At 40.0% G+C, this 144,179-nt stretch overlaps 1 protein-coding gene across 5 annotated transcripts; it reads right to left on the bottom strand.

Moving 5' to 3' along the window:
- Nucleotides 1-62,274: 62,274 nt before the first annotated feature.
- Nucleotides 62,275-127,654, bottom strand: zeb2b (zinc finger E-box binding homeobox 2b). Of its 5 annotated transcripts, none has more exons than XM_048200902.1 (12): nt 127,305-127,654; nt 126,191-126,339; nt 108,563-108,568; nt 103,418-103,459; nt 79,607-79,870; nt 76,933-77,001; nt 74,376-74,570; nt 73,302-73,516; nt 71,144-71,252; nt 68,982-70,972; nt 67,230-67,410; nt 62,275-63,972 (listed from the first exon to the last, which is right to left on the bottom strand). In XM_048200902.1, the coding sequence occupies exons 2-12, from the start codon at nt 126,261-126,263 to the stop codon at nt 63,410-63,412; spliced, it is 3,708 nt and encodes a 1,235-aa protein (XP_048056859.1). In that variant the 5' UTR covers nt 126,264-126,339; nt 127,305-127,654; the 3' UTR covers nt 62,275-63,409. The 5 variants fall into 5 exon arrangements, with proteins under 5 accessions (XP_048056859.1, XP_048056863.1, XP_048056860.1 ...); XM_048200906.1 differs by having other exon boundaries at nt 67,308-67,410; XM_048200903.1 differs by lacking the exon at nt 103,418-103,459.
- Between the last annotated feature and the right edge of the window lie 16,525 nt (nt 127,655-144,179).

The following is a 144,179-nucleotide window of genomic DNA, read 5'->3' as shown; positions in this document are numbered from 1 at the left end:
GTTGAGTCTGAATATGTTTGATTTGAGTGTGTGTGGTTTGAGAACTATATATGCGGGTGAAGTTTGAGTGGGTGTGGCTTTGTTCTTGGTTGTTTTGATTGGATGGGGCTTAAGGTGGGTTTGTCTGGGTGTGGCTTAAGGAGTGTTGATGTGGGTGTGATCTGTGTAGTGTTTTGATTTAGTGTGGTTTCAGAGTTTTTTGTGTGTGTTGAGGTGTGTTTGAATGTGTATGATTTGAGTTGGTGTGACTTGAGTGTTTCTGAATGAACCTGGCAAACTTGGCAAATGTTCCTCAGGATTATAGCAGGAACCTAAAACACAACTTCCTGGTGGACTGTTCTATAGGTAACATTTTATTTTGATGATCCGCTTTAGACATTTTACTAACTATAAATAACTACATGTCAACTTATTCTACTAACCTGAACCCTAACACCTAACCCTAGATTAACAGTCTACCACAGTCTACTAATACTCTAATGAGAGTTAGTTGACATGTAGTTACTTATAGTTAGTAGAATATCTAAAGAGGACCATCGAAATAAAGTGTAACCCATGTGCACATCAAACAGTCTGTGAACAGTGTGTGTTTATGTCTGAGACTCAAGGTGAAGAGAATTCAATCTGAGTTTGGCCCTGTGACTCCGAACAGTCTCAGAAGGAATATAACGGAGACAGAGATCATATAGGAGTGAGAGGAGGGTGTCGAGACCTCCCTAAACCCACCCCGCAGACAAACACAGTCACAAGCCCCATGGAGGAACAACCCAAAATCCCAGTAATTAACCAGAGAGAGAGAGAGAGACGGAGATTGTTGAGGAGTGATTCACTGGGGACAGTAATCCAATAGCTTGACTCTGCTGCCGTCTCCCCAATGGCCTTCTCCATTTCCCTCTCTCATTTGCCCCACATGCGTGTGAATGTGTGTTTATGTGTGTGTTCGATCACCTGCTTGCTCTGATCACTGCTGTTTTTGGGGACATTTTAATTCACTGCCTGCTAATTCCTTTCCCTTCCATTTTTCTCTCTCTCTCTCCAGCTGCTAATACCGCCGGACACGTGAGATGGAGAATGGTTAAAATATGATAACGAAAGATAGATAATAAAATAAATACGGACAGAACGCTCCCTGAGGATCTGAACGGTGAAACATATCTCCAATGTCTGCTGATACGAAGTAATTAAGCAAATTACATGAACAAAAGGCTTGAGGGTTTCGCTAATGGAGTATCTCTCGACCTCTGGGTAAACACAGGAGCGTTTTAGATAAACTTCATTGGCGAGTCAAGGCCACATCAAATGCACGCTCTCGTTCGGTGAGTCGAGATGGACGCCGAGGCCCGGGAGAAATGTCAAACATGCGGCATGTAAATGTCGATACCTCTCAACAGAAGGGTACAAAACAACCTTTATGAGGCCGAGACGCTTGAACACACCATTACACCGCAGCGGCCCATCAGCTCAGCAGAGATAAACACGGCGGGGGAAAAGTGCCGCTAGCATGCCCAGCTAAGCTAATCAGCGCTGCCCACACTGCGAGCGTTCACGGCTGCGTCGCTGGCTTCAGTAAAGACATCAAGACAAAGAGTTTGCAAACGCGTGTGCATGTGCGTGTGTGTGTGTGTGTGTGTGTGTGTGTGTGTAGGGGGGGGGGGAGTGCAAATCTTTAACAATTCAATATGGTCCAAACTGATCTTGGATGACAGTGGCGGTTTGTCTGAAGTTCAGGTTAATTAGCTGCTGCTTATTTTTAATGAACTTCATGCAGTTGTTTGCTTGTATAATCAAGGCACAGAAGCAGAACCGCAAGCTAAGGTGCCAAAAATAAGCTGACAGAAGCACCGGGCGCCTTCGCTGCCGCCCCACAAATGGGAAAAGCCAACTGCCTGCTTCATAAAACTCGCTTAGCACACACTCAAACAAAATGAACTGTAAAGTTCGTTAGATGAAAATATTAAAAAAGAATTAAGCTAATGGAGGTAAAATTAAAAGAAATGAGGCAACAAACACATCACACCAAAAATGGTATCACTCTGACAGCTAAGATCTCTAATGACGGAATACATTCGGAAAAATTAAATGGCATTCCGTGCTTAAATTTCTTTGAAAAGTAATGACCCGTGAACGATGCACACTCCAGGCAGTTTGTCGAGAAAGGAGGGGCGGAGAGCGCGGCAGAGACGGTAACAAAGAGAAATGTGTTGCGGTCGGGGCTAGGTGACGGTTCACAGGAAGTGCTGAGCGCAGAGGAAAACAGAGAGATAGACGAGCTGAGGAGAAAGAAGGGATCTGCGGAACGGTGAGCGTAAGGAACCTGCCAGGAAAGGTGCGGATACTTTACACATTTATATCTCAAAAAAACTGATTATGTAAACAGGCCAACATCGGTCTCATCACTCAGTCCTAACGGATTTTCTGATGTTTTAAATCAGCACTTCTCAACTAGTGGGATTCAAGTAAGGAAAAGATGATGCTAAATGCCTCACAAGGATATAAATATACTCATCAACTTTTAAAAGGGGGGGGGAAACATTTTAGTATCTTTAATTGTTGATGTCAAAGGTCATCCAGGTAGAATCTAGTCAGATTAGACAGATGCCAACATGGGCAGGTTGTGCCATCATCCTCAAAACTACACACACTTACAGAAAATATGACCCAGATGACATTAAAGGGATAGTTCACCAAAAAATGAAAATAATGTCATTTATTACTCACGACCATGCCGTTCCACACCCGTAAGATGTAGTAAAAACATATTTAAATCAGGTCATGTGAGTACAGTGGTTCAATATTAATATTATAAAGCCACGAGAATATTTTTGGTTCGCCAAAAAAACAAAATAACGACTTATTTAGTGATGGCCGATTTCAAAACACTGCTTCAGGAAGCTTTGGAGCGTTATGAATCTTTTGTGTCGAATCAGTGGTTCGGAGCACCAAAGTCACGTGATTTCAGCAGTTTGGCGGTTTGACACGTGATCCGAATCATGATTCGACACACTGATTCATAACGCTCCGAAATCGGCTATCACTATATAAGTCGTTATTTTGTTTTTTTGGTGCACCAAAAATATTCTCATGGCTTATAATATTAATATTGAACCACTGTACTCACATGAACTGATTTAAATATGTTTTTAGTACATTAATGGATCTTGAGAGAGGAAATGTCATTGCTGGCTATGCAGGCCTCACTGAGCCATTGGATTTCATCAAAAATATCTTAATTTGTGTTCCGAAGATGAACAAAGGTCTTACGGGTGTGGAACGACATGAGGGTGAGTAATTAATGACATTATTTTTATTTTTGGGTGAACTAACCCTTTAAACACACTCTTAAAAATAAAGGTTCTTTATAGTGGAAAACTGTTTTTTAGATCATAAAATGCTCTTCACACTAAGGGGAAAAAAAATAATTTTTTTTAGGAGCAAAATAATTCAGTAAGCAGTCGTGCCTGTGATTCAATCATTAAACTAGCTGTGTTTCCATGCAAAGTTGTGAATTTAACTAATGCACAAAATTGGAATATTGCATAAAACATCAGCAAATAAAGCAGCGTTTCCATCCCATGTGTTCAAGAGAACAAAATCATCAGGTAATTAAACCAAATCATTCTGATGACAGACTTTGACAAACTTTAGAACCACCAAACAAACATTGATGCTGGTTAGTCCAGTTATCCAATCACAGCCTCTGCTGAGGCAAAGTCACATGGGTTTGTTGTTGCGCATTGAGGGATTTATTTGGTAACCGTGTTTCCGTCTTGTTATCGGATAAAAGAATTATCCACCTCAATTGAGCGCGTAGTTTTTTTTAATGCACGTTTTTAGAATTTATGTGCATCTTGGCATTTCCAACCATTTTTTATGCGACGTTCCAAAATGGATGGAAGCACAGCTACTATGTCTGTTATACAACAGATTTCAGTCGGCAAACTCTAATGAGACCACTGCACTGGGTCGGTTTGCTCCTCTTTTCTCTGGAAAGTGCTTCATTTTAGCCAGATCAGAGAAAAGAACCAAATCCTGGATACTGTGAGTTTTTGTGCTGACGGCTAATCTGCTCAAGGAGAAATACCAGATGACAATGGAAAAGCACCTTCAGTAATTGGGTCCAACAGGCTTACCGTATTAACCTAAAATGAGCTCTTCCCTTTAAGAGCTGAGAGCCATTATTTCAATCTCCTCTAAGATTCTGCTTTTGAGAGCACTCGCTCCCTCTCGTTCCACATTTGAAACAGACTCGGCGCGTGAGACTCGGCGTACCTGCTCACATGGAAAAGTCCCGCCGAAGACATTGTCATGAAAGCGCGCTTTCCCCGATCCGTCCACTTCAATGAGACCTTCATCACGATCCCTTGAAACGAAACAAATAGAATTCAAGTCTTTTGATTGGACGCGCCATCGCTGCCGTACTATGAGCGGGTTTGACTTCACAGTCCTGAAAATTCTTGAACTCACCATTGATGTTTTCTGACTTCACACAGACACTTGGTCTTAAGAGGATGCACGGCACTCCAACTTTCTTCTAGTAGACATTCAAAAAACATCCAAAGGCGTGGGAGTCTTCATCGCTCGTGACAGGAGCTGCGAGGGAAGACATGGAGAAAAGGTGGATGGCAGAAGTCATTTAGACCTGCTATCAGGCTGATAATGAATGAATTCATATACAGCAGACTCACAACCGTTTATTATTTCCACATAATCCACCATTACCTGGGATTTTAATGAAAGGATTAAATGGGTCATTCCAACTACGTAGAAGACCTTCATGTCCATCTTTAGTTAATATATTGGAGAAAAGGTTAAAATCACCTTTTTCTGTAGAGATGCAGAGTCGGTCTTATTTAAGTTATTTTAAATCATTTCTCTTCTGTTTGTGTTTCATGTCTCCAGTAACGTCTACAATGAAAAACTGACAATTTAACCATGTTATATTATGTTTGTTCCAGCTCTCTCTTCTGGAGTTTTCCTTTATTTTGTATTTTGTGCTCCATTGAGAGGTTTCCTACTCATTTTTCTGGATTTCTGCCATTTAATAAGTTTAAATTCGATGGTTTACAAACTTTACTGCATGTCTCTTTTTCTTCCGGCTGTGCACAAGAATAATCATTTAGCCGCGTTATACATCATTTTCTGCAATAGTAATTAATCATTTTAAATATATTTGTCACATTATCACTCTCTTTTTTGTGGTGTATGGGAGACTGGGGCTAGTTGTCACACACTGAAGCTGTACTTTAAGTACACAAAAATAACTAAGAATGTTAATTATTATTTCTTTTATGATAAAGCCACACTGACATACATTTCAAACATGATGCATCACAATATAATGAAGTTAGATTTGAACTGAAATTGAACTTGCATTGGGGCAGGTTGTCACGTGGGTTTTAAATGTTTTAAATTTATACAATGTATGTTACCTTTTACTGTTGTGTGCGTGTTTCCTAATTGTTCTACCATGCAAATTTTGCTAAAAGCTCTAAAATCGGCTGTTTAATGACAGATTCTTCTTTATTTCACACGTTTTTCACAGTGTTTCTGAAGCTCAACAGTAATGGATGGCTCTTTCAACACCAGGGTCATGGGTTCGATTCCCAGGAACACATTAACTGATCACATCTGTTGTATGTGAGATGCTTTGCCAAATGAATAAATGTAAACGTGAGGATCAAGGTTCGAAATAAACCAGGCCTCAGGGGTGAAATGCCACCGAAAGTGACAAAAATGCCCTAAATGGGCTATTTAATATACAAGAGCAGATCCAAAATACCCCACTGGAATTTATCATCATGGGCCGTCCTAAAGGTAAATCATTTCCAGTGGGATGAATATCGTTTCTTCATTAAAGAGGTGATTTCCCTGTCTGTTTCAGGCTGTCTCTCCCTCCTGATGTCCTGACAAACCCTGATCTGTGTTTTTCTGCCCACATTAGAACAGTCACACAGTCTGTAAACACGCGTGTGTTATTTCCCAGACACTGATGAGTTAATGAGGTGTTTTTGAGCGTGTGTCAGTGAGCAGCACAGGTAGGGGAAGAGACGCACTCGTGAAGGTAATCAGCCGTGATTTCTACACACACACAGAGAGAGAGAAACAGCTTCCTGTACACACAGGTGTCTCTCAGCTCACTCGCTATTGCTTAATTGAGCAAATCCCTTATTTTAGTCTCTCCTGTAGCTCGTTAAACTCACACACACACTCAGAGCGCTGGTTATTACAGACGAGTTACAGCAGCCTGTGATTATTCCACAGATAGTTGCAGAGTTTTTATTCATTATAGAGAGAGTAAACAAAATTCACCAACAGACTTCTCTGCGAAAAGTTCCTGTGAGGTAAAAGTGGACTACAGTAGAGTATTACTTCAATTTTGGAGAGAATTTCATCATATTTGTACTCATAAAAACAATATGACAGAAATAAAGCATGATCAGGGGATACGTCGATCTTAATCAAGCATTAACTAAACAGATGAAAGAAGAAAAACCCTCAGATACTTTTTACAGTCCTTAGAAAGCAGAGACTCGCGTGTCTCGATTTGGCTCTTACCTCAGGAAACTGATAACACATTAAATATGCATGACAAAATGAGCCTATCTGACGTATTATATCATTTAAGTTTGGATCGTTCCATCTCACAACTGTGCTACAGGAGAATTACACATGGATGAAAAATCAGCGCTTAAATCTATAAAGCTCCTGGAAGAGAACTGAGGAGGCAAATATTATATGGTTTGTGTGTTTGAAGAAGGTTTACCATTATTGGGTCTGTGATCTTACAAATCCAGTCACTCCCTCCATCGAATAATTATTGGTAAACATTATAACTGATCCATCAATAGTCATCCAGAGGTGTGTCCTCAGATAATGACATGGACATGGAAACTCATCTGGGAGAACAGATAATAAATAAGGGGGAAAAAATATTTCTTTGGAGTGATTTGCTGAATTTTAAATCGGAAGAAGCCAATTATCTCTCCCTGAGCAAGGTCAGGCGACAGAGTGAGTGAGACGAGAGCAGTTGGACAGACGGCCGAGCTTTGATCTGAATCAGAAGGTCAAAGAGTCAAATTACAAACAGGAGTTGAAGAGACAAAAACACGCCGATCCGCTCTCTGCACAGAAACACTGGACTGTACAAGGAAACCCTGTACTGGAGTTTACAGAAACACTAGGATTTTACAGAATGCACCGGGCTTGACAGAAACACACTGCAATGTGCTGAACAACAACACTGCAAAAACTGTACGAAAACAAACTCATGTATTTAATGAAACCTACTGCACTGATCTTTGCAGAAACACTCTGGAATAAACAGTAACATGAACTACATTAACATTGTTTCTATAAAGTCCAGGAAAGTTATTTTTGTACAGTGCGTGTTGCTGTTCATTGCGGTTCAGAGTGTTTCTGCAAATTTCAGTGCAGTGAATTTCTTTACCACCTAGTTTTCTTTAACACCCACTTCAGAGTTTCTGTAAAGTCCGGTGCATTCAGCATTAAGTTAAAAAGTATTCACTTTTGTCAAAGTGAATGAGGTGTCAAACAAAAAGACAATGCAGAAGTAAATTTTTGCACAGTGCAAGCAAAAATTGTCTGTATTTCAATTGCATGTATTTAAAATACGTATTTAAAGCTGCAGTCCGCGATTTTTGGCCCTCTAGCGGTTAATAAACCGAACTGCACGCGTCTTGCTGAGGAACATTGTAGCCGGAACTACTTTTCTCTGTGTTTGTCTATGACGAGTCACGCAGTTACTGTGATACTCTGCAGCGAGTCCTACTAGTCCGGTCTGAAATAGTCCGAATATAAACACTTATTATAAGTGTACCATAATGACAAAAACACGGTTTGGAAGATGGATTCATATTGTACATTCTCATTACATCATTTTTGTAAATTTTGAACACAAAAAAAGTTGCAGACTGCAGCTTTAATTACTTTTGAGTATTTTGTCATTTGTATTTTGCTGGACAAAAGCATAATCAGATGTAATTTGTAAATAAATACTTTGAGAGACTGTATTTTGTATTTGAAATATTTAAAATACTTATATGTTATTTTATTCTCAAATAATACAAGAACTTTCTTCACCAGTGTTAATAGAGTAATAAATCACAGTTTTTGGCTAGATGCACAAAAATCACATTCTGGTGGATCCATGGGCAGATTAACCATATGAGTCTTAAAGGGATAGTTCACCCAAAAACCTGTATGAGTTTCTTTCTTGACAGAATTTTCATTTTTGGGTGAACTATCCCATAATCCAACTATGGATGGATCCAATTGGAAAAAACAAGGAAAGAAGATGCTTTGGTGCTCAGTGCAAACTGCCTTAAAGGGGACCCAGGTGAGAAAAAGTACATTTCTATAATGTACTTAAAGTGCTCTATTTTCAGGCACTAATTCTGTACTTAATAAACTAAATATTCTTCTTTAGTACTTCTTAAGATAATCTTTTTGCTTTTAATATACTATCCCTGTATTTAAAAAATTATTTAGGTACTACTTGTAATACATTTGAACCCATAGTATACTACAAGTGGTAACTAAATACAATTTTTAAATACAGGGATAGTATATTAACAGCACATTTTAGTTTATATTTCATGGTGTCTCAAAATAGCACAAGTTTATCTTAAGAAGTTTATCTTTAAGTACATTATAGAAGTGTACTTTTTTTTTTTACCTGGGGACCTATAACGCTCCTTTCACAAGATGTAATATCAGTCTCTGGTGTCTCCAGAATGTGTCTGTGAAGTTTCAGCTCAAAATCCCCCACAGATCATTTATTATAGCTTGTCAAATTTGCCCCTATTTGGGTGTGAGCAAAAACACGGCGTTTTTGTGTGTGTCCCTTTAAATGCAAATGAGCTGCTGCTCCCGCCCCCTTTCCAGAAGAGGGCGGAGCTTTAACAGCTCAACAACAACAAAGCTGGAGAATCTCACGCAGCCAAAATGAGGATTGTCAGTAACGGTGTTCAGCCTTACATTGTTCAAACCGGAGTCGACACTGATGGAGAGACTCAGGAAGAAGTTACAACTTTTAGAATGAAACTGAATGTCATTATAAGACAGAAGAATAGAGCATTTAGCAAATAGCTGTACTGTTCTAGAACACGTGAATTTACTTGCTAGCTGACGAGATACAAAATAATTTTTTTAGCTGCTAAATATCAGCGTTTTTAGCAGTTAATCTTCATTGTTGTCAGTGAAATAGCTTGAGCCATCCTCGTGTAGGGCAGGGCTGTATGACAATATACATGTGATGCAGAACTGCTTAAAGTGTTTGACATGTTATGCTTGATGTTAAAGAGTTATTAAGAGCAATAAGCAGTGAAAAATAACTTGACGCGGTACTCGCACTGCCTGACAAATTATGTCTAAAAGCCCGTCTTGAGTATTCACATGAACTCAGGAGACTTCATCCTGGATAATGCTTACATGTGATTATTTTTTAGTGTCTAGGGTTAGAGAATATGTTGTTTTATAAGTTGTTTTATGTGTAACTAACTCCACAGTTACTAAATGTGTTGTATCTTTACTGTAATGGTCTCTTGCACTTATTTAAATGATTGCTTTTTAAATGTTGTATGTATTTTTGTATTTTCAGATTACTGATTGTATTTTAATGCATTTCTGTGTTTTTGATACATTTGATGAGCAAGTATTTGTAATTTGTAACAAATTACTTTTTGATGTATTTGTGGCCATCTCTGAGTGCATGTTTCTGTTCATTCCAGTGCAGAGTGTTTCTGTAAAGGTCAATGCAGTGCTTTTCTTCAGCATCTAGTTTAGATTTTACTGGACTTTACAGAAACACTCTGGGATGAAGAGCAAACACTGAACTGAGCTTTACAGGAACATCTCACTGGATGTCTACTGAAACATGTCACATTGGACTTTACAAATACACTGGATTATATGTTTAGTTCTGTGTGTGTGTGTGTGTGTGTGTGTGTGTGTGTGTGTGTGTGTGTGTGTGTGTGTGTGTGTGTGTGTGTGTGTGTGTGTGTGTGTGTGTGTGTGTGTGGTCTCTGCTCAGCTCACTGACATCCAGTGATGAGCGAGTCGTCTATCTGTGTGTGATGCTCTGATGTTGTTTCTCAGTGAGGAACATGGCCTCTGGTCTCCTGAGGGCCGTGTGTGTGTGTGTGTGTGTGTGTGTGTGTGTGTGTGTGTGTGTGCAGATCACGGCCGTCTTCTCTAAGCCTCTGCGCTGAAGGTCAGAGTGTGTGTGTGCGTAACGTCGGTGAAGGTGTTTCCAAAGCGCTCTGATTGGCTGCGGCCCCGCCTGCTCTCCTAAGGTGAGGTATTAGCCAAGATTATTTATTTTCATTTCCGAGGCTTTTATTCCCGCGTTCCCCCCCTGACTCGGCCCCGATCCTCATTTTACTCATCATACACATTAGACTTTTTTCTTTGGCTCCCTTTTTTTTCCACGTCTCCTCTCCTTCCCTGGAATAATGGATCTCCTGCGCAGGCAGACAGGGCGACCGCTGGGATGACGGTAAACTGCCTTCTTTTTTCTTTGCAATTAATTGGTGTACAGCCATGTGAATATATGATAACAGATTTTTTTCCTCAACCAGGAAAAGGGAGGTTAATTAATGTAAGAGTCGTGTTCATGGAGATGCAGATTTGACTCTGTGCACACACACACACACACACACACACACACACACACACACACACACACACACAACCCCCCCCCATCCTTGTGCTGCCTTAAGAGCCCTGATTCCCTGCTAATGACCTAGTTCTTTTAATGAGCAGTATTAACCCCCGGCTACAGTCACCCAGGTCTTAATTGTCAACCGAGGCTGAAACAGGAGACCCCCCATCACCCCCCCCGTCAGCAGGTATGGAACATTACCACACGTCATCTCAGGCAACCATAAATAAATGTGTCGTCAAGGTAACCGAAGCTGTCTCCCCCATCACCATCAGCTCAAACTTCACCTCCTCTCCTTTATGTCACAGTCCTGCGGTTCGTCGCCGGACCCCCTCTCCGTGAGAACGACGTGTCAGTCGCCGCGTGAAGCCGCAGCCAAATAATGCAGTAATTATGGACTGCACGAGCGCACAAACCTTCAAACTCATTAAAACACATTTAAAATGTGTCCTTTCATTTGCAGGAGTACGATTAAATATTCTGCTTTATGTCGTACCCAAGAGGTGTGTTTCCAAATTCAACCATTATTTACAATGGAATATCATATAAAATGAGTTTAATAAGCAGATTTGGACAGCTCATTAAAGGGCCGCCGTACAGTAGAACGGACCTCGTGTGGCCGAGGGACTGAGACGGCCCCAAACACTCTGTGCCGACTTCAGTATAACTACAACTCTATCGACGGCACTTGTGGCATAATGTTGATTACTACAATAATCACTTAACACGTACCTCAGTTTGTAAAAACAAATAAAAATAGCATTTACAGCTCCAGAGGTGTCTGCCGGTCAGCGTTCCAGAGGTTTAAATGTCAGGCTTGTATTTTTGCAAAAACTGTTCATTATTTGAGCTGCAAAGTGTCTAAACTCTTCCAGGATGAACTTCTTCTGCTTGTGTGTTTCTGATGCCATGTCACAGACTAGGTTAGTAAGTATTTTTCTAAATGTATGCATTTTGCTGATGCTTTTACTCTTTTTTTTACATTTTGACAACAAATTTTGGTTAGTCATATTTTAGTCATCTGAATTGTTTTAGTTTTAATCAACTAAATATCATATTTATTTTTAGTTGACTAAATCTACAGTAAATCTCATTGACTAAAATCTAATGGGTTTAGTTAAATTGTAATGCATTGATTATGAATTTCTCTAAAATTTCCAAACCCATTATATTGTTCTGGAGAAAACAATATGAATGACATTAAAATTTGAACATGCAACACAGACTCAGATTTAACTGCTTGTGAAAAAACATTATCGTAAAATTAAATAAAACCACTTCTTATGGTCTTCTTTTCACTGAATGATATATGCATTCTTTACAACAACTTGCATACAACATTATTCTTTCAAGCAGATATATTTTGTGTAATTAATCCTTATTAAAGAGCAGTAAGTGATTTTCTCTGTCTTTTGTTGTTTGATTAATATTAAGGGCACAGAAGGTTTATTAGGCTGCTGTCACTTTAAGAGCGAATGCACTGATCCAATGCACTGATACACATCCGATATTCTCACAACTGTTTACATTTTCTTAAGACAACCAACCATTTACATCAATACTTTTTAATGTATTTCCCATTCAGGAGCGAAAGAGAGTTAATTTCAGGACTCGTAGTTGTCTTCGGGTGTGAAAACCGGAGTGACTGGAGCTCTCTTTTGTGTTGTCGTGCTTTTTAAGATTTACCCATATATCTGCTCTTCTCTTTCTCCCAGACATTTACATTTACATGTTTTATGAGACATAAGTGTATGCCAACTTAAGTCCTGCCGGTAGGTCAGCACACCACAATTCAAACGAGCGCATCTACAGCGCAGGCGTCCTGACATCATTCTGACTGGATCTCTTCCCAAATCATCCCTAACATTTTCGTCTAGTTTTTTTATTCGTTGACAAAAAAGTCAGTAGATTTTTGTCTTAGTTTTTGTCTTGTTATTTAGTTATCTTCTTGTTTTTGTCTGTGAAAAAAATGTCGTTGACGGAAATAATGACGAAAATGATTCATCAATGAAATTAACACTGATCCAAAGTGACTCAAGCTACACACTTCATGCATTCCCTGGGAATCGAACCCATGACATTAGCATGGCTTCCATGTTAAAAATACATGTTTGGAGCAACATGAGGGGAGTAAACAATGACAGAAGTTATATTTTGAGTGAAATGCTCTGCTGCTTAAGGGAACGACTTTTGTAACAGTGTATTTTAATGTTTACCGCCTGGTCCATTTACTTCCATTGGAAGTGCATAACTCTAACTTTTTTGTAACCCTTACATTGTTTTCCGATCATTTTGACCCAGATTGAATCTTATTTTCCCCAAAAAAGATAGTTAATGAAATTGCATTGGACTAAAACTTAGTGACTGTGCTCACGCAGGGTGTAACAACTTCAAAATATAGCATAAATATGGTGATAATGTCATAATGAGAGATTCTTCAGCAATTCAAAAGGTTGGTCTTTTCTTGACACAAGAACAGGATTTTCAGCACAGCTCTCAATTTTGTAATGAATGCAACAGAAGATGAAACACAACGATGGAGAGACTTTAGTTCTCACGCACTGTAGATCAGGATCATGGATGTATGTAGTGACGGACAGATCAGAGGAGAGCAGGAGCAGAGAGGGCAAGAGTTTGACTGATGGTTATTTAGTTCAAACATGACCTGAGAGAGCAGCGACACAGGAAGTGCTTTCAGCCTGACAGGAGTCAAGCAGCAAACAGGGCACACGCTGTCCCTCACATACTGACATCACTGCTCATGAATATACTCTCAAACACACACACACACACGAGGAGCTGCCATAGGCTGCATATAGGCAGCAGTCTTCAGCATCCCTACTTAAATGAACCTCAGAAGTGCATCATACAAACAGCATTCTGCACACAAAGCGCATTAGACTTTGACATTTGCACGCAGCTGAGCTAATGATACAGTGCTCGAACATACTCTACGCAAGTAGAAAAATGAAAATGCAACACGAGCTAGATTTTATGCATTCCAACCACTACTCATAATGCAATGAAAATGCAACCGATGTCTACCTGAATAATGACGAAACGGATGAAATGGCCCAGGCATGTTGTTTTCTTGAGTATCTGACACAATGTGTGCAATAATTATACCTTCTTATACTTTACTATGTTTTTCATATCATTTTGCTTCTCGATTTTAGATATACTCATGCTAGAAAAGACAAAAACAAAACACAAGATAAGAAAATCATTTGCAAAGGTTTCGTCTCTCAGGTGGAGGTTTGACAGAATCTGAGCTGAACGCTAAACACCGAACATCCAGGTTTATAACTGCTCTAGTGATTTCATTAATCTCATTAAAGTGTTTAAACGACCTCTAGAAGCAGCGCGTGGAATCAGGTTAATTAGAGAAGAATATTTGAGAGGAGTTTTCTGAGAGATTGTCGTGTTGTTCTCTCCGCGGCAGCTGCAGTTTGTTGGTTTGCATCCTCTCCGAATGAGGGTTTAAAGGGAAAATCTCCCACTTGAATAGCACTTCCAGAGACTTCACGGTAAATTTACACAGATTCTCCACCTCAGGAACTGCTCGCACACGCTCGCCACGGCCTCGGGATCTGCTGAATGCTGGCGTCTCGAAGGGAAAAGTTTCTACTGATGAAAATACCCTTTCGTCATCATCATCATCGTGGTCATCGTGGTGTCTGCGTGTTAGATTGGCGGTGTTACGAACACCGATGGTCCTTGAATCACAATGGCTTTGATGTCCCTTCATGAAGCGTTTCCCTCCCTCTTCGATTCTTCGTCTTGTCTTTTCGCCCCAGGGTCTCACCGACGCTCCGGCATTCCTGTTTATTCTGGGTAATCTCGCTCTCATCTCCGTGTGGCTTTGACAGATGGTTACGGGCACACAATAGCATTAAGACTTTGATTTTTCTGCTGCGCGCTACACAACAAACAGCCATCAGAGCAGCCATGTGTGTCGCGGGGCAGAGCGTGTCTGTTTAAAATCGCATCTAGGCGTTTTGGCTGCTAGATTACGGCCCTTTATACACCCCCTGTGTAAGGTAAACTACATTAACCTTGCTTGCTGTTATTAAAATGATAGATTTGCCAGGTTTACCTTTTTCTCCTCGATGCCGCCGCTACACACACACACACACACACACACACACAGGCGGCGTGTCGTCGTTAATATCCGGGCGTGTGGTGGCAGTGGTGTCATTTTTAAAGCGGGCGTCGGGGTGTCAGCGCAGCGCTCAGAAATGATGCATAGAGGTAAATAAGGAGGGTGAAATTAGCCCTCCTGTCACCGCGCTACCTTTCACCCTCGGGCCGGAGGAAATTGACTGCACGCTAGATTTTCAAAATTAGCCCTTAATGTTGGCCTGACAAACGGGGGCTTCATAATGCTTTTCCGTGTCATCCACAAAGAATCCATCATCACCTTTCCCCCTCACCCCTCTCTCGCAGCTCTCCGTAATTCGGTAATAAGGTGAGAGAGAGCGAGAGAGGTACAATGCCACATCATTTATATGCAGGCATCGCGCAGGTATTTTCCCATAAGGGATTTGCATTATAATATCGGCTGCCATTTTTATGGGCGGAAATCGGCCAGGATGTTTTGGGTGCTAAATGTGTCTGCTACTACATAAAAATCTCAACCCCTGAAAAATTGTTTGCTGATCCAGATGATAACCCCTAATGGCACTCGCATAAATAAATCAAGATTTAATATTCTAATGTTCCCTCATTTGAATATTCCCTTTTTATGGATACCTGGAATGCCCATATATCTGACGCCTCTGTTCCGAGGATTGTACAGCTTATGTACTTATTCTGAGGTTAAATATTTTATGATGCAATTTGGCCTGAATTTGGAAATGAAAGAACAACTTTATATCAGCTTGTGAAATAAAAAAGAAAAAAAAGAAAAAATGGATTTGATTTTTTGTTGTGTTCAGAAGGAGCTTCTAACCCACTTTCATTAACAAAACAACTGACCTATTGATCTCTGACCGTTGCTCTCATAAACTCATCTCAATATTATCCTAATGTCTTTCATCTCAAATATAAAAACAATAAAAATCCCAGAGCAGAGTTTAGAGCTGTGCACTCTTAAAAATAAAGGTTTAAGAAAGAACAAAACTAAGTTTTAGAGTCCAATGCCACAGTAGAAGCTATTAAAAATTATTTATAGAGAGAGAGAGAGAGAGAGAGTTACTTGTCTTCCAGAATAGTTTGGACTTCCAATGGATACACACTGTACTGACAGCAAAACACAAGACATAAACAACATGTTAACAATGTTGTAAAATCACTTAATAGTAGTAAATTGCACATGGACACCAGAAAAAGATGTGATGCAACTATCAATCGAAAACATTTTACATGCATCACACACAGAATTATCTATAAAACCATTAACAGCTAAAAGGACAAATCGAGACAACTCAAAATAGCATACTTCATTAAAAAAAATATTGCATATTTCTGATTTTGAACATATATCTTCCTCCTTAGACTATGTGCATTACTTATTTTTTACAAACTGGATAAACTGAAATTAATAATCATCCGCACATCACCGATGTTGCACTTAAACCATCCCTTATTATATTTTAAAGGCTCCTAATGTTGTTTTAGAGTCTCCTAAAACAGGTTCACATTCATCAAAGGTCAAAATACACTTTCATTTTCTCATAATATCCACTGCAGCATCAGCTCTTTTCTCTCAGTGTCTGAAAAATGTTTCATTCGAAGATTCAGTGTCTCTAAACCCCGCCTTTCTGAGAGCTGCTCTGCTCTGATTGGTCAGAAACCAAACACTCATTATCATATCTGAATTTCAGCTCTTGTGATTCGAACAGTAACGACGGCGTCGGTTTTACCGGATCAATCTCATCAAAGTGGATTTGCTTTGGCAGCAGAAAACAGCGTCTTCTCGACACGAACAACACGAACCAAACTCTTCCAGTCTCAGACACAGCCACAGTGATTGAGGGCGGGGCAAAGAGACGCTGATCAGCCAATGAGGACCAGAGGCGGGCATTATGCAAATTAGTTACAAACTGCACAGACTGAATTACAAACGACTCGTTTCAGTTCAGAATCGATTCTTTTATCTGCACTTTCACCTTTAAAACTTTACATTCACAAACAGCTTTATTACAAACTACATGAAAGAAAATATTTGAACAAGCATAACGGGGCAAATCTTTTTTGAACATGGATATTAAGTTTTGCAAATATCTTTTTATTCTGTAGTTTCGTAGAAAACCGTCTATGATGTGGTGACACTGATACTGAGCAGGACTTTCTGTGAAAGAAGGTTCTTGATAAGAACAGCTTCTTTGCTGAATCATTTTTTTTATTTTTAAGAGTGAACGAAAGCCCTGCACTCAATAACACACACATACACACTTATCCCATAAGACGATGGTCTCGGAGCCGTTTATGTGTCATTAGTGTCAGAGTTTGAGGAGAAACTCGCTCTGATCCAAAGCTCCTCAGTGCTGAGCGCAAACACAGACCTGAGAGTTCAATCGCACCCATCCACATCTGAAATATATTTATTATATATGAAAAGAGTGCTGTAAATGTCTTGAGTGTGATTCACAGATGTTCAGTCTTTCACTCTCATCACATTCACTGCGCTGCAAACTCACACAAAACCGCGTTTCTTTGCCATGATTCAGCCAACATGCTAAATGCAATCGTTTCCATAGGTTATACGCTCCTCAAAAGTCATCTAAAAACAGAACAGGCCTATGCAATTACAGCCAGAAAAGCCTTTCACATGACTCAAAGATTATCCGTCACTGAACTCAACTTAAATTTAGCTCTGTTTCTCGCACAAAGCTCCGACTGCTGCCGTAGATCCACAGAAGACATTCAGGTTCGGAATGTGAGTAAATAATGACAGAGTCTGAACTTTTGGACGGATAAAAGCCGGAAGACGGATGTTTCATTACGGGCCCCGAAAGCATCTGGAGTTCATGTGGATGTCGAGATCTGAGCTGAAATATGATTTGTGCTGGCTGGTCCCTGTGAGGCTGTTATCACGGCACATAGGTGGTCTTCAGAGCCGTCTGTCAGATTTATTGATACCCCTCGCTGCGGGACTTTGTCTTCTTGCTGAATGTCAGCCGTGTAATAACACAATAACCAGAAAAAAACAAAGTGCTTCTGCTGACAAAGCATTTATTCTGTCAACACGAGCTGTCGTGGTGTGATCGGGCAGGTGCTGATAAAGACGGCGGGGAAACCTCGCCTCGGGCTCCGCGGCTGCTCTTCCACCTTCCTCTCTGTTCAGCTTAAATAAACTAATTACAATAAGTCATGGTCAATAATTATAAAAGAGCGGCCACGGCAGCCGGAGTAATAACATGCGTGAGAGCAGCAGAAAGAAATGTAAAGGTAAAGCTAATTGTGTCTGATAAGGTTGTGGTTAAACAGCCGTTTTGGGACGAAGAGGCTCCAGGGCTGAGATTCCCATTAAAACAATTACCTCCATTAAAACACGTGAAATTCACCGGAGAAACTGATAAAAGTGTGTTATACAGATCGCGCTTCAGGCCTGGAGTTCACCGTTTTGAGAGAATCACAGGGATGTTTCTTTATATTTTGAGAAACAAAACGTGATGAACTGTGAAACATACTGTAACTTTCAGATCTCGACATTTAGTGAAGCTAAACCGCTCAAGCGACTCGTTCACACACTGAATAAAATTATACTGATCCGACGGCAAACCTGCAGCAAAGCCCGGTTACAAGTGAAGACAAGACTTAAACATACAACATAAAAACTATTATATTAAATGTATTATTTTAATATAAACATTAATATTTTAAAAGAAATGCCTGCATATATATATATATATATATATATATATATATATATATATATATATATATATATATATATTACATGTATTTATTGTAAAAATTTTATATTATATTGATTTTATATAAAATATAAAAATATATAAAAATATATGAATTTTGTAATATACATATATAAAATATATTTATTTATTATATATTCATATTAATTATAGATTAAATGTAATATATTAAAATATAGAAATTTATATTAATTATATTCAAATTAATTTTATATTAATTGTAATAATTTAATATAAATATGTACATTACATATATTAAATCTATTTCTTAAAATTAATTTGATATTAAATTAATATTTTAACATATATTTGTACACTAAATATTATATTAAATATATTGATTCATATTTTTTATTCAAATAAATTTATGTTAATGTATTTTTAAATATAAATATGTATATGAATTATTATATATTAAGTGCATATATATATATATATATATATATATATATATATATATATATATATATATTATTTTATATCAAATTTGCTGTTTAATATAAATATTTACATTAAATATTGTAATTATTATTATTAATTATATTCAAATTAATTTTATAATAATTGTAATAATTTAATATAAATATTAAATTAAAATATTATATGTTAAATGTATTTACTTAAATATTTTTATATTAAAATTAATTTTAATGCATTAAATAATATATTATATATTCACATTAATTTATATTAAATGTAATATTTTAATATAAATTTGTACATGAAATATTATATTAAATATATTTAATAAATTTTTTAAATACAAATATGTATATTAATATGTATATTATATATATATATATATATATATATATATATATATATATATATATATATATATATTAATTATATATTAATATATATATATATATATATATATATATATATATATATATATATATATATATATATATATATATATATATATATATATATATATATATATTTAATATAAATATGCTATTAAATTGTATATTAATTATATCTATTTAAATATTTTTATATTCAAATTAATTTTACTTTAATGCTATGTTTCAATATAAATATGCATTAAATATTATATATTTATTATGAAATATTAATCAATTCTGAGGGTCAAAGAGAAGGTGAAAAGGATGATACTTTCCATGTTTTGGATCTGATGCTTCAAGTTCCTCTCTGTAATAACACAGTTTAGCTTCAAGTGGAGTCATTTCTACAAACCCTGTCCTGCAGAGTTCAGCTCCAGCTTTCCTCAACACTCCTAGTCTGTCTGTAAGAGCTTGATTAGATGTTCAGGTGTGTTTCACTGGGGCTGAACTCTGAGGAGCAGGATTGGACACCCCTGCATTTATATCACCGATAAAAAGCAAATTATCCATAAAAATGATTGCTGGGATGTGCTCATGTGCTCCTCTTGCAGATGCGCAGACGAACCTGCCGTTTAATTAGCAGAATCGGGTTCTAATGCGCGTCTCCTTGAGTCTCTGACCTTATTTGTTTGCGCCGAGGTAATTTCATTATGGCATGCGATTCCCTGAGCTCCTGGTGTTAACGCGAAACGCTGGCAGGAGACGGGCGAAGGATTTGGCACTGGACCGCTGAACGGAGAAGCCGCGGGAACAATACGACTCTTTCATGTTGACAAATTCCATTAGCGAGCAAAAGGTTGTGCTTATGGAGCGTTTTATTTATGATAATAGCTCAGCATAAAGTGGAGAAATATCCATCACCTGCCACCTATACAGACAGACACAATGGCCTTCCTGTCTGTCTCTCGGCTGTCAGATCCGCAGGCGGGTTTCAGGTTAATCGCTACAGGAAGGTTGAGTCTGTAGAAGATGTTTTACACTCTCGTCTCTGACATCCAGGAGGAGAATCAGTCATGCAGGAACACAGGGAAAAATCTACAGCGAAAACATTTTCTTCCTCACCATGTTATTAAACTGCTCCGTACAGTCAGGACTGGGAAATACTTCACTTCGTTACCAACTCGAACTCTCACCTAACAGTCTACTAATACTCTCATGAAAGTTATTTGACATGTAGTTGCAAAGTTACTTAGACCATCAAAATAAAGTTTAACCATGCTTAGTTCGTGTAGTTAACTGATGTTAACAAAGAGAAATAAGCTTCATAGTTCCTCTCAGAGTGATTATAGACAGAATCAATGAAGGAATTTCAGCTCCTTGCATTGCATCTCATCAGCTTCAGCGAAGGGTTTTTAATGAGACAGAAGTGCTCATGGCGGAGAAACAGTGATCCTGACATCCTCAGCTTTGGTCAATTAGGGAGTAGAAACTCAAGCGAGAGAGATTGAGAAAGAGAAGCCCGCTGAAGTCAGTAGCAGGAGAACCGAAACCGCATCTGAAGAGCTGCCGGTTCGGCTGAGATGAACGTGAGGCAGAGATCTTGGAATTGCATGTAACTTCACATCATGGTGGGTCTTTCCACACGAACGCACCGGGAAAGAGACGCTGGGCTCCGCGCAGCACAGGCTGGACCTATTAGGACAGCTTAGTAATTCAAGAAGATGCAATTTGAGGGAAATATAAAACACACAAGTTTCTTCATGCACTTCCCAGCAGACAGTCTGAAGAATCCATCATCACAACAACTGTGAGATAGATAAATAGATATAACGATAGATACAGTATATGAAAGTGAAGGTGAAATAACTGCTCATGGAAAGCGAGGTGAAGTCTGTGTTCGGAAACTCGATCCTATCGCTTAAATAGCTAAGTGTTTTATGAGAAAAATGTTTCCAAATGTCTTTCCAAAAACTTCCCTGACCACACCAAAGACATGCTACAGTAATATTGTATTTCATCTAAATTCTCCTGCGTGATTGTCTGGCTTTAGTGTAATTGCATCAGAAAATTGAGCCTCTGACATGCGAGAACAGTTCAGAAGGAGAAACTCTTCCAGTCTTTGAAGGTGGAAAGCTCTGGCGTTGGAGCTCATTGGCTGTAGGTTACAGTGTCTCGATGACCTCAGAGCCCGTAAGGAGCAGATTTAGGTTTTCCGTACGTTTTCCGAGCTTCTGGAAAAAGACCAATCATGACATAAATGTGTCTTGATTATTCAATGCACGTTGCACTTCATACAAAGATACTTGTACTTCATATTCTTCCACCAAAGTATTTTCCCCTTATTTTTTTACAATAAAATAAAATCCCATCCAATAAAATCAAGTCCTGTCCTATATTTGCTCTTGTTGTATTGTTTCAGTCAAATCCATGGCTGTGAATGGCATTTATTTAATGCTGATGTTCTAACCAAAAGCATTGATATTTTTATCAACACATCTAGAAAGACAGACGTCTGTGAAGTCCATGATGTGAAAGTCTATATTGTTGTTCATGAAAAGGCAATCTTCTACTCTAATAAACACTGCCGTTGGTGTCCTACTTAAGTAGTCCTACTTACTCGTTACTGTGGAGTTGTTTGCCTATATTATATTGTCAGCTAAGCATATATTTACTCATTTAGCAGATGTTTTGGTAACACTTTATAATAACTCATGCTATGAAGCATTAGTAAATAGTCAATTCATCATTTATAAAACATTAAAAGACATTAATAAGCCATTTATAAATACAGCTATAAATGCTTTGTTCTTGATTTATAAGCATATCTGTAATGAGTTTAATAATTGTATTTTCATACTTTATTAATAATCAATTTATAATTTCTATATTATGTATTACATTATTCACAAACCAGTTAATTTAGGAGCTGTCAGTGGTTCATAAGATCATTTAGGAAGTTTAAGTAAATGATTAATTAAATATTTAAATGTACATTTATGCATCTTATTCTTTAGACATATAGTATTAGTTACTTAGTGTGTTAATAAATGCTTTATTAACACATATTCCTCGTGTCAAAACTACCTCGGTACTAACTTTGAAACACTCCTAAATGACAGGTTTGTAAATAATGTAATACTTAATTTATAAATGATAAATTGATTATTAATAAAGTATGAAAATACAATTATTAAACACATTATAGATATGCTTATAAATCCCAGAATAAAGCATTTATAGCTGTATTTATAAACTACTTACTAATGTCTATTATTGCTTTATAACTGATGAATTGACTATTTACTAATGCTTAACTAATGCTTCATAGCGTTAGCCTTCACACTTTATATTAGTTAGCCTTAACTACTATGTACTTACATTTAAATTAATATTTTGATACAATGCACTTATTGTGTACATACATGTTTTTACATTGTCCTTATATTTTAAAAAATACCTGCATGTAATTACATCTGTAATTACATTAATAATTACACTGTTGACCCATTTCTTACACCTTAACGCACCCTTAAACCTACCCATACCACCAAACCTGTCCCTAACCTTATCCGTATTCGTATCCACCTCAATGCATTGTACTTATTTTTGATTGTAAGTGCATAGTAGTTAAGTGGGACCTAACGTTATTTCTGTCTCTCGACATTCAAAATGTCCTGTGTTTAAAATGTTTTAAAAACGTATTTTATTGGTTATGTGCACGTTAAGTGAACATTCCATTGTCTCATTCTTCAAACATTATGGGAACGTTACTTTTGTATGTTCTCTGAACGTTCTAAAGCAACATTTAAAAAAACGTTAGACGGACGTCCAACTAAAACATTTCAGAAAAATGCTCCATGATTGATGTATGAATAATGTTTTTGTGCTAACGTTTTGAGGACATTATTAAAGATTAGATAACTCTGAACGGACGTTCTATTAACGTTCGTTCATAACCTTGAGAGAACCTTGCCAGAACGTTTGCTGAGGCACTTTTGGCCCATTTTCCCAGAAGATAAAGATGGTACAGTTTACACATGCGTATCTCTGCTAAAAGCTGAACTTTTACGAGTGCACTAACCGTACAGATGAGCTCAGATCTAGCAGCCCAAAAGCCACATTTTGATTTCAAGGGTTCTTTAAGAGAAGAAGGTTTCTCAAGGTAAACCGGCAAGGACACCGCGGCTGTTTATTCCTCAGTGCTTTACTGCACTTATAAACACATTTGCATAATTTGGTTACTTATGCACTAAATCAAAATTCGGTTCTTTATACTTAGAGCCTGGCCTCTTAATTTGCAATCAGGAAATGCTACAAAGGACTTTTGTCGAGTATGGCAAATCAACAGAACGGCAAATGAGTGCTGAAAAATGAGAATGATTTTGATAGCCCGTCCGCTCCTCCCTCTCGCCCCCACCCAGCCACTTTAGCTGCATAATCTAGTAAAGATTAAAAATAACTATCATAAAACAGGCATTCCCTGAAAGTAATCCACCTCCACGGAAGAGGACGGGCCCCGGCGCCTCTCCTGCTCGCTCTGTCAGCCTGTATTTTAAACAGTTCTAATCATATACCTTTGTGGACACTTAATTAAAATTACAAAACCAATTTTAATCTGTAGTCCAATTAATATGCAAATATATGCAAATGTAGCGAAACAAGGTGGTGATTAAGTTAAGAACACTCTCCTTTAAGTGTGAAAACAAACCCTCTTTTTTTTCTGGTTCTCTCTGATGGATTGTAATGTTTACTGGGCTCACGCTGAGCGGCAGAAAATAGCCTTTCCAGAATCATCTTTGAGAACGCGTCTGTTACCGGTCCGTGCGCCGCCGCGTCATTTACACTCGACGCTGTAATTCAGCTAAAGGTCGTGACAAAGTGAGGCGGTCGCAGCTTTTTAACATGCACGAGCTGATTTCCGCAGCTCTAGGTGAGCCTTGACAAAAGGATGGCCGTATTTCTAATTAGGCCTTGGAGATAGTCGTTCAAAGTCATCTCCGGAGGGGGCCGTCCAGACCAGGTAATGACTAGAGCTCATCATCAAACGGGTTTCGTCGAGGACGTGTTTTAGCGACAGATGAGTGGGTGGCTGGGAAAGGCCACAAAAGCAAACTTTTCTGTTCCTCCTCCCAATTATTTTATTCCAGAAGGTTAAAATGACACTTTTTCCACAAACAGAGTTTCCACTTGAGGAATCAGACCCTTCGCTCATCACGCCACCTTACGCGCTTAAAAAAGATGTCTATAAGTTGCGCTTAATTAGAGAGGTTTCTGATGAAACGGCAAAAACAGTGGGAACGACAGCAGACGTGTCCACAATTTACATCCCGGCCGAGTCACGCGGGGCTGAGGCGTCTGTTGGACTCTAATTAGTTGTGTTTGAGGAGAAAATTTCAGTTCTTTAACAAACCACGGAGAAACGAAGACATGCAAATGAAGATCTCCGACCCAAACACCGAACACAAATACATCACGCAATTAACGAGAAGCCCGAACGGCCAAACAGAAATGCTGCACTTAATGGATGTGCAGGTGACAAAAGGCAAGATCACTATGAGAATGATGATTTCTGTGAAGTTCTGCAGAGTCCACGTGTCGTTTGGAGACATTTGGTCCCCAGGATGTAGGGAATACCACACACACTTTTATAAAGCGGATCAAAAGATGGATGTCTCTCTGCGGAAGCATCGGACGTGTGCAGAAAGGTATTACTGATGGTGCTGTCGACTCGCTCCACCGAGACTTTCACTCAATAGTCATTTGAAAATGAAATCAGTAGGTTTGACTGAGTAATAAAACAGATCGTTCGCAGCCGAGCGAGGCACTTAGGACGAATGCCACCAAATATCTCATTTATTAATCAACAGCAATTTCACTGATGACTTTATCTGTGATTGGATTAAAGATAAATTTCAAAGTCAAAAATCATTTGATCTAATTCTCTTTATTGGTAATAATCTGACATCGTCCCTGAGCTGCAACCAATCAAAACGCTCATTGATTTTAGCCGGCTGAGCTTTATACACAGACACACAGATTCCGCTCCATTACTTACGAACTTTAACAGATCTTTACTCTGTGAGCCGGATGTCGGAGGTCTTTCAGGCTGGCTGGAACCATGAAGTCAAGGTTTAACACATACGGCAGTAATCTGAGAGCAAACAGCACTGATGTCCATTGATACATGTGAAAAATACTGTTTCAAATGTACAGCCACAAGAGCTAACCCTGTGTTAACATGCCACTATAGTGTTATAAAACACTGACCTTGTGTCCAATCTTCACATTAGTCTGGTAAATATCCGGTAACTTTTTGTATGATATGTGCAAAAGAACTGTTTGCATGGAACAAACTTCACTCACTGTAACGCGTGTCTAATTCTTAATCTTTAAAGTGGCCCTGTGTGAATGTAAAAGCTCTGTAAAGTGTTGAAGATCAAAGTGCACGACAAATAAAGTTATTGATGAAGAAAGAATCGATTCTGAACTGCCAAAATGAGTCGTCAGCAATTTGCATAAAGCCAGTCTATGGTTTTCATTGGCTGAACAGCGTCTCTTTGCCCCGCCCTCAATCACTGTAGTCGTATCTGAGACTGGAAGAGTTTGGTTCGTGTTGTTCGTGTCGAGAAGACGCTGTTTTCTGCATTTCAAAAGGCTGAGACTCGTGCTGGAATAAAATTGGCGCCATTGTTACTGTTCCTATCACAGTTTATCAAATCCTGAGGAAGAGCTGAAATTCAGATATGCTAATGGACATTTAATTTCTGACATGCACTGTAAGCGGTCGACCAATCACAATAGACTGGGCCGTCTGACCAATCAGAGCAGAGCCAGCTCTCGGAAAGGCGGGGTTTATGGAGACTGAATCCTTGATCAAACCGTTTTCAGACTCTTTGAGATATGAGGCGATGTGCTAATTATGAGAAAATTTAAGTTTTTTTTTTTTTTTTGGCATTGGATGTATGTAAACTTATTTTTGGATACTCTAAAACCACATTAGGAGCCTTTAAAATAAGTGCAAATAGCATCCCTTATTTACACTAGCTCCGTCCACCAATGTCTGGTTGTTTTAAAATCATCTATCACTTTAGTGCAAATAGTTGCTGCCTTAAAATAATAATTGGGGCACTTTAACAAAACACAACAAGACAAGTTTTACATTTCTGCCTCCAGAAAAGAGTGTTACTGTAAAAGACGTCTGCGGAGCTGATTTAAAATGATCTCCTGTGGTCGACAGCATGTCACAAATGCTGTTGATAGGCTGGTATTGAACCCAGAACATTCCTTCTCTTTCTAAGTAAAGAGAGAGCGAGAGACCTTGGACAGACAAAATCCCATCATAATCTCTGATCGTGTTCATGTGGGTCTCGAGAGGAAAAGCACAGTATGATAAAATATGCATAACATGTTAAATTTTTCACTGTGTACATAGTTTCAGTAAGTGAGGGTGTGTGTTTACAGCAGTAATATCACTGCCGTCTATAAACACTCACAATAACCTTCAACATCATCACTCACACATCAAACCCTCGCTCTTATTTCTCCCTTTCTTTTGTGTCTTTAATTTAGACTTCATTTGCTCCTCTTTTTTTCTAATAAAACAGCCATTTCCTTCAAATATTACAACATGTTTATTTTATTTTTTGTTGTTGCTGTTGTTCTCGTCATAAAAGAGTTTTCTTTCAAATTTAAGTCTAGCATGTCAAGGGACCGAGAGCATCATATCACGCGAATGCTCTTCCCTCGTGTTCATGAAAATATCATCGCCTCCAGAACTCACACATCTACAGCGGCTCAGAGAGAGGAAAGTTCTGCCATTAAGTGAAATGATCTGGCAAGTTACTTTTTTTCTTCTTTTTCATGTTTTTTGTTATAATTGAGAGTTGGGTGTGTTATTAGTCTCTATGGTTGTGATTTGTACAGATGCTGATTTCTGTTCATTTGATTCAGACCTCTATCCTAGACCAAGAGTGTTTGTGTAACACAAAACTAAATCAAGCCGAGAAAAGGTTTGTTATTAAAAAAAAAAAAAGATAAAGAAAATTATTATTCAAAATAGAAAGAGAGGAATATTTAAGAATGTTTGTTTACACTTTAATTTGATTGTTCACTTCAGATATTCTACTAACTATAAGTAACTTTCCAAGTTCATGTAAACTGTTAGGTTAGGATTAGTAGAATATGTTGTTGCAAAGTTACTTAATCTGCATTTCCACCTTCGGGCTGAACTGTTCTCATTGCCGGAATAGATATGGTTTCATTCTCCAATGTGGGACTGATAACGGAGATCTTTTGAAAATGTAAGACAAATGCATCAGTCGTTGCCTCAACAAACAAGTGACCAATCCTGAGTGGCGACGTCACTACATGCTTTCTACAGCCAACCGCGATGGGAATTCTCGGCCGAGAACGGTTTGTAATCATGCCGTGCCAAAACATATGCTGCGTCCCAATTCGCCTATTTATACTACGCCCTAAAAGTATGTACTCTTTTTGTGAACAAAAAGTACTTACTTTTGAGTGTGTAGCAAAAGAGTAAACAATCTTTGGGACATACTATCACGTCATACGATCGCGTCTTTTGACATCCTGTCAACGTAAACTGGCCTGCCAATCATCTTACATCCTCCACATTTCATTTAACTAATTTCCTGCTGTATCGGAGATAAATGCAGCACGTTGATCAGCAGTGGCGGGTCTTTCATGTGGAGAACTCTCCTCATATTTATGCATAATGATGCATTTAAACGTTAATGGCTATTCGGATATTTATAAAAGTCCACATTGGTATTTGCAGATGAAAAATAACACAGATAACATTAAATAAATATTTTCTATCAGGCTGAACTTACTATTAGTCACTCAAATATCAGCGTCGATCGCACATATCCACCATGTTTTGTAGTTTTTTAACACTTTTTACTCGTGTTTGTAGTTCTGAACTGAATCCTCGTCCAACGCGCAATGGGTTGTGGGCAATATTAGCCTTTATAGTGTGCACGGATCCACACTTCGAAAATCTACCGGAAATAGAAGACCATCTTGGCACACTCTTTTCAACATACTATGCTTTGGGACACACTTATTTTAATCTCACATACTATTTAGGATGGATAGTACGGACATTGGGACGCAGGCAAGCTCAAAAATACAACTGGATCCGTTCCTCACCGTTCGGCCCGAGGGTGGTAAAACGGCTTATGTCTGTTGGGAGCATAAAAATACAGTGTTAGCAGATATTAAGCAGTCGACTAATACTCTAATGACTGAAAAAAGTCACTTATGGCGCTTTTCCAATTCATGGTACGGATCGCTTAAATAGTACCGCCTCGGTGGAGGTCCAAAGCGTGCCGTACCGATACTAAATGTGTCGTAAAAACTCCAAATCACTGATTGGTCAGAGAGAATCGTCATTACCAGCATCACTGGATTTGAAACACGAGACACCAAACCTGCTAGATTTAAATAGTCAGTAAAAGCCACCGCAATATCATTTGTTCGGCGACTTTTTTAAATGACTTGCTTTAAACAAAAAAAAGAAAAAAAAAAAGAAATGGTAGTATCGTGGTCAGTAGGCGAGGTGCAGACGGTCTGGCACAACTGTACGATCAGTCTATATTCCCACTCACTTTGAAGCGGTACTAAACTGCAGTGGAAAAGCAAACTGAAAGGCGAGTCGAGCCGATCTGTGCCGAACCACGCAGTGGAAAAGCGCCATTATAGACAGTAGAATATCTCAAATGGACTATCAAAATAAAGAGTTCTCACTGGTCTTTTGGTAGTAATTTTCACTGCTGAAAAAGCACCATAAAAGTGGTCCATAACTTTTACACTATATCCCATGACTTCTGAAATCATACGTTGTTTTGTTTGAGGAACAGAATGAAATTGAAGCAGCTGTTAGCTGAAAATGTTCCCCTCCATCACAGCTGTCAAATCTCATTACATTCATCTCATTCACAAACAAAATGACTTTCTGTGCAACCACAATCGTCCAAATAGAGCTTAAAATCAAGTTTAACTTATTTATTTTCTTAAAATTGTGCACAATTCATTATTACATAATACTCTGAATAAAAAAGCAATCATCCATCCGTCTTATTTTTCAGCCGATATGAAGTGAAATCTCTGCTTCGTATTGACAAAGTTATATATTCCTTCAGCAACAATAAGAACTGGATTTGAAAGCTCTCCGTTTAAGAATAGGTATTGTGTTGCTTTTCTCTGCCTCCGTTTCTTTCTTTCTCGTTGCCTTAAATTATTCCTCCCTTTAATAGCATCAAATGCGTGACAGCACCTTTGTGTACCTTCGTGCCGCCCATACTGTGGGAATTGACGGGGCCGCCGCATCCTGCGCTCTCTGATTGGTTCAAAGCCGCGGCGGCGCTTGATGTGGCGCACGAGCGCAGATCGCACACTCTCCTTTCAGCTCCTGTCTGTCTGTTTCCATCCTCTCCCTCCGTCTCTCCCGTGGAGAGCTGATTTGCGGGCGGCTCGGGGAATCAGCCCTCTGTTCTCCGGGCCTTCAGTGAAAGCGTCTCTTCTTTTCACTCGTGAGGGTTTCCGTATGCCTCTCTCTCTCTCGCTGTACCAAATCGCCTCTGGCAAAAGGAAGAATCCTTTGACTTCTTCAGCCTGTAGTTGTCCATGATCAAAGCTTCCGTAAGTCTGTCCTGACAATCCGATGTGTGCTGGTCATAACCCTTTGCTTACGTCCCTTTGAATCTATCACACTTTGGAGACGTATGTGAGGACACACAGACACTGCTGCTGTTTCCCTCTCCAGTGGAGGATTCTGGGATTTTTAAATCAGATGTATTACTGCATTACACTGTATACAATACAATACAGCTGTATTTATACTGTGCATTCACGAGCCGTAGTTATATATGTTCACTCACTCACACACACTCAGAAAACTTTCTTTTTACTCTGTTATAATCTTCAGTTCGGTGATCCAGTGGTCCAGTGGATCACACTCAACTTTCCTGCGGACGTGGACGAGCAGCTTCCTGAACCTGCGAGAGAAAGACACACAGAGCGCCGCAGTCGAGCCGTGGCTGATGAATGGCTTTGTATTGTGCGTCCGTGGGGTTTCCTGTCAGCCAGGTCAGTCTCTATTAAATTAGCACTTGTCAATGTGGCCGCCGCTGATTGATAAATGGCCATGTCAGACAGACGGGAGAGAGAGTGGTGTATTGTTCGGCCCAACCGGAAAAACTCTTTGTGTGGAGCAGCAGAGCTAAAGCCAAAGCTGCTTTAATTCACTTTAAACCCGCATTGATCACATTGTTCGTCGTTACTGATTCTGTTAAGAATGATAGCTTCGAAACACACACACACACACACACAATTGTGAATGACTTTTTTGTTAGTCTGAAAATGTTTCCAAATTCTTTCTCAAAGATGATCTGAAATGCTGCCATGATTATATTTGTCCGCACACATTCACATATATTATTAATACATGTTTCTGTGTGAGCACAATTGTGAAAATGTTCATTTGTTTATTTATTATTTATTTATTTGTTTTGATATTTCTCACAAAAATAACTATTAATGTAACACAGGATGCTGCACTTTTAGCCCTGAACCGTTTTGAATGCAGCACAGTTGGCACAGAACATGTTTTTAAGAGAAATGTCATGAGGTTATTATTCATTTATTTATTGATCTGTCAAAAAAAAAAAAAAAACTATATAAATCCCCCCCCCCAAAAAAAAAAAAAAAAAATTACCCCCAAAACTGAGCAATAGCACTAGAATTCATCCATAAATTATACATGTAATGTGTTATACATTATACTTACAATTATATATTAAATGATAGACTTAGTGTGACACTTTCTTGAGACTTTCAGACTCAAACGGCACCGTCTCCCGAGACAGGCCTGCATGTTGCACACATTCCCACAAAAAGATGCAAGAAGTTGAATTTTTCTTCTTCGGCGTGATGATTTGATCAGCATTTGTTCAACGCTTCTCTTGCAGTGTATCATGGAGTGATGCAAATAAGGGTTAAAGATTGCCTGTGCAGAGGCTTTTTCTGTGTTTTATGCATGTGTCTAAATACAAACAGACTTCAAAGAGAGCAGCATTGAAAATCACCTCACATTTTCACCTCCGGTTGCTCAAAGCGTTTCTGTTTTTCTCCGAGACCGGACAGAGAGTTGTCAGGGAGCCACGGGCCGCTGCATGAGTGTCAGCCATGCAAATAATCACTTACTTACACTCTTTGAGTTTGCTTTGGTTAAGGCAAATTACCATCTGAAAATGAGCTGCAAAGGACTCTGGGCGAGAAGCTTGCATCACTCTCTCTCTCTCTCTCTCTCTCTCTCTCTCTCTCTCTCTCATCTGTTCTTCTTGTTGAGAAGAGAGGGAGAGAGAAAGGAAATGGAAAATGTTGAAAATCCCGTTCCTGAATATTGCCACTGAATAACTGCAAAATATATTTTGTGCTTGATAGAACATCATATCTGCACTGCTTTTATAATTTGATGACTTTCAAATCCATCTGGAGGTTTCCATTCAAATGTACCTGTTTGAATCAACAACAGGCAGCGTGTGTGTGTGTGTGTGTGTGTGTGTGTGTGTGTTGAGATCAGAGTGTGTATGAGTGTGTTTCCCAGAGAACATAATCTTCTGTCAGTCTGAAGTTCACAAATGTTTACAAAATCTTTTTCTTCCTCTCTTCCATATGGGCATACGTGCGAAGTGATCTTGAAAACACATTTATAGCGAAACCTGTGGTTTTCAACTTCAGAACATTTCAGAAAGCAACATTTGGTAATATTTGAGCATGTCTGAGGGGCCGTTGACACGACACCGCTTTCAACTAAAAACCTAAAACTTTTAATGAGTTTTGGCCGTTCATTTACACGACGATAGCCTGAAAATTTTGGTGGCCTGAAAACACAAACTTTTAAAAACGGGTTTCAGAGTGCAAGTTTTTGAAAACGGTCTCCGTCTAAACAACAAAAACGTGAAAGATGACGTCATGCACATGCTCAGTCTACAGTGTTTCATCGCCATCTAATGGCCTGGCAGCAGAATACAGCGTTTTTAGTCGTGTGAATGGGGATCGTTTTAACAATGGTGTCGTATGTATGCTGAAAACTCAAAGGAGAAACTCAGTTTTAAGCATTTCATTGTCGTGTAAACGTACCCTAAATAGGGCAAGAGTTCAAGACTAAATTAGGGGACATAAAGAATCATTCTTGCATTGAAATAGGTATACATATTAATTTTTAAATAATTAAAGAGGATCTATTCTGCTTTTTTCCATCTTCATCTTTCTTTAGTGTTGCTGTTTGAGCATGAAAAATCTCCAGAAAGTTCCAGTTCTTCTCTATATCAGTGTCAGTGTTTCTGAACAGAGTTTTCTTCTCAATATTCCTCATTTAAATAATTAATACGCAGAATAAGGGGCGGGGCCTGGTTGAGTTAGTTAGTAGTGTGTTGAAACTGGAGGTTATGGTAAGGGGCGGGACATTTCCCAAACACCAATCACAACACACTGCTCCAGCCGACCAATCAGAGCACATTGTGCTTTTCAGAAGGCGGGGCTTCATAGAGACAGGAACTAAACAGAGCGTTACTGACAGACTGGGAAGAGAGGAGCTGAACAATGGAGAATATGAGGAAAATAATCAACAGGAAAATCTAGACTCAAGACTTTGATAAACTGCATTATATGGTCTATTATGTGCAACTCAAATTGTGTGATGCTAAAAAAGCATTAAGATGTAATGCAAGAGGCAAAGACATCCATCTGACAAGTAAATGAACAAAGCATAGCTCGCTTCATCTTGAGTTCCTGGTTGATCTTTCAGCCAAGAAGTGAAAATGAACAAACGCACGTCTTTAGTTCGAGGGTCAGGCCTGTGGAGTTTTCTATTGTCGTGTTTTTTGGGCTGGAGATTCAGACCTGAAAAGACCCTTTGCTCGTTCTCCATCCTGAGCCTTTTATTCTCGCAGTAAGAGACGCTGTTTTTGATTTTACCGACCTTAGCGAGGAAGAAAACAACACGTCCGCAGGTCGCGTCCACACGTTCACTGCTGCGCTCTGGTTTGATCCGGAGTTTCTCTGCGTACCTAGATTTCAGCAGCTTGCCTGGACGGATTAAAGCAGAAGTGATGTTTTTTAATCAAAGTGTGGTGATCCCTGCAAGGCAAATTACTGCTGCAGGGCGGAGAGCGCCAAACCTTCTGACAGCAGCCAATCAGAGAGCGGAGCGAGGCCTTGGCACGCCGCTTTGATGAGACATGCCGAATCCTGGATCTGCAGGCCTGTGGTCTGGCCTGCACACAGACTCCAGCCAAGCGAGACTTCATCCTAACCTTAAATAGAGAGAACATCTGCCTCCAAGATGCAGGAGAGAAAACCCAACAGCTCGAGTCTACATCAAATCCTTCATACACCTCCAGATAAATACAACTGATTCAGTCCTGTGCAGATGAACCTTCAGCGGTGTGACACACACATAATACAGTTCAGATTTAAGGAACTATTCCCCCTTTTTTAATGTATTTTTATTATTTAATGTGTTATTTATTATATATATCAGTCAAAAGTTTGGACACATTACTATTTTTAATGTTTTTGAACAAAGTCTCTTATGCTCATTAAGGCTACATTTATTTCATAATAAATACAGAAAAAACAATAATATTGTGAAATATTATTCCAGTGTAAATCAGCTGTTTTCTATGTGAATATACAGTAAAGTGTAATTTATTCCTGTGATGCAAAGCTGAATTTTCGGCATCATTACTCCAGTCTTCAGTGTCACATGATCCTTCAGAAATCATTCTGATATGATGATTTATTATCAGTGTTGGAAACAGTTGTGCTGCTTAATATTATTTTATAACCTGTGATGCTTTTTCAGGATTCACTGATGAATAAAAAGTTAAAAAATATCAGCATTTATTTAAAATAAAATATTTTGTAACAATATACACTACCGTTCAAAAGTTTGGGGTCAGTTTTTTTTTTTTTTTTTTTTTGAAAGAAATTAATACTTTTATTCAGCACGGATGTGTTAAATTGATAAAAAGTGACAGTAAAGATTTATATTGTTAGAAAAGATTTATATTTTGAATAAATGCTGTTCTTTTTTACTTTAATTAAAAATACTTACTACTTTTTTACTTTAATTAATAATTATAAATGTTTCTTGAGCATCAAATCATAATATTAGAATGATTTCTGAAGGATCATGTGACACTGAAGACTGGAGTAATGATGCTGAAAATTCAGCTTTGATCACAGGAATAAATTATATTTTAAAGTATATTAAAATAGAAAACCATAATTTTAAATTGTAATAATATTTCACAAGATTATTGTTTTTTCTGTATTTATTATGAAATAAATGCAGCCTTAATGAGCATAAGAGACTTCGTTCAAAAAACAGTAATGTTTCCAAACATTTGACTGGTTGTGTGTGTGTGTGTGTGTGTGTGTGTGTGTGTGTGTGTGTGTGTGTGTGTGTGTGTGTGTGTGTGTGTGTGTGTGTCAGAATATTAATGAAAAATATATACAAATGAGTCAATGCTGCACTGAAAAAAATGATCAATAAGTTATGACAACATATGTTTTTACATTGCTTTAACTCAACAAAATAAGATAAGCAATTTTCAACGTTTAGTTATACAAGATTCAACTCATTTTTAAAACCAGTTTAATGTAATTTAAGTTGAAATCACTTAAACATCCAAGTTCATTGTACTTAAAAATTTAAGACAGCAACTTTTTTTTTCTCTCTCTCTAACTTCTTATTAAATCAATATTCAATATGTTTCTAATTAAATTTATAGAAGAATTTCACTTCATCATTGCTTCATTAATCCACACAACCAGAAATGATTAACATATTTAACATTTAACATGCACTGTTATATGAGAAACTAACTAAAAGGATCTGTGAGTTTGATATTTTATCCAACATGTTTAGACAAATATGAAGATGTTCAACCCAGCATGAATGAATTCACACGAAGGCCTTGCTCCAGCTCCTTCCTTTCCAGTGTTCCTCACAACTGTTTTGTGTTGATGTATTTTTAGTTTCCGCTCTTGCTGTGTTTCTGCTGTGGTCAGGACTGAGGATTCTGGGAACTCAATAGGATCAGCGTTTAAGGAGTGAACGGGAAGGTGGAGGGAAATCTTCTAAAGCCGTCTTCATCTGCGCCGGTCAGCTCAGGCTTTCACAATCAGAGTTAAAGACTCGGGGAATGAAGATTCAGAGGGAGGTGAGCTTTAAACCTGCGGCCGCCTGATTAAGCGCTGTGTATTCACGCAGCAGGGGATTCTGGGAGAAACCGCCATGATCCCGGACTCAGATTTACCATCTCAATAAATCGTCCAATCAGAATTATTATTCAACTATTAATGAGCTTGTGTCACTGTAGAATCGTTGTTTAAAGAAATCCGGCAACCAAATGTTTTCAGACAAACAATTTTCCGACAATGGCTGCGGCTCAGATAAGGTTGCGTTCTTGATTTGTCTGGTTTATTGTCATGCATTAATAATCAATTCTGTCCTTGTCTTTTCGCCGCAGAGCAGTGAAAGGGCCGCCGCTTCCTAAAATGGTCAAATAATTAACAGCGCGCTGATGAAGATCATTTGGAAAATTAAAAATCATCAACAACATTTTTTGTGGAGCACACGTCTTTTGTGCATATTAATTAAGCATTATTGTGAATAATTAGGTGGCCTCCAGTAAGGAATCTTCAGCAAACAGGAGAACAGAGCTGACGTGTTCAGACTGCCGTCGTTAATTTACTTCTGTGCGTCTAACGCTCGTGACGGACGCGCTTCCTTCATTACTGTAAATATTCTGCCTTGTTCCTGAGACAGATCTGACCCCACCGGTGAATGTCAAGAATATCACGTCACATTTCACCCTCAGTAAATTATGATTATTATTATTATTAACAGCAACAATAAATATTATAATAATTTTTGAAAAAAATTCTCATTCCTGGAATGTGAAAAGTACTGTTTAATTTATGCTAATTTAAGCAAAAATAAATATTTGTATGATTTGTATTACTGCACTGGGATAAAAACAACCCAAGTTGGGTTGAATATTGTCAAAACCCAGCGATTGGGTTGTTTTGACCAACTATTGTTTAAAATGACTATATGTCTGGCTTAAAATGAACCCAAAACAGGTTTAAAATCAGACACATAATTACTAGAGGCAACAATAATAATCAAAAGGTGAACATTTATTAATAAGCAAATTAATAAATGTTTATTGTTTAATTATTATTTCTTAAAATTATTAATAAATATTCATGTACTAAACAGATTAATGAATGTTAATTTCCAACCTATTTTGGGTTCATTTTAAGCAAGCAATATAGTAATAATTTGTATACAATAGTTGAGTTGTCAAACATTTAACCCAACCGTTGGGTCAAAACAGTGTCTGCTTGAATCGTATTACATAAAGATAATCTAATTAACAAAAAAGTAAATCATATGTAATGATAATGAGGTAATCATTTCCCCTAGGTAATTAATGTAACTATAAATTAATTGTGTGTTTGTATATATATATATATATATATATATCATATAAAATATAAACTCGTGTAAAGATCTGCAGATAATACAGAGACAGGTTTGACTATTTCTGTGTTTGTTATTTTCATCCTGCTTTGCTTCTCTCTCACAGCAAACACTCTCATTCTGAAAGAAACGCCACGTACGACTGTAATGAGAAGACACAGCTTTTCATTAAATATGTATCAATATATGACATGTAGAAGAATATGCCGGACAAATGTTTGGTGATTAAGAGCGAGAGATACGGCTAAATAGTGCTGCTCAGCGCTCATAAATCTGAGGTAATTACAGCCGCGACAGCTCTCCACACGCACAGAATACCTGGAGGAGCCTCGCTCAGGTCAAGAGTCAAAGGGCAAAGGTCAACCTGTCCGGTTAGAATGAAGAGGGAGGAGAGCAGGGCTGAGGTGACCTACATCAAACCATGAGGAATTATGGGAGAGAGAGACTTCCTCAGGGAGCTCGACATCCACCGGCAGGCTTCAGATGGAGGCGTTTTGATCTGCTGAAGGAGTCGCTCTAAAGCGTGCGGCCCTTTGAACACAGACGCAGCCGAAAGAGAGCAGAAATAGAGCAATGAAGGGGAAAAGACCCTCTTGTTTAGAGACAGCAGTGAAGGACACGCTATTTTTGGCTTGTGTGTTTGTTAACACTTCATTAAAAACACTTTTCTTGAAGCCTTTGTTTAATAAATTATAAAGGTATGGTAATGCACTGTATATTTTCATGATTCTAACCAAAGTTAAAGTGCATTATAATCTTTGCAGATTCCCTGAAAATGTTTGTTGTGGAAATTGTGTTTTAATGTATTACACTTTCTAAAGGTGTAAGAATGAATGGATCAGCAGGACACTTTACAATACTCATTAGTTAACTAACATGATCAAACAATGAGCAATATATTTGTACAGCATTTATTACTCTTTGTTAATGTTAATGTTAGTTCACAGTGCACTAATTCACAGATACAACCTTTTTTTGATCAAAAAAGCATTTTTGACAAATTGTATTAGTAAATAAGTAACATTAACTAAGATTAATTAAGTATTGTTCATTGTTAGTTCATGTTAACTAATGCAGTTCACTAATGTTAACAAATGAAACCGTATTGTAAAGTGTTACTGATAAAGATAATAATGTATTATAACTGTGGACACGATTATTCAAAGCATTTTAAGTTAAAGCATAATTAATGCATTAAAAATACTTTATAATGCATCATATATAAAGGCTTCAAGTAAAGCGTTAACACAATTATTAATTCACCCTCATGTTGTCATAAACCCATATACTCAGGGTTGCCAAGTCTGCGGTTTTCCTGTGGAAATGGGTTCTTATAAACTGTTTCTGATGGGTTGATTTCCCCCCCGCGGGTTAAACGTTTGACATATTGCATACATTATATTTGATTGAAACACTTTATTGAATTTTTTATATTCTAGCAATGATAAAACTGTAAGTATTGTGAAGGAGGGCTGTTTATGACCACTACCATATAATGATTTTCAATTTTCATAACAGTAACTGTAAAATCTGTATTTTAGGTATGGGAATGGCATATTTTGAGTTTTGGTATCTGGGATATGGTCATTGGGTTATTTTTGATTGGTCATTGTGATCTGGCAACCCTGTGATGCTCACTGTGATTCTTCAAAACTTCTGCTTACAATTTGTGCATTTCATTGCATTCATTATTGCATTGCATTGGACCTTTACATGTTATCATCAGTTCATGCATTCCCTGGGAATTGAACCTATGACCTTGGTGTTGCAAACGGCATGAGCTGCAGCAATGTGTTCCATGTAACAAACAGCAGCGTATAGGTTTGTGTGTGTGTGTGTGTGTGTGTGTAGATAAGAACCCGGCCGTCATCCGTTCACTGGCGCTGGGGACCCGCGTTTGTCTTTGGAAGTAGAGAGTTTGTTGTTTCAGCGCCTTTGACTGAGGTCATATCAAATTAACAGTCGATCTTCAGCGTAAAAATAGCATACCATTAATTTCTTCTGCGCATAAATCTTAAAGGTTGACCTGATTTTTAATGTTAAACTCTGTGAAGAAATTAAAGAGTGTGGCGGAACACGTCACAATACGCAGACTGAACTAATTTTAGCTCATCTCTGTCTGTACGGGACGAACACACGCCGTCTGCTGAAGAGTTACAGTCGCCCGCTGACAGAGATTCACTGGACTGCACACAGCAAACATCATACAGAACAAAACATGTCAAAATAAAGCAACAGTCACTCTTGTCTCTGGTAAAATCCATGTAATGCACAGCCTCTGGTAGATTATTGCTTTTATAAGTCTTTATGTATGATACATTCTAAAGTTATGACTCATTGTATTATCTTTTCGTAAAAAATGCATTATAATCTATTATATGCATTATAATGGTTGTGGAAATGATGTTTTAATGCATTACACTTTCTAAAGGTGTAAGAATGAACATACAAAACAAAAGATTTCATGCAATTTCAAAATAAATCAATAAATCATCTCCGTAAATCCCTGATAAACCCTTCTTGCCTTTATGAAACTGATATGATAAAATACACCAATGTCCAATAAATTACATGAACAATTCTTCCACCAATTAATATAGTTCATTAGTGTAAGTGTAGCCGTTTACCACATCAATATAGCGTGTTTGTGTTTATCAGCATTTCACAGCGGCTTCCAATCAGAATTTAGAGTCATAACGATCTGTTTCGTAATTAGATTCTTTAAAATGTGTGCCATTATGCAAAGAACTTGCGTAACACTTCATAACTTTCATTAATAAGCCATTAACAAATATTACGCCGCCTAATGCTTAGCAGATCACTAGTCCATGTAGATATGAATACGTATGAAAATATATGAATCAAAGTTTCTTGACATTTCTATCTATTTGAATGTACATTGACTAACGATCTGTTAAACATCATATAATGCGACGGCATCTGTTAATGTCACCGATGGAAACTTTGCAGCTTTGCGAGCAACAAACTGGCGCAACGATAATCAGTTTTCAGGTAATAAAACTCTTGGTTAAGTTTAGCAGGCTTAAAGCCTTTAATTGTATCCGCAGCGGTTAACAAGCTTAGCCGCGTTTTAAGAATATGGTCAGCGTCGCATAGTTTAAATAGATCCTAATTATTTCTTGTTAAAGGTTTTAGATTTGTTGGCTCTTGTGCAACACAATGATAAAGCTTCCAGCTTTCAAACACGACCATTACAAGTGCATTAGCGCTCGCTACTTTATTAGCACGTTCACCCGCTAGTACAGAGGCTGCCACCAGCAAAAGCAGATTATGCCTCCAAATCAAGCCCCAACTAATGATAAAGTCCCACAACACAGTCAATTATAGCATTTTCATTAGAGTGTCTTTGTGCCGTGCGTTTGCTGTTTGTTATTCCAATATTACGGAAGGCTGAATATGAAGTGACAGTGGCTTTACTGGGCTCAAGATGAGTCAATCGACGGCTGGAAGTCAGACAAAACCATGGTTTGAAAGAAAATCATTACAGTTAAATCAGGAGGATTTCCAAAGCAGAGAGCAGAGGAGGGCGGAGAGGGTTTGTGTTAAACACACAGGCTCGCTTCCAAAACCTAGAGAGCGTTGAGGAGAAAGAGATTCCTTCTTTTGGACAATTTTCACCAAATCAATTTTGCATCTATACTTAGAGAACACCAGAATGTTTATTGTTTAAAGGCACCGTGAAATCTGAATTGACAATTCTTGTTTTTTTTATGGAATATTGCAGTGTTTATTCTAAATGATTTATCGTCATTGTGTTTTAAATTCATGTTCTGGTAATCTTGAATCAGAATATCTTCCTCTTGCAGCATCTCTTCTCTTCTCTGATGATGAGGGCGGGGCAACCTGTCACTCACATGAGATCCACCAATAGCAAACCACAACCATCCAATCAATTCCCCACAGACTAAATCATTTGTTCTTGTTCCAGAAGCGTTTCACTCGGATATACGGCACTGTAGAGAAGAGAAGACGAGCGCAACTTCTGTTTCATGCTCACTTTTATGTCTGTAAAAATACACTGTAAAAAAAATCTGGGTGAAATTTATACTGAAAAAATAAAAATGGCAGCTGTGGTTGTCAGAAATTCACTGATATGGGAATAATGTATTACACAATGACATATTGGTGCCTATATATTTTACAACTTATGATCATATACTTCATTAAGTGAAATAATGTTAATATACCAATCCTCTTGAACTACCAAAATCTATTTTTTTTTTTTTTTTAAATGTACAGATAACCACCATAATAATACAGCTGGCACATCAGAAAACCTGGCTGTAAAACATGTCCAATACTTAAAGGGTTAGTTCACCCAAAAATGAAAATTCTGTCATTAATTACTCTCCCTCATGTCGTTCCACACCCGTAAGACCTTCGTTCATCTTCAGAACACAAATTAAGATATTTTTGATGGAATCCGATGGCTCAGTGAGGCCTGCATAGCCAGCAATGACATTTCCTCTCTCAAGATCCATTAATGTACTAAAACATATTTAAATCAGTTCATGTGAGTACAGTGGTTCAATATTAATATTATAAAGCCACGTGAATATTTTTGGTGTAAAAAAAACAAAAAACAAAAAAAAACGTCTTTTCAACAATATCTCATGATGGGCTGATTTCAAAACACTGCTTCGGAGCTTTGCGAATCAAATCAGTGATTCGGATCTCCTATGAAATGGCTAAACTGCTGAAGTCACGTGACTTTGGCGCTCCGAATCACTGATTTGATTCGTAAAGCTCCAGAAGCAGTGTTTTGAAATCAGCCCATCATGAGATATTGTTGAAAAGACGTTTTTTTTTTTGTTTGTTTTTTTGTTTTTTAGCGCACCAAAAATATTCTCGTGGCTTTATAATATTAATATTGAACCACTGTACTCACATGAACTGATTTAAATATGTTTTAGTACATTAATGGATCTTGAGAGAGGAAATGTCATTGCTGGCTATGCAGGCCTCACTGAGCCATCGGATTTCATCAAAAATATCTTAATTTGTGTTCTGAAGATGAACGAAGGTCTTATGGATGTGGAACGACATGAGGGAGAGTAATTAATGACAGAAATGTCATTTTTGGGTGAACTAACCCTTTAAAGACAAAACACCATCAGGCTAACACGTACGACACTAAAATAATGCAATAAATATTAACAGAAATATTAACAGAAAATGTCGTGCAACGTGAAATGTGCAATAAGTGATGACGAAAATGATAAGAAACAACCATTTATATAAAGTATAATCATATGTGATGTGTCACACAGGGACTTCTGGGAATGACCTTTTACTGTTTTCCACCATAAAATATGTTTTTTTTTTTTTTTTTCTTGTAAAAAACAGAATTTTTTGACAAAATTTTTAAGTAAAATTACACATAATGCCATGTTAAACCATTTCATTGTATATGAGAAGGTAACTTTCAGTTAACCAAATAATAAGATTTTACTATAGCATTTTTATATTTGCACACATTTGCACTGTAAGGTAATTACATCAGCAACATCCTAAAACCAAACTATTGAAATCAGTCTCCCGTGTCACTTACTACAGTAAATTATACAGCAGTTCACTTGGTTTTGTACCAGATTCATGACGGATCTCACAGAAACACTAGAACCACTATAACGTTATTTCAGAGCTGTTTTCATGCACGTTTCATTAAGTAAATTAGTCAAAGGTCAGGTTAACTTTAATAATGACTAATATCTTCAACACTTCAACCATGAGAGGTTTCAAACGGAGCTGTGATTAGCAGACATTTAAGACAAACGTCTGCATCCGAGACAGTTCCTCGCCGCTGATGAATAACCTCAGAGAACAGATCTGATGGCGCTTTAACCTGATTTAAGTCTATACAAGGTTAAAGTCCACAAATATGCAGCTCGTGGTGATAACTTCACAAACAGTGAGCAAAGCAACCGAACTTCTCTGTGCTGGTAAAGTAATAAGAGTCTGTATTTAGCATTTAAATGGTTTCTCAATGAAAAAAAGGGTTATAATGTTTAGGGGGTTTACACTTTTTCTCATCAAAAACTGATGTAGCTGAAGACAGACAATTGAAGAACAGACGCAAGAGAATAAAACCAGGCCCGAATGTGATTATGAGAGCCATTAATAAAAGGCATCTTGCGGCCGGCGACACGGAGGCTGAACCTATGAGTTTTAGAAGCGGGCGTGTCTCTTGAACGGCTCCAGAACAGCCCTTCATCTGCGGGCCTTTCATGTGGTCGAGCCCACGAGTCTGCACCGGCGATCCAATCACGTCAGCGCACATCGTTCCATCCAGGAGTCTTTGCATTTCCTGCGCTTTCTAAGTTTCAATCAAAACTCCAGAACAAAAGAGCCTCCCAAACCAGTGCAGATGCCTGAGTTAAACCAGATGAAACCCCCCTATTTTTACCCAGCGCTGCCAAGAAGAGTCTCCGGGACATCCTGTGCGCAGAGACGTTTGGAGAAGCCCACATTTCACTCAGAAACAAAGACATTTCTCTGTTCTGGAGCCTTTGAAAATGATCCTGATTAGGGCTTTTGAAACTCCTGTGCTTAAGATGGAAAGTTTATCACGGCCGCTCAAACCCACACTGACTTCAGAGGAGAGAGTGTTCGATGAGACGAGGATATTACACTGTGCAAATCAACAGACTGTGACTGTACAAACTTTACTGGGTTGAAATCAGGACCAGAATTTAAAAATCAGTCAGTCCATCCGTCCATGATCCATCCATCTATAATTCATCTATAATCCATCCATCCATCCATCCATCCATCCATCCATAATCCATCCATAATCCATCTATAATTCATCCATCCATCCATCTATAATTCATTTATAATCCATCCATCCATCATCATCCATCCATATCCATCCATCCATAATCCATCCATCCATCTATAATTCATCCATCCATCCATCCATCCATCCATCCATCTATAATTCATCCATCCATCCATCCATCTAGAATTCACCCATCCATCCATAATCCATCTATAATCCATCCATCCATAATCCATCCATCCATCTATAATTCATCCATCCATCCATCCATCCATCCATCCATCCATCCATCCATCCATCTATAATTCATCCATCCATCCATCCATCCATCCATCTATAATTCACCCATCCATCCATAATCCATCTATAATACATCCATCCATAATCCATCCATCCATCTATAATTCATCCATCCATCCATCCATCCATCCATCCATCCATCTATAATTCATCCATCCATCCATCCATCCATCTATAATTCACCCATCCATCCATAATCCATCTATAATCCATCCATCCATAATCCATCCATCCATCCATAATCCATCCATCCATAATTCATCTATAATCCATCCATCCATAATCCATCCATCCATCCATCCATCCATCCATCTATAATTCATCCATCCATCCATCCATCTATAATTCATCTATAATCCATCCATCCATAATCCATCTATAATCCATCCATCCATAATCCATCCATCCATCCATCTATAATCCATCCATCCATCTATAATCCATCCATCCATCCATCTATAATTCATCTATAATCCATCCATCCATAATCCATCCATCCATCCATCCATCTATAATTCATCCATCCATCCATCCATCCATCCATCCATCCATCCATCTATAATTCATCTATAATCCATCCATCCATAATCCATCTATAATCCATCCATCCATAATCCATCCATCCATCCATCTATAATCCATCCATCCATCTATAATCATGTATAATCAATCCATCCATCCATAATCCATCTATAATCCATCCATCCATAATCCATCCATCCATCCATCTATAATCCATCCATCCATCCATCTATAATCATGTATAATCAATCCATCCATCCATCTAATGATCCATCTATAATCCATCTATTATCAATCCATCCATAATCCATCCATAATTCATCCATCCATCCATCCATCCATCCATCTATAATAATCTATAATCCATCCATCCATCCATCCATCTATAATCCATTTATTATCAATCCATCCATAATTCATCCATCCATCCATCCATCCATCCATCCATCCATCCATAATTCATTTATAATCCATCCATCCATAATCCATCCATCCATCTATAATTCATCTATAATCCATCCATCCATAATCCATCTATAATCCATCCATCCATAATCCATCCATCCATCTATAATCCATCCATCCATCCATAATCCATCCATCCATCTATAATCCATCCATCCATCCATCCATAATCCATCCATCCATCCATCCATCCATCCATAATCCATCCATCATCCATCCATAATCCATCCATCCATCCATCCATCCATCTATAATCATGTATAATCAATCCATCCATCCATCTAATGATCCATCTATAATCCATCTATTATCAATCCATCCATAATCCATCCATAATTCATCCATCCATCCATCTATAATCATATATAATCAATCATCCATAGATACTGCAGATTTTTTTTTTTAAGTATTATGAGTTCATAAGACAAATGTAAAACTTCAAGGTTTTTTTTTTTTTTTTTTACTTTCAGGCAATCTTTGTCAGAGCAACATGAAAGTTTGTCTTGATGAACGTTTCTCTGCCTGTTTTTGATTCTGAGGTTTGTGGTTAGGCTGTCAGTAGGTGAAGTGGGTTTCCCTGCATTAAAGCCCCAGCACACACACACACACACACACACACACACACACACACACACCTGGCACCGCTCAGCTCCAGCACAAAATTCAGTAAACATCTCAGTGTCGCCTAAATCACACACAGACGTTCTCACCGCACCACACTGAGATAACGATCACGTTTAACCTGATGCACGACACACAAGAGTGAAGAAAAAATCCCAGAGAGCTTCTGTAACACCAAACCTGGTTATTAATCTCTAAAACATACATGCTTCCTTTTCCAATGTGACAAATGAACTACATCATATATGCTCCATACACTGAAAAGAAAATGCTATTCAAAATTAGATTAAAAAAGCTGAAATGTAAAAATGCTAAATTAAACATGCATCATGAAACCACTGAAGCAGCTCCTGTTTGAATACTACTGAAACATTTATTATTATACATACTAAATATGCTTGGCATATCTGGTGAGGTCTGTACAGTAGAGCGCTAATATTCATTGTAAACGTGAACAGAATGAGACGATCATTCTAGCATCAAGACACCGCAGACCTGAAGATCGCATATGATCCACATGCAGAACCCGTGGAGAGTTTTACTGGGATTTGATGATTCTGACGCTGCTATAATCAGGATTTTAACTGCCGATGGATGTGTGTGTTTAATTCTAACCTTCGTGAAGTTAGTACTGCAGTGGGTCATTTCTAATTTAAAAGCCGAGCTTTACTAGTAGCTCTTTCATCCTTATTAAAGACATTTCAGGGCATACGGTAGCCAGAAGGTATGCTTTAAATATATGTCATTTACCGCTTTCAGAAGGAAAAAAATCTGGGTTTTACTGAGGAAAGTTACAGTTATCGTGAGCAATACAAGAACAGACGTACTGAGACGACTGGGGCTACTCGAATGGGAAATCAATTTGCATTCTGACACATTTGAGAATGTAGCAATACACAAAATCAAGCTAGATGCATTAGATTAGGTCTGACGATTCTTCATGCGAACTGCAGCTTGGATTGTCCGCTGATGTTCCTAAGTGTCTAACTCACAGTAGCATTGTCAGTTTATCCGGTCAGCTGTAGGTTTGAGAACATGAAAACCAGCTGGAGAAAAGCTTTTCCCGGTGCTCATGTTCCCCTCTTGAGAGCAGAGAACACACGCTTACTCAACTCAACATCAGCACACAGACACAGCAAATCAAACTTAACCAAAGATAAACAAAACAACTCATTTGCACACAAAAGCAGAGAGGATTAACTGCGTCCGTCTGCTGTAGAGCGGCTCCTGTAAACAGGCGTCGTGTTGAGATGACACAGCTGTAGTCGCACTTAAACACAACCACATCGTCACCGCTCACACAGCAAACACAAAAACAAGACCTGACAAAAGCAATGTTTCGGATGGTGGAGCACAGATTCCATCTGAGAAGTTCTGAGAAGGCCAGAGTAAATCCTGCTTACATGCTCTGAGATCGCAAAAGCCTCGATATTTCCGAATTATTCCATAAAAATGCATAAACATCTAAACGAGGAGTACAGGGAGGTGTTCTGCACTTTGAATAACAGAGAAACAGCAAGCCACATGGACTGCAAGAAGAAATCTGGTCTGAAAACGCTCTTAATTTCCCATGAACTACACATAAAGAAACCTTCTCACGGGGAAAGAGTGGCTGTCTCGCTCTCCAAGCTTTCCCGAGAACCTATGAACCCTGTTAAACTTTGACAGGTCTATTTAGGTTTAACTTAATTGTTTACAAACCTGTTCAGCTGAGGTCTGCAGGAGACTTTTCATTTAGATTAATGATATGGAGCTGCTTTCTAATGAGGGTGTTTGACAGTAGACACTTCCATTCGCTGGGCCTCTGGGAAGAGCCTTTGTACTTCAGGTAATTACACACAAACCCTTCACATACTCTAACCTTTCGAGCTAAACACACACACACACTGGTGTTAGTTAATGCTAAATGCACTCAAGCATTGGACAAAATGGTTCTAGACAGACACATGCAATTAGCTTTTGCTCTTTTGTGTGTTGTAAGCAGCAAGGACGTTGGTTCGTTTGTAGATCTGAACCCACAGGAAAGCAAAATCACAAATGAGATCTTATTAATATCTCAGTCGTTTCTCCTAGAATGCAATGAAATAAAAGAGAGGTTGTTATCCTGAGAAACAGACCCAAGGAATCTCACATGTGTCTCTTCTAAAGTTTCAGAAATGATCTCAACAATGTCTGAGATCAAGTCTAGCAAATGAACTCAAATATTTGTCATCAAAATCATGCATGAGCAAATTATCTTCCCAAAAAAACTTTCCTCACAACATTTTTTACAGTTGCATTCATGCATTTGGTAGATGCTTTTTATATTGCTTTCAAGGTACACATTTTATCAGTTCATTCATTCCCGGGGAATCGAACCCATGACCTTGGTGTTGCGAGTGCAGTGTTCTACCGCTTGAAGGCTCAGTTTCTTCTCTGAAATCTTAACGCACAGTAAAATAAGATACACACACGCAGGACAAGCGATCCGAACGTATCCCGGCGCTATGTACACAAGATATCGCAGTCTCGGTCCCGCAGGACCGCTCACTTTCTTCATTTGACTTGAATTCAGCTTGGCACGTATTCTACAGAGGAAGAGCTCGAGGGAAATCTACGTTTAGTCCCAGTTGTTTGGTGAGGTTTTGTGCTGGAAAAGGCACGAGACAATAGAACGGGCCAGAGACGGGCCGCCGCAGCGCCTGCTATTGAGAGCGGAGAAAGTGCAGAACAAAGTGATTCGTGTGAAAGGCGAGTGGGAAGAAAGAGACAGATTATCTTAATTATCATTCAGAGGCTGCTCGCAGCAGCACCTGTGCATGAATAATAACATTTATCAGCGCTCGGAGATGTGCGAACATTCTTTAAATCACCCTCATTACCGCAGCGCCGAGAGATCAGCCCTGAATTATCCATGTCTACACACAGACGAACACACGGCACCTCCTTTTCTCCGAGGATGGGGCGTGCATCTGTAAAAGCCCGTACGGGACCCATACGGTGCCACGGTGGGCACAGGACACAAAGAGCTCAGGGGGGAGATGGCATGGCTTCACCCTGCATTAGCTCACAGACCTCGCCGTGCTCGCAGCGCTCAGCTCCAATATTGTCTTGATGTGAAAAGCATTTGATGGGATAAGGGCCGGGTGAATGACTGAGGCTCCTTCCTGTCACACGCGATCACTTCTGTTTAGCTGAGAACCTCGTCACCAGACACACGTTCATATTTACGAATTACCGCACGTTAATGGAATGCTATGCAGCCAGACACGGGAAAATTAAAACGGAGCCACAAAAACATTTTATAAATGACTCGGATAAACGGAAAAGAAAAGCCGTAATGAACGATTGCAAAACTTGCAACACGGCCAAAAGCATTGAACCGAGGAGTTTTGCAATACATGACACCAACACAACTTCTTGCTCTCTTTGAAACAGAGCTGTTTTTTGTTTTTTGTTTTTCTGTGGAACAAAAACAAGGAGAATTTGCAAAGAATCTTCATCCAGCTCTTTTCCATACAAAAACATGCTGTCAAGTTCCAGAAAAGCACCTTAAAATTAGCCCATACATCGTAGGTGTTATGCAAGTCATTTCATTGTTGACGAACAGACCCAAATTTAATTGCTTTTCACTCATTATACTGCAGTCACACTTTTAAAAGTGTTGCATTGAGATACTGTAATGATGCCTTTTTTTGTTCTTTTTAGAGCAGGATCGTTGCGGTCAGTGTAAACTGTAGCTGCATAAAGTAACAAGAAATAACTTGAGGGAGAGTTAATGCCGACAGAACTTCATTTTTGAGTAAATTATTGCCGTTTGCAATAAAAGAGAGTAGATCGGCTCAAAAGCACCACTTCTGTCTTTCCTAAAATATCTTACACTTGGATAATTTGAAAGTCACTCAGAATTAAAATGTCTTTTCTGAGAAAAAAAAAAAAGAAAGAAAGAAGAATTAATTATGCGAGTGTTAATGTTCTCCATTCTCTAATTGTGTTCCAGTCCAGAGACTGCAGACGTTTAAATAAGAATCCATTTCCAAGTCCAGTGAGATTCTCCACGTCTCCACGGGCTGGAGTTGGTCAGTTTCTGGTGGCCTGAGACTTCTCGAATCACGTCATGGTGAATTGCAAGGATTCCCCAAACGCCCACGTCAACAAACACGCTCTACGTTTGCAAACGATCCCCGATTTCGTGCGGGACTCCATTAGAGTTCAACACGGTGGTCGCCTACGGAACGACACATTCCCTGAGCATCTTCCACAGAGATGTGATGCATAATGACACCATCCATCCCTGCTTTCCAAACCACACCGTGGGTGAAGAGGAGACCCTCATCCATCAAAAGCGCAAAGACCCGTCATTCACGAGGGGGATGGAGGTGAATAGTTTTAGAAGCATTGCAGGGCGAGGGTCTGGGGTTGAGGAGGGCACTCCATGGGAGGGCCTGAACAAAGACACACTTACAGAGGAACGTCAGTGCAGCAAACACACAGAAATGCGAGGAATTCACCCACTGCAATGCCGCCACCAAAGCATCTGGAGAAGCGGAGCAGAGCTGTCAAAAGTTCAGCACCATAAGAGTCGCCTTTGTCCAAGCCATCGCTCCTGGAGAAGAATAGACTCCTTCATCTGAGATGGACACTTCTGATGGTCAATTTAGACGTGTCATTTCCTCCTGACATCAGCCTAATGCTCTGAAGTCTGGATGTGTGCATGGTGACTCAATCCACATTTAAAGTCGCAGAAGTGATTCTCATGAGAACAACTGCAAACTCTAAAAAAATTCTAACTCTATATGCTGTTAATAATGCGATAGCAAACTTCAGCTCAGCTTCAACAATGGAAATAGGTAAAGTGATTGGCTGATCACTTAAAGGATCTAAGATCAAATCCCAGAAAAGATTCCCATGAGCACTAAACCACAGGTTACAGGAGCTGAACCTGTTGTCAATTGTTTAAGAATAAAACGTGAACAGAAAACACAAGTAACGAAAATCCAACAATGCCATCAGTGATACAGAAGCTTGGCTTCAACAGTGGAAATGGGTTGCTGACTAATAACCAAAAGGTTATAGGTTCAAATCCCAGAAGTGATGCACTAAATCTGCCTGATGACAAGATCTATAGTGACTAACAGCTAGAATGATGATCCTGGGACAACATTCACATCAACCGATCAGATTATTCATGGTTAAAGTTGGATTAAAATATGTTGATCCAGAAACACGCCCTACCTGGCACATTTTCTTTATGAACAAAATTCAAGAATAACCAAATAACGACAATGCATTTGGGAGATGCTTTTATCCACAGTCAAGCTATGTATTTAATCTAGGAATCAAAGCCATGACCTTGTCATTGCCAGTGCCACGATCTACTGATTGAGCTCCAGAAAAACTCCACATGCCATTAATTATGAAACAGCAAAATTCACTTCAGATCTCGGATATAAAGTGGCTCTGACAACAACAGGCTGAGACCTGAATAAAGATTATTTTATCATTCCTCACATCTTGTCAAATCACATTTGATAAAACTAATCATTTTCTCAGCTACTCACTGATGTGATTTTATCTCTCTGGTCTTTAAAGACGTAGACGACTAAATCAGTCAATCCTCACCTCCATCAGTGTGTGTGTGTGTGTGTGTGTGTGTAGGTATAATAGAAGCACTCAAAGACCTTTATGAAGGTAAATGAGACGATTTTATTCAGCGGTGTGTTACGGCTCTGTGCTTGAATCATTTATGGATCTCTAATAGCTCTTGAAAGTTCGCCGTGTGTCAACCGGTGAATGTAGTTCATTGACCTTCAGACAGCAGATTAAAGCGCGGCAGCAATACACCCAGATCATTTCTTATGAATATTCCTAGGTCCTGCTAATATGTGAAATATTTGCTTTCACTCTCTCTCCTATTTCATTTATATAAAATATCGCATCACGATAAATTATTCATGTCAATTAGCTTTTCATCTTCCCAGATACAAACTCATGTGATCCTTTTTAACAACTGTTTATTTCAGCGTGTAACTGCGTTTCGCAGCAGTGGGGCGGCCGTGAGCCTCGGGGCAGATTTCTTTAATAAAAGCATCAGATCTTTGCATACCTTTCATTTACATATTAAAGGCGTGAGTGGCTCTTTAAGTGGATTCGGGCACCGCGGTTTCAGCGCTCTGTACTCTGACTCCAATTCCGAAGCCCTCGGTGTCTTCCCATCGGAGACAAGAGAGAAAATACAAATTAACAGCATCTTTTTAAAGTCTGCTATTCTCAGGACTATTAGACTGACTTTCTCTCATCTGATACTTCACCAGATATCTCCATCTCCCAACACTAATGAACCGAACAGTCAAAGTTCCGTGTTTCCGAGAGATTTCGCTGGTGTTACTACTGAACGGATTGTAAGAAGTTAATTCCGGAGTGATTCTCATGAAAACATGTAAGGAATTTTTCATGCATTGTGGCATTATTTATGACAATTAAGCACATTTCTCTCAAAATGTTCATTACTGAAATGCATTTGCTTAAGAAATGTCAGATCAAATGTAAGATTAAAATCTCCTATTGATTTACATTGATCAGATTCCAGCATGATGTAACGGACAGCGTGATATTATTCATACTCAATTCTGATTGGACTTCTTCTTTGCATATATTTGAAAGCCTAATTGTGTTTGGCCTTTTCTTTCTTGCATCTATTCACTAATCTAAAATGATCAGTTTCATAGTGATTCTCGAACACATTTGACAGAAATCAAGGCAAAACTCAGAATAAAGCGCCTCAAACCTGAACTCATCTCAAACTTTAACACTGATATACTGCTGCACAAACACTGTGATTCATTGCTATTACTGTATTATAGTCAAAACACAATACAAATGATTTATTTTAATCCTCATTTCATCTAGACAAACATTATCTTATTTCTGCTGCTGTTTTTCACTGAAATGATTAAGTGATCCGTTTTTAATGAAGGTACAACAGATCAGGAGTGATTCGTTTTTTTAAAGGATTCATCTTATGAAATAACACAATAATCTGCGAGACCTCACTGACCTCTGATCGAGAAGATGCTTGAGATGCCGTCAAAAGACAGTTTCATAAGTTTTGATCTTATTAGATTTCACAGTAGATTAAAATGCATATCGTCACAGATGGGACACAACCTAAGAACCTTGAGAAGTAATATTCCAACCAGATTAAGATGGATCAAAGAAAATAAAAATGAAAGGAAATTTTAATCTGCTCTAAACACTTTCTGAATCCATATTCACGTCGCAGGACATTAAATTCTCTCATCATCCTAGGTTGGCACGCGTCATGGGTCGGGCTGTACTTCAACAAGACAGGATGATCTTACGCTGGCAGTTTGTGGGTTTACGAGGGTCTTACGGATGTCAGACGGGTCATGGGCTGTAATCATGAGACATGTAACACGGATCAGACATGCCCATTGGTCAGGTGCAGCGAGACGTCATGTCAGGTCATGTCAGGTTTGCTCTAACAGCACATGACCAGATAAACCTCATAAAGGCACATATGGATGCAAGACTAGAGCTTCCCTTCGGCCACACTGGAAGTGACCTGCCACCCGTACGAATACTGTGACTTTGACTGGTTGTCCCTCTGGGCACGAACATTTGAGTCACCCATGACCATCTCAAGGAGAAAGACTGACCAATGTTGAGGTCAACAAGTAAATCATCGTCGTCGTCATCATCATCAAATGTCCAGTCAAATCACATTTGACCTGACCCATTTAATCAGGTACAAAAGTTTAGACACTAGATAGTGTTTGTGAGGTTTAAACACTGATCAATGTTACTGCAAAAACAGAGAACTAGAAGGAGATGCAGTTTTGTCTCATGAAATATTTCCTCTACTTCACTAGATTTCAGCTAGGTAGTTGTGACCTAAAAAATGGGTTTCAGGGTTGCTCCGATAAACTGCTAAATCACTTTTGCCCGTAATTTTACTATTCGGACTATGCAGTTAACATGGATGGATGGATGGATGGATGGATGGGTGGATGGGTTCGTGGGTACATGGATGGATGGAAGGATGGATGCTAATAACAACATTCAATCACTCTTATTTTCAGTCATTGGCCAGAGACACTCATCAAATCCATGTACAAGAATCACTATTTGTCAAATGTGGGGCAACCCTTTCCTTCTCCTTGCGGTTTATATACAATACTGGAAAACACCATTTAGTTTGAAAGTATGTGTTTAAGCACCAAACTCTGACACAAACACAAGCAGCTGCATGAGCTTCAGTGAAATACCTGCATGTGTTGAGTTCGTGTCCTCATTCAGTGGATTCTGTCGCAGAATAAAATCTTCATCTTTTCTGTTCATCTGTTTCCTTTTTGTTCTTTGCTGCTGATCCATAATCCATCGTGTGTCTAGCGTCAGCCTGCTAACTAGCTATTTTTCCTGACTGAGACTATATTAATAATGGAATACTTCTTCAAGAAACAGTAAGTGACAGCAGGAGGCCAGACTGTTTTAGAGAGCAGCATGCTACAATCATTGTCACATGACCTCGCTACATTTGTCACATGATCTCAAGTTGCATGTTTAAATCAGTGAGTGCAGTGTTGACAACTATTACCTCATCAAATAATGAGTCGAGCAAGAGATCACCATAATTAAATAATTAATTGTGCTGGTCAATTGAAAATGCTCAATATATATATATATATATATATATATATATATTTTTTTTTTTTTTTTTTTTTCAATGCATATTTAAATTAATGAGGATTAAATGTGTGAAAATTTCCCACGATTCTCTTTGTTAGTAATGAGATGACTATAAAGGTGAGACACAAAGCTCTGAACCACCAATCAAAGTCTGTCCTCCAAGCACAAATAACCAATCGGCAGCCTCCCTCGGCAGCCATTCCTCCCAGGATTCCGAATTCGTCAGCTTCTAAAAGAATTCCAGGACGTGGTTGTATTTTTCCCGGTTGTTTTTCTCGTGGTGAGGGTTGGTTTCTGCAGCGTGAGAGATCTCGTGGGCTCTAGACTCTGCTTTTAATGAAGTAAAAACAACTCCCACACAAGTTCGCAAGTGTTTCTGAGCAAATTCTGAGATGATTACAAGTGAGCGAGCCGAGGGTGGTCTCTGACTCCTGAGGAAAAGCTGCTGGTTTTTTCCTCTCTCTTTTCTCCTGTTTATTTATTTATTTATTTTTTCATTTTCACACACCAATTCGGCTGTTTTAATCACCCTGCCTTCTTTCATAATCGATACGCGGCTTCTCGCCAAATCGCCGTTTGCACTGAAATGAAATAATTAATCGAGCGCAAACAAACATTTCCACAAGAAACCGTCTGAAATGTCAAGGCAGAGACATGACAGTCCTGGACTTGGTCCAGATCTGAAAGATCACATTTCACAGGTCTTCAAAGATGGAGGCCGTACAGGAGACGGTGAGTTAGGTCTTAAAGCGAGGCATTTGAAGTTGCGCTCCCCAGGAGGTGAACGCTGAATCTGTCCCGAGTCTTTTTAACATATCACAAATCTTTCGACTGATTGCAGCAATTCCAAAAGAAAAAGAAAAAAAAAAAACAACATCAAAAAGATCATGGTGTTCTGACCGCTGGCCGCCATGACACGAGCGGCCGCACGTAGATGGATGCGTGGCTCTCGGGGTCGTTAATGTATTTGCAGGGTAATTACCAGGCGAAATTTCTGCCTCGCCCTCAAAAATGACATGCAAATGAAGCGCGCATAAAATTAGGCCGGTGAATAAGTGAGTAATTGAGCCTCCAAACCTTTTCTTTTGTGTGAGGACGTTTCACACTTTCTCAAAGCCCTTCTGCTGTTTCCTCCATAATGGACGGGTTTGAATCGGTTCACTCTCTGCTCTTTGATCTGGTATTAAAGGATAAAGGAAAGTTGAATTTTTCTAGATTAAGGTTTCAAAGCAACAAAATGGCCAGGACCTTTTTCTCCCTCTTTTATTTCAATTGAGCGAGTCAAGAGTCTCTTTGCCTCTCAAGAGCTGAACTTCATAACCGATCAGTAAAAAAAAAGGAAATCTCTCCAAAGAGCCTGGAGGATAATTATGAGAAGGCTAATGAACTCCTAGACTTGTAGTGTCAGTTTCTGTTTCACACGAATGACAGAGACGTGGACTTTTGCTACCATACGAGTCAAATAACGAGGCTGACCGGATATCGTTTGTGAATGTTTCGGGTTGAGCGGACGAGACATGCGCTTTACAAAGAGAAGTGTGGCGTCTGTGTCGGCACGTTTCTTAGATCAAACGCTGACTCTGATGTCATGCAATCATTGGATTTTGTGTTTGTAAAACCCAACATGAACATTCACATTTTAAAGGGAAGTAGTTTCTGCCAATCTCATGTTAATCTCGAGTACATCTAGAGTAACAATGCATCCTTCATATCTCCGAAAAGACTTTAGTTTTGTCATATTTTTAAAAGATAGATACGCTAATCCAAGTCTTTTTCGAAAAAAGCCGAGCTCCTGGAGGCGTGTCTGCCGTCAGTGCCGTGGGCGGACCTAAAGAGTCACGAGCGCTAGCAGCTTCTGCGTAGAGATCGTCTGCTAGCTGTGACATCATTATAAATAAAAAGGGAACAGAAACATTCGTGTTGTTCACATTATATGCACTTGTGCGCTGATTGCCAACAAAACACAGACATCTGATGCAGCTTTACTCACCACCCCTGATCTGCAAATCCAGAGCCGAACTGGGTTCATCGCCGAAATCCCAGAAACAGACAAACATATGTGCACAACTCCGTTGCTGCCCCGGAAAAACAAACTTCATCCTCTGTTCCCTTAACGCTGGGTTCTTTGGGAAGCTGAAAAAGGTAATCTTTCCCTCACAACCAAAAACACACTCCCTTGTTGACAGGAGCTGCGTCTCATTTCAGAGGCTGTGTCCTCCGGAGGTCACATTTGAAGGCTGAATACTTCATCAAGGATGTCTTATTTAAGAAAAGTAACCGTAATAAAATTGACTGATATTCATTGTGAGGTGTAAAATACAATTTCTTTCTGACGTTGCAATCTAACGCTTATTTTTCTTAAATGAGACTGCCTCGATGATGTATGCAGCCTTCAAAGGGTGCAGCCCCTGAATTGGGACACAGCCATTGTTGAAAAATCTCTCAGCTTCCCTATCCCGAACGAAGCGCGTTGATGGGCGTGATCTCGCTCAGGGTGATGTGTGTGTGTGTGTGTGTGTGTGTGTGTGCACGCTTATCAGGAGAAGTGCCTATACAAGGAATTCCGATCTCTTTTGACGTCACACAGGACACACTCAAAAAAAAAAAAAAAAAAAACTCTCCGAATCCTGTACCGAAACCGGAAGTAGTGGATTTGGCACAGAAATACTACATCATACGTCCGTGTTTTGGCCATGTTTAGCATGAGAACGCAACTCTTCAACAGAGTTAAAGAATGAGAGGGATTGATGACGTCATTTCCGATGTTGAACAATTTACACTCAAACGGTTTTGTTTTAAAATAACATGCTGAAAAATCATTTACAATACCAGAAACATACATTACGATCCCTCTCCTCTCTCCTGTTGTTTCTCCAGAAACTGTTCTATCAAAAGGCAAAGGTCTGACACTTTGGATATCTTCTAAATCAAATTAAGAAAATTCACATCAGATTGAGGTTATGAGATTATAAAAAATGAAAACGAGGCAAATAATCATGAACTGGCTATGCACCTATATTGTGCAGCAAGTGTAAAATTACTGTGATTGCATTTTCATATGATTTCATGCACTCTTCAGGTATGAAAACTGTGTAATTTTAGTCTCACAATAAAGTCTCTGACTAAAACACTCCATTTGACCATTTTAAACAGAGTGATGAATGAAACTAATGTACTCACAAATTGTTTTTCTCTCCGCCTCTTTTTTTCCTTGGATCCTTTATTTTTTATGCAATATTAAGACATGTAATTAACACGAGGAGCATTAAAGGGGCTCTTAACTATAATTTGCAGTTCATGAACTGTTTTTAAAAATTACACTTAATATAATTAACTTCTGTCATTAGGCCTAATCCCCAACGGCTGTGTGTGAATGCTTGCCTTAAAAAATTACATATAGAAGGAAAGATGAAAAAAAAAAGGCATAGGTTTCCACGTTCCCGAAACAGGGTCTGATCGCGTTCGGCTTTGCATTTTGAGTCCAGAACGTGCAATTATTATACTGCGAGGGGCAACGGTGACGAGTCTATTATAAACAGCCTGCTCGTATAACACACACACACACACACACACACACACTCGTTTATGCAAGAGAATTGGCAGCAGTGCTTTAGAGTCAGCCTATAAACACTGAACAAGTTAAAGAGCAAGAGTGAGGACGTTAAATCTAAATTACTGACTGTTAAACTGTTGCATATTTATCCTGACAGACAGCTGTGGAGTCACATGAGCGTATCAGCTGCATTAGCGTGTGCAGAGGTACGGTGTGCATCAGGGCTCCGTCCTGGGCCAAAGTGAGTTTCGCTGCTTTGACTGTTTGTCAGGGTATATGAACACGCTATGAATGGGAGGAGGATCTCTGTCAGGATAACTGACCGCTAATCTAAACAGATATGATTATAACCCCTGCGACAGGCCGCCACGCGAGCACAATTCCACTCCCCTGGAAACGCGTAATGAAGGATGTTCCTGGACCCCAGCTGAGACCCTGCAGTCAGAGCCCTGATCAGGCATCTAATCAGCACTCAGCTGCACACACACACACACACACACACACACACACACACACACACACAACCTGCTGCCTGCCGCTCAAATCTGTGTTTCTGCATATCAAAGACTCCATAAAACGTGCTGGCAAAACCTATAATTACCTTTCTCCTCTTTTTAAACGAATAGCCAAAATAGGCTGTTACTGTAGGTGTGTGTGTGTGTGTGTGTGTGTGTGTGTGTGTGTGTGTGTGTGTGTGTGTGTGAGGGTGAGGGTGTGTGTTAAAGCAGATGTAAATGTATGCATGTTCATGCTAGTGTGTCAATAAATAAAGGTTAAAAGGTAACTACTGGTGGGGTCAAAGTTCATGAAAATGTTCCTTCTAAGATATAAACATAAGAACTAACCTATTCATTTAATACGTAAATAATAATTCACCTAAAATTAACTTCTCAAACTGATTGATTGATTGATTGATTGATTAAATATACTGATCAGTTTAAGCACAGTCAGCACTACACCTCTGGGAGTGCGGCTCAACAGTGGAAACACAAATACACAACGTGTTGCACACACTTCTGGACCTTTCACTAACAAAAATCACACCTGCAAACCCACTTCAGTCTCTGCCTGTAATCAGACCCAACCACAAAGCATGCTGGGTAACTGGCAGCACCATACTACACTAATATACTTTATTGTTTGTTTGTGTAGAGTCTGTGTTTTAGATTTTTTATTTTTATTTTTTTTGCTTTGTTTATATATTTGCATTTTGTGTCATTATTAATTAGCCGCTGGTAATTTGTAGTTTATATGATTTGTGTACTAAGTGTGTGTGTGTGCGTGTGTGTGTGTGTGTGTGTGTGTGTGTGTGTGTGTGTGTGTGTGTGTGTGTGTGTGTGAGTGTGTGTGTGTGTGTGTGTGTTTCTCTCTGGGCGGAGCAGCTGTTGGCTTCTCGCTGCTCATCTGTCTGTCTGTCTGACTGTACGACATTGAATCATATCTCTTTGTGAGTGCCAGGCCCTACACACACACACACACACACACACACACACACACACACACACACACACACACACACACACACACACTCACACACACACACACACACACCAGAGAGAATCGTACAGGCAGCATATGGGAGACATGAATAATTGAGTTAGGTCAAAAGTATGAGTCCAGCAAAACTTGAGGTTAAATCAGAAATGTTGACTCTGTTAAATAACATATCAGAATTATTTTTAAAACATTCTGTATGAACCTTGTTCAATATAGTGTAAAATATTTTTATTTTTATATAAATGTATATAATTGTATACTTTATTATTATTATTTTCCACATAATAGTAAAGTCATGAAACTATGAAACAATGATGTCATCAGTAAAGCATGTGACACACATCAGAGACAAATGATCAAACGTTTGATTAACAGTGTGTGTATGTTCATTTTGAATCAGTTTAAATGAATGATTCAAATATATATTCAATATTAACATAAAAGTGACCTGAAAGTGTGTTTAATTTGTTTAATTTTATATATTTCCATTAACTTTAATATGTTGTTAATAAATGGTCTTTTATGCACATGGTTATGAATACAGTAACTCTACAGCATGTTCGAATCTCGGTTAATGATGATTTCCACGTATACTAGTATTCAGTGTTTAACAGTGAGTCTTAAAAATATGTTTTAGAACAAATATGAATTAACAACGACCAATAGTATTTTTAAATTAACATTAACCTAGATAATTAAATGCTGGAAAAGTCTTTTATTGTTCGTTCATGAAGCCTAATGATCTGAATAATACATTTTGTTAACAAATTGAACCTTATTGCACAGTGCTACCATATATGTAATATATTATTTTAATGAAAATAACCTTTCTTTTGAAACCTTTTTTATGTACAGTATAATTATTATAAAAAACTAAAAAAAAAAAAAAAAAAAAAACTTATATTATCATTTAAAATTATGAATATTGACTGAGACTGATAGGATGACAATATGTTGTCAGTGTAAATGTGTGTACAGTAATACTGTGTGTGTGTGTGTGTGTGTGTGAGCTGTTATATTATCTGTGAGAGTGGCATTTGTTTTCGCAATGGAAGATTTAAGCCGTGCAGGAGAAAGATGTTTGAGGGAACGAGGAGCCAACAGCAATATGAGCTCATGAGAGAGACAGACAGAGAGAGAGACAGGGAGAAATAGTGCTGTCTGCCTCTCCGTACAGTCGCTGAAAGAGCAGCAGTGAATCATCAGACAGCAGAAACTCCAAACATACCAACACACCCGCCAACACACACACACACACACACACACACACACACACACACACACACACACACACACTGTGTGACTGTTCAGGGTCGTTATATTTGAGTGATTCACAGAATTATGAAGGCCTTTCATTTGTAATAGCTCTATTTATTAACAGTGTGATGCATGAATGATGTTGTTTCATCTCTCTCATCAGACGCTTTCAATCCATGCTGTCATTAATAAAGAACACAATGACAGACAGTCATATAAAACTATAGGTAAGTGTTGTCAGAGTCAGCAGCTCTGATATGAAGGACCTGAGTTTACATTTTTAATAAAAAATAAATCTTAAAAAATTAAATGGGTAAGGGTCAAAGGTCGTCACTCACGGTGGTTTGGATGTAACATCACACACTGAATGTGTGTGTGTGTGTGTGTGTGTGTGTGTGTGTGTGTGCTGCTTCATCACGTGAATGTGAAGTGAATATTATACAGACGTCAAACGTGAAAATAACAAAAACTGAAAAAAGAGTCATCGTTGAAAAGCTGTTCAACACAAATATAGGAACTGGTGGATGTTACTGACCTTTTGACCTTTTTCTTGTGAATCATTGAATTATAATGAACAAATGAGAATTATTCTAGAACGCCAAATGTGTCATACTGAACTATAACCTGAGGCACAAAAGCTTCCTTTTTATCCTAATTATATAGTTTAATGCAAATATACTGTATGTGGGAGACCAGAGCGATCTGTCAAGTCTTATTTCATTTTATCTTTTTTCTTTTTATCACTTTTTTTTTAATTTTTTTTATGAGTAATAATTCTGGAAATGTCCAGCAGTTTTATTTTTTTAAATTTTTTTGTAGTCAAGACTTATGTTTAAATTGATTTATGTTTATATTGATTTTCCCCCATTATATATATATATATATATATATATATATATATATATATATATATATATATATATATATATATATATATATATATAAACAATACTGAGAAATATTCACTGAAAACTGACAATTATCCCCATTATGATCTATCCATGTAATTTTTAACGTATAAACATCCTAAGTACTAAGTATTACTATTATTATTATTATTATGTGAATTAACCACAGTTTTCTCTTTGTTTAAACCTCAAGTGATTGGCAACATTGTAAAAACAGTCAATAAAGAGCAGAAAGTGAAAACTGAAGAGATGAAAGCCGTTGTGATGTGGCATCTTCATCTCCAGCAGACTTTTTAGTCCTTTTTTGTCATTTGCAAACTCAATTGATCAGGTGCGGTCGGGAGAGAGATATGGATCGTCTTCAGTGTGTGTGTGTGTGTGTGTGTGTGTGTGTGTGAGAGAGAGAGAGTGTTTGATCTGTTCTTTCATATGCATATGCTGTAGGAACGCTCAAGACACTTTAAGCTGTCTCTCTCTCTCTCTCTCTCTCTCTCTCTTTGTTCGACAGGTTCTCTGCTCTTTATTTGAAGAGTTCATTGAAAACCTGCCCGGCCTTCAGCGGCTGTGAAGTTGTAGGAATATCTAATGACGGAGCCTGCGAATCACCTTTGGAAGGTGAAATTTCCGCCGCGCTCACAGAGTCAAAGCAGCGAGATTATAACGGTGTCCTCTAAAACAAAAACACATGAATACGCTTCAATCCATCTGCTCACACTCACACACACTCGTTCTTGAAAAGTTCTTTAATTTGGCTACTTTTATTTGAGCATGGTCATTTCCAAGAGAAATTACAAATTAAAAAGTCCATAATACTCTTACAAAGACATTTCAGGAAAGATTGGTGTGTTTTCAGTCATGATATCATACATTAATTTCAACTGTCCCTATTCCACTTCAAAAACACATGAAAGTGGATCTCTTTTCCGTTTTTCGCAGTTGAAAATACAGTGTTCTCACAAGATTGTATCAAAAGTTCCCAAATTTTGGAATTTCCAGTAACTGGAAAATAAAAGAAAAAAACAAAAAAAACAAAACAAAACAAAAAAATGAAATTTGCATTTCACAATTAATGTTTTAAACACAATAAATGCTCTCATCAACTCCAGGTTCCATTTTACTAAAATAGATCTATTTATTGAAGAACTATAATACTGTACTGTACAGTATGAAATAAATAAAATCAGGAGATACAAAATGGGCCACATAAATAAGATGTTATTTAAACCTACAAATAAAAGGATGCAATTCTGTCATTGCAAACCGGTTTGGTGTAATACTGAGAACGAAATTGCACAAAGGTCGTTGTAAACGAAAGAGCTGCTGTGCGAACGGAGCGAACGTGCTGAGCGTCGGATTCGTCCGGAGAGAGAGAGAGAGCCGCTCTCCTCTAACACTGAACAGGGTTGGCACTTTTGAAACGCGCTGATTAACAGGTTTGCATATAAGGCAACAACCTTCCGAAGGCTTCGTCCCTCCGTTCTCTCTCCAAACAGTCTCTTTAAGACTCCAACAAACGGAATACTGTCACGGTCCTTCACGTGAATCGGGTGACCAGGCCTAAAAGAGTGTGTGGCGAGGGCAGAAACCGCTTTTTTAACACTGTATAAATATACATGGCAAATAATTTCATCCTTCTCGTAGTGATTATAGAAGCAGAGTGCAATTTTTGTACAAGTTACTAGTTTTTTGTGCTATAAATACTATGGAACACATGATTTTAGGATGGTAGCACCACACATATTTTAGGCCTTAATACTGTACAATTTTTAAAACTTCATTTATTTTATTTTCCTTTTTTTTTCTTCTTCTTCTTCTTCATTTTTGCATAATGCAGCTTGGTACACACACCCGTCCCCCGAGCGACTACACGCCGTCCTCGTGATCCGACTTGGACTCGGTTTTCCCGTCCACGGAGCTCTCGTCCATGGAGTGCTCGCCGTTCTCCTCCTCGTCCCTCATGGTGTCGGCGTCCGTGTCCATGCTTTTGTTTTCGCTCTCCTCTTCCTCCTCCTCGAACTCGTCGTCCCGCCGGCCCATCTTCACGAACGCTCCCTCCACCTCCTTCAGACGCTCCCGTATGCTCCCGTTCAGGCCGTCCCGGAGGATGGGCTCTCTCTCCGGGTGCTCCGGGTACCCGGGCGGAGCGATGCCCTGCAGGTAGGCCCGGTTCAGCAGCAGCTCCGTGGGCTCCAGGTGACCCTTTTCCCGGGCTTCCCGCTCGGCCGCCTCCCGCTCCTCGGCCTCCCTCTTGCAGTACGAGTATCTGTGGTTCATGTGCTGCGAGTACGAGCCCGAGTGCGAGAAGCGCTTGCCGCATTTGTCGCACTGGTAGGGCTTCTCTCCGGAGTGCAGGCGGCTGTGTTCGATCAGGTGGTGCTTGTGTTTGAAGGCTTTCTTGCAGATCTGACACTGGTGCGGCCGTTTACCTGCGGAGACACACAACGACAGAACACGCGGCGTGAGTCGGCGCGCACACACACGTCCTCGCACCAACCCAAACAAACATCAAATAAACGGCTCAGATGAAAAACAAGCCAAAATAATCCGATGCAGTTCAGTGTTATGAATGTTTGCCTTCTCTGGTTGCAGTTCTGCTCGACGCGCCGCCGTCTCTGTGTATTTACTCTGTAACATTCCCTCACAGAAGTGAAGCGTGAAGCGGCGCAGGGCCGCGGCGCTACAACGCTGCAACATAAATAAACCATCGCAAACCAAACAAACACAGAGCCGCGGCGCAGGAACAAACAAACAGACGTGCTTTCCTGCTGCGTAACTCTTATATCTCGGAGAGACGGCGCGAGGTGACGTGTCGCGACCTGACGTCATGAGGAAGGAGCTGAGAAGAGAGAGAGAGATACGGCGTGAAGGAAAGAAGGGAAAGAGCGAGGGGAGACACCGCGGTCAGAAATTACAGTGACAAAAAGATATGTAATTGCTGGGGTTTTATGTAATATTCCATGTGTTTCATCATATCGTCTTCTGGGCCAGTGGAGTGTCTCTGTGTCTGTGTTCACGCTCTCAGATCATACGAAGAGACTTCCGTGATGGAAAACATAATGACTGGACTGAATAAAATGTATTTTAGCTGAATAATTGCTGGAATATTGCTGTGCATCATTTACAGCTACTTTTGCTTTTTTTTTCTTAACATCTATAACTATTCATACTAATAGATTTTTTACTTTTAATTGATTCACATTCAACATGCACTACGCTCTGTGTTTTTGTACGGGTAGAAACTGGGAAAAATGCCACTGAAAATCAACTGTAGTGGTAAATGTTGTTGCCCTGCAATAAAACATTAATTTCTGAAGATGTGCATGTCGAGGCTGTGTGTCTGAACTAGTCATGGGCGATATATTCAGTATTTGTGCACTGCGAAAAAATTTCGGACTTTGGATATTAAGTCTTGTTTTCTGAGGGGGAAAAAACACTTTGTGCTGAAAAGAAGAGAAAATATCTGTCAGTGGGGTCAGAAAAATAAACTTCATTTAAAGGGAAGTATTCTTCTGACCTCATTGGCAGATATTTGTGTAAAGTCATTTAATTTTGATAATTCTTTTCAGAAATCAAGACTTAACATCCCGAGTCATTTTTCTTTTCAAATAAATGTGTTGATTTAAGAATATTAAGAATCGATTTGATCATGTTTTGAGGAATTTCTGAAATAAAGTCGTATGGGTTAATTATTATGAGTGAATTTTAATTTTTGGATGATTTATTTCTTTTAATTGATTTTTTTTTTTTTTTTTTTTTGGAAGCATTAAACCAAATACAGGGAAAATATTTTAAAAAATGGAGCAGATCTTCTGAAACAATGTGACAGTTCACTGCAAAAAAATGATGTTCTTCCTCAGTGTTTTCAGCACAAATATTCTTAAATCAAGATACATTTACTGGAGAAGCAAAATGACTGAAGATATTAAGATTTTTTTTTTTCTGAAGGAAAAAAAAAAAAAAGATTTGTTTGTGCTTAAAACAAGAACTAATGTGGTCAGACAAAATATCTCAAATCAAAGGAAAATTTCATTTTTTTTTTTTGCAGTTTAATGACTTTTCAGGCGATATAAACATTGTGTATATTTTAATGCACTTCCTATTTGAACATTACATTTCTTTAAATATATGAAATATACATTATTTCTTTGAATTTTTCATATATTAAAATGGTTAATTATTTTTATGAATTGTTATATTAATGTATATAAATCAAAAACACTTGCCTGTGTTTAGTGAAAACAGTGTGAAAACATGCCTTGATTATTTTAACTAGATTTTCAGCAATTTACTGCTTGCATTAAACATTTCAAATGTATCCTTTTATGATGGTTCCTCTGATTGAAATCAAAAGAAAGAGCAAATACTTAAATATCAAATTGCATATTGAATATCATCAAAGGCAGAAAAATACTGCAGTATAATTGTTTTAGCTATATCGCCCAGTCTGAACCTCACATTTGCACTGCGACACATGCAGCTGGACAAGAGCTGACCGCAAACAGCACAGGAACGCACCGCCGTAAAACATGATCACCCACTCGCAGAGAGAGAGAGAGAGAGAGAGAGAGAGAGAGAGGAAACAGATGTATTCACGTCAATGGATTCATTCCCATGTCCTTCCAGACTGACTGTAAACGGTGATGCAAGAGAAAGAAACTGTGTGTGTGTGTGTGTGTGTGTGCAGTTACTCTCCTCCTCTAATGCACTTATATTTCACTCTTTTATTCACACTGGCCGCTCTCTGGAAGAGATTGTGTCTGTAACACCAGATCTACAGCATTTTTTTTTTTTTTTTTTAAGATAACCCATGCGAAAATCAGTTTTTATACAAATGGATTTCTGTTGAAAATAATTTAAATTTGGAAAATATGCATTTTGAATGAAAAAAGATTGCTGTATCAGTCACTTTTGATGTAGACGTGGTGTCAGGCTACATTCACACCGCAAACCAAAGCGCCCAATCCTGATCTACTGCACAAATCTGTGTATTCTGCTGCCACTGTATAGACCTAATGTAAAATATATATTTAAACAAATATATTGTTGCACTTTTCTGTGTAATAGTTAACATAGTGCATACATTTGTAAATTATTGTATTGTTGTGTAAATCAAGCACACAAGTATATGTGTCAAGTTAGACTGACATAATTTTTTTTTTTTTTTTTTTTAAATGTTCACATTGAAGTCATTTTGCAAAAACACTACCAATTTATTCCACATATGGAATGCAATTTTTCCTGTTCATACAGCCATCCAAACATCGTTTCATGGGAAAGAAAAGTGTGTTGTGAATGTAGCCTCTACAGACAGTGAAAATGTCAAAGGTTTTGCTCTCGTTGACTCCCAGACATTCAACCAGTTTCAATTCCAGAGATTATTCAGTCCAGCTTTTTGTTTCTTTGTTTGTTTTTTCTAACTGTATAATTTTTGTATTATTAAATTATGTTAATTTAGTGTAAAGTCAGTGTCATGTTTTGCCACATTAATTACATTTACAAATACTCTCACTGACTGTCAACAGGAGAGAAACATGTTAGTTTTTACTTAAAAAGGGAAAAAATAAAACATGATTAAGGTAGTGGAAAAAAGACAGAGCGAAAGAAAGAAAGCAAGAAGCAGCGTGAATATTCTGGAGTTAGACAGACAGTTATTAAATGATGGTGTCTAGAACAGTATATATACCTGTGTGTTCATATTTGTGTCTGAGGAGGGAACTGCTCTTCTGGAATGTTTTGTCGCAAAGGTCACACGCGTACATACCACTTTCTGTTTTCTTAATCTTCTTCCTGGACAGACAGGCCTCAGGGTCGGCCATATCATCTAGACTGCTCAGATAATCTGCCGGCCCGTCAAGAAGCTCGCTCTGGAAAGAGACAGCGATCGTCAGCGCCTTGAGTTCATTATTACTGTTATTGTCATCACACAATACGGTATATATATATATATATATATATATATATATATATAATATATAAATAAATACATAATGAATAAAATATACATATAATATAATATAATATAATATAATATAATATAATATAATATAATATAATATAATATAATATAATGATCGAATTATATAATTTATTTGTATTTTTAATGATTATTTCTAATGAAAACTGTTAAACTGTAATATTTTTCTGGAAATCTATTATATGCCAAAATAAAATAAACAATTTTTAAAGAACAGAACAGATCAACAGAGAACTTACTTGTTTCATCTATTTATGTATTTCATTATATTTTATACATATATTTTTACATAAAATGATTAATATTTAACAAATAAATGATATGCATTTCTCAGCTAAAACTAGGGTAGTAGTCTTAAAAATTAAACATTAAAATGTTTGTGACCTGAAAAAAGCAAAGAAAAGAAAAAAACATGTAAAGGCAGGATATTGCAAATGAGGCCTTTCTCTCTTCTTAATCACACCTTATTCCATATATTTGCATTCAAATTTGGTTTAATTTCATACATGAAAGGGTGTTAGCGCAGTATTTATCTGAGCAGAGATTACCCCGATAGGCTTAAACTTAAATTAATGGGGAAAAAATATTATTACATTAGAAGCTAATAATAAGAAGAGAGTCTTAGTAGGGAATATTGCCACAGTCCTCTAATTTCAAACGGTAATGATTAAATCAAGAGGGGCACAAAATGGCCAAAACTGCAGCGACGATGCCCTCATTAAGGACAGCCGGCTCCGGACTGACAATACTTCCGCGCACTCTCTTTTAAAAAGCTCTGCGCTATCGTTCCGCAATCAATTTGAGCTAAATGCCCTTAGCTGTATTTTTAAAATCTAATTTAATAACTTAGAATAGGAAACATTATTAATACTTTTTTATCAGAATGGTTTCCCCGATGTTAAACAGCCCTCAGCGCTGAGCTGTAATGAACATGGGGAGTGTGCATTATTAATCTTTATGCTCAAACTCATTTGAGCTTTTCTTGCAGTAGAAATATAGAGGAGGAAAAGGAGCAAAATGAAAAAAGGGGGTAGGAATAAAGAGATATGTCTTAGGTTGACTGACTCTCAATGTCTCTAATTTGTCTCACACCTGAAATGGGAAAAAAAGAGCAGCAGTGCCACAGGCGCATCTACACTAGTCCTCCGAACACCTGCCTCTTTGACGTTTCCTGCTCTCTGTATCTTGAACGAGCCACTCGAGGGCTGGCAACATAACCATCACCACTAAAAGATCCGGCGTACGGCACTAGAGGCATTGACGTCTACCACAGAAACCACGGTTCTCTCTCACCGCCTCATCTGCCGCTGGGCGTGAGGTGAGCTCCCCTCTCTCTCTCTTTCTCTCTCTCTGAGTGGCTTTTAATTAGTGTCTGAATGAAGCCGAGCGCCACTCACCAGAGGGCTAGAAAAAAGAAACACAAGGCCTGAGGGTTTATGAAAGAGAGAGTCCGTTATTTACCTGGAACCCTGGCTTCCGCTGGTATTTTCTCCTCTGCTGCATCTCGGCAAAGCTGGCCGCCCCTGCCGCGTACGTGTAGGCCATGTGCGGCAAGAAGCTTATCTGGTCGAGGCTGGGGTAGGGTCTCAGCCCCGGGAGACTGGCTTGCACCGGCGGCATGAACGTAGGGGGTGGAAATGCGCTTTGGGGCGGCAAGGAGGTGTACAGGGGTTTGGCAGCGAAGGGGTTCAGACCAAACAAGGGGCTCGAGCTTTTGTCCAGATTGCTGTTTGCATTGGGGCTGCCAAACTCCTTCTTAGAGAGATAAGCCAAGTTGAGCGGCTCGTCTGCATGCTCGCGGGGCGTCGCCACGTGGTTATGGTCAGTAGGGGTGCTGCTGAGCTTGGGTCGGCTTTTCACAGTCAAGATGTGCTTTGGCTCCTTCATGAGCTTTGGCAACGAGAGGTCAAGAGGTTCGGCCTGCAGGTCCTCGGAGGTGAAGCTGTTGGGCGTGTAAGAGCTAGTGTGGGAGTTTTTGGAGGAGGCGGACGACAAGTTAAGAGGAGATGGGGTGTTGCTTCTGGAGTGGTCCAGCTTATCCCCCAGCTGCTTGTGGTTGGAGAACTGGGAGTTTTTGGAGAGCCTGAGTGGGGTGTCGCAGTTGTTAATGTTGTTATGAAGCTCAGGGATGGAGGGGGATGTGATACGGTCAGTACCTTTGACCAGGGACATTGGAGAGCGCATTCCTAAAGAGTCTTTAGTGGGTGTGTGAGGATGACCGGACTCCACGTGGTTCCTGTCTAAAGGAGGAGTCCTGGAATTAGCGTACTGAAAGACTTTCCTCTGCTCAAACCACTCTTTCACGAACTCCTGCGGAAGGCCGACCGCTATGGAGATTTTCAGTAGTTCTTCCGAGTTGGGGTCCATGTTCATGGCGAAATAAGCTTTCAGCACTGACATGTGGTCCTTGTAGGGGCTGATCGGGCCGTTGACGCCCTTATCAGGGATGACGGAGGGGTGCAAAAGGCCATGTTTCTCAGCAAAAAAGCCGGCTTTGTTGGTCGTGGCGTTCTGAGCGGGCTGAAGCACTGCCTTTATCTCCTCGTTCATCTTGCAAAGGTAACGCTCGTGCTGGTGCAGGGGAATGGGACCGGGAAAGGTCTCTTTGCAATACTGGCAGGAAAACGGTGTAAACATTAGATTATTATTCTCATGCGTTTTGTCCTCTATACCTATATCTAACATATGATTTGCCTTCTCTTTCTTGATATTGCTAATTTGCCTCTTAGAGTCCGTAGTCAAGCTCTGAAGGCAGGCTTTGGCTTCGTTGACCTTCTCAAGCGTGTAGTCTATGATGCTCTTGGTGGCGCCGTTGTGGCTGATGAGTGGAAGAGAGTTCTGGGGTCCCCCGGGAGAGGTGAGTCCTTGCTTCTGTTCCTCTATGTGGGAGCCCAACTCCTTCATGTACGCCTTCAACTTGGAGATCTCCTCTGGCTTGCAGTCCATCTTTTGTCGACAAACTGTGTTGTCCACGATCTGCAGGACCTTCTGTACCTCGCTCAGGTTGTTTCCCAGTGATGGGTATCCCAGCATTTGCGCCTCCATACCCATTCCCAGGTGCTGAAGGGGACTCTGGGAGTTATGAAAACCCAGTGGGCTGCCTCCCCTAACACCACCATTCAGGAAAGGGCTGCCCGTACCGTAGCCATGGGAGGCCATCATCAGCTTATAGTCGTTGAAGTCCAGTGGTTCAGATTTGATGTTGAGGTGGTTGGACTGGTCTTGCAGGCCGAGTGGTTTGCCATTCTCCAGTTTGTGTCGTAGCTGTGAAATGGCAGTGTTCGTAGGGGAGGAGGACGCAGAGGTTGGAGACGAACCCGTCTTCAGGTTGTTCCTCACTCTGCCGTTGATGGCGATCAGTCCGATGCATTTCTTGCTGCTTATGTGTGAACTGTAGGACCCGGAGTGTGAGAATCTCTTCTTACAGTTTGGACATTCGTATGGCTTCTCACCTACAGTGAAGAAAGACAAAGAATTTGATCACATCCAGAAGTGAGAGTTTGCGTTTCTTACCCTCTTGTCATCCAATAAAACTTGGCTGGGAGAACCAATTCATTCTGAAGCAGAATCAGAAACATTCTGAACTAAGGCTAACGGGTAATGAAAGAAAGAAAAGGACGTACCACTGTGTATCCGCAGGTGCTCCTTTAGATGGTGTTTGTATTTGAAGGCCTTGCCACATTCAGTGCATTTGAACTTGCGGTTGCCAGAGCCCTGGTTGAGAATCTGGTGCTGTGGATGAGAAAATGTTCACATGAGCTTCTCTTGCACAAACACACAGTCACACACAACAGGCAAGATTTCAGTGAATAATTTCATGACGGGCCAAATGGCTCCCGTTGTAAAGCATCATCTTGCTTTGGTTGGGTGCATTTGAGCAGCGATAACAGAGGAATTCATACCTTTTCATTTCCTGACTCTAGAGCCAGAAACGCTGCATTGGCAGCGAAAAAAAAAAGAACAAAAAGAATCCTATTTTCAAGACTTTTTTCCTCATTAGGGAAGCAGAAATGATCCACTTCATCTAATTTAGCATAATCGTTCCAAATAAATCTTGCATATTTAACCAACACATCCTTCAGATACCTGAGCAAAGAGTTCATTACGCAAAAAGGTGGGCTCACATAAATGTTGCAATTTCATAATTGGACTCAAATTTGTAGACTGTTTAAAGGCTTCAAACGTCTCTTTAATAATGCGTGAATGCGGCTTGTAGGCAGGCACTTCATTTGCTGTTCAAAGGTAGAACATGAGCGCTGCACCCCTCGCATTTGCAATTCAAAGCAGAGCCTCGAAAATCAAAATATAATAACAGTAACAACAACAACAATACGGGCGTCAGTGCGGAGAAGCAGAGAGCGCACCAGGCGAGCACAATTAATTCAGAGTGGGAGGTGAGTATGTCGAACGGGCAGAGGAACACAAAAGGCCTGTGAGCGCCGCCCATGATCGGCTCCGACAACTGGTGGGGAGAGAGAGGCCCGCATTCCGCTGGAGACAGATGGCATAAAGCACAGGACACAGGGAGGATTGTTCAAACAGCGGCAACCTTCAAACATCAAGCGGGGAGCCGTGCGGCCCACGGCGGGGAGGGACCCCACCATTCGCTCATATGTTGCTGAGTCGCATAAACAAACAGCAACAGCTGCTTTACGCCCCCCACCTTCCCTCTGAGGATGGAGGCAGGTTTTAGTCCTGCCATCGCCCTCGATATGATACAGTCACTCTGTCGGTTTAATTGTGACTGGCAGCAGCGAGGGGAGAGGGATTTTTCCACCCGGTGTGATACTCTTGCGCTAAGTGTGTCAAGCATGATGTGGGCGGAGCATTTGATTGGGTATTTGCATACTATTGTGCTTAGCGAGTAAGAGTCAGCTTTATCGCACGTACACACGTAGAGTATCTCCTGAACATCACGGACCGATTTCAGTGGCTTTCAGATTTTTAGACAACGGCAGATTTTCAACAGGAAAGTCTTTCAAGACGAGGCACACAAACAAAGACCAACAAATAGGAAGTAATTTGTGGATTAGAGAGGTCACGGGTGCAGAATGGGCCATCTGTTCATGTTTTGAGCGGCCCGTGGCATCAGGTGAAGAAGTTGGCAGCTCTTCGTGTATCAAATCATTCTGTTCTAGTAAGAACGTCATGTCTGAGAGATAAAAGAGCTGCTGTACCTCATCTCAGATGATTCTGATGTCACACTACGCTTTGAGTTGTGAAGATAACTTTTAAGTAGCTTGGTCTCTGGAGAGATCCACAAAGAGATTGTTTTACATAGACCTGCGCTTTATCTACACCCAGCGTATCTACCTGTTTACACGGGGGAATGCATCTTATGTTTGACACGACAGCCACAACAACTCATAAAACGTGTGTAAATAATGCTGCAACAGATTGTTAAGAGATAAAACGCTTGACTTACATTTATCATTTACGCGCATGGAAATTATGATGTGTTACTCTGTCACTGCGGAGAAACTGATTCTTAAAGAACATAAAAAAGAAAACCTAAAGAGCGGATACAATTTCTAAATTGGAAATTAACATAGTCATTCGATCGTGAATATAAGACTGCAGAATCATATCAGAGAAGGCCATCAAAAAACCATTTAGACCTCAATTAAGGCTATAACCATTAAAAGATCTGCATCTTCAAAATGCCATGAAAAATTAATAATGATTGCCAATCAAAATGATATCTTTTCTCAGAGGAAATACAGCACATTAGATATAGAGCTAGAGCGAGGGAGAGAGAGAGAGAGAGGAAGTGCGGCTCACCTGATCTCGTCCTGGCTTGTGTGTGGCCATATGTCTCTCCAGCTGAGTGCGGTAACCAAACGTGTAGCTACACAGAGGGCAGGCGAAGTTCTCCTCGTTTTTCTCGTGCCGGTACTTGATGTGTTCCTTTAGGGAAGTCAAGCGTTTGTAACCCCGGTCGCAGTAGGGGCAGGTCAACAGTTGGGCGAAAGCATCTGGAGTTCCAGGTGGCAGGTCTGCAGCAGAGAGAGAGGGGCAGCGGGCCAAAAGGTCAGCAAATCAATGGCAGCGAATGGGCGCTGTGCCCAGGGTGGTATGAGGAGGTATCTGTACAATCTGCTCCACTGTGTGCCGTCGTCAAGGTTGGCACCGCCACCCATACACACGCTCACGCCAATGCATGAACACACGCAGTAAGTGCACTCAAATTCACACGATTTGCTGAGTTTTGCTCATGGGCTTTATGTGATGGGAGAAATGTAACACACTATTTTCCACCCTTTATATGAGAATGTACTAGTGATAGACAGATATGTCAGCCAGGCCAATTAATTCGGATTATATTCGGCCAATTATAAGATGATTGGCATTGGCCAATAACTGCTGCTGTTTCAGCCACCCTGCTCTGTAGAAACATTAATTTAAAAACCTTCTTACATTTTGCACATTGATGGTTCTACGCAGTTTAAACAATATTTTGTGCAGTTTTTGTTGTCGCCACTTGATGTCCAATGCTAAATATCTTGATGGTAAACACAGAATTAACTTTGACTTCTTTGGACTGTGTTGGAATAAACTGCTGCTAACCCTAACTGGCCGAAAGCAGTTGTTTACACTGGTTTGAACTGAAGCTGACGGCGTTCGGGGCCAGTCGTGTTCTCTCTGTTGTAATCGCTTCTGGTGGCTCGCACATCTAATTTTTCACACGTTCTTCATAAGAGAGGTATGCGCCGTAATGCCCCCGGCTGCCCCCCTCGGGACGGGAAATTTAGGGTTTATGATTTCACCACTTCGGACAGCTGCACCTCGATCTAAAGGTAAACACTCCGGCATCCAGCCAATCAGACGGCAGCAACAGCTGCCCCGCATTCTCACCGTTCTCCTCGTGTCCGTTGGCTTCGGGCGTGGCGAGGCGGGATCGGGAGAGTTCCTCTGGTGCCTCGGGGTAGATGATGGCTGTGTCTCCTCTCTGGAGGTATTCGGCAATGCTGACCACATGACTTTCACCGTCCACCAGTTTACGCTTCCCGAAGAAGTCCTCAAACTCAGTAGCGCAGTGAACGCTCTTCACTAGAGACACAGAGAGAAAGCGTTTAAATATAACCTGCATTCTTGCTTGCATGTGAAAAATATGGTGCACTGAAAGGTAACAGAAACATGCGGCAGCAGCTGTGATAAAAAAGAACGCAGGAACATTAGAGAAACGTTCTGGGAGGGATACGTCTAAATTACTGCCTTATCTAGCCACCTAATGGCCACTAAAATAAGAAATATGACTTAATCTAACGGGAGAACCATTCGAATTGTGGGAAAGCTTTTAACGATTGACCCTTTTTTTCTACTTTTAAATGTATTAGAGGCAGTCAGACAAGGAGCAGAAACAACATATGCCGTAATCCCAACATCACTTCCTAGATCTCTAATCAAACTCCTAACTGGGCAGATTCTGATAATGGCTTTACAAATGAGAGAAATTTTGATGTGAAGATGCATGAATGATATTTTTTTTTATTTTGCCATTTAAAAAGTGAACGAAAATGTCCACAAAAACAAAAATCACACATGAAATCTCTTTAATTTCTCAGCTGTTTCTCCTATACAGCAATGGACATGAATAGAGAGCAAATGAAGAGTTCCTGAGAAAAAGAAAAAGAGTTTCAGAAGAGATCTAACAACTGTGCTCAGACTTTCCAACATATCAAAGTCAGCAATCAAAAGTAAAAGATCTCAGTATGAAACATTTCTCATCGAACGAGCCGAGCTGCTCTATATTCATTTTATTGCTCTATACTGGATGACAACTAGTGAATTATTTGGGTCCATTTTTATTTCTCCTCAGGAATTTTAGGAGAATCACCTGATAAAAACATGAGCTCTGAAAAAGCATCACCTGAGCATCAAAACATATTGTAAAAATAAGTGTATGTACACTATAGATACAAAGGCAGAGTAATAATTATTCCCTACAAGAGCAGATACAGGAAACTGAAGGTGTTTTATGTTATTATATAACAGAATATTATCTAACAGAGAATAAATAGCTCTGACACGTTCGTCAGACAAGTTAAATATTACGGGAGAGAGACAGTGCATGTTGGGCTTGAGTTTTATAAGCTACCTTTTAATTAGGATGAGCTTGTGTAAGGTATAAACTCTGTGGTGAGGTTTGTCTGACAGTAAACATTTTATCGTCTCATTTGTGCAAAGGTCGAGCCGCTGGACTGTGTCGCTGTCAAAAATGTCTTGAAAATGTCAGAGAGCCGGCAGCCCTTTAACATTATTTAACAGAGCAAATGATTTCCCTCCTCTCTCATTACTAGACCTGCCTCGCTATCATTCACGTGAACACGCGTGAGCGCCGCGGCCCGACAAATGAACACGTTTAGCTCCTCGCTGTTGTGGGTTTTGCGGCTTACATGATCTAAACAAATCGAGTTTACGCACAAATTAGATTTTGGCCTGAAATGCGATTTGGGGAAGTTCACGCTCGCAGAAGAAAGCACTCTAAAGTCAACGTCCTAATGTTTTCCTTCTGTCGCTCGAGCCGAGAACGTCCCTCCCCGCAGAGGAGGATCGTGGGCCGCGCAGCGGAGACTCGGAGCTGTTTATCTCTGGAGTGTGTGTCTAACATTAGAAAGCTTTATTAAAACTACACATCCTTCCTCCTGAAGTACATCACCAGTGACAGCTCAAACATGGGCTAACAGTGTTTCTCATGATAAAAAAAAAAACCCTTGTGTGTGATGATGTCAAACAGAATCATTTGGAAGATTGTGGATTCAAATCAAGTTAAACTACACCGTTGATGTGCATTTGTCTCCAGAATTTCTCAGCAGTGGAGAGGATTCAGAATTAAAATGAGTTTTTGTGGATGAAATGCTGCATCACAGACACGCCAATATCAATACAGTTCTGCTTTTCAAACACTAATAACACCATTAAAGAGGATCTATTCTGCTTTTTCCCATCTTTCGTTATTGTTGCTGTTTGAGCATGAAAAAGCTCTGCAAACTTCCAGTTCTTCTCTATATCAGTGTCAGTGTTTCTTGAGTTTTCTTCACAATATTCCTCATTTAAATAATTAATGTGCAGAATAAAGGGGCGGGGCCTGGGTGAGTTAGTTAGTAGTGTGTTGAAACTGGAGGTTATGGTAAGGGGCGGGACATTTTCCAAACACCAATCACAACACACTGCTCCAACCGACCAATCAGAGCACATTGTGCTTTTCAGAAGGCGGGGCTTCATAGAGACAGGAACTAAACAGAGCGTTACTGACAGACTGGGAAGAGAGGAGCTGCAACAATGGAGAATATGAGGAAAATAATCAACATTCAATCTATTCAATCTCCAAAAACAACATCAAGACTTTGCTGGAATATTATGACCTCTTTAAAAAAAAGGTCAAGTGAATCAACACACTCCTGTGACTCACCTGTACCGTTCCCAACTGGCTGCAAAGTGGCATCAGGCCCCATAGTGTCATAGTCTCCCTTCAGTTCATCTGTGAACGAGAGACAGACAGGAAGAGAGGCGAGTCTATTAGCACACTGACACACTGCATCTGGACGGAAAACATCTTGTTCTGCATCTCAGGACTCAAAACGACCCACTTATTTACACTGACAACAATCACACGCACACACAGCGGTGGAACGAGCCGAGCGCGCTGGGAAACAAGCTAGAGCAAACTCAGAGATCAGCTCAAGAATGTTCCATCCACCTGAACAAGCAAACATAGAGAGAGAGAGAGAGAGAGAGAGAGAGAGAGAGAGAGGATGTGTCTTCTGATCTTCAGTTCACTGATCCGCTGCTGCTCCGTGTCTCTGGCACAGAAACTAAACACTGAGTCTCTAATTAAACCACTGACATCATGAGAAACACAAATGCAGAAAACACACACTTGAACTCTCTGCCTTCGGTATCATTATCCTGAGATCATCTATCTGTGTTTTCACCTGTTCCTGCACTGGCTGTCAAACATGAAGGTACCTGAGATCATCCGTTAATGACTCAGATGACAGAAATATACAACATTGACACACACTGACTATATATTGTTTCACTCTGGAGTTTTTACTGGAATCCACAGTTTGGATTCTTCACAGGGCAAACGTTCCGGTCGGAGGTGGGCTCGAGTCTGGAGAGTCGAGGGAGTTGAGCTCTCGTCTCAGGCTGATAAATCAGTTTTGAGGTGGTGGGTGAGTAAACCCGTGCTGAATCTATTCCTCCCGATGATTTCACTCCATCCTACGGTTTACTCTCAAAACATCCACGTCTGTACGGGCTCTCCGAAAACACACGGCTCCCGTCTGGACTCTCCGAGGGTCCGAGAAAGGGGAGAGGAAAAACAAAAAGTAATGGGCGGCGAGGAAGCCAGGTGATTTATTTCAAGTTTCTGTCAGTGATAACACTGTCACACACTAGTGAAGGGCATCATGGGAGATGAGAGCGAGTCAAGGACGACACCAGAGCAGCAATCTGACTGACCGGAGCAAACAGACAAGAAAAGAGCGAGGGAGAGCGAGCTGAGCTTATCTCAGGACAGAGCTATGCGCTGAGGTACCAGTGCAGACACGCCGGCACCAAACGCGAGAAAAAAGACAGAAACACAGAAGGAAAGTGCCCACAAGTTTGGAAGGAGAGCAGAAAATAGAGAAAGAGAGAGAGACTTTGGCTTCTTCCTCTGGAGCTAATGAACGTCACCAGCAGCGCAGAAACATGGCCGTGGTTTTTATCACAACACACACACACACACACACACACATCATGGAATTGCAACACAGCGGAATCACAGACATTCCGGCTCCAAGAGGGTTTATCAAATTAAAGGAATGTTCCGGGTTCAATAGGAGTTAAGCTCTATCAACAGCATTTGTGGCATCATGTTGAAAATAATGACAACAACTATGTCACTGACTATCAGAGTGCGCTTTAAAGTTTCTTTACATAATATTCAAATATATACAAAAACAATAAATCAGCAGATAATTGCAAATACAGCACTGTGAGGCAGGGTTATTACCAAAAAAAATACAATTTCTGTTACTTATAATAAAAAAAAAAGGAAATAAAAAATACTTAAACATATTATTATTACTATTACTATAATAAAATAAATGTTAACTGAAATAAAATAATTATTATTATTTAACATTTTGTCATTTTCGTTGAAGTACTATAATAACTAAAACTAAATTTGAAATGAAAATGAATAACTATATAGACTTAATATTATAATAAAAAAAAAAGTTACTAAACCTTAAAATAAAATAAAATAATAATACAATAATAATAATAATAAAAATAATATCTTGGATCTTGGTTTGATTTGCAATGTCTTATGCTATTTCTATGCTCTTCTTTGGCATCTCAAACAGTCGGGTCATGAAACGGGTCTTTAGTTCAAAGAACTGTGAGAAACCCCGGACCAGAGACCCGCGGAAAGGCACGGATTCTCCGAACCGCGGCGACGGGCTGTAAATAATGAAGCCGGCTGCTCTGCCGAAGGAAAATCAGCCTTCGTAGTATTCCTAACGCCACAAGCCCGGCTTTTTTTCGGGGGCGTATTAAATTTTTAGACTCCCGAACGCCCCCTCTTTCTCTCGGCTCTGTGCACAGCTAGTTCATTAGCAGAAATGAATAGCGAAGAAGTGCTCATTTAGATGGTCTGTCTTCCATGGGCTCTCACACTCCTATGTTTCTGTCATACGCTTCTAAGAATCATTGACTCTTATTACACATGTAAATGGCTATCATAAAAATAAAAATTTCATTTAAGATTCTTAATGACTTGAGCAGCAGCCTGGCCTCCCTTAATGATTACCTCTCTCCCTCATTAAGAGTATTTATCTCTCTGCGTCTCTGACTGCGCCTCCCGCACCAATGATGCTTGCAGGAGGAAACCGGGAGCCGCGTTTACACGGACGCTCTGCTATTACTGCAATTACCAATGATGCTCTGCAAACCGGGCCGAACGCGCCGCCGACGATTACAGACGGAAACACACGCGATAATTAAAGAGAGCTGAGAGCAGAACCATATCTAGCAGAGAGGCGTGTCTTCGACGGAAGGGGCGTGTTTTAGAAAAGGAAGAGGGCGGAGCTCACCGGTACCGTCGACTGATGCACTCAGCAACTCGTTCTCGTTCCAAACGTTCTCTATTCCGCTGTCCTTCATATCATCTTCATCATCCAAAGTCTTCCTCAGCAGGGTGTGACCCAGGGCCGGGGAGGGCGGGGCCACCGACTCATGATTGACAAGGCTGACCGGACTCCCCGCCCCGTTGAGCAGGCCGTCCTCCTCCGACACCAGAAGTCTGTCTTCTTCTTCCGTCTCTGATCCGGTTTCTACCACGTTTTCATAGTCCAACACTGTCAAAAACACACACAAACACACACACAATGTTACAGATTATAACACAAACTATCAATCAGCTGATCGTGATCTCATCATTTTTAGATATAACTGATTATAAGCTAAGAAAGAGTTAATAAAGGAAGGCCTTCCATGCAGATTTTATTTTCATTTGTGTATTGTTTAATTTTAGTGAGAGCGAGCACACACACACACACACACACACACAGCGCAGTCTATCTTAACATTCCCCTGTGGACAAAAAGATTACACTAGGCATATCTGTTCCTAACATGATCTTTGGCTAATCCACTGGTCTGCACTTGCCTCCTGAACAACTGCACAACAGGTGCAAATTAAAATGAAAACGGTGTATGTGTGTGCGCTTGTGACCTGGGCTGAATACCAATTGACAGGGGAAACAAAACCTTTTCAAGAGGTGTGACCACAAGGGTTTAGGCAAGTTCAGACTGAGTAATGCTCTCTGTGAGAGAAAGAACCCACGGAAAGAGAAGGAGAAAGAGGGAGGGAAGACATAAGAATAGAAAAGCCAAAAGAATAAGTGAGACATTCAAACTTGATGTGTGGTCCAGATATACCTTCAACACATTTACATTCACAACAGCCTTCACACGCTCGGCCACCGGACGCAAGATTTCTGGACAGACTTTTGCTAGTTTGACCACAGAAAAGGCGAAAATCAGATCAGAAACATGTGACGTCCGGGACAGGACCATGTCCTAAATTCACGATTCTGTGCTGCATCGCACATCTACTGAAATACAGTTCATTTACTAGCACGATTTATTTCAAATGATTGCCATTATACGACACTACCGTTCAAAAGTTCTGTTCAGTAAGATTAAATTGATCAAAAGTGACAGTAAAGATATTTATAATGTTACACAAGATTCTATTTCAAATAAATTCTAGTTCTATTCCTCAAAGAATCCTGAAGAATAAAATGCATGACGGTTTCCACAGAAATCTGAACTGTTTTCAACATTGATAATAATCATAAATGTTTCTTGAGCATCAAATCATCATATCAGAATGATTTCTGAAGGATCATGTGACACTGAAGACTGGAGTAATGATGCTGAAAATTCAGCTTTGATCACAGGAATAAATTACACTTTACTATATATTCACATAGAAAACAGCTGATTTACACTGGAATAATATTTCACTGTTTTACTGTATTTTTGATCAAATAAAAGCAGAAGAATCTTCTTTCAGATTGAAAAATCTTACTGACCCCAAACTTTCAGTGTGGACTTAAATAACTTCTGACTGACACATCAGAGGGAATTGTGACGGCATAAAGACACTGCTTTAAATGACTCTGGATGTTAAAATAAGTTCTTAAAACTAATAATAAGCATGTGCTCATGAACAGGTTATGTAAAATGAATATCAGCGACAGAAGGAGAGAAAGACAGAGCAGCAAGAGAGAGAGAGAGAGAGAGCGCTTCTACAAAGTAGAAATGACATCTTGAGAAGTTAAAAACACAATCCATCAACTTTGTACTTGCTGCTGAAAGATTTGAAAAGGCCGATAAATAATGATGGGTTGGGTGGAACTTCAGATGGAGTAAAAACTCCAGAGCGAGCGCATTGTTTGGCTGACAGACGCCGGTATTGTGCTCTTCAACACAATAATTCCAACCTGCTAATGTCACGGCAGCCATTACAGTAATTCCTCACCTCATCTCTAATCAGTCTTTTGTGTTTCCAGAGCGCAGACACAAAGAAGCGATAATGTTTACTTGCCGGCTAAGTTGTCCTCTGATGACACTCTCTATTCGTCGGCGTCTTCTGCGAGTGTCAAAGGGAACAAAGGCGATTACGGCTGCCATTCTGCCGTCGATGCTACCTGCTCCTCTGCTTTTGATTTCAAACAAATAAAAGGAACATCTCTCACTCCGATGCCACAGATAATTAAAATGACATTCCTAATTGCCCCAGTCACCGTTAATGCTGGGCTTAACCTACGCGCCGCTCGCAGACAGGCCTGTCATTTCTACGGCTGATAATCGCAGGGCCGCTCGAGACGGTATTGATTCCGACGGTGGCTTTCTGCGCGCACGACACGCATTTACACGACTATAGACGAGAGGAACTTGTTCAAAGCGAGTCAAAACCAGCTACAGAACTGTTTCTAGGAAGGTCGCTTGACTGAAAGGTTGATGATAATAAAACTTTGCACGATGCAAGTTTGAGTAGTGTTGGCTTCGAACACAAATACAAAACAACACAAAAACGGGTTTTTGTTCAAAGAAACGCTCTGTAAAATGAGAACGTCTTTCCACCTAATATCATCTGGCATCAGTTGTGTAAAGAAAACATGACAATCTGTTTGATATGTCTCACCTCGACCTGTTTGAGTAGGAGATGCATCAAGAAAACAATAAATTCTGCCCGTTTGTCCTTAAAGAAAGAGCTCCACGCTGGAAAATGTCTTTAAAATCCAATTATTTGAAGCCAGAAATACAGGAAGACAAAATGATGTACAAAAAAGTGAAGCTCCCCCCAAAAAACACAGAGTATCCCGCTTCCTTTTCCTCTGACGTTTCATTCAGTCCAGTAATCCACACGAGTCCGAGGCGTTCAGAGCTCCAGGGTGGGTTTCTCTGGAGCCCGAGCTGAGGTCCGGCCTGTAGATGAGCCTCGAGACGAGCCCGTGTGTGTGTGTGTGTGTGTGTGTGTGTGTGTGTGTGTGTGTGTGTGTGTGTGGAGGTGACAGACTCCCCGCAGGTAAACCTACACACTCGTGTCATCAGGGCTGATGGGAGGAGACATGAACCGTGCTGCAAGATAACGGCCCTCGGCATGCCGCCTCACACATGCAGATCACCTGAACGACCAGCTTCAACACTCACATTCTCCCTGAACTTTACTTTGTGAATCCAAAAGCCAATGATAATCTGTCCATTTTTTCTAAAACTATTTTTGGTAACACTTTATAATGCTTAACATTATTGAACTATATTAGTTAACATGAACTAACAATGAAAAAGCATTTATTAATCTTAGTTAATGTTAATTTCATAATTTACTAATAGAGTTTCATACAAAAGCAATTCATGGAAACAAAAGCAAACAAACTAAGCTTGCAAGATAAAAAGATGCTTATTTTGATAAACACATCATGTTTCTTAAAATCTGGATATTATTTATTTAATGGACCTTGAAATAACAACGAACAGTTGTGTTTTTATTAACTAATGTTGACAAAGATTAATAAAAACTGCAACAAATGTATCACTTATTGTTAGTTAATCTATTGGGACCTTATTGTAAAGTGTTACCAAATTTACCCACTTTATAAATATATCATTTTTATCTCAACAAAAGCAGTATTTTTTCTTCTCCAGAGGGAATTTGCAAGTCTGCTTTTAATTGTTTCCATTGGTTGTCAATGCAATCCCAAAGGAAAATGCTTTTGCTCATTCTGAGAGTTTAGAGAAATAAAATGAATGTGGAGATCAGCTCAGATCATTTGGTGAGAAATGTTTGAATTCCTACTGAGACACAGTTTGAGACAATCTTCCTAACTATAACGCTTATCAACAACAAGAATCTTTGCAAAACCAGGATGATATGGGGGTTCAACCCCACAACGCCTCAAGAAAAAAGAAAGAGTGAAAGAAAAGGAAAGGGGGTGGTGCGGTGAAGAGAAAGGGACAGAAGGGCAGCAGCCGAGAGCGAACAAAAGACGAGTGAGAGAGTGAAGCAGCTTTGAGAGGCCAATGAATGGAGAAACTCAGCGATGTGTAAAACAACTCCTGTGTCTGTGTGCGGATCCGGGACGGGGCGGGCGGGAGAGTTTCAGGAAGGGGGTGGATATGTTCAATAATTTCTGCCGTGAGGCGGCCACAGTAGCCGGACTCTAATTGAATTAAAGTCCCATTTATTTTGCGGAGCTGCAGCAACAGGCTGGGAAGTCTGAAGGTTTAGCCGATCGGACCGGACTGGCCCGACCCGGCTCGCTTCCACCATCTGTGCCTGCTCCGGGACGCCCCCCTCCAAACCATCAGCCAAAAAACATGCACACAAAAGACCTCCCGGCCACCCCCGGACGAGTGACGCGAGAAAATCAGGGCCAACAATACAGAAAACACAGAGTCCAGATGACGGAGAACCAATCAATGCATCTTAAAAATAATGTGTTTATGCCACGTTTCTGTACGATTTGAACACTGTTGCTGGGATTGTGCCAAATCAAGTAATGATGTAACATTTTTTTGAAATTGTATAGGTAGCACAAGTTGAGCCTGATGTAGGTTTTTATATGAATTATCTCCAACTATATCCATATCCATACAGTGTGCTCATGTAGAGTGACACATAATATAGCAAATCTCAACTGCTTGATTGCTTAAATCAGCACAAAATGTAACCGTATTATCACTATATTATAAAACATCAAGATGTTGAGATATTATAAACATTAACAATGTGTGTTGAAACAGTAACACTTTATTTTACAGTGTCCTCGATAAACGTTACTTGTACTTACTGTATTGATAACAGTAAAATATGCATAATTACATGCAACTAACCCTCAACCATATAGTAAGTACATGATGTTAATTAATATTATTCAGTACTTAATTATATAATTACACTGTAACAAGGACACCTTAAAATAAAGTGTAGCCAAAGTGCTATATAAATAAATGTGGCTTGACTTTTCAAAATGAACAAAATTATACAGTATTTTTTTTTTCACAGTAAAAGTGTTTGTAAATGTAAGCATTAACTGACATTGTGTGCAATTGTATTATTTGTTTTTATGCTTGTGAGTCGCATTCCATGTATGAAAAGTGCTATACAAATAAATTATTTATTATTTTAAAACTTTGCATTAAATGAAAGGGCATTTCTGCATTTTTAGGGCAGTGGAAAGTCAAGATCTGAACTTCTGTCCCCAAAAAAGGCAGTAAGCCTCCTGCAGACGGGGGACGGGGGCATCTGTGCAGGTGAGCGCGGGGTAACAGGGGTATCTCCGGCTCTCACATCCGTCAGGCAAAGGAAAGGTTAAAATTAGAAAATTTAATTTATTTGATAATTTCCCAGAATAATTAGAGTTAATATGGGTTAATTAATATGCAAATCTCTCAGCAGATGTTCGACAGTGAGTGTTGCACGCGGCGGCAGCCCGTTCGCTCTCCCGCATGCGTTTGGCTGTCAGTTAGTGACCGTAATTGCCGTAACTAACCAAATACACACAAAACCTTCAGCGGGATAAAACGCTTTCTGCCCCAGTCCCGGCACACCGCCACTTCTCTTGCACAAAGACGCACAATTTCTTATTTTCTCTCGTCTGAAAGGGCCTTTTATGCGGCGGTCGTTTCAGTGGTGAATGAGGCGAACGTTCAGCACGCTTCACGCTTTATATTTTCCATAAACGTGTATAAATATAAAAGACGAACAGAACGACACCTGCTCTCGGGGTTGTTGCTGTCTTCCCACCTAAATATGTTCAGATGGGGCCGTTTACGTGCCGCCGCGGTGAATGAACAGGATGAGGGAACGTGGAAATGCTCCTCGACTCTTTTCAACCAGGTTGCTCATCAAATATTGATGCAACTCCAAAAAGTCCTCAGCTGTGATCGCTTTAGTGCGTATTTGACTGCAGCAGATCTCTGAGCGCTGTTAAAACTTTCATACACACACATACGCAGACGCGCAAGTCTTTCACTGGTGTTTACCTGAAAAACACTCATACAGCAAGAACGAAACGTGTCACGTGAAGGCTTGTGAACTGGTCGATTTCACCTCAACTTTCAGCATAGTCATTCTGTCAGGCCTTAAATTTCAGCGGTTCCCATCATTGGATCATTTTCTGAATTTAGTTTTAATTTTTACTTTTAATTACATTTTATGAATTCAAGAGCATGTAAGCATACTTTATCACAAGAAAACAAAAACACATTAAACCATTAAACATGAAAGAATTGTGCAATATTTCTCCTTATATAGAACCTCTTTGGGTTCTTAGAGTTCTACACAGAACCTTTTTAGATAAACTATAGACTAACAACACGTGTACAACTAATAGAACTAGAAACATTCGAATCTATAAAACAGAGTCAAAAAGCATAGTGATGAAAAGCAGCCTTTGAAAAGAAAAAAAAAAAAGATTCTGAGAATTTTGTGGAGTGAGTCAAATGAATCGTTTATGAACTGCCCAAACAAGCTATGTAGGAAATCACTTGATACCGTTTAGCTGAATAATTATAATATTTGACTGCAGAATGCCAGCATTGACCAATCACAGAGAGCCGTGTAATCAGGTCTGTTAATGCAGTTGATCTTCTCTCGGTGGAATACTCGAGGTCTCTTCCAGGGGTAAACGCCTCGCTGCCCTCCCCACCCAAACGCTCTTTTACAACAGACAGACACAAAGACACTGGAGCGGTGGACGCCTCCTTCCCTGCCCCCTCTCCTCCTGTCTCTCTCTCTCTCTCTCTGTCTGTCTGTCTGTCTGTCTCTCACGCGGGCAGGTAGTGGAATGCGCTGACGGCCGCAGTATGTCGTGTTGTTGGGTTGAGTGGGTGCGGCTGTCACAGTGCAGTGTTATCAGCCAGACAAACTATTTAATAAGAGTGAGGCATTTGATCTGCTCTGCATCTCACACACACACCCCTGCCATTTATATAAGGACATGTGTTGTGTAACTTTCCCGGCAAAACATTCCAGCAAATTTCTGTGGACAAAAAACTTCTGATCTGTGACCGTGACTACAGATTCATGACACACTTGAGAAGTGATCACATCCATGCTGCATTTCAAAACAGAGATATTCACAGCAGCTAAAGAGCCGTACGGTCTATTTTAATAAAATAGATATCTATAAAAATAAATAAATCACACTAAGTACATGCAAATTCAAATGTAAGCAATCGCAGCAAAATTAATTTTGCCACAGCTGATTAAAACATTAATACATCTATATACAGTATTTCCCAGATCTGCTATTGCAAACGTATTTCACCTCGTGCGAGATTAATAGGAGCGCTGCGATAACATATAGCTCTGTCACAGCAGATTACCGTGTGTTTGGAGTAATAATGGCTAAACACAATCTGAAATGTAATTATGCTCAGTAACGGGATCATTTGACTGTGATTTGCTTTGATATAAATAAAGAATGAGCATATGGCAGACAAAGGTAAGGTGTGTTTTCTTCTCTTTGGAATAATGTGCACTGATGAATCATTCACAATGCGAGCAGGAACGTCTGCTAAGCGAAGTAAATAGAGTGAGTCTTTACACGAGCACAGAACACTTCGCTCTGTGTTCGGTACATATATATTTTCTTTCTTATTCTGCAGTGCTGAACTATCAGGCGGACACTGAGATAAGTACACGCTGAGAACAGCGTTTTGAGCCGCTCAAGGTTGCGCCGCATTCCTGGCCCGCAGTCCAGCGCGGAATAACCTTTGGAAAGAAAACCTTTATCTCTGTCCGACAGAGTCCCACCTGAAAATCAGCAGGAGTTTCTCCAAATCAAATATGTTTAAATGAGACTGTTGTGGGGAGGAATACACAACTGGTCATTTCTAAAGACCATCTTCACACTTTGGTGCTTCCCCATAGAAAAGAAAAGTCAAGTATTTCTCCAACTGTAGACGGCAATGAGAGCAAATGGAGACTGAGAAGAAGACAGTAGTATTGTCACATCTGCGCTCAAATTTGCCACGATACCAAAGTCTACAATCAGAAATTCTCATTAAATTCACCTAAGATCAAATGATCAGAGCTGCAATCCTCATTCGTTTGAGTCTATTTTTATTTCGGCTGAAAAAAAAAAAGTGAAACATCAGAGAAAGAGCAATCTGAGGCTTTCTTTTCTGTCAGAAGTGAAGAAAAGGAAACGCCATTTATCAACCTGATGCTGTAAAATACGGAGGCCTTTCTGTCCGTATGAATGGAAAATTAATAAAATAATATAGTGCGCAGGCGGGGGGTGAAAACAGCCTCTTGGACGTCTTCCAGGCCTCTGCGAGGGGGTCACGGGGGGGGTCGCATTCATTGTGGGGCCGAATTTTCCTGATGCGTTCCGGGCACAAAGAGAGGGTGAAATCCGTGCGAGGGCAGGTTTTGGGAAAAGCATCTGTGCTCAGGTCGATTACTGTCATAAAACTCTGCCAGCGCCCAGCTGGGGGTCAGGCGGAGAGAGGGAACGGGGGGGCAGAGGTCCTCAGATGGTATAAAGATCAGAGCAGGACTATCCAGGTGAGAGGTAGAACCCCCCGGCCAGCCCAATCTGAGCTGCTCATTCAGATGCTAATGAGAGGGTAGAACACATCTGTTCCCCCCCCACCGCTCTGGGTCTTTGTCACCTGAAAAGCTCCCCACCAGGTATCAAACAAGCTGCAGGAAACAGCCCCTTTTCATCCTGTTACCTCCGTTCTCCAATCAGCAAATGAGGCCCTGGTGACAACAGGGGCCCCCAAGAGCCCGACGGGGCCACCGATGCCCCACACGCACCTGACACAGTTACACAGCCCAATTAACCCTTGCTCACTGACGAACACCAGCAGCTCGCTGTTTAACTCAACCAGTCAGTTTAAACGCATGTTCACCACAAACCATTTGCCAACCACATACTTGATATTCTGTCATCGATTAGCTCTGGAAATGAGTTCGACTTGGTAAACGTCCCTGCACATTACTAATACATGACGGTAGCAACGCAACGCAAAGACGTTTGATTTGCCGCGGGTTCTCTCACCTGCCTTTTCACTGCCGTTTTGAGAAATGCACCAACGTGTTTAATTAGAACTGGATGCTGCGATCGCCCCACGCTCTGTCACACAAGACCCATGCGCAGATCAACCCAAATAACGACCTGAGACAGACAGCCCCGCGGCACGCTGGCGGACCCCCCGCCAAGCTTTCTTATGCTAAATGCGCCTCTCCTAAGCCTAATCTTCAGCTGGGCTGCTTAAACACAACAGCACGCTGCACCTTTACTGCAGAACGGAGGCCGTTAGCATGACAAAGATGCTCATATTCATATGCTGAACGTTGAGACAATGACCCACACTACATAATACATCATAAAATATCTGTAAAACTGCAGTCAAATCAAGTAACAAGGATTTCGTTTGAAATACACTGATATAAAGGGTCACACAAAATAGCGAAATTTCCATGCTGGTCCAGCAAAACTTTGATCAAGGATACAAAACCCAACATGCATGCTACTCAATACAGAACCTTATACACCTGTATAAAGTCAGCATGAAATCTGTTTTTTAAATGTATGTTATAGATCTTATTGTGAGCAATTCATGATTGCATGTTTTAAATGTTGACCTAAAATGTTTTTAAAATGTTGAAATGTTCTAGTGAAAACCACAGGCTTCTTTCTATTAATATATGCAGGACTTCACCAATCATTTAGTGCACTTAAACTGCACCCCTTTCTCACAATTGACAACAAGCTCGCATCCAGACCTCCATCCAATCAACAACCGATACATAGAACCAAGTCAGTGCCCTACATTTCTTGGATGTACATCACAATATGTAAGAAAAGATCTGTCGCTTTCATACTTCCATGTCTCGACTTTAAAAAGACTCTACCTAATGCATAAATCTAATGTTTAGCCGCGGTGCTATTTTGTGAGGGTAAGGATAAAGGTAGCATCAAAGCTCTGGTCTTTCTGCCAGCGGTGCACCACAATGCAAGCACGTTCCTTGCGAAACTGAGCGTTCCCTGTTCTCTTTCGGTCTACAGAGGGGCCGCAGAGAGTTGCGCAGCACAGTTCAGTGGGTAAAACTGGAAGTTTTGATGTCCTGTCCACCTCTCTGGCTCAGTTCTCCGAGCGTTTCCCTCCGAGCCATTCTCTTTTGATCACAGGCATGAAAGCCGTTTCTTGTGAGAGTGCAGGTACCAGGGGTACGGCTAGGTGCTAATTAGCTCAGCAGGATAATTGATGTGTAGATTACACCGCGAACAAATGCCTCGACTTGTTTGTTCTTCTCACTTTTCCTCCCCCCTTACCTCTGCCCTAATGAACAGTACCTGCCTCGTTAAAACCACGCTAATGCGAGGATATATGCGCGGGGAGGGCTTTCCCCAGGTGGAAATACCTTTCAGAGCGAGCGTGCACAAATGCGCTCCCACGTGCATGCTCCTGACCTGCAGAAATGCCTCCGCTGAGCGCAGGGATTTATGCAGGCAGCTCAAAGAATTTAAAAAGGAAACAATTTCTAAATGAAAGGCCATGCCATTAGAGTACCAATGGAGTTCTATTGTTACACCCCTGTAATGCCATTTCCTTCATCTTTTGTCTCAGAGAGGCTATTATTAGCGGCCTCTCACAGCTGCGTATCCGTTCAATAGGGTTTGAATTTGGTCATTAACAAGTGAATATCAGCAAACACATTTGTGGAGCCCCTGCCATTGCTAATAAACTAACAATGAGTACAAGCCTAATTGGGAAATGCAATGAAGAAATGGAGGCAAGGTGCCTGAGGTAAGGAAAGACAGCGGAAGAATAGACAGGTCATTATGAGGACGGATGTGGAGAGAAAAAGGTGAACAGTTGAATTGTCGCCTCCTCGCAGTTCCCACGGACAGCTATAATCCGTCTCTCGCTAGTTTACACGTTAAACACGTTATTGTGATTATGGACTCCCGCTTTCTCAGCAGTTCTACACACACAAAGTGCACACACACACACACACCGGGACCGCGTCTACGCCTGCGAGCCATCCGTGTGTTCTCCCAGACAGTTGACGGGTCTCCGGGTCAGAGGTTTCCCTCTCCTTGGCCGTTCCATGCACTTCCTGTCTGAACTGAATTCCCTGCAGCCTCTTTCAGACCGGAAGTCTTTGTTAACCACTGCCTTCATTATTTGCACTGTATAAACTTGCACAAATTTGCTACCAAAAAAAAAAAAAAAAATCTACTCAGGTCTGTTAACCCTAAAAATTAGGGAATTCACTAACAATGAATGAAGAGTGTCTACTGATGCTGTTATTATTCATAATAAGCCTCGTTCACACAGAATAGGTTTGTTCTGAAGACACTTAATTGAAGTCCAAGACAGAGACTTGTGCATTTGCATTTATGCGTTTGGAAAATGCTTAAAAAGTAGACATTTTCTCAATTAAAGTTGGTCAAGCTGGAATGAAAAAGGGCTCCAACATTTAGTGAATTCACCCCACAGAGTTTCAAGATGGAAGTCCAGCTAAAATCCAAACTGCTAACTTCTTGCTTTCTCCAAACTAAGCCAACAGGGATCTAATCCTCCAACAAACTCCATAAACACACTCCTCCTGCTTTAAGAAAGTGCAAGGAACCATTTTTTCTCTCGATATTTCTGTGCTTAGACCGCACCATAATCATCTTATACACGCTTTTCTTTGTTTGGGGATTTTCACGTTTCTCCTTCCAGAGAGATAAGCAACACAATAATGAAAGCTTTAATTACCCCACCCCTCTGCCCGCTGAAGGACGCGAGACTGTGTCATCATGGAGGGGGGAAGCAGATTGTGCCAGAGCTAAGAAAAACTGCATTTGGACTTCTAGCCGAAACAAGAAGAAAAAAAAAAAATAGTAGTCGGGCAAACTGGCACTTTCCGTCACCAACCTGATAATTCTCCCTCCATCCCTCACCCTGGAGGTCTTTTGTTTTCCCCTCCCGCTTCCTGTCACCATCTCGGCATAGAATCAAACGACAGCAGGGTTTACTTTTCTGTCTCAAAGAAAGATAGACAGAGAGAGAGAGAGGAAGACGGGAGTGATTTGGTCAGGGCGAGGGGTTTCACTGGGTCACAGGAAACCTGGACTATGCAGATGTTTAACAAAAGCCTTTCATCTTCTCCAGCTTTCCTGAACTTCCAAGTGCCAGAGACTTTTACGCATAGAGCTGATAATGAAACCTCTTCTCTTTCAGCAGTAGATATGAGGCCTTTTTCTCCAAACTATACGCTCCTGCTATCAACATTAACAAATGCAAAACAGGTAATTAGAGCTGAGGAAACGCATAACTGAGTTTCCTGCATGTGATTCAGGAGTGAAACTGCTCTACTGCTATATCTGCTGTAAAAATATATTGGCAGATTGTGATTCCATCCATCTCTAGTGAATAAATGAAATTCTGGAAAGTACCTATAACAGAACCTATATAACCTATAACAGAATGTACGCCATTTGTTGGACCTCATTGGCTGTTTTGTTATTTTCAGGAGGACAGTCAGTATCACAGGCCTCCCACCAGCTCATCTTTATTAAAGACTGTCTACTGACACTCATAATAACCGGCTAAAGGACGGAGAGGGACATCCACCTGAGGACCTGGAGAAAAGCAGGATAAAGCCGTGAGGTGAGAGAACACACAAAAAGGGCCGCTGCTACTGAAAGCTTTTATTTGTGACGGGCTTGTTTCTTTTTTGGTTTATGTGTGTGTGTGAGCCTGTTTGTTACTGCGGCTCTTATCAGTGCTGGTGTATGTGTAAGGTGTGAGAGGATGAAAGCCGTGTGGGTGACAGGAACTCAGCTGCGGCAAGGCAGAAAGAAACTAATCAGCCTTTTACAGCTTGAACCGAGGCGGTTAGGTAGCCTCGCGCTAACCGCACACGCGCTAACTCTGTCACCGCTACAAATTGGCTTCTTACAGAACTCAAGGTGCCAACGGACCATTAGACGCACAAAAGCATGAGTTTTACTAGCGTCTCATGTGGGGAAAAAAACACCTCTGCACCTCCCCGCTGAGTAAAACACACACTGTCTGCTGCTCATCAGGGATGTTTGGAGCTCTGGAATATCTCTGTTCTGCCGGAGCCAAGATGTTTTTTTCACAGGATAAAATGTTCAAAATGCCTCTCTTCTTTCAGTAGAGTCAATAGAATCAACAACATCTATTTACACACCTTTACAAGACCTGAATTTGAGAGTAAATAAGAACGCAGCTTCTTTAAGCACTACACCAATGTGGCTTTATCCTCTAATGGCTTGAAAATAAATCAGACGCGTGCACGCACCTGCGGTAAACAGGTTGACAGAGAAAGGAAGCTGTCACCAATTAGTGGCAGTGCTAATCTGGTCGTGTCGAGAGGATTATACTCCGTCCTGGTGGGACGGGGAGAAATTTCATTTCCTGTGCGGCGTTCTTAGACTCTACCTGAGTCAGCGGAGCTGTGCACGTCAAATCCGTGCTGAGATAACGGTTAATCATCTCTCGCCCTGAGAAACTGTTTCCCTCCACTGGGCCGAGCACACGACACTTCATTCCTTCTGAAAACACACGTGAAAATGTGACCTAACCTCTCACCAACGCCAACGCAGGAAACACAGACGGGGAGACGCTGCCTCCCAGAATTCCTCGAGATGTTTCACTGTGTTATCTTGTCTGTCATTTTAACTAGTTAACAAGGTTCATGCTGACTTCAAGATCTCCTGGGGAGTTCCTGCGTACGAGTTCAGAAGTCGTAATTGTGTTCAAGTGATTTTGGCCTGAATAAAATGGGTGTGTTGGGCAATTTCATAGTTAGCTAGCCATCTTAAAACCTAGTTAAATTAGTAATATTTTCATATTGCCAATATTACTTCTACCAACATTTCTGCAAAATGTGTACATACACATATAATACACTGCAGTTTCCAGCAGAAATGAACACTAGCGGCAGTAAAACATCAACTATCTTTATTCCCTCTTCATGATTTGTAAACTAATACGCTTTGACGTTTGCATCACATAACCAGCTCCATATGTGTGGCTTTTCTGTCATAGTAAACTTGCTCAGTAGCTCACCTGGTACAGCATTGCACTTGTGATACACGGAGAGCTCGGGTACAAGTCCCGGGAAACACGAGTCACAATAAAAATGGCATGGTTGCTTCAGCAAATGCATTTTTATCTCACGTTTGCTTTTGTTTACTCCATCGATTAGGTTTAGTGGTACTTTGTTTTCAAACACAATACAGCATTAACCTTTTAGTGTCACTCACCGAACATTTAATTTCACGATACGCACAACAACCAATGTAATAATTATTTGGATAAAACTGGACATGCTTTTAGTGTCACTCAATAGACATTTCACTTTTGAGCCTGGGTTGAGTATTTTATAGTAAACCCAACTGCTCTTTTCATTAACAGTACACAATGCATACAAGTTAAACTATACAGTAAATATTCACTATTACACTTTAAAGTCAAATTTTCAAACCACTTTACTTCAGTAATGTGTTTTCCGAAACAAAATATGCAATGAGATAAAAATGTAGGCAGACACGTGAATTTATTACTGAAGAATTGATTGAACGGTGTTTCAACCACCATTTAATAATTTCTTCAGTGATAAATAAGACTAAATAAGAGGTAATGATGATGTCATCTGAAAAGAAAAGTTGTTTTTTGCTGTTTTGTTGTTGTTTGTTTTGGAAAAAGGTGGAATAATACGCCCTGATTAGTGTGTGAGATTAGAATTAGTACAGCCCAATAAGAGATGTAATTTTATGGTACTATAGTATTATGCAAATTGGGTCACTGCCACTACACCACTGAGTCTCTGAAACATGGTTGTGATCGGATCAGATTCCGATGAGAGATTATGAAGATAAACATTCTACTGCTCTGAACAAACACTACCAACACAAAAGTACTTTCAACAATGACTACATTTAATCATTTACACTACAAATGTATTAAGAGTGTGAGTTACAGTACTAGTGGTTAACCTGAGTAAAAACCAAACACAATGCAAGAGCGGCGGGGGTGCTGAGCTCATTGAATGAAGCGTTGAGCTGTACGTGAGAGATAACAGTGAGACATAGATTCAGGCCAGAGAGGTTAGAGGTACAAGTGTTTTATCACGTCGTTTTGTTCCTGGGAAAATCAGACGCAGAGTCATGCATTCAAGCATCACGAAGGACGAGTAACTCTGAATTGAACACGACACTCCACAGCCACTGCGACGTGTGTGTGTTTGTACGCTTACAAGCTCTGTGTGGTTTATCTGTGTCAAATCGCATGCATGCAAATAAATACTCTCAGCTTTAAAGTGTTTTACAGATTCACTACAGTGAATTTTGACAGCACTTCCTCACATTAGATCTTCACTGTTGGTTTTTGTCTTTATTTCATTATTTTGAGCTGAAAACACACGCTCCTGAAGCGGGAGAGAAAGTGTCCATCTGTCTGAAATTTAAGCAGCCTACACTGACACAAATTCCCAGAGAGAGGAGTGATTTCCTCAGGTTTAACTAAATAATTTATGCTCACCTCACTTTAGCATGATGAAGCAATTTTAGCTTGTACAGCTACACATACACACACACACACTAAAGAGGGTGAAAGATAGAGAACGAGCGAGAGACTTCCTGAATATCTGAATAATTCAAACTTCTAGATGAGAGGAACTGAGAAATGTTACTTTTCAAATTCTCAGGAAATTCTCAGTCTGTTAAAACGGGAGTGACTGCAGAACTGGACAGTCAAAGTCACATGACTGTCCTGTCCACCAACACTCAGAACTGAGTTCGGAATAGAACACTACTTACTTAATGCATACTGATAAACGTCTCAAACAGTATCGTGCTACATCACATCAGAAGTCGCAAGTTGTAGTGCGGCCTAAATGCGGAAGCAATTCATTGTCTAAAAGGACATTTTTACACAATGCACGATTGCTTCAAGCAATGATCAAATAAGCAGTCAAAACAGAGATGATCACACCTGTAAATTCAGATAGTGCATACTGCAGAATAAGGATGGAGAGCATGTTAGTATGCTTCTCCCAACATAGCCACTGGCTGCATCCCAATTCACATACTATCCATAGTAAACAGTGTGCCAGATAATAATTAGTGCAGCCCAATTATAGATAGTATACTATCTGAGCATTGTGCATTTTTTAGGTGTGCATCCATGCATGCTTTTTGGTGAATATTATCCACAACAAAGTGGTCTGTGGTATCAGGATGCAATTATATGGCACTGTAGTACTATGCAAATTGGGTCACCGCCACTACAGCAGTATATATATGTGAAACACGAGCATCTGCAAAATCATGAGCAACTACGGCTGGCACAGAGAGGTGATTGGACTCATTGAGGAAAAGATCCGATTAGCTGAATGGACCCGAGTGGCCCGTTTAAGAGAACAAGAGATGTGCGGCAGACAGAAGTGAGGAAATTGGAGGTGTTGTAACATTAGAAGGTCAGATTGGTTTTCCTCTGAGGGATTCGTGAGTCAACAGCCCCTCCGGCTTCCTGTCAGCGCTCTGAATGAAACCACCAGGGAACGCTGCCCCTCGAACCCGACACGACTGGCTCACAGGAGAACAAAATACAAACCCACTCTTATCAAAGTGTGGCGAAATGCAAAAGGAAGCGAAGACAGCGATGTCCCGCAGGTTGTGGGTTCGATTCCCTGGGAACATACTGGTCAAACGTATTTCCCGAATGCATCGTGGATAAAATGCAAAACGTGCAAACACGGTCAGAAGGAACATATCAGGTGCGGCTCCGAGTTGCACTTGACCTTGTTCCAGTCATGAATTCCTGGAGGATTCACTGGGCCGGGATGGATTCTGAGCAGAAGAAGGTCGAACTGGATCTGTCAGCGAACGGATCTTTGCGTAGTATTTGGCAGAAACATCTAAATGCAGCCATTCCAGAACAACTGCAAAATGCTCATAGAGAAAATACTAGCAGGGCAGATGCGGCAGCAAAAAGACAGAAAAGAAGTTGAGTAGAGACTGAGTGAGGGGGAGGAAGAGAAATGGAAGATTAAGCTGAATATGTGTTAACTTTCATCGTGTAGGTTAGTGCTGGATATTTACAGGCCACGTTGGCTAAACAAAGACTGATATGCTGAGAGACCATCATAAAAATCAATACATCAGTAAACCCCCACCTGCATCGGCCCTCTCTCTCTGTGTGTGTGTGTGTGTGTGTGTGTGTGTGTGTGTGTGTGTGTGCATAGATCACGTTTCTAAGGCTTCTGCCTACGCCATGATCAGAGCAAGAGAGCAAAACCTTCTGGGATTCTGCAGAGGACCAGCCCACACACACACACACACACACACACACACACACACACACACACACACACTCACACACACTCATGTGTTTGCATGCGGCCTGTAGCCTTCAGAAAAGGCTCTTCATGAAATAAAGTTATAAGAACTCCTTGTTATGAGATGCATGTATATAAATGTCTGCTTTATGGTTTATAGAGTACGATTTGTATTTATTTATTTGGCCCAAGAGTGTCGTATTCAATTCAGTATTGCGTTTAGGCAGCAAGACACTCAGAGTGACGTGATATCGTGAATTCAGTCACAGATAAAAGGTATTTGACATATTCGACACAGAAAAGTGACCAGAAAATGAGTCTGTAAACTAAACACAAGACTGATGAACACAGGACAGAGCTTTAGATTATCTTACACACACACTCATAAAATCCCACTGTGTGTGTGTGTGTGAGATGTGGGTGATGGTCTGTTTTAGGCCCCGAGGGCTTATGGGATACATCGAGAGAGAGATTTGGTCAAACAGTGTGGCAGATATGAGCGCAGGGCTCATAAATACAGTCGGCATCATTAATATTTCAACGTAATGCTTCAGTTCTCTAATTAAACTTGTGGCTGATAGATGCCATTGTCCCATCATTACCTTCATCAGCTACAGCCGCAAAGATTTCATTAGCACTAATGACAAATTATCAGCACTAGTCCTGCTACTACAACAACTATACTTACATTATTATTATTATTATTATTATTATTAATAATATTCTTATTCTTATTATTATTCATGATATGTTTAATATGTATTTAATTTAAATATTTATGCATACTACTACTATTATTAGCATTTAATGATGACAATAACAAGAATAATAATAATAATTAGCATTATGAGTACTGTTATTAGTAGTAGAAGAAGTAGTATGCATAAATATTTAAATTAAATACATATGAAATATATCATGCATTCAAAAGAGGAGGTTTTTTTTATATTTTAGACCTTTGTCCTAAATGCTCTCTATATTAAGAATGTCATCTGACATTGACAAGCAAATCATCAGGACTACCAACTTTTAAAATTGACCAAATTACCCCCCAAAAAAAGCCATTCTATTTGTCCTTCCTCAACATCCCTATCAACACAAATCTGTGCATGTCTTTAAATATAATGTAATGTATAAAAAAGAATAAATAAAGAGATAATATTATATTACAGAACATTTGTCTTCCACACACATGTAGGCACTGATGGCTGATCTTTTACAATCTTTTTGTTGCTGAATTTCACAGTGCTGAACGTGCTCGACCAAGCACTAATGCAACCCAATAAACAACACACACACACACACACACACACACTAGTGACAGTGGTTGTGAAGCTCTTGAGTTCGAGCAGATCGTCACCTTTTTCCCTCCATATAAAGGTCAGAGGTCAGTGGCCGCTGTGGGCGTCATATTCGTCCTGATGTTTTCAGATCTCTGACATCATTGACAGCTCCTTAAAGAGCCGATTATTCCAGTATAAAAGAAGGAACTGAGGAGGTTTTTTTAAACAGGATCTTGAAGAGATTTACGGTCCAGCAGACAAACAGAAAGCTGAAATGAATTCGGACTCTGGGGAGAGAGAGAAAACTGTGCTGAAACGGTTTTATTCTTCAGAGTTTCCCCTGATTCTGAGTGACCGGGCTGGAGATCTCGCTCAGGGCCGAGGTCAGAACAAACCGCCACAGCTGACGGAGGGAAATGACACAGGCCTGCACAAACACAACGCCAGCTTCTGCTAACACACGCAGGTCCGGTTCTGAAGGAGAAACCACGTGACTCCAGAGTACCGCCGATCACACACCGCAGTCGATATGCAGCGGCGGGAACGGGAAACATAATGTGACCGCTCCAGTTTTGATGTAGCTTTTATCTAGATTAATTCATACTGTATGAATATGAGATCAGCTCTGTTACAAACGCCAGTGAGAAGCAACTACACTAATCTGCTGCTGCCTTTAATGCTGATTTTGGCCAAAATCTGTGGAGATCCCCCAGAAACGATAACGTCAAATTTTACTGGAATTGATTCCAATGTGCGCATCGTGTTCAGAGCGCAATTAGTGCGGCACATTAAAGGGTTAGTTCACCCCAAAATGACATTTCTGTCATTAATTACTCTCCCTCATGTCGTTCCACACTCGTAAGACCTTCGTTCATCTTCAGAACACAAATTAAGATATTTTTGATGAAATCCGAGAGACTCGTCCATATACTAATCAACACTTTCAAGGTCCAGAAAGGAACTAAAGACATCGTTAAAACAGTCATGTGACTGCAGTGGTTCAACCTTAATGTTATGAAGAGACGAGAAATTTTTGTGTGCAAAAACAAAACAAAAATAACTTTATTCAACAATCTCTTCTCTTCTGTGTCATTCTCATACGCTGTTTATGTCCAGCGCTTCCATATCAGAACGCTGACTCATTATTGGCCGGCTCCTGCGTCAGCATCACACGCATGTGTCGAGCTGATCACGTGATCAGCTTTGGCCAATACTGAGCCGGCATTCAGACGTAAACACGGAAGCTTCACTGTTACTGCGTAAGATAATGACAGAAGAGAAGAGATTGTTGAATAAAGTTATTTTTGTTTTGTTTTTGAGCACAAAAAGTATTCTCGTCTCTTCATAACATTAAGGTTGAACCACTGCAGTCACATGACTGTTTTAACGATGTCTTTAGTTCCTTTCTGGACCTTGAAAGTGTTGATTATATTGCTGTCTATGGACGAGTATCTCGGATTTCATCAAAAATATCTTAATTTGTGTTCTGAAGATGAACGAAGGTCTTACGGGTGTGGAACGACATGAGGGTGAGTAATTAATGACAGAAATGTCATTTTGGGGTGAACTAACCCTTTAATCTGCTGCCTGTGTTCCAAATCAGTCAGATATTCAATTTAGACTAGAATGCTGTCTAAGAAGGGCACTCACTAGGGTTTTGAACAGAGTTTATGCATGTTCACAGAAACTATGTGTGAAAATGGTTTCTCTAACACAATAAACTATTTCTGGTTGTTAATTTCAGAGTGCATTTCCTTTGTCTATATTAATTCCCAGAATATTTCTGCAGCTGTGTTTCTGGTGTCACGCAGACAAAAAGAGGCATCGCAGTAGAGTTTCAAGATTTCTCAGAATCTACTAATTTACCACCTATTGGTCACAAGTTCAACACTCACACACACACTCACACACACACACACACATGTCTGTGCAAAAAGAAAGCCCTGTGTACTAGAGCCCGCAGAAAAAAAGACGCACCCGGAATGAAAAGACGAAAAATGTGCAGTCGTGCCAAGAAAGAAGCGTGCGATGTGGCGCGCGGCGACGTGCGGGGGAAAAGGTATCAGCGCTTGTCAATTTCAGGTATTTACACTTTGGTGGTTCTGTGTGTTTTGTCCTAAGGTGGCACCTTTAGTGCGGCAGATGTGTGAGAGAGTGGCATCCTGAGTCGCGCCCCGGGGCCTGCTGGGTAATTCGGTGATGTCAGGGAAGGGTTGAGGAGAGCCGAGCTGACAGACTCTGAGACCAGAGGGCACAACTTCCACTCAGCTGGATCAGAGGCCTGCAAATCGCTTATGAATAGTCATTAGAGTTTCATTACCTTCTCCTCCCTCTCTCTCTCTCTCTCTCTCTCTCTCGTCGTCACACCAAATGTCTTTTGTCATCGTCACAAGGTGCAGCATTTAATTGCCAATTGATTTCTTTCTTTCTTTTGCCGCTCTCCAATATGACAACATGTCAGACGGTTAAACAGAGGCGGCGTTCCCGAGGGGTTCGAATCGAGTCCTGATCTCTGAGCCTTCAGAGCAAACGCTCGTTCGGACTTCTGCGGATCGCATCCATAATTAATTCCAAAGAAAATCGCAAAGCCTCACATGAGCTGAGGAGTAACTACACTAGCAGCGTTACCGGCTTCACTACATTAGTGAGGTTTCACAAACCAGAAGCAGAAATGTCGATTGCGTTTAAAGACTGACCGCTCCCATCATCCTCCAGTGAAGCCATCAGAGAGCGGCGGCTCTGACAGGTGAACCCCTCTCTAAAGCCTCCGTCTCTCCGCTCTCGCGTCTGACACGCTTCTCGTTCAACTTGAGCAGGCAAGCCAGAACAAACAGAACAAAGACAAGTGGAAAGAGAAAATGTGAGTCGTGTGTCATGTTCTTGGTTGTATCTTGTTCCCGCTCAGTGATTTTAGACCTCTTTTTCTGCCTCCCTACAGTTCTTTCACTCGCCGATGAATACCGGCATGTTTCCCATTGTGTCGACATATCTGAACGCACGCGATTATCAGGCAGGTACAGCGCTCTGCGTGTGTGAATGCTGTCAGCCCGCTTAATAAAACACGATCCGTCCTGTATTTACTAAACAATTTCTCCCGTCGCTGCGGTTCATGGGAGCGCGCATTGTTGCCGGGATACGTGAAGCGGCGGCGCTCTCCTTTGGCTCGCCGTGCGGGTTGATTACTGACTCGCGCCTTTAATACGCCGCATAATGAGCAAATCTCAGAAATGCAGGAGCGCCATTCGAACCCAACAATGTGAGCCGGTAATGCGTGTGTGTGTGTGTGTGTAATAATGAGAGTTGTGCTGGGTAATGTTCACTCTATTGTAGCAGAGCAAACACAGCGACGCATTTAACTGCTCAGACGTGTTTGGAAGAATAGCAGCGCACCGTCCCTCTCTCTCTCTCTCTCTCTCTCTCTCTCTCTCTCGCTGTGATTGGCAGCTCTAGAGGTTGCCAGCGCTGTTTCTTCAAACCTTTTTCAGTGTAGCAGGTGCGCCGTCCTGGTTAACAAGCGATAATTACACATTCTCTGCCGCCCAGACACAGATCAGGTCACTGCCACAATTACAGGCCTTGTTTTAGAACGGCTGACAGAGAGAAGCCTTACTGTCTCTATCTGTGACTCTGATGCACACGTTGATTACTGCAATGAAACTTACGCTTTAACCAACATAAAATACACAATAAAGATGGTCGATCCCACTTTATTCGTGTGTTATGGGTTTCTGAAAGCAAAAATGGAAAATCTGAAAAGTTTGCTTATGATAAGTATTTGTGTGCCAGAAAGAAGAGCGTTTATTTAAATTCACATGCTGAGATAAATAAAGCTTGTGGTTTTCCAAAATGTGACTGTTGAGAGATAGAATTAAAACTTCTAAAATGTCTTTACTGTAAAGACAATTAAGACATTTATAATGTTACAAAAGATTCTATTTCACATAAATTCTGTTCTTTTGAACTTTCCGTTCATCAAAGAATCCTGAAGAATAAAATGTATGACGATTTCCACAGAAATATACGGAAGAGGATTAGGGCCAAGCAATAATAAAAAAATAAAACCATCTCAAGATTAAAGTTGTTAAATTTCGAGAAAAAAGTCGAGATAAAATGTTGAGAATAAAGTCAATAAATTATGAGAAAAAAGTCGTTAAATTACAAATTTGTTCTCATAATTTAACAACTTTTTTCTCGTAATTTAATGACTTTATTCTCAACATTTTATCTCGACTTTTTTCTTGAAATTTAACGAGTTTTTTCTCGTAATTTAACAACTTTAATCTCGAGATGGTTTTATTTTTTTATTATTGCTTGGCCCTAATCCTCTTCCACAGAAATCTGAACTGTTTTCAACACTGATAATAATCATAAATGTTTCTTGATCATCAAATCATCGTATCAGAATGATTTCTGAAGGATCATGTGACACTGAAGACTGGAGTAATGATGCTGAAAATTCAGCTTTGATCACAGGAATAAATTACACTTTACTATATATTCACATAGAAAACAGCTGATTTACACTGGAATAATATTTCACTGTTTTACTGTATTTTTGATCAAATAAATGCAGCTTTGATGAGCAGAAGAGACTCTTTTAAAAACATCCCAATATCAAACTTTCGAACGCTAGTGTAAATTTTCTCAAAGCCTTGATTTTTGCTCTTATTAATCGGATATTCTCTGTTACGGAGCGAGTCAAACACAATCACACTCACGCTGCATCTTTCCGTCGGTGTAAAGTCACGTGACGTTTAAACTCGCTCGATGCACTTTGTTTAAGTATCTCTGCTCATTTCTGCGGCTAATCTCTTCAGCGCAGTTTTTTTACGAGCTGTTAATATTGATTGGTGGGTAAGACAGAGCAGGATGCAATCACAATAACAGGTTTCATTAGTGTGTGTGTGTGTGAGAGAGAGACACATTGATCAGTGTAATGCTGAGACGCACCTTGAAGAATAATGAGCACTTATTTTAATGACCATCACAATTATCAAGGTCACTGTACACAGAGAGACGGCTCTCGGCTCGTCCTCTCCTCTGGTTTTATTTCTGTGGTTCGTGGTTCTCTGAAGCGTGCGTCTCCCTGTCACTCACCGCCGTCTCAAACTCACTCTCAGAAACGGAGTTCATGCTTCAAAGAGCACGTCTTTATTAGCACACGTGAAGCTCTTCTCGAGTCCTTCAATCTCAGCTCAACTATCTAAAAACACACCGGCGCTCACTCACTTGAGTTCAGACTGACGGCTCCTGACGCACGGCCAACATTTACTGTAGTAAAAAAACACACACATAAGGTATGAATTAGAAGCTTCTCTCAAAACCGTGCTCAGATTTGCCAAAAAACCAAAGTTTGGAATCAAAAATGTCAATAAGAACTCAAACATTAATCATCAAATCATCTGAGCTGCTCTCTACATTCATTCTACATCTCTATATTGTGTGTACTGAACAAACTTCCTTAGTATTTTTGTTTTCTTAAATCAAGATACATTTACTGGAGAAGCAAAATGAATTAAGATATTAAATCTTGTTTAAGTCCTGAAAAATGCATTACAATTTTTCAATCAAAATGAAGTGATTTCATGTTTAAAACAAGAAAAAAAAATGTCAGTGAGGTCAGAAAAATACATCTGAATCAAGTTTTTTTTTTTTTTTTTTTTTTTTTTTTTTTTTAAGCATAAACTCACTTCAAAACAAGATTAAATATCTTTTTTATGTTGAATGTGCTGGAAAACAAGACAAAAAATACTGAAGAAGAAATATTTTTTGCACACAGTTTGTGACAACTACTAACTCATTTGAGTCTGTTTTATTATTCTTGAATTATTATTCTATGAGAAACATCTGAAACATCTAAAAGTTGATACGTCAATAAAACAAATCCAGAAACTCCATTGACACTCCAGTGTCTTGAGATACGAAAGAGTAATAGCATTGTGTGTGTGTGTGTGTGTGTGTGTGTGTGTGTGTGTGTGTGTGTGTGTGTGTGTGTGTGTGTGTGTGTGTATTGAGTCTGATCAATTTACACCAGATGGACACACACACGTTTATTTTGCTATCTTAGTGAGGACTCTCCATAGGCGTAATGGTTTTTATACTGTACATTCTCTCCCCCTACCCCACCCCTAAACCTATCCATCACAGAAAACTGTCTGCATTTCTACATTTTTAATAAAACATTGTTTAGTATGTTTTTAAACTATTTTAAATGAGGACTCATATTCAATGTCCTCATATTTAATGTTTAATAAATACCAGTGTAATATCAAATGTCATTATACAAATTTGTGTATTCATAAATCACAAAAACACACACACACACACACACACACTATGTATAATAGGTAGACAAACATTCCATGTGTGTGTGACGTGTTCCAGTGCACTGCTGTTGTCAGTTGGCCTTAAATTAGATATGAGTTTATCTAATAGTCTGAATGTCATCTGGGCCGACCCACGGCAAATCCCCGTCCGTCTATCCCACATTCCCAGCAGTCCAGAGTAATTCCCCCCGACACCCAGCGACGGGCCGCTCCATCCGACCGCTGCTCTCCTGATCATAACGCAGTGTGTCAGCGCGGGCCGCTTCTTTACACGAATCAATTAAGTTTTAAAAAGGTGTTCCAGAGTCTCTCCATATTACTACACCAGAGAGAGTCGGACAGACGGGACGTTCTCCCGGGACTGTGTGTCTCTCTGTCGAAAAATTTAATCATTCGCTCACCCTCTCGGTGTTGCACGCCATAATACAAAAGAAAATGTTAAGCAGAATGTTAAACAGAAACTTTATGCTGCTTGTTTTAGTAACATAATGAATCAAAGTTCATCACAAGCAGCTTTTCCACAATCTGAGGAAAATACTAACATGAAGAAGATGCGCAAACAATCACCATGGAAACACACGACAATAAAATAATGCAATAAACATTCATTTGACAGCATATGATGTAACACAATACCCTAATTTAAATAAATTGATAATAATAATAATAATAAAAACATGTCTGTCACAGAGAATTCTGGGAATGTCAGTTAACGGTTTTTGCTGTAACTTTTTAGAATATTTTTTCGCTTTCAAAAAAACGGTATATTTAACAGTATTTTACAGTAAAATTACATAAAATGCAGCATTATTTCTTACAGTAATTGCTTCGTATAGTGTAAGTAAATTTATATCTTAACCATAACATTTTTACAGTTTTTAACCTCAAATTTTTTTTTTTTTTATATGGAAAAGAGCAGTGTGAACATTCTGCTAAATATCTCCGTTTGTCCTCCACAGAACAACGAATGTCTCTGAGTTTGGATCAACATGAGGATGAGTAAAGTTCTGTTTTTTCTCTGGTTTCACCTGGTTCTGCCCGAGGGTAGAGACGAACCGCGGCGTGTCAGAGCCCTTTAGCACGAGCGTCTCTTCTAAAGGCCGCAGAGACGTACGAGACTCAGACGGAGTGAAGTGGAAACTAATCGTCTGTTTCTTTCCCACCTCGACAGATGAGAGACGACGCGCGGCAGCTGCTAGATTTCAATCAGGTGAGACGTCGCGGGAGAAACGCATCTCTTTGAAGAGCTCTAGAGAGCAATAAGAGCATGAAAGCTTGTATGTGTGTGCTTTAGTGAAGCTCACCGGAGGTTTGACAAAAGAGGCTGCTGCGTTCATACCGCAGGGCCAAACTAGTCTTTTGGTGATATTCAATATGTATCTTGATGTATTATATTTAATCTTTTTCATTTATATGCACCAATATAATGATACACAGTAAAAAACATCAATAATTATGCACATACACTCTTAAAACTAAAGGTTCTGTATTGATTCCATGAAGAAGCTTTAACATCCAAGGAGCCTTTCCAAGGTTCTTTATTGTGGGAAAAAAATGGTTCTTTTGGAGCCCTACTTTTGTAACTTTGGAAGGTACTTTTGGAACCCTTTTTAAGAGTGTATATTGTAACGGGAAAGAAAATAAATAATGAAAATGCCACTTGGAGACACAAACAAATCACTGAATCAGTGTTTTGAATCAGTTCATTGAATTGTCTGGTCTGAACTGATTCAAATTCAATTCCAATGAATCAACAGCGTTTTTGCTTAAATGAAATTTTAAATGAAAACACTATTAAAAATCGCTCTTAGAGTCAAGGAAGGACTGTGTAGTCAGATTGATATTAACAAACTATTGATAGTGTTTCGCCAACATATTAATCTAAAATATATTGTGAATATTCAACATATCGTCCAGGTCTGATGCTGGGTCACACACACGCACACACACACATAGCCTCTTTCTATTTCTATAACTATACAGCTACACATAAACAGAGGAGATCATAACTCATATTTATGTTGTTCAATTTGCCCACACAACTCAACAATTCATTCTTGTGATCAATTACAAAGGCTTCAGGCTTCAGGAATCCATTTTCCGTGACACACAGCAGATCTGCACACGCATCCTTTCCACACACTCATTTTTACACGTCCTTTCTTTTCTATTTGTGTATGTGTGTGTGTGTGTGTGTGTGTGTGTTGCAGGTGCGTCACCTGTTTAGTGGCAAATCAGAGCTTTTTAAAAGAGCTTTAAGGCAAAAGAGAGAGAATCAAACACCAGGTAACATCCTTTTGTTCAAACAAAAAACATTTTTTGACACCCCAGTTGTCAGGAGCGATTGTGGAGAAAATACATAAAGATGATGTTTTGAAGGAAAGCAGCTTTATGGATATTCAAACAGCAGACGATTTCAGCGCATGTATATTTCGATTTTTCCGCACCCTTTCTCCGATAATGCGGAACGTTTTTTTCCAATCATTACGCCGCTTTGGAGGGGAGCATTCTGGGAGAGAAGGCGGCCTGAGCTCTTCTTTGCTCATGGACACGAAAATTCATTTCAATATATTTACCTCTATGAATATTTTTTTCTCTTTCAGTGGGAAATAATAAAGAGTAAAGTCGGCCTGCCCAATGGTGGAAGCTCCACAGACGCATTAGAAAGGGAAATTGCACTCAGCAGGATGAAAAATCATTGTGTTACCCCAGGTGAAAAATATTGTTGCTTTGCTTAAAAGTGCATGCAAGGCAAGCCGCATTATTAGAATGTTTAAATATTAATTCTTCCAGCGGGTAGTAAAGATGATCGAGACACTGTGTCAACTACTTTATTTTTCTTGCAGGGGCCACAGGAACTAACTCTCTCTCTCTCCCTCTCTCTCTCTTTCTCTTTCTATCTCTCTAACACGCACAGGTTTTCTCTCTCAGCAAACAAACAAACAAACAGCGTTTCATTACAGCAGATTTGGGCCACGCTTTAGACTTTAATAGTAAAAGCTTCTGGGATCCGCAGATTTCATCATTTTATGGCTGTTTGCGTGCAGATGAAAGGGAATAATTTAAAGACTCCAGTTTGTTCTTGCGAGGTAGATTTAAGTGATGCTAAGAGCCAGGATGTTTCAAATCATATCATCACCGCTTCATCTCTCTGAAAACCTCTCTGAAGCTCGGCGTGTGCGTTCAGAAATCCTCCAGCCACGTCTGAAGAAACGCCAAAGCAAATTGCAATTGATCTCACGTGTCAGTCCACACAGGTAACAGTCAATAATCTGCGACAATCTGTGTGGAGCAATTAAAAAGAGCTGTCTGCGTTCAGATGTGCCTCTCAAGGGCTTTTCACCCCTCGTCGCTACAAAGGGAGCGCAAATTGAGCGGGATTCTCGAGTTTGCTCGCACAAAGCCGGCTTATTTCTGAGGATCTCTTCTGGCTTTCAGGTAGAAGCGCGAAAGTTAAAGCGGAGCGATCCGAGAAAACTCTCTCTCTCCTGTCACTCACTGCCAGGATTCGCCACCTGAGACGGATTTCGCCCGGCGTGTTGGATGCGCTCATGCGCGTGCAGACGGAGTGTAAAGGCACTTTAAAAGCTCATCAGGCGAGCGCTGCACTTGTAGGAAATACCTTATTCATGACGGAACAGCCCGAGTCGAGGTAATGACTCAAATCAAGGTGGCCTCGCAAATGTTTAAATCTACAAGGACGACGAGGCCATGAATAATGCAGAATAATTTGCATCTAAATTTTTTAAGTGTGCTTTATTCAAAAACTAAAATGCGGCTTCGATTAAACTTTGATGGGTGAAGCTGAGACGCGGGAGCCCGTCTTATTTGCTGAAATTATTTAGAGGAGCGATAAAAAGAAGCCGAGAGGATGAGCGGAGCTGCCAATAAATAGTAATTAAGCGCGAGGTAAAAACACAACCTGTGTGCGTGATCACTGTAACGTCTACAGCTTTTATCCAGAGTCGTTCAAACTCCGCTGTACCTGCAGTGTGTTTGTGTGCATTAAACCACGACAGCTGTAAAGTGAATATCAGTTTCAGCTTACCTGCTGCTGGTGTGAAGAGGACGGATCCACGGCCGATCAGCAGCGCCGGCGAGAGACAGAAAGAGAGAGAAATGGGATATTGATTAATTTGGTGTTATCTGTATCCTTTGTAAAAAGCTCACAGAGAGATCTCACGGCGAGATGACATTTAAGACGTGTGCAATAAACACAGAGGGACAATAACACTCTGATCCAGAGAGAGAGCAAGACTGTTTCGACACGGCAGACTGAACTTTTACATGTCAGCGATTCTGGGCCTGTCAAAACTCACTACCGCGATACTGGAGCGTTCTGACCGATTGCCGAGTGTTTCTAAGGGGTTGCTAGGATGTTCTGAGTGGTTACTAGGGCGTTGCTCATGTGTTCTAAGTGGTTGCTATGGTGCTCTGGATAGTTGTCGTTCTGTTTTCTTCCTGTCTGGAAGAGAGACGGCGAGAGGAGATTGTCTCGCTGCGGCTCTTTTGCTCGACTGACCCCTCACCACTCCACCATAATTATCACTGCCTGATTCTCATTCAATTTGCATTTAACCCACATCTGAGGTCAACAGCATCTCCACCCTGAGTCACAATTACTATACACACACACACACACACAAAAAATTACTCAAAATATTAACAAAAACTATAATAGTATATCAATGATAATAAAATAAGACTGGTTTTCACTCACTGAGATAACAAATCAACTACACAGCAAGCAGCAATTGAATTATCACTCCATAGGTGAACAGCAAATGCACACAAAAATAGTCTCTTTTTTTGTCATTTACTATGTAATGATCTGCACAGAACAGAACAATAAAAGTAAACCACAGTACTACAGTTGTATAGTAACATGGGCCTGTACTATGAGTGTGAAGTCATTGTATACACACACACACACACACACTCTCAGACTCATCGTGACGCAAGGAGGAGAGAGACGTTCAAACAGACGGGAGGAGCGAAAGATGCACTTCATTCTGGTCGATGTGAAAAAAAAGTGTTTCATTTGTACAACGTGTTACTGACGACTCACAAGAGTACAGTAGAAGACAAACCAGCCCACACACACTAGACCAACAGTGTCTAAACACACTCACACACACACACACACACACACACACACTTAACAGTATAAATCAATAATGAATTGAGTTATACTGTTAAATCAAACAACTGAATAATCAAATGTAAAACTAAATCACTGCATTAAATATACATTGATTTATAATAAAGCTACAAAAGCTATTCAGTCAAGAACAGTAAGTGATTTTCTTTTTTCTCTTGTTGTTTGACAGACAACATCAGGTTTACAGTATTGTGCTGCTGTCACTTTAAGACCTAATGCACTATTGACATGCATCCGATTTCTTTCCCAATTGTTCACGTTCACTTAAGATACAAATGAAAATTTTATTTTGACATAACTGTGTCTGTATTTGACTGTTTGAGTACAATAAGCTGCGAAAGAGAACTGAATTCGGGATCGCACGCTGTCTGAGATGCGGCTCTCTGTGCGGGCGCTTCAGGTGTATGTCAGAGTTACTGCAATAACTTGTTTTCCACAGCTTAACTCTTTTTAACATCAAGCAAGTCACAGGTAAGTAACAGACTCCTACCCAGTCTATGCAATATGCATCGACCTAAAACTTTGAATTTTCACATCATTTTGAAGTAGCCTATTAAAATCATTAATATCGCATGCCATCGCAATATGTACATTTGCAATATTCCGATAATTTCGATATATCGTGCAGCCCTAATTTTCATTGCAGTCAGCATAAATTTTGAGATTTGGGACCAGATTTACTAACAGTTTGCACCAGCGTAAACCCTCTTTTGGTGCTAAAATACTACTTTCAGAATTTACTACAGACATGTAGTGAAAAATTAGCACTGAAAAGGCATGGACAGGGTTGTTTTTGTAACTGACCTTATTACATATGCATTTGTAGGAGTTTCCTTTTCAAATGCAAGGTTTATGGAGAGGAGAGTATTTAAATGAATCATTCAAGGTGATTTACTAAGGTTTGTGCTCATCAATTTACTGGTATTTGCGCCATTATTTACCACCCAAAAACCGCCCGTTGGTTTATTATGAAAAGAATCTGGCTGATTCTGTTGTTTAATTTGCACATTGTCAGTAGATCACGCACAGAACTTTCCACTTCCATTGGTGCTTATTTGGTTTTGCGTTCTCACGCGATCTCAAAGCAACCAAACAGGTGTCGTACTTTACCATCTAAAAGGGGAACAAAGACATTTTGTTTAAGAAAATCACTGTTCACTGTATAAAGTGGTGACTTGCAATTGTTACCTTGAAGAGCTATTTCTACTTGATTTAAAACATTAAAAACTTAGTTTTGTTGGTATAAATTGATATATTTAGGTTCAGTGAGGTTAAATAATATTTTTGACTTGAACAAAATAAGTTAATTTAGATGTTACAATTTTTAAGTGACCATTTTTATTCACCATTCAATGTCGATTTCCACACAAGTTAAAGTGTATATGTTAAATTGAAGCAGCTGCTGATATGTGCATGTTATAGTGATTTCACTACACAAAAGGACACAGGTCCCCTGTTACATGATAAAGTGTGACACTTGTTGGGTTTGTCTTAGCAATATTTCACATTCTGACTATCTCTGAATGTAGCAGCAATATTCATAATAACACTAAAACTCCAGTTCTTGCCATAAACAAATATTGTGATGGTAAGAAATGGCAAAGCAACCAAAAAGGTGTCACACTTTACCATCTAACAGGGGAAGTCTAACAAGTCTAACAAGTAATTTTGTTTATTCACTATTCCATACCCATTTCCACACTTGTTAAACTGTACATGCTAAATGAGCTGTTTAAGCAGACACATTTTTCTTGCGCTTCAAATCCCACTGTTGTTCCCCATAGCAAAATAAAATGCCATCCATACAAAAACAGACATTAATGCACTTAAAAGCCTTCTATGTGGAGGTCAAAGTTGAGTTGACTGTTTCATTGAAAATCTTCAGTTGGTTCAACTAAAGTTCCAGTGTTAAAAGACATTCAGTTCACACATTTTGATTAAGCCAGCTGAACATTTTCAATGCAGCAAGTCAACATAAAAATTTGAGTCTTGACCTAAGGTGCGACACCTGTTCGGTTGCAAAAAACATTTGAATATTTTGTTAATTTATATAGTAATTGTCTTAGAATGTTTTTGCATTAGAGAGAAAAAATAATGAAGATAATTAAAAAAAATTCTTTAACTGGCCTGATAGTTTTAATAAAAGGTTCCTTAAGCAGCCTGTTAAACAGCAGCTCTACAGTCTCAGAGCCTCTCTGGTACAGCAAGCCATTCAAACAATAGAGAAGTGTGAACGACGTGTGCTAATGGGACATTACAGTTCCTGCTCCAGCCTACAGGGGCGCTGCTGAGTATGGGCTTAAACACTCACACACACACACACACACAACTGTGGGTCCCCACTTGGTCAAAAAAAAAAAAACAATCAGCAGAGCATTTTTTACTTGATTTTAGCATGATTTAAAGCATGACCACAATGTCCCCTCTTTGCTCGGTGGTCCCTTGTTGGTGAATGTGTAATGACACCATGGTTCCCTGTTAGATAGACAAGTACACTCACTCTCACACACACACACACATACACACACAGGTCCATGTTGTCGCTCAGAGGTTTCGCTGCTTCATCCAAGTATCAAGGTTTATACTGCGATCTCTGACGTGGAATCATGCAAATCTGAGCACAAATTGCTACTCTTCTGAATCTGAAGAAGACATGTCTAACATTACATTTGTCAAGAGATACATCTGAGAAGGAGAACTCGACAACTGAGATGTTAAAGAGATCTCATGCTTATTTTCCTCAGGCCTCGGACTCTTGTCAAACTTCCAAGCCTGGAAGAGTCTCGTCTCACAGCATGTGATGAGATCGTTTCTAGAGAATAATCCATGATAAGCTCTTTGTGCCGTATGAAAGAGCGACTGATGGTATCTCAAAACAGACAGCAAACAATCCGACACCAAATACCAGCATCACAAAAGCTGCAGTGTGCAGAAATCTGCCGATCTGATCTTCAGCGATACGATCCAGATAAATGGCCGACGACTCTTTGTGTGTTTTGATGCACGGATCAGAAGCGCTTTCTAAACGAGGCAGGCCTCGAATATCTGCTCTCATTATCGCAGGTTTGCGGTTCACGTGCTGGAAGGTGTGCTGTCGGGAGACGAGCGAACGGAGTGACCGCGTGAAAGAGTGAGATGGTGTCGTGGCATTTCTCCTCTGAGAATACACTCCCCTCCCTTCCCCTTTCATCTGTGAATGAGAAGACACACTAACATATGTAATTAATTCAGCAGCCGCATGCATATACATGTGTGCATGCAGGAAACGTGCTCTGGACGAGCAGCCATGCGCTCTGCGGCCGCGGGACGGATAATCGAGCTCGCGGTTGCTCCTCGCACACATCTGCCAGGCATTGATAGCAGATGTCAGTCAGTGAACGCGCAGGAGAAACGCAAGCATCACCAACTTCCGCTGGAAAATTAACTAGTATAATAGTGCTCGACAAACGGCAGCAAACCAGGCCGAGTAATTACTCCCTCTTTCTCTCTCTTTTCCACCTGCTCACTTCTTTCTCTTCTTCACGTGGGGTTGAGGGTCCTGCTTTCTCACGCTCAGGTTTAATTCGACAGCACAAAAGCAAAACCGCAGCGAGCGTCGCATTTCTGTCTGTTTGCATCAGTTTTCGCCTGCATAATTCATTTAAATTAGAGCAGAAGCTTGGCTGAGTAATAAAACCGAGTTGGGCTGCGCTACGGTGTAAATGAAATGTGAATATTTTACTGATGAAAATGCAGAAATGCTCTTACTCCACTTTCCTGCATTATAAATGGATGGCTTGACGAGCGAGGAATGCTTTATTGTCTTTTCTCGAAGCACTAAAAGGCTCCGTCGCAGGGATCGTTCTCGCAGAGCTGACAAACATCTTTTTCTGGCAGAGCTTTCGCAGACGGCCAAACCGGGTGGAACGAGCTCGTCCTGACGCTCGCGTATGCAATAAAACATTGACATCAAACCGAACAGCCACCCAAGACCTGTAGTGTGAAACACACACATGGAAAATAAGACAGGCCTCTTTTAAAACTCATCTGCCCCGAAGATGTAATAAAATTGACATATTGATTCCTTTGAATTTACGAATGCCTGTTTCATAAACTCCATTTCCAAAGCTTAGAGCTCCGTCATTTTCCCCCCAAATGGATCAATTATGTGCCCACGTAATCCAGTTACCTGTGAAATCCACCAATACTCTCTCTCTCTCTCTCTCTCTCTCGCTCTCTCTCTCTCTCTCCACAGACACACTCTGGTATATTCTGCGCTGTCTGTCGGTCTATCACACACTGAACAGGAGCTCATGCAGGATTAGGATGAATTATGCTCACCTACATCTACTACGTTTGAAACATTCCCAGAAAATGAACTCAACACTAGTTGTTTTACGGCGTCACGTCCTCAGTATGATTCGGCTCTATAGTGCATCATACTGTACAGATGCAAATTAAAACCAGAATGCCAACAATTCAGATTCTACACACACTCTTGAAAGCAATATTTAGGTTAAGGGTGATCAAACATGAAAACAAATATTAAATGTCTGGGATCGCAAAGATGCTTCTGAAAGAGTCTCTTCTGCTCACCAGAGCTGCATTTATTTGATCAAAAATACAGTAAAACAGTGAAATATTATTCCAGTGTAAATCAGCTGTTTTCTATGTGAATATATAGTAAAGTGTAATTTATTCCTGTGATCAAAGCTGAATTTTCAGCATCATTACTCATTACTTGTCTTCAGTGTCACATGATCCTCCAGAAATCATTCTGATATGATAATTTGATGATCAAGAAACATTATTATCAATGTTGAAAACAGTTCAGATTTCTGTGGAAACTGTCATTTTTATTATTCAGGATTCTTTGATGAACAGAAAGTTCAAAAGAAGAGAATTTTGTAACCTTATAAATGTCTTTACTGTCACTTTTGATCTATTAATGTATCCTTGATGGATAAAAGTATCAGTTTCTTTAAACAAGCTCCAAACATTTAAATGGTAGTGTACAAGCCACCAATATATTAATATTATGTTTGTAAAATTAAATCATAGAACAACTAAATAAATTAGATGTCTATGGAATTAAATAAGTAATGTGCATTTTAAAGAAATGCATCTTAAATGTATTATGTTGTAGTAATAATAATAACACCTTGTAAACAATACCTTTTAAAAACTAGAAATAATAAATCATGAATACTTAAAATATTAAGGATTGGTGCTTTGATTAATATAGAAACTGCAGATTAAAAAATATCACTTTTTTTTTTTTTTTTTTAGTAAAACTAAACTAGTGTTAGATTGAGCAGATCACAGATCACAAATGCTGTGTCTTTCTTATTGTCTTGCCAATCAGTGTGTTTTCTATGCATGTGAATCCAGCAGCAGAAACACTGAGTTAGACAGTTTTCTCACGACTGATTGTGTAAATATATTCACATCAGCGTGTCACGCAGGGCCTTTACAGTGTAAAGACGAGTCAATTACTTCATGTGGAGAGAGAAAATACATTGTTCACAAATATATCAATTAATGATAAACGATGCACAGATTAAACCATTTCGGGGTCCAGATCTGGACTACTGCATACCTGAGCAATAAAAAACATTCCTGCAATCTCAGTGACAAGACAGATTTATGGATATTGCATAAATAATTACAAAATGCAAACAATTGTGACAAAATGCTGCACCAAATCAACTCAAAAATAAGAGAAAGACATTCACTTCAACATCCAGCTCAGTTACAATAAAATCCATGCAGAACGTGTGTGTGTGTGTGTGTGTGTGTGTGTGTGTGTGTGTGTGTGTGTGTGTGTGTGTGTGTGTGTCAGCTGCAGTATGTTCGGCTGTAAAGGGTCACTACGCTCTGGAATACCTGTCAGATCACACGTGAACCAAGCAGTCGAGTGACTCGGAGAGGAATAGGATGAAATCATAATAAAGGGAAATTCTTGGAAGCATGTGTGTGTGTGTGTGTGTGTGTGTGTCCGCTGCGTTTGGGGTCTTTGCAGATAAGGAGCTGTGTGTGGGCTACATTTGACATGCTGAACAGAAGCAGCACCTTGAATCTCAGAACACAGCAAACACACGCCACTACAAACACACCCTGACACACACACACACACACACACACACACACACTCCCGCAGAAAAGCTGCAACAATCCGTCACACTGCTGCGAATGCTGGCCGAGAAACACGCCGTAAACTGAGTGTGTGTGTGTGTGTGTGTGTGTGTTTTAGGAAACTCTCCAGGCAAAAAAAAAAAAATGAAAGAAGGAAAATGCTAAAGTTTGTCAAAACTGTCCTTTCTTTCTACTCAGACATTTTGCATTGCCAATGAAAATACACATTTCACCCAAATAATAAATATTCATATGAGCATATGTGCATTCATAAACATGCAAGTGTTACATAAAAAGATTTAAAGTGACCCAGAAACGTATTATTCACTTAAAACAATTCAAATCATTGTATTGGATACAGAAGCCAGTATTATTTTACTGTAAGGAAATGCATAAAAACATCATCTGATTCAGTCGTTCAGCGAAAACGATAAAGTTACAGCGAGTTTTGAGATTTTGTTATCTAACACAATGACATTCAAACATGTTAAGTGTCCAAAATACTTTTTGTTCAACACGATGAGAGTCAGCGGCTCAAGTAACCAACTGGATGAAAGTCTCCGAGCGGCGATATAAATCTCTCTGTAATCAGCATTTCCATCTGACGAGCGCTTGAGTAATTAGAGCGGTGAGAGTTCAGAGGAAAGTCTATCAGTGTGTCCTTCTGTTCCAGGCAGTGACAGTCAGCCGCGGTTGGCGTTATATGCGTCTCTGCGTTATTATTGTCTCCTGCTGTAGACGGCAGATAAACGCTCTCTTGATTGGCTGGTAAATCCACGTTTGAAAGCGCGTGTCGTAAGAGAGTTTGAAGCCGTCAGCCGCGGTAAATGTGCAGCTCTCTGCCTTAAAACACTTCAAATATTTAGCAAACACATTCACGGTGCATGCTGGGAAATGCGCGGATGAGCCTCGGCTGAGCCGCCGTTATAAATCACCTCATCAGAGAATGAAATTAACACCGATTCTTGCAGGCAATTTCTCAATTTCCAATGCTAATTACGCTTTTTCTCTTTACTTTTAAATTCTGTACCACCTGTTTCGGGAAAGACATCTTAGGCGGCAGAGATGGATTTAATCACAATTTTAATTAACTGCCGTGTACATGAGGAAAAGCGGCAATTATAATGCAGATGAATGATGATTTTTCCACATTAAATTGTTTTGTTTCTTGGTTATGTTGATTGCATAAATACCGACACAGAACAGTTTTTATGTACTGTAATTTAGTAATTGTTTTGCATCAGGGGAAAAAAAAAGTCTTAGACTGACTGACTGACTTTATCTGTTTGCAAATTGTTTAATTCGGTTAACCCTGCGTTTGCCGGAGCGGAGGTGTGTGGAAACATCCTCGACTTTGCAGAAGATTCCAGACGAGTTTTCTGGGCTTTAATTGGCCGTTCTTGTTGGAGAGGGCGGATTTTATTAACGTCCCTGTGATAAACAGAGACAAACACTCTGCGTCCGAGTTTTAGACACCAAAGTCCAGTTCTGTGGCGTGAAGGAGGGTGAAATGTGTTACAGAGTTACAGAGGCGGTGAAACACCTGAGAGAAACTCCTCTGCTCTCAGTATGAGCTCATGTGAGAGATGAATACGAGTAATAAAGCTCTCTCTCTCTCTCTCTCTCCTCTTGGGGGATTTAAGGCATTTTTTTGTGATGAACTTGTGGAGTATTTGGTCTTTGTAGTGTAGCAGAGACAGAACTGGAGCAGATATTCACTAAAACTTTCAACACTTCAGGACTTATCTGTGCTCTCTAAAGCCCCACTGAAGAATATTCCAGAAAATAATGGTGCAATATTTCCATGGCAAACACAAACCTTTTCATCTTTCATTTGGCCAAAGCGACCTAACAGAAGCTCACTGCTGTAACGCTTCTCACAAAGGAAAGAGCTATTTTAATTCTGTGTGTGTAAGTGTGTATGGTCCTGGTAAACCCTACGTTATGAGGACAAAATGTTCCCACAAAGATGGCAATATCCGAAATCCTTGTCCTTGAGGGGATATTTTTTGGCCCCCCCATGCTTATAAATCATACTAAATGATGTTTTATTAAAAATGTAGAAATGCAGACAGTTTTCTGTGATGGTTAGCTTTAGGGGTAGTGTGTGTAGGGGGAGAGAATGTACAGTATGTACAGTATAAAAACTATTACGCCTATGGAAAGACTTTATAAAACATGAAAACCCAACATTGTTCTTCAATTTACACCCATAACGCAGTGACCTGACGTGTTTACAGCTCTCTGACCCCAAACACACACACACACTATCAGCGCTGTCTCTCTCTCTCTCTCTCTCTGCCTGTCTGTCTCTCTGCTGTCAGATTCTCGCAGCTCGACTGAGTTGATTTGATGCAAATACCTCGAGGGGAGAGTCCTGTGACTGATGAACACTTACGTCAAGTCAATTTTGCACCGTTGGGAAAAGGTAACCTCTGTGTCGGACATAAAACTCACACACACACAAGGTTAAAAAGACTCTGTGTGTGTGTGTGTGTGTGTGTGTGTGTGTGTGTGTGCTAATTGCACATGAGACTGTCTGCTATTGTAACAGAACTGCCCACTCCTCTCAGAAAAGGCAGAAATGAATATTTCATTACTTTAATTACTGAGAGAAACGCTTTCACCGGCCGTCCCTTCACTAATTACGAGCACTGATGACGTTTGTGAGTGTGACTGCTCCAAACAGACCGAAAGAGACTCATCCAACGCAGAAAAACACCAATAACTAACATAAACCATCTAGTGTTTCATTTGCATTGGAAAGAAAAAGCACAAATTAATATCTCGATTGTTTTCCGTAAAGGGAACGCACATCATCTGATGATTCGACCCAATAATCTCTCATCAGAGTTTCCCAAAGTCTAAATATCAACTCATCAAATTCCAACTGAGCTCCACGTTCACTTTACATCTCTGTAGCCTCACTATATCCTCCTAAAGACAGAAACATCTGAAATAAAGTTGATTAAATCTGGATCTAAAGCTATGGAAATTTTGCGACACCAACAACGACTTCAGATGACGACAACTTTCAATCGACATGTGAAACTATTTTCCTTATATTGTAAAACTTATTAGCACAAGTTGTGATCGATGTCCGACACACGCCGTTAACTAATAACAGAGTACTTCCTAGACTGTAACAATGAATCAAGAGTTTTCTCTAAAGCTGCTTTGAAGCAATATGCATTGTGAAAAGAAATATACAAATAAACCTGAACTGAAATAACATTTTCTTCTGGGATTAGAGTCAAATCACAGCTGAGCTGATCACATCAGGTGCGAGCTGTGAAACATTAACAGTGCAAGTTAACTTATATGAGCACCGAGCGAATGAAAACACACACAGACGGGCAGGTAAAGGCTCTGAACCGCAGCCGCGGGGCTCGTCCTGTGTTCGTGCGTCTGAGAAAGGCTGAGGACACGCTGTCTGTATGATTATCCCGGCTGTACCTGAGGAGGTGTTTGTTTGACATTCGTGTGTGACAGCGGCGAGACGAGGCTGTGACGGCCGCTGCGGCACGAGGCTTTATCCGCAGTCAGAGTCCATTAACCGCAACACACATGCCAGCCCTCTGGACGAGCTGTGTGTGTGTGTGTGTGTGTGTGTGTGTGTGTGTGTGTGTGTGTGTGTGTGTGCGCGCCTCTGCGTCTCCTTGGCACACTTTTACCTAAGGTTAAAGCAACAAGCCAACACGGCAATTTCAACAATTTCCTGGTCTGTGCTGATGGTGAGATGATTAAAACACTAAATACAGAGTCGACGTCAAAATCTCACACATCAAACTCCTAAAATAAGCGGACTTCTGCTTTTCTGAAGACTCATAAACAGATGAAGCTTGATATGATGGTTTAATAATCTTCATCTCCCCTATTTGACAAAAAATGAACTGAAATATGGTGTGTGTCTGTCTGTGTGTGTGTGTGTGTGTGTTCCTGATGTCATGATCTGATATCTACACATCTCTTATTGATTGTTTGACCTTGCCAGAAGAGAACTGACAATCATCAAAGAGAAACAACCTCTGTGTGTGTGTGTGTGTGTGTGTGTGTGTGTGTGTGTGTGTGTGTGTGTGTGTGTGTGTGTGTGTGTGTGTGTGTGTGTGTGTGTGATGACTTTATACAGCCAATCCTTAAAAATATAAATGTAAATGTAAATGTAAATGTATATCTATCTATCTATCTATCTATCTATCTATCTATCAAGAAAACATAAATAATAACACACATATATATATACAGTGTTTTGAATCACCTTTAGAGAAAGAAAGATGTAAACGTGTCTCCTCTCTTTCTTTCTCTCTCTCTCTCATTCTTTCTTCTGCAGAATATGGCCATCAAACTCATGCTGCTAATTTATACAGCTCAAACCTGCAGAACACGGCAGCGTGTCCAACTGACGACACGCGTGTTTTCACACCTGAGCGGCACAAGAGCGACAGTCACACCAGCCCTTCCTGCAAATGAACATGTTGACACCTGAGAGGATTTTTTTTTTCTATGCAAAATCTTACACACAATATTATGATGCACAAACAGAGACAATGGGAAATGAATCGTGTCTGAGATCTGAAATGAGCCGTGATATTTCTCCGAAACGTCTGAAACGCTGCGGCCTGATACATGAAGACGAGAAGCACACAATCACACGGCCGAACGGATCGATGTTTCAGCGCAGATGGTCGGACGGCGAGCTTCAGTGTGACGTTTGTTTGTGAGAGGATGCGGATACAGTGGCGTCCAGGGTCCAAAATGAACACTCACTGTGCTAATTGCTAGTAAAAACTGGTGAGTAAATAAAATGTGGGTTAGTTGCCAGTTGGCTGTTAAATTCGTTATAAGCTGTAAAATGACACGGAGCAGATACAGCCGTCGACCCTCACTGCTGTACGAGACATGAGTGATTCAAGGCTTCGTCTTGGATGATGTTTTATTTTCCTCCAACGTTTCCTCACATTAAATTATTAAAATCAAACAATAAGCACATGAACTACAGAAGCTCGTCTCAGACAGACAGACGATCTCTGCTGTTCGTGTTATAGAGGATAAACCTGAGGATCAGACTGACGGATCACAGGTTACACACCTCAAGAGCTCATCTAAACACTTCAGCCACACATCAAGATCCACAATGGGTTGAGTTTGACTACAATGAAAGAAAAATCACCAATGAGATCTATTTCATATCTGATGCCTTTTCTCCTGAGCAGAGAGCTGAAGAACGTCCTGAATCGTGTGTCAAACACTCAAATTCTCCTAGAATCAAAGCTCGAAACTCTCACTGCACTTCTTGGAGAAAAGTGCATACTTAAATTAAATGCACCTGAAAAAAATATGCTTATCAGCAGTAAGAAAAATCACAAATGAGATTAATATTCATTAATATGTCATCTGTTTTTCTGCAGTATCCTGCATTCGAGTTTTTGTCAATGCACACAGAATCGAACCGGTGACGCTGGTGTTGCGAGCGCAGTGTCGTCTCTGACTAGCTCTCTCTCACGGTGTTCAAAGGTGTTTGTTGAAGTAAATCAGGATAAATCCAGCAGCTGATAATCTCTGCTGAAGTTCTGAAGGAGAACAGAGTTCAGGTGCTTCAGAGGTGAGCAGCGCTCTGGATTTCACCTGCGTCTCCTTACAAACTCAGACTGTCAGCAACATCATCTGCTCCAATCCAGATAAACCCCTTCAGTGTGTGTGAGAGAAGCTGCATCCGCCTCACAGAAATATATTCAAAAATACTCATATCCAGAAAAACAAATAAGCAGTACAGCAGATCTTTACTGTCCAACTAGAATGAAACTGTGAGAAAGAAGTCATTCCTGTTTAAACTGCAAAAGCATAGAAAACAATAAAAAATAGCAAATTATGTAATATATAATTTGCATGTAATTTGTGTATATAAACATTTATATATATAAACAATTATATATATTTATATGAAATAATATAACTACATTAATTTATATAACTATATATATATATATATATATATATATATATATATATATATATATATATATATATATTAAATTATTTTTAATTTTTAACATTTTTATAATAAATCATTTATTAACGAAATGTTTAATGCTCAATAAATGAATCTCGATGGGCTGCATTTGTGAAATTCAGCTGTAGAAATGCTTTGATTTTTGCATGTTTGAAGCATTTGATAAAGCTAAAAATCATGCCATATATATATATATAAAGGTAACAACAAGCAAAATAGCAGCAGGTCTTTACTGTCCAACTAGAGTGAAACTATGAGAGAAATCCTAAAGGTTCATTCAGTCCTGTTTAAGCTGTGAAAGCATATAAAATAATTTAAAAAAATAGTTAATTGAGTGTGTGTGTGTGTGTGTGTGTGTGTGTGTGGGTGTGTCACACAAAAAAAATTATATACATTTAAATAACAATAATAATATATAATTTAATAAACAAATGATGATTAAATTATTTTTAACTTTTAACATTTTTTTTATTATCTCTCATTTATTAAAGAAATGCTTTAAGTGAATCTCGATGGACTAGAAACAAACAAAAAACTGCATTGACAAAAACACTTACAGTGTAAATCTATGGTCCACATTATAAGCATTCGATAAAGCTAAAAATCATGCCAAAAACTATATTCATTAAGAATAAAAAAGGTAAAAACAAACACATTAAATGATCTAAACACACACACACACCTGTTCCAAACTATTCTTGCGTCTTAAAGCAGCCGTGCCTCACACAGATGATTTTCTCTTAAGTGTGCATCCATGAATAGAGCGAACATGCCGCTGCGTAACACTATCTGTGTGTGTGTGTGTGTGTGTGTGTGTGTGTGTGTGTGTGTGTGGGTCTATATAAGGGCCGTAACCAGGGGAGGCCCAACAAACATTCACAAACACCTCAGTTATTTTGCTCTCGACACCCACCCTCTTCTGCCTTTATTCTGTTTTTTTCTCTTCTGTCGCTCTTCCCTCTTTTCATGCGCGCCTTTCTGAAGCTGAATGCAAATGCTGCGTGCTGGCAGAGAGAGAGAGAGGGAGAGAGGGCTGGGTTGTGATTAAGGAGAAAGGGCCGTGTTCTTTGTTCGGCCCTCGGGGGATGTTTACCGGTGGAGACGCGGTGGATGTGATATGAAAGGCAGTCGGGTCAGCGGTGATGTGAGTGAAAGTGAAGTCACACCTAAGGCATTTCCACAGAGCTCTGGGTCGAGGAGGGGGTCTGACTCTCTCTCTCTCTCTCTCTCCGTTAGGCCAAAATATCTTCACAGAACCACAGCAATAAAGTACAACTGGGAGCACCGCAAAGTGAAATCATGAATTTGTCACCTCAAGGAGCTTTTTCTACCCAACAAGACCATTAAAAATGACTTTCAAAGGCAAATCTTAATGCAGTCAGGTAATTTAGTCACATTAAATAATAACTTGACATGAATAAACCCGGTGCATTTACAATCTCTGGACGTTTTTCACATTTTCTGTGCCGACTGATGTAGAATGTGCTGAATGGAGCGGAGAGATCTTATTGCTGGCAGACAGCATTATCAAATCAGCTAAAATATTCAACAACAGAAAAAACACAAGGGGCGGAGCATGTTTGATTGACAGGTGTAGATTACTCATGAGCCTGCACGTTATAAAGTGAACGAAAAATAAATATAAACATTGAGGAACTAAGAAATTTTTTTTTTTTTTTTTTAAGGTTAATATTTACTAAGGATTTATTAACACTTTGTTTTAGGGTCTTTAAACTAGTTGCATGTTAGCATGCATATTACCAGAATACTGGCTGTTTATTAGGACTTAAAAAGCACATATTAATGCCTTACTTAATCCTACCCTATAAACTTAACTACCTTACTAACGATTAATAAGCAGCAAATTAGGAGTTTATTGAGGGAAAAGTCATGTGTGTTCCCCATACTAAAGTGTTACTGATTTATTTATGAACATATGTGAAATTCTGAATTTGAAAAGATTCTGAACCACCTTTAAAAAGTGACACTTAAAATGTGACAGATATTCCCTGATAGCACAAAGTGCGCAATGGTCTGGATCGCCGTGATTAATCCAGCTTCATAATCCTGAAAAACCCTGGAATGACAGCAGCACAGCTGACTCTGTCCTGAACATAAAAATTATTACAAGCAGAAACTACTCGAGTCCTCTCTAACCCAACAGCTGTGCAACATATAAAGAGCATAGGAACGTACAAATCACACACTGCAGAGATGAGCGGAGAAATGCCGTGAACTAGCAGGAGAGGAAGAGATGAAGAGCACCATCCTCCTCCTCCTCCGAAACTCTTTCCACCCGCCGCACTGAACTCACCGCAGAGTCTCCCAAACTCGAGCGTTCCTCTCGGCGCGGGGACCAAAGGTGTGCTCACGCTCGCTTCACCTTACGCACACGTAAGTGACACGCATTAGAGCTGACGATCAGCTGCGAGCGGCCCCGCTCCTCCCAAACGCAGGAGGCAGAGGAGGGGCCGTGCGGCGAGGGAGCCGCGCAGCATAATGGGGGCGCAGAAACAGTTTAGACGGGGCGGAATCTGCCATTGTTGGGGATGAAAGAGCCGGGCTACAGAAGCGCCCCCTCCTAATTCAGCAGCGACGGCTCAGCTGCCATAATCAAACACAGAGACTTCTCCTCCTCGCGCCACGCAGGAGCTTTTCCCGACCTGGAATGATGTAATCAATCTGTCGCTCGCTGAACGCGGCACGAGGAGCGCGGCTTTGTGCTGCAGGAAACCTGTGAAAATATCTGTCTCGGGACACAGAGGAAGCCAGCTCTTCCTGAGAGCGCTGAATTTGTGAAAGACTTCCCGTACGCGCAGGCACGACAAACAGAAAACTCTTTCCGCGTGACCTCTGACATCGGCTTCGGAGCTTTCGTGAAAACACAGCAAATCACACAGTAAAAACAGTGTACACAAAATAAAGGTAATGAAGCAGCTCTGACTGACTCACATACGGCTGGACCGGACTTCAGCAGAACCCATTCCGGCGGCCGAACTCTGAACACTTCAGATCCTCATCAGAGAGCTGCGATTCAACCCTGAACTCAAAGCTCCAGCTCCCGCAGAAGCACAGCACACTCACAACACAAATACGCATGATAACTGGACAGAATGATTCGATGCTACATGAGTCCGTTTGCTGGACTGCTTTACCGATTTAATTTGATTCATTTGAAATATTTTTAGATTAAAAAAGGTTGCATGCAAAAAAAAAAAAAAATGTATGCACGCAAAAAAAAGGTTATATGAATTAATTTTTGAAGCACCATTCTCGCCGCACACCTGAGTTTACCTGGACACGCTGAGCGCAGCAGGTGTGTGAGAACACACACATTTCTCTACAGTCATCTGCAGCATCACTGAATATTTCATCTGTCCTCATTTTAAATCGACTGTCACTTCATATCAGGACACATTTTTTTTTTCACTGCAGCATTTTTATTTCTACATAAACAATTAATTTAGTATTATCACACACCCTCATGCGCGTTCACGAGCTCCCCAAAATAACAAACATTGCATATGAATATTTCAGAAGCGTTTCATTTACATGTGTGTCTAAAAACACAAACGCATCTGTGGTATTTTATTTCTTAAATTTTATGAAATGCTTTATTAGTCTCTTTTCGCCAAAGTGTGAAAGCAGAATTACGCGTTTTAAACTTTAGTGCTTGAAGACACTCGTGAGGGTGAACAGACTCTCGTGCTCGTATTGATTTTTTAGCGGATCAATATGAAACATTTCATAAAGGAAAGAGGAAGATGGAGCTGAACTGATCGCAGCGTTTAATCCCAACAAACCCAGTTCAGCTGAACCCAGTCTATCGATGCTCGTGTTTAGTTTATATAAAACACTATAGTGTGTGTGTGTGTGTGTGTGTGTGTGTGCATATGTAAAACACCAAACAGTCTCACACACATAAAACATCCCTGAAAACACCACAAGTTTATAATAATAATAATAATAATAATAAAAACTCATCTGTGCTTCACAACAAGCTGTGTTTGTCATCAGGCACGGAGCTGAACACACACAAAAACACACAACCACGCTTCTGAGAATGAATGAAAATAACGCTCTGAGACTAACCAACCGGTCAGCAGCTTCTTAAACAAACGAAATATAAGGCTGAAGAATCCACAGGCATCTAACGTGACGCGGTTAACGCTCCTGAGAATTACGCACAAACTTTCATTTCCAAACTTGAGCGAAAATACAGAGAGAAAAAGCGCTACATGGCCTTTATTTACATCCTGCCCGTTTACTCCAATTTCTACTTGCGCTCTATTAAACTGGACCCTGCTCTGTCCGCTCTCATCTCTCTGCGTCCCGCGTAACGCGACCGCTTACGCGCCGCGCCAGGACACTTTCTCAAGCCGCTCTCTTACCGTTTTTCCTCCGCGGGTTGGCTTGTTTTCGCCTCTTACACCGGGGGCCATCCGCCATGATCAGCTCCCGCATTGATAAACGTGGATCAGATGGCAGTTTGCATGGACTCAGACCCGAGCGAACACAGCAGCAGGGTGAACCGCTCCCTCTGGCAGCCCATCAGCGCGAGACACGAACAGAGAGACACAAACACATGAGTGAAAGAGAGATCGCATCTGATCAGCGACGCATGCACTGACTTATGGACATCCAAATAACAGTTTCAGAGTGCGTGCGTGATTTAAACAGCAACATCTGAAGAACAGAGTCTCGAAGGTCAGGCGCTGATTTATACTGGGGTCTATAAACAGATGCTTGTTTGTTTTTTTATTGGTCTAATTTACTTACATCACGATATATTTCCTATGGTTTGTTTTTAGGCATAAATGTGAACTATAATAAAACGAGAACACTAACATTTTAAATCAGACAGTATTAGGAATAATATTGTTGTCTGAGTGTTTTAGCTCTTGCTGAACTTTGTAAAATCGGGTCTGTATATAATTTCTCTGTAATGATAATGACGGTGTGCTTGAATAAATATGCATCGATAGAGACTGAAGTTGCATGTAAAATAAAACAAATGTGATCTCATAATCATCAATTAATTAAATATTTAAAAACTGCATTTATATTTACTTAATATAAATTATATATTTTGTGATTAAATGTGAAAATTGTGTTTGTAAATGTAGTTCTTTTTAAAAAAAAAAAAAAAAAACAAGCTCAATTAAATGATACATTTACAGCTGAATTTGCAGCGATGTGTTCATCACCATCTCGTGCACTGCAATATTACAGATTAAAAAAAAAAAGTAGTTTGCAAAAATTTTAAAATCCTTAATACACGCAATTCCAAGCGTTGCTGTTTTTTTCCCTAAAATAAAATGCGAGTTTTAAATAAGCAGTCGGAGTCGCTGCGCGCACCTGCACAGGTGAACTCTGAGGTAAAATACACACACCTTTGTGTTCGACTTTAACTACGAGCATCCTCGATCCTGCAGCTTTACAGCGGCTTTATTTGGCATTAGTTCAGTCCTAAAGCTGGTGTGAAGGTAAAAGAGTGTGTCTTACCTTGTGCTCTCGGCCGCAGGAGTGTGTGTTGTGTGTGTTATAGTGTCTGGGTCCAGAATAAAGCCTGAGAAACAGAGGCGCGTTATTCCTGACTGATCCTCTCACACACTCCAGGACTCAAACCTGCGCTCGGACTGACGCGCTCACACGCCTCGAATGACACTGTTTTCCTCCTTTTCTTTTCGAGAGAGAGAGAAACACACGCCACCTATCAGCACAGGGAGGGATAATAGAGCCAAACGTGTGTGTTTTATGAGCGCGCGCGCGCACACACAGCATCAGGCACCTTTATAGGAAGACACGAATAACGTTTGAAGAAAGTTCGCGCACGTTTACTCTCTCTCTCTCTCTCTCTCTCTTTCTCTCTCTTCTTTCTCTTCAGCGACGATTGCAGGAGAAATAAAAGAGGATGAAATAAAAACAAAAGATGAAATCGCAGATGCGCGGAACCGTTCTGTCAGAGGAGACGCGGGAAGCGCGCGCAGGTTCGTGCAGGGCGGGAGCGCGCGCTCTCCTGTGACAGGTGAGTCTGCAGGTATACAGGTGAGACTTAAGGACTTTTAAACACATAACGGTGCAGTGATGTTCTGGCCGCGATTCATGTTATTTTCCAGTCAAAGCTGAAAGAATGAAACGCATCGACGAGATTTCAGAGGGATTCCGACACATTTAAGGGCGTGAATGCGCTTCTCTCTCTCTCTCTGCATTCTTTCATTCTTTCATTCTTTCTTCTGCTGTGATTCACGCTTTAGTGCTGAAGTGTTCAGAGGGAGACACTGCTTCTGCTCGGATAATGAAGACATCAGCTCTGATTCATGCTTTTGTTCAACATCACTGTAATCTATAATCAATCAGGTATGTATCTGTGCATTTAATAATAAAAACAAATTAAGCAATTTTATTAATCGTATTTAATATTATAGTTTCCATTATTGTAAGTAGTGTTATTTAAAATAAATACATATTTTGTTAAATAATTTTATTCTGTATTTGTTTAAACTGCGATGATGTGTGCGCGCGCTCGGGTTTATCCGACACTAATCGTTCAGACAATAATTAATCAAACAGACTGAGTCTAAGGAAAAAGTTAGCATGATTTCTACTTGATTCAGCTTGATTTAGTCATATTAAATATATTTTTTGGACTAAAAATAAAATCAGCTCATTTGGACGGCATCGCGTAAAGCGCGTTTTTAGGTTTGCTGACTTTTATATATTGATCTATCTGCACATGCATGATGCATTTTGTGTGTTTATATGCAAGTGTTTTACACACGGTGAGATATTGCGGGTTCATGAATGTGTTCATTTACTGAGGAGACAGACGCCCCCTCTCTGCGCGCGCGCCCGTTACACCCTCTCCTTCACTCTGACCTCTCACACGTTCAGCACTGAAGCTTTGAGCTCAGAAAAGAACACAGTGCATTATAACCTGCAAATGTAGCTTATGTAAAACTGTAATTTATAAATGCAATGTGCAAGAAAATCCCTTTAAAAATACATAATGAAAAGGATATAATAAAATTGAAAAAAAAAATAATAATTGCATGTGCATCATCTTTTTTTTTTTTTTTTTTTTTTACCAGATCAATTGATGTAAATTTAAATGTGTTAGAAAAAAAAAAAAAACATAATGGTTTTCCGGATTTAAAAATATATTTGAATTCATTTCTAGTCCAGTGTGGTTCTCCCGTGTGATCTGCGGTCTCTGTCCTGCTCATGTTCATTATAAACTGCACTACAGTCGCAGGGTTACAGGCGTGTGTTTCATTAGCATAATTATCACATCTTCATGTGTGCGTGTACATCACCAGCCAAAAACCTGTCCGAGCGTTCACAGATCCACCTCTGTGCAAATACATGCGGTAGCCATCTCTCATCTGTACTTATTAATTATGCATTTACCAACAAACCTGTTCCAATCACAGACGCATCTTAATGTGAATGACAGCTGTACGGGGCGAGCGTATCTCTCTCTCACACAGACAGACACAAAAGAGAACGAAAAACACGGCAGATTGATGGACAATTACGGTGATGTGAAAGTGTCTGGAACATCTGAAACCAGTTGTACAGTATCCGCAGGCTTCATACTGTAACACACCGACTGCGCAGACACGACCGCCGCATGCATCAAACAGCCATTGATTTCCACATGTAGCACTTGTTCTGTGCAGAGGACACCAATGATCTGATTATTAGCCGACTCTCTTCATTTGCACACATCAAACCAGAGAGCGATGATTCTCCGTCTCTCTCGGTAAAGAGGTCAGGTCTCCAGTGAGGGAGGAGAAGCTGCGACGCGTTTTAACTGTTCTGATGCTCCAGCTTTCTGAAGCAGAGAAGAAAATGGAAAACATTCACAATTGATACTGACGTGAACAGAGTTACACACACACACACACACACACACACAGAAAGGTAAAGGTCTGTTAAAATAGGAAGCTCTGCCTACAGAAACATGGCTTATTGTTCCAGTGGAATTAATAATTGACGGTTGTTAAATGAATAATTTATCATGAACTGGAATAATTGTTGTATCTCTAATCTCAACGCACATTTGCATATGAATCTTGTAAAGATCTGCTGCTATGTGCTGTACAAACTTCGCAGGAGTGTGAAATTTAATTTCTCCTATGAAATAAAACGTGACTTTCTCCTGGCAGGGTTTGGCCCTCTTGTGGAAGTTACGATGTGTGTGTGTGTGTGTGTGTGTGTGTGTGTGTGTGTGTGTGTGTGTGTGATAGAGAGAGAGTGTGTGTGTGTGTGTGTGTGTGTGTGTGTGTCCTGGTATTCCCTATGTTATGGGGACCAAATGTCACCACAAGTATAGTAAAACCAGTCAATTTTGACTTTGTGGGGACATTTTTTTTATTTTGGTCCCCATGAGGAAACAAGCTTATAAATCATACAGAATGATTTTTTTTTTTTTTTTTTTTTTTTTTTTTTTAAATGTAAAAATGCAAAATGTTTTGTGTGATGGGTAGGTTTAGGAGTAGGGTTGGTGTAGGGGGAGAGAATATAGGGTTTGTACAGTGTGTGTGTGTGTGTGTGTGTGTGATTTATGAGGACACAAAGTTGTATAATGACGTGTGTTACACTGGTATTACGATGTAAACATGAAATATGAGGACATTGAATATGAGTCCTCATATTTAAAATAGCTTTAAAATCATACTAAACAATGTTTTATTAAAAATGTAAAAATGCAGAATGTTTCCTGTGATGGATAGGGTTAGGTGTAGGGCGATTAAAAACCATTACAATTTAAGTGTATAAAACAGATGCTGATTGGTCAATTTCACATCCGTCATTATAAAACATATAATATAACAAGAACTACAACATGAAACATAACACTGACAGGATGTCACTTCATATTTGCATAACTATTGAATAAATTTGAATTTAAATAAATATTTGTGTTCTTAATATTATTATTAAGTACTAGTGGTTTTAAAAGCAATAAAATGCTTGAGTGTTCAGTTCTTCAGTCGCTCTCAGAAAGGTTCAGTAGATCTCATGAAAGGGTCCATATAAATGTCTTAAATTATTGTACAATACTTTCATATTTAACAGGTTATTTCGTTGTTTTCTAGTGATAAAGTATGTTTACAAGCCATTTAATTTATAAAATTTAATTAAAAAAAATTAACTAATTCTAACTAAATCCATAAAATAATCCATAAGATTTTACATTATAGTGAGATATTCACAATAACATGATGTCTGTATCAGCCTCTTATATCTATCTATCTATCTATCTCTTCTGTCACTGTCACGTACAGACAGCAGCACTTTGAAACACAATCATTTAAGATCCTCGACACCATTTGAGACACAAAATGAGCAAATCAACAAATATTTACATTCAAACGTGTGATGAAAATAAACGCAGTCATCACCGTGACAACGAACATCTCTCTCTCTCTCTTAAACAGGCGGGAGAGGTGATTGTGTTTGATCTGGGTTTGTGTTGAAGTAAAAGAGCATCTTTACACAATTGACGGCTACAATTAGCTGCCGATCAGAGTGGCGAGAACAACACTTACACTCGCATTTATGTGTCACTCTGTTGAATAAAAAAGGAGAAAAAGCCGTAGGATTTTCCTTTTCTGTGTTTGCTGTATAATTTGTGGAGATTTGAGAAAGAGGAGGAACGCAGAGATGCTCATTAACATGTGAAAAGAGGCAATCAGGGGCACTGCTGAGACTATTGTCCACACACACACACACACACACACACACACACACACTATGGTGGATTGTAACATACTCCTGTAAACATTTTTATCACGGCAGATGAAACTGGACTAAAAGATGCTCTAAGTGAAGCATTAATGGAGCAGCACTCTTAAACCGTCGCTGCTACCTGAAAAACTCGTCCTGAGAAAATCACACAGTTCAGAACAAACCTTCTCCAGGCTCTGAATCTCTCCTCATCACGAGCACTGCTGTCTGTTTAGGGCTCTTGAGCGAGAGAAACCCTTCTTTAGATGGTTTATTATAGGTTATTTTGATCAGTTTTTCAGGGTTATCATCATTAACTAAAACTAAAACCATTAGAAACATTACAGAAGCTTCTTCATCCGGCTGTAAACCCTTTCTCAGTTCTGTTAACTGTAATGTTTGTTTTATTTTCCGGCATTATTCTGACCGCAGGACGCTGTGGTTTGACCAATCAGAAGACAGAATCCTCTCTATCTAAGTCACTGACTGCATCTCTGACACACAGAAACAGAGCCAGCGGTCACTGTCGTCGAGCAGCATGTGAACGAGTGTTTACTGCTCAGTGGAGTTCAGCTAAACCCTTCAGCTAGTTTAACTCTCTCTCTCTCTCTCTCTCTCATTGGCCAGAATGTCTCTGTGTGCCTGGCTCTGATCCATATGAAGCACTTTTGACAGATCCTTGCTCTTCCCATTCAGCATTTACAGTAAAATAAGACTGATAAATAACAACAACAATAAAACAAGGTGTTAGTTTAGGTCAGGCTGTGGTCAGTGACGTGTTATCATATAAGCAGATGAACGCGTGACTCGTGACAGACAGACAGAGGCTGAAGCGACGGAGAGAGACAGGAGAGAGCAGGAACAGATGCAGGACCATCGGCCCAGATCCCTAAAACCGTGTCACTGTGTAAAGTGTTTTCATTGGTCTGAGCTCAGCGTCACATGATCCGCCCTCAGCCCCGACGTGATTGGCTGAATTCCTGCTACTGTACATCTGAGAGGAAGATCCAATCAGACAGCACTTCATCTGCATATTTGACAAACTCGCAGTTGCTGGGTTGTCTGAACGAGTGACTGATCAGTTTAAGGATGGTTTGGGTTCAGCTGATCTGATCGTCTACATAAGACACGTTCAAACAGCTACACTCGACTATTTTAACATGATATCTATGTATTTTTTTTTTTTTAATGATCTTATTCAGTGAAACGACAGTCTTCCCTCTGGTGACGTTTGCAGGATCCTCCAATCATTTCGTCTGGTTTAAACTCCGCCCCTTTGCTGCATTCAGCCCCACCTCCAGTTGTGAGTGCCACGCCCATGTCTCAACATCCAATCAACAACCTGCAGAGAGAAGCACGTCTCCGCCCTACATGTTTTATTTGTCACTCAGAATACAGAAAAAAGAAAGAAATCGTCCTTTAAAAACACAACATTCAAGAACAGTCTGAATGTGTTCGGCTGTAACGACAGCGGATGAATTTCAAGAGAAAGCTGTAATCAGCACACTGTCAGCATGATATAATACAAAATGTGAAAGTAAAAAGTAAATAAACTTCTTAATCATTCATAATTTACTGTACAATAACTTCTGCACACAGAAAGATCAGGATGTTCTGAGTGGATCAGAACTAGAAAAATAATGTAATGATGAAACATGAACTTCAGCACCTGTTGGGCTCAGTGTGTGTGTGTGTGTGTGTGTGTGTGTGTGTGTGTGTGTGTGTGTGTGTGTGTGTTAATACCTGTTAACCTGTTCCTTTCTATCATGTGACAAAATTTTGCCTTGCAAGGCAAGCGGTTTAATACTTTACATCCTGTCTGTGACACACACACACACACACACACACACACACACACACACACACACAGTGTTTATGTTTCAGGTGAGGCGAGAGCGAGGAGGACGTCTCATTATCTCCTCACGCTCCTCTAAACACACACCGACTCAAGCGCTTCATGCTTAAGAGATCAGCGTCTCAGTTCACTGGTTAAAACAAACCTGTAGGTGATTCATCAGAAGCGACCCTCTTACTGTCTCACGGTGACCTCTGACCCCTACGATTACACTTCCAGAGGAACGCTTTAACGAACTGTATTCTGCTGCCTTCAGCTGTCAGATTCAACTAAAGTCGGCATTATTAAAGATCCGTGCGCTCGTGAGAAACACACCTCGAGTAACACGCATTAGAGCGCGCGTCTGTGCAGAGATCACATTAAACGGACAGAGGAGCGTAACCTGATCCGGCCCAGACTCTGATTGGTCATTATGCCTCGCATGCCTGATTTGACGTGTGGTCAGAGTTTATTCACACTGCAGAACGCGCCGATGTGCTGAATTCAGTAATAAATACACATCTGATGCAAGTGCTATATATATTTGTAACATTATAAATGTCTTTACTGCATCTTTGCTGAATAAAAATAAATCTTGCTGACCTCAAACTTTTAAACAGCAGTGTATATTTTTAATTATTTATAATTAAAATGACAAGTTTTATTATTTATGTATACTTATATCATACAAAAAAGTTTTTGTCTGCAGAACTTACAGTATTAAAGCACTAGAGTCAGTCCCTGATGGAGCGATTCAGTGAAGGTTAAGACGCTCGTGTCCGTCTGACAGTGTTTGTGCTGTCGGGGGAAGAAGGGCGTTTGTCACCGACACAGCAGACGTCCAGCGCTTCAGCGGCGTCCACCAGGGAGCCAAGCCCTGAGTCTGTCTGTGGAGGACAGCGGCTGGAGGTCACAGATAACCTCAGCTCCTTCAAACTCCAGCAGAAGAAACCAACTTCACTCCCAAAACAAAACTCTCTCCACACACACACACACACACACTGAACATCTCCCCAGCGGAGTGTGATATAAGAGTGGAAAAGTGTGTGTGTTTGTCGGTGGTCCCAGCTCGCCGTGTGTTTGACTGCTGTGACCTCCTGCCTCATAAAATATAATTTCTCACATCACCTCTGAATTACAGCCTGCTGAAATCTCGGCGGGAGTTCAGAAAGACCTGTGCTTATTTTAGGCATGAGGGCAGAGACCTCCGTTTGGACTCGTCTCTAATTAGAAACATCAGTGCAGACATTTACAGACGGCAGTAAAGAGAAATCCCCAGAGCAGAATTACTCCTGAACACATTTACATCCCGTCCAGGTACCGCGGTAAAGCAACCAGCCGCTCGCTATATGCTGAGTTTGATTCAAATGAGTCAAATGAAGAGGAGTCAAATCTTCTGTGATCTTTTGAGCTCATTGCAGGATGAAAACACTGTAACTTTCAGAGCTCAAATCTTCCTCTCTATGAAGAGCATTTACTGAAACTGAGTCCATCAGTGATGAAAACAGTTGAGCTGCTTCAGATTTCTGTGGAAACCGTCATGCGTTTTATTTTTCATGATTCTTTGATGAATCAAAAGTTCAGCATTTATTTGAAATATAATCTTTTGTAACATTATAAATGTCTTTACTGTCACTTGATGAATAAAAAACCATGCCAGAAACTTTTGAACACTACTGTAACTTCCAAACCATCTTAAAACACATGACTACAGGAAGCTGAAAAGGTCAAATCTCTTGAGGTGACCTTCTGACCTCTGAGACTAAAAATGATTCTCATATACTGTATATATATCATTTAATTTGATTTATTTCATACCATAATATTTCATCAAGCACACTCGTCTGAGCAGAGCCCCGGATAGAAACCGACCCTAGAACTCACCCCGATCTACTGAATCCGTAAGCTTTTCAATGACGCAAACTCTTACTGAGTTCTTTCCAGCAGCGCAGGTGCAGACGGATCTGCGCACACACAGAACAAACCCTCGTCTCGCACAGAAGGATCACAGAAATCTCTGTGTGTGTAAAGCTCACCTTCTTCTCCACCTAGAAACGTGTCTTTGAGCGATTGCATAACGTCAGAGGAGGGATTTTATAAGTATCTGCGGAGCATCAGTGTCGAGCGCTATGAAAGCGTGCCAGAGTTAAGCGGCTCTCATGTTCCTGCGCCTTTGAAGTGCAGATTACGAGTCTGTCGACTGTCACCTGTGCGCAGCGCCGGAGAGAGGCAGGTGAGATCGTATCCTCGCTCGGGCAAATTGCTCCTGACGTCTGCATTGTTCTGCAACGCCGGTTTGATCTCTTTATCCCGGCTTTGAATCAGACGTTTGAGGTAAGAATGTTCAACTTCACCTCAGAAAAGAATCAATTTCCAGGAGAAAACATCAATCCGACACACTCTTACCCAAATACGATTACATAAGAGCGCTCGTGTTTCCTCGGCAGAACGAGAGACAGCAGAAATTCTCTCTGTTCTTCAAGATTAACACTGTTTTAGCAGAATCGTTCCCTTTAGCGTGTCCTCAGATTCACTGTATTATTCAGCGCTTCGTTTCATGTGCGTTTGAGGAGTTCTGCTCTTAAATATTAGCCGGTTAGTGAAGGTTGAGCTGTGAATAAATCATGACAGGCCACAGCAGCAGCTCCTGTAGATCTAACCAACACCAGCCTGACCTCATTCACAGCTGATCAGAACATCTGTCTCGTCTGATCCGATAACCAGTGCACTGCGATACAGGTGTAAACCAGTGGAATCTACTGGCCTTCCACTTAAAATACAATCAATCGAACCATTTTTGAAGTGTGGTTTAAGACCTTTAGTATCAGGCACAGAAGATACTGTATGCTTGAGCTTTGACAGTTTTGCCACTCGCCACATAAATGCTTCAAACAACATTTTCAAACATTTAATGTCTTGAAACTCACAAAATTTGATGGCTAGTGTTTGTAATATTAAACTGTACTGTTTAAACACAGTTTGGTTTCCCAGTGGATTGATAAACATGTTCACCTCACAGGTTGTGATCTGAGGCAGTGTGAGTCTGTGATTTTCACAAGAGCTTCCAGTTTTGTGTTCAGTAATCATCAGACGATCAGTGAACGCAGTGAGGATGAGATGACTGAGACGCGCTGATATATAAGATATTCTCCAGCTTTGCTCTCAGAGTTTGTCTGATTTCAAAATGAAATGCCCTCAAGCATCACATTAAACTACAAACTGAGGTTGTTTTTTATTAATCTTGATTTCTTGTGTGTTTTTCTGTGTGAGTCTCAGGAACACAGTCGAGCACAGAAGACCAACGGCCAAGGACAGGACTTTCATTAAAGGGGTGGTTGATTGTGATTTGACTTTTTTAACTTTAGTTAGTGTGTAATGTTGCTGTTTGAGCTTAAACAACATCTGCAAAGTTACGACGCTCAAAGTTCAATGCAAAGAGAGATATATTTTTTTAAAGAATTCGCTGTTTAAGGACTACAACAAACGGCTGGTAGGGACTACAACGAGCTTCTTCCCGGGTTAGTGACATCACAAACCCTATAATTTACATAAACCCCGCCCCCTGAGAACACACAACAAAGGGGGCGGGGCCATGTTGGGCTGCTTTAGAGAAGAGGAAGAGTTGTTTTTGTAAATGCCGTCATTTTACGCCGGACTGCTTCACAAACGAGGGTCAATTCAACACAAAAGATGAACATGACGGCACATGCTAGTGGATGAGTTGAATCAACTCCACAGCAACTACATCAATTTATCCACTAACCATTCAGAAACGTCTAAAAGTTGTAACTTCTTCCTGAGTCTCTCCATCAGTGTCGACTCCGGTTTGAACAATGTAAGGCTAAACACCGTTACTGACAATCCTCATTTTGGCTGCGTGAGATTCTCCAGCTTTGTTGTTGTTGAGCTGTTAAAGCTCCGCCCTCTTCTGGAGCAGCAGCTCATTTGCATTTAAAGGGACACACACAAAAACGTAATGTTTTTGCTCACACCCAAATTTGACAAGCTATAATAAATGATCTGTGGGGGATTTTGAGCTGAAACTTCACACACACATTCTGGAGACACCAGAGACTGATATTACATCTTGTAAATATTAAATAATAGTCTACATTAACTTTTGTTTTGTTTTTCACCAAACCCTGTCGTACACTTGGTATATTTGGAAAGTGTCGCATATGATACTTTTGCACCTTTTTTAAAAACCATGATGCCGGTCGCTGTTCACTGCTGTTAAATGGATGAGCGTGATTGGGACATCTGTTAAAAATTCTCCTTTTGTGCCAAAAAAAAATAGAAGGGACTATGGCATTAGAACAACACCAGGGTGAGTAAATGATGACATCATTTTTATATTAGGGTGAACTATCCCTTTAAGGTATGAAAGTGGCTGTTCTTCAAAAAACTCATTGTGTTTCAATCCCTGAATCTGACAAACTGAGGAAAGACTCGATCTGGATTCTTCAGGCTCTTCAGTACTGTAAATTCACTACCTGCACACACACACACACACACACACACACAGAACTACCTGCTTGTCTGGGACTGAGGCCAGAACTCTTTTCCCAGAATTCTCTTCCTCGCTCTGGCACACAGGTCGTAAAGCTGTCAGTGCTCTTGTAGGTCCAGTCACCTCTGCTATTGTTACAAGGAGGAACAAGCTACCACACACACACACACACACACACACACACACACACACACACAGAGGTATTTCTATCCTTATGAGGACATTCCATAGATTTTTATACTGTACAAACTGTACATTCTCTCCTGTACAGTATCTCATAGGAGACACATCACAGGTCAATCACTACATGGCTTTGCTTATCATTTACATCAAGTTCAACTTTTCTCAGATTTATTGCATCGATGGACATGCCCACATCAACAATTACTGTCACTCGTGTTGCCGGAAATAGTCATTAAAAATGAATGAATTCAAGGTTGCTTTGTCATAGGTTTTTTTCATCCATGGAATCTTTCCATCGAACAAAAGTTTCTTTGTAGCGGAAAAAAGGTTCTTTAGAATGTTCTTCACACTGAGAAAAAAATGTTCTTTAAAGAACTGATCACTGAAAGGTGCTTTGGGGAACCAGAAATGGTTCTTTTATGGCATCACTGTGCAACCCCCTTTTGGGACCTTTACCTTCAAGAGTGCAGTAACAATAACAGTAAGTATGGTATAGGTTTGAACTATGGTAAATCACTGTAAGAGAAGCCTAGTGTTCCTAATCACTCATTTTTCACTCATCACAGATTGTGTTTTCTTCGAGGGATTTTCAGTGTTGCTGCTTCATACTTTACAAAAACAGAAAATTACACTTGTCAACACAACTGAATGTTTATATTGTATGTGGATGTGTGTAAATGTGCAATATCAGCATGCACACAAACACACACACACACACACACACACACACACACACACACACACACACACACACAAACACACATGCCTCCTCCGTTTTATTGCTGTGTTATTCTAATACTGGCATTACTATGGTAACGAGGTGATTTCTTGGACTCTAATGCAGGTGCTAATGCACACAAGAGGCTTATATTATGAAATATTATTATGTTCTATTTAAACATCCTGTAGATGTTGTATTTCTCCCCTGATTCGTGTGCTCTCAGCTTTATGAGTCAGTGTCAGCGGAGCGTGTCTTACAGTGTTATTCAAGACTTCGCTCGGAGACCGTGATATAACACAACACGATACTCCCTCCGCTCTCATTCACAGATCAGACAAACACACAGATCCATTACTGACGCGCTTCGCCGTGAAGTGGAACATGTCGAAATCTTTCCAAAATAAATGAGCTGAAGGTGCCGGGTGGGAATGTTTGGTCCTATAGTTTCATGAAATCAAACTTTTCAGCTTGAAGTCTATAGTGCACTTCTGCATGTCGTTTAGAGGTGGATGAATCTGACATACACGGTTCTACAATAAAAGGACTTGTGTTGAAATCAGTTGTGCAGAAAACATGAAAGATTTGCAAATTTCTGTATGTTGAAAAGTAATTATTTCACCAAGACAAAATTAAGTGGAATATTATTTTTGCTGGCCAAACTCTAGTTTACTCGGCACTTTAAATGGCTCAATCAAATCCAAATTCAAATAAAAATATAGCTGCTAGCAGCAATGATAGGCTCAACCCCAGCGCCACTGCCACCCCTGTGCAAGTGGGAAACATACAATCTTAATTTAATTTAAATCAAACAATGATTTTACACGACATGAGACACTTTGTGTTTCCCTTTTTTGTCATTACATTAATCCCTCACCATGGCAACACTGTTCAAGATATCATATAATCGTTCGCAATTTATCATCATCAGTGTCCTTGTTTCATATTGACCAAGTTTGGTGGAGATTGCATGAATCTCCTACAAGGAGTACATAAAAATTTAGAGTCTGATTATTCAAAAAATCCGCATTCAAACAAAAATACTGACTTCCTGTTGGTCGGAGCTAATGACTATAAATTAGAAAGTTGTCCGGCTTGATGAGATCAATATATGTACCAAGTTTGGTGACTGTAGGTAAGACTAACCCCCCACTTTTGTTAAAAGGTGGCGCTATAGAGCCCCTCCTCCCCTCCCATTTCTACAGCTTTACTAATGTCTACTGGCCGACAACTTTGACGTGTGTGTCGTGTTTCATGCCATTTGAAGCATGAAAGTTTGACGTGTTGCCATGGCAAGAGGTTTTAAGATATCAAGAATCTTTTCACAGGTCTACATCTGCTATGTCTTGACATTATTCTGATGATGTTTGAAGTGGACTGGGTAAAAATAAGAGGGCGATTTCAAAGCATTTTGAAAGTGACACACTTCCTGTTGCCAGTTGGTGGCGCTATGACTTTGACTCACAATAGTCACATCCATGTAATCAGCATCCTACAGCGAACGAGTTTAAAGGTGATTGGATGAATTCCCCCTTTATCAAATTCCAGAGCATGCATTTTTCAAACAACCCTACATGTGTGCAAAGTTTTTGAGCATGTTAAGGACCCAAAAGTGCCCAAAAGGTCGAAAAAAATAACTACCGTCCCATGGAAAATGTGGTATAGAAATAAACTTCCAAATGTGTGCACTTTGCTCATGTTTTGCGGGCTTGATTTTAATTGCATTATATAAGTTGCTTCTGAATAAAAGACTCAGCACATTTCAGATGTTAAAAAACTTGACAATTATTCTAGAAAATATGGCCTTGACCCGGTTCACTTAGAGACGTAAAGTGTCTGGAAGTGTATGTTTCAGTTTCACATTGGAGGTCAAACAAACCAGGAGCGGGAAACAACAAACCCAACACATGGAGAAAAAGAGCTGTGACAGCTTTTACAGGCCACACAAAAAGACATCATTTACTATGATAACAAATACCCAGAACATCAAGCCCAGAGTTCACCAACCCAACCATTTTTTTAAATCACCCATTCTGCAGTTTCACAATAAAAAGCAATTCTGCACAAAAGGTAAACGCTTTCAGCGCTGTCATAATTCCTGCATTGTTACCGGCTGCTGACGGCGTAACCGTGGGACAGTTCGTACATTGTTACTCAAATACAAGAATGAAGTGAAATGTGTTCTATTCTCATGGCAAATAATATGTTATTTATTGGTGGTTTTCACTGGCAGCCGTGCTGTCGAACGCCCGGGATAAAATACGGCAGAGACTCAGTCTCCTGCGGAGCGTCTGGGGATGAGACTCGCCTCTCTCTCTCTCTCTCTCTCTCGCTGACAGCTCACCTAAATCTCACTCTGAGGGGTATTACTAAAGCAAAGGCTCTGAACACACACACAGGACCAAGGAATATTTCTGCTGTTGTCAGGTTTTCCAAGCATTCTGTAATTCCTATTTAATTCCAGGAGTTGTGATGGATCTGTCACTGGCGCTGCCAGCGATACAGGCCTCAGACATCACGAACCTCCAGGAGAGACGCTTCAATCTCTGGCAAACTCAGACATACTGCTCATTTACCTCTTATAAGACTCTTATAATAACTGCACTGGATGAGCTTGAGCCTCTTTATTGGAGAGAGAAAGAATGATAGGAAAATATTGGGAAGAGAGAGAAGTTGTATGTATAGTCTCTTCTGCTCACCGAAGCTGCATTTATTTGATCAAAAATACAGTAAAAACAGTGAAATATTATTTCAATGTAAAATATCTGTTTTCTATGTGTATATATATCGTAAAGTGTAATTTATTCCTGTGGTCAAAGCTGAATTTTCAGCATCATTACTCCAGTCTTCAGTGTCACATGATCCTTCAGAAATCATTCTGATATGATGATTTGTCACATTTAGTCACCTTTATAAATGTTTCCCTCAAGGTGTGTTTGTCAGGATCCTTTTGAGGACAGAAAATGTGCTCACACAGAAACAGCAAAAACAACTTACACACAATTTTACTTCTGTTTGCCAATGTAATGTTTCCACAACAGAGGAGGTCTGAAAGCAAATAAAATACATGAAGTCAAAGCCAGATTCAGCATCAGCAACTTTAATTACCTAAATTAAGCAAACACTGTAAGTCAGAGTCATAATGAGGCTTTTGGGAGACGAGGAGCAGCGGTCTGTGTGTGTGGAACAGGTTTGTTCCCGATGACAGAATGAAACGCAGCACAGCTCAAACAACCCACCTGTTGGTAATTACCAAGTACTAAGTCTCTGAGGTACAAAGAGGAACACACACACTGGAGCTGTTAGAAACAACTGAGTGTAGCACAGCAGCATCAGCCCTTCTAACAAGCTGCCGTACACCTGAGAGACAGACAGACGGAGAGGAGAGGAGAAGAGAACACATTCCACCTGTTTGAGACTAAAAGAGAGAGAGGCGATGCTCTCCATCCTGTCCAAAGACAATTACCAGTCAAACAACCAAACTAAACTTCTCTACACCCAGTACACCCAACTAAACCCCTAAACACCTAACTAAACTTCTCTACCCGTCATATACCAAACCAAAACTCTTGATCAATTAAACACCCAACCAAACCCTTAAACTAATGAAACTGAAACCCTTTAAGTAGTCAAACACCCATCAAAACCCCTCTAAACACAATACTCACTAAACACCTAACAGCATAAGTGGTCCAAAGGCTATCCAACCCCTTATATCAATGAAACTGAAACCCTTTGGTTAGTCAAAGAGCCTTCTAGCAATAAAACCCATCTACTACACATAACGTACCAAAAAATTAATGAAAATAAGACATCAAACAAAATACCTCTACACGCAATACTCCCAAATGAACCCCTAAACACCCAACTAAAACACTAGCCATCTGCCTCTACCAGTCATAAACCAAACCAAAACCCTTGATCGACACCACACCAAACCAAATCCTTCTGCTAATGAAAATGAATCCCTTTAAGTAGTCAAACACCCAACAAAACCCTTCTACACATACTGCAATACTAACTAAACATCCAAGATACCATAAGTTGCTCAACACTTAGTTAAAACTATCTACCAGTCATACACCAAACCAAAACCCTTGATCGACACCAAACCAAACCCTTTTACTAATGAAACTGAAACCCTTACAGACATTAATCCCAAATAAACCCTTAAACAACAAACTAAAACCCCACAAGCGTTCCAAAACCCAACCAAACCCCAGTACCAATAAAATTTCCAGTTAAACAGCCACTCTGCCACACACCAGACCAAACTCCTCTATCAATTGAATACCCCACCAAAAATAATTACCATAAGTGGTCCAAAGCCCATCCAACCCGTTATACCAATGAAACTGAAACCCTTTGGGTAGTCAAAGACACTTCTACACATAAAAAACAGTCTAAACCCAAAAACTTATTGACATTAAACAAAACTCCTCTACACACAATACTCCCAACTAAACCCCAAAAACCCAACTAAAACATCAAAAGTAGTTCAACACTTAATTAAACCTCTCTGCCAAACCTCTCTTTCAGTCATATACCAAACTAAAACCCTTGATAGACTCCCAATCAAGCCTTTCTACTAATGAAACTGAAACCCTTTAAGTAGTCAAACCCTTCTACACACAATAATCCCAAATAAACCCTTAAACAACCAACTAAAGCCCTATAAGTGGTCCAACACCCTACTAAACCCATATACTCTATCAATTAAATACCCCACCAAAGTCTCTCACCAATGAAACTAAATCAGTTTAAGTAGTCAAACACCCAACTTACTGATCAGACCCCTAAGATACCTGTACATGAATCTCTCAATCAAACCCCAAACCAAACCCTCTACTCAACAATTAGTCAATGAGACGCCTGAAGCAATCGGTCAAACACCCAACTAAACACCCTACTACACCAGACGCAGGCGGAGAGAATCATTTCAGCAGACCCCTCCGCCCGCGTGGCACGCTGTTTACCCCGGCCGGACCGAACGGCCGTTGTCCCCTAATGAGGACACACGGTCACCTGGTGAGGGAGCGCAGAGCAGCGTGACTCCCTGTGAGCGCGGGCCATTGTCTGGGGAAGAGCTCCTCTCAGCCCTCCCCGGCTCTCCTCCGCACTCCTCCCCTCCCCGTTCACTCTTTCTTTTAAAGAAGACAGTCATTAGCAGTGGAGAACGTGAGGCCCTTGGCGGGACCTGCTCCTTTTCAAAAACGCTGCTCGCCTTTTGTTTTTGTGTCCTGTCAAAAACGCTCACCTAATTAAGGATGAGATCTCAGGCCCAGAGAAAAGCCCCGTTAATGACTCTCTGAGAATTTATTTAATGAGTTTAGATGCCTATTGTGGGAGGAAGCTTCTGGAAGACGGCTCTGGCAGAAAAAGGGGGATGGTGGGGTGAAA

The sequence above is a fragment of the Megalobrama amblycephala genome, linkage group LG8, assembly GCF_018812025.1.
Source record: "Megalobrama amblycephala isolate DHTTF-2021 linkage group LG8, ASM1881202v1, whole genome shotgun sequence".
NCBI classification, from domain to species: Eukaryota; Metazoa; Chordata; class Actinopteri; order Cypriniformes; family Xenocyprididae; genus Megalobrama; species Megalobrama amblycephala.
The sequence above is the reverse complement of the archived record's forward strand: the minus strand, read 5'-3'. Positions and strand labels throughout refer to the sequence as shown.

Bases quoted from the DNA above. Each gene is read 5' to 3' on its own strand.
- zeb2b (XM_048200902.1), bottom strand. From the start codon at position 126,263: ATGCGGGAGCTGATCATGGCGGATGGCCCCCGGTGTAAGAGGCGAAAA. The intron at 79,871-103,417 runs GTGAGTGAGCGC...TGTTTTTGACAG, and splicing joins AGCCGTCAGTCTGAACTCAA to TGTTGGACTATGAAAACGTG. The intron at 73,517-74,375 runs GTGAGAATGCGG...TCTCTGCTGCAG, and splicing joins CAACGGACACGAGGAGAACG to ACCTGCCACCTGGAACTCCA.